Source organism: Gorilla gorilla, chromosome 21 (genome assembly GCF_029281585.2).
Source record: "Gorilla gorilla gorilla isolate KB3781 chromosome 21, NHGRI_mGorGor1-v2.1_pri, whole genome shotgun sequence".
NCBI lineage: Eukaryota > Metazoa > Chordata > Mammalia > Primates > Hominidae > Gorilla > Gorilla gorilla.
The window spans coordinates 33,297,778-33,439,488 of record NC_073245.2 but is presented as its reverse complement, the minus strand read 5'-3'; the positions used below and the strand labels follow the sequence as shown (position 1 = coordinate 33,439,488).

The following is a 141,711-nucleotide window of genomic DNA, read 5'->3' as shown; positions in this document are numbered from 1 at the left end:
TATACACATAACACACTCACACTCATGCCCAACACACACTCACACACACATGCCCAACACATGCCAAAAACATGCACTCATGCCCAACATACACCAACAACATACACTCATGCCCAACACACTCACATACTCATGCCCTGACAGACACCAACACACTCACACTCATGCCTGACACAAACCAACACATTCATACTCATGCCTGACACACACCAACATACACTCATGCCCAACCCTCAACACACTCACACACTCATGCCCCAACACACTCACACTCATTCCTTGATACACACCAACAGCACACTCATGTTTTTACATATATCAATAACACACTCACATACTCATACTCCCATACACACCAAGAACACTCACATATGCCCTGCCCCTCCTTGCATTCTCCCCTTTTGGGCTGGCATGAAGCCCCCACCCCGGGCACTGTGGCTGGGCAGCAGCATAACCCCCCTGTGCCCAGGGATCCTGCAGCCTCCCAGGGTCCAGGGATGGGGATGCAACCCAAGGAAGGGGCAGATGGCCAAGGAAATGGGCAAAGATCAGGAAGGCTGTGTGCCCTCTGCAGGAGGAAGGGCCCTTGAGCCTGATCTTCAGAAATGTGGTGCAGACATGGGACCCCCTCCCACGTCACCCTCTGCTGCCATCACTCCGGGCTCTGAGCTATTCAGTCGGTGAAGAGAGTTCTGGGAGTGGACAAAATGACTGCCACTCACCTTCTGCTGGGCTCGCTGGACCTCCAGCAACCTGTGCGTGTACTCTTCCATATTGTCCTCATTGAACTGAGCCACAGCAAACTCCATTGATGCCAAAAAATACTGATGTCTACGAATTCTTTTTGAATGATCCAGATGCGGGTGCTCAGCACAATAAGTGTCATGAGCAGGGGCACCTTCCACCACATGGCTATCCTCAGCGTACACACTGGGGGCCAGGGACACTCAGGTGGAGGAGTGGTGGCAGCTGCTGCTGGTGACTCCCTTCTCAGCTCTGGGTCCCACACAGCCCTGTCCACCAGGGGCCCTGAGCTGTTGAGCACCTCCCTTTGAGCAGTGCCTTGTCCAGTGCCTCTCTCCACAACCCCGCAGAGTCCCTCCGTTATCTCCAAACAAGGCAGAGCAGGAGGTTACATAACTTTGGACCTGCAGGCATGCATGCAACATGCCTGCTGCCTACCTTTTCAGGGAAGCCTCCTCCAGCTGCAGCCCAGCCCTGAGAAGACCCGGTGGAGACCTTGAGCCCACCTGGCTTGCCCTCACGTAGTGCAGGTAAGACTCACCAGGGAAAAAGAAATCTCTGAGACCTCTGGTGAGCCAATTCCGGAAGAGCAGAAGCAGTTGCTAAGCCTGCCCATGACCGGGCTGGAGCCCACATCGCCAGCTGGGCCCAGGAGAGCACAAAGTGTGTGGCCAGTGGGGCTCTGAAGGGTGCAAGGGAGATGTCTATAAGAGTCCATTTTCCCTGCTGCCAGACCTTCCTCCACCAGAAGGTGCAACTGGCTTCATCCTCCCAGGCTGATTATTAGTTTTCCTTCATTTCAAAATCAGTTGTAATTTCCACTATGACATTTTTTTTTAATCTGTGGGCTATCATAGATGTATTGTGTAATTTCCAAATGTAGTTGATTTTCTAGTTATCTTTTCTCTCATCGACTTCTAACTCAAGTCAACTATAGTCAGTCAGAGAACACCATTTCATCATCTCCCTTCTTTGAAATTTTTGAGTTGTTATTTGTCTAGAATAACCAATATTCTATTAATATATGCAGTTGAAAAGAATACGTATTCTGCATTTTATAGATGTAGAGTTAGATATTTATATACATCAGTAAGTCCATTCTGTTGAAATTTTCTATATATTTACCCTTTTTTCTTTATTTCTTTCTTTTTTTTTTTTTTTTCTGAGGCAGAGTCTCACTCTGTCACCTAGGCTAGAGTACAGTAGCACGATCTCAGCTCACTGCAACCTCTGCCTCCTGGGTTTAAGCAATTCTCATGCCTCAGCCTCCCGAGCAGCTGGGATTACAGACATGTACCACCACGCTTTTGGATTTATAGTAGAGACAGGGTTTCACCATGTTGGCCAGGCTGGTCTCAAACTCCTGGCCTCAGGTAATCCGCCCGCCTCGGCCTCCCAAAGTGCTGGGATTACAGGCATAAGCCACTGTGCCTGGCCATATTTATTCTTTTTACTCTGTCTTGTTTTATTGAGTTTGGTTTGGTTTTGGTTTTGGTTTAGGTTTTGGTCGCCTTTTCTGCCAGTTACTGAGGGGTATGTTAAAATTTCTCATGATGATTATGATTGTGAATTTGTCTATTTCTTTCTGACAATTTTTGCTTGATTTATTTTCAGACTATGTCGTCCAGTGCTTATACAAGTAGAATTGTTACACTTTCTTGGTGGCTGACCATTTTATCATTATATAATGTACCAGTTTATGCTGAGTAATGCCTCTTGCTCTGAAGTCTGATGTCAGAGACACCAAAACATCTAGCATCGTTTTGATTCTTATTTACTTCAATATCTTTATTCATACTTTTATTCTAATATGGTGTCTTAATTAATATGTGCCTTTTTAACCACCAAATAGTTTTTTAAATCAGTCTAAGAGTCTTATTTGGAAAGTTGTTCCATTTACATTACTCATATTATTAGTTACTAATGACTAATATTACCATATGTTTGGTTTCAAATCTACCATATTGCTATTTGTTTTCTATTCATTTCATTTGTCCCTGTTTCTTGTTTTATTCAATTTCTTGTCCTCAGTGGCTTTTAGTTAACCTCCCCTTTTGTCTTTTCTTTTTTTTTGAGATGGAGTTTCACTCTGTCACCCAGGCTGGAGTGCAGTGGTGCAATCTCAGCTCACTGCAGCCTTCTGGGTTCAAGCGATTCTTGTGCCTCAGCCTCCCGAGCAGCTGGGACTACAGATGTGAGCCACTCTGTCCAGCTAATTTTGTATTTTTAGTAGCAATGGGGTTTCACTATGTAGATTAACCTGGTCTTGAACTCCTGGCCTCAAGTGATCCAGCTGCCTAGGCCACCCAAAATGCTGGGATTACAGGAGTGAGCCACTGCACCCAGCCAAGTTATCTCTTCTTTACCTCTTCTTTTAGTGATAACTATAGTGATTGTAATGAGTATCATTGACTTAACTGAGTTACCATAAATTAGTACCTTTACCACTCTCTGATTTGCAAATCGATAAAAGCAAAGGCAGCTTTGTCATGGTGAGCTGCTTCTCCCAGGAGTCAGGATCCACATCTGCAGACTATACAAAGACAAACAACACAGATTAAAAGCACAATCATCATTGAAATCACAGAGCTTCCAAGTGTTTTTATCCATTTTCAGCTCCTTTAAGCACTCCAGCTCCTGGCATTAAGGTCAGGTGTGCCTGGGATGCTTTAAATATTTGTTCTTTTAATTTTAAACCCTTATGTTAAGCTCCTAGAGTGGGCCATATCATTTGAGGTTGAGGTGCCACTATACTGCCATGGTTCCAGATAATAGGAACTCTTGCTGTACTTCTTATTATATCTACCATCTGACTGTTTTGTTCAGATCAGCTGAACATAGTGTGACCATGGCACACAGACTGAGAGGTGCAATTTAAGCTAAACATCGCCTTAGGGGACCAATTAATAATGATTCCATAGGAATCGTTGTTCAGTACCTCTGCCTGTTCTGCAATGCAATCTTCCTAAACGAGTACATTCATTTTTTCTAACTGGGTTCATTCTTGTTTACAAATAGGTTTTTGAGGGTGGTATGCCTCAATTATAGGAGCAGATTTATTATGGTAAATACTGAGATCAGAAAGCATGTGTAACTGTGTCATAAAGTGATTGCATCCAGGAATTATTGCCAGCCAAGATTGATAAATATACCCAATAAGTATAATTGTTCTCTGTGTCAGCCCTTACTGAAGGAATACTCATGGCAGTGGTGATAACCGCTATCATAGCTACCATAAAGTTACTCGTTGTGACTGGTTGTCCCGCTTTCCTCAGGTTTTCTTCCACCATCTGTGACAGCTTCTTGATCTGTCCCCAGATGGGTGGCTGTGTTCGACAGGTGTTGCTTGTGACAGTTGGAGTCCTCCTCAGAGTCAGTCTTGACATGGCTGCAACTGGGGGGTCCTCAGGATCCTCCCGGAGTCTCTTCCTCAGCATCTGGCTCATGATAAGGTTTCAGGTGTCTTGATAGTATCCAAATTGGCTGTTGATTTTGGCCTGGAGAAATACAAGCATAACCTCTACCCCAAGTTATTATTTTACCTATTTCCCAACTTTTTGTTATCGGATCTCTCCACCAAATCAGTTGTTCTATTTCTGTCTTTGCAGCTGGTTTCTGTAGATGCTGTTCAGCTGCTGATAACATCTGGCCTTTGGGCAGGCTCAAAAAATTTAAAGTCAATAATGCTAGATTCAGTTGTATCTGCAGTGTCCCATATTCTCTGTCTCTCCCTTTCTGCTTTTGCAGCTGCTGTTTTAAGGAGAGATTCATTTTTTCCACTATGGCTTGTCCTTGAGAATGGTATGGGATACCGGTAATGTGTTTAATATTCCACATAGAGAAAAATGTAGCTAGAGTTTGGCTAGTATAGCCTGGGGCATTATCTGTTTTAATAGAAGCTGGAATGCCCATCACCACAAAACACTGCAAAAGGTGATGTTTAACACAGGCAGAAGACTCTCCTGTTTGGCATGCAGCCCAGACAAAGTGAGAAAAGGTGTCCACACATACATGTACATAAGCTAGTCTCCCAAACGAGGGAACATGTGTGACATCCATTTGCCAAATAGTTAGGTTCCAGTCCTCGAGGATTAACTCCTCCTGTAAAAGATGAGGAAGGTACCATTTGGCAAGTTGGGCATCGCTGGATAATAGCTTTAGCTTCTTTCCAGGTAATGCTGTATCTGTGTTTGAGACCAGAGGCATTAACATGGGTTGAATCAAGAAAGTGTCTAGCATTAGATACTGCAGTAGCAACTAGGCGATCAGCCATTTGATTCCCTTCAGTCAATGGTCCTGGAAGAGGTGTATGAGTCCTGATGTGAGTGATGTAAAAAGGGTGCATTCTACTCCTAACTGCTGTTTGCAATTGGGTAAACAAAGTCATCAGTTGTTCATCTGTATGAAATCATAACTGAGCATTTTCAATTAACTGTGTGGAGTGAACCACATATGAAGAATCAGAAATCACATTAATAGGCATATCAAAAGCAGTCAATAACTCAATTATAGCTACAAGCTCCACTTTTTGAGCTTAAGTATAGGGCATCTGAAAAACTTTACTTTTTGAGCCAGAATAAGAAGCTTTACCATTACTAGACCCATCTGTAAAAACATTCTCAGCACCTTCAATTGGTTTAAATTTCATTATTTTAGGGAGAATCCAATTAGTTAATTTCAAAAACTGAAACAGCTTCGTTTTAGGAAAATGATTATTGAGAATACCCACAAAGTCAGCTAAATGGATTTGCCAGGTAAGACTATTTATAAAAGCTTACTGTATTTGTGCCTTTGTGAGAGGGACAATAATTTTTCCAGGATCATATCCATGTAATTTAACAATCTGAGTTCTCCCAATCCCTATCATAGTAGCAATTTGATCTAAATAAGGATTTAGAGTCCATGAATTAGTATGTGGAAGAAAAAGCCACTCTACTAAGTCCTGTTCTTGGACAATGACACCAGTAGGTGAATGCTGAGATGAAAAAAATTAGCAAATCTACAAAGTGAACACACCTGTGTAATCCACACCAAATCAAGAAAAAGAACAGTACCAGCACCCTAGAAGCTCCCTAGTGTGCCCATCCATGCTCCTTAACTACTTCATCTAATAGTTGCCACAATCCTCATTTCTCCCATCCAAATACTAACCAGGTCCGACGCTGCTTAGCTTCTGTGATCAGATGAGATCGGATGCGTTCAGGGTGGTATGGCCATAGACAGCACAATCCTCATTTCTAACAGCATCGATTGGTTTTGGCTGTTTTTGGACGTTGTGTGAATGGAATAAAATACCATGTACCCTTTAAAAAAATAAATAAATAAATAAAAATAAAATAGCATGGAGAAACTGAGAAACAGAATAAGGAGAGGGAAGAAGCTCAAAGCAACTGAACAGCCAAGAGACATTTGCAAGTATGGCCTGTGATGGCACCTCTGAGAGGCCCAATGAAGATCACCCTCTCTCCTTGCCTAAAGCGTGAAATAAGAAGAAATCACCAAAGAACTAAGAAAGACAAGGCTGTTGCTACTGATATGATAACCAGGTTGAGAGATGTGCCTTATTTTTGCAAGCAAGTGAACTTTCTAATTGCAAACTCCAGAATTAGACTTCTGCCCCGTTGCACGAGCAACACTGGACCAAACTAGGTCTGTCTATAAATAAATTCCTCTCCTAGAGGAGCAAAGGGACATATGTGCCCCCCGTGAAGGAGGCAGACCTGGTGACAATGCCCAGTTCATTCTTCCCAAACAGACCAGTCAGATTAATCCCAGCAGGAGAGGAAGTCCTGAGGACAGGGAGAAGCCAGGAGTCCTCTGTTCAAGGGGCTTTCTTTCCACAGAAGGCACAGCAGCCACGGGAGGAAGCATCCCCCAACTCCGCAGCCTGATTCAAGGTCTCAGATGATGTCACCGGGCTTACCCCACTCCACTTCCTCCTCCATGTGGTTGCAGGGAGGCTGCCAGCAGCTCAGTGGGTTAGGTGTGTCCTCCTTCACATCCAGTAAGAAAGGGAGGAAGATCTTGTTCCCAAGAGCTCAAGCAAAAGCCTTGGGTTTAATACAACAGGCGAGGTCTAGGGACACCATAGCAAACACACACACACACACACACACACACACACACACATACACACAGCATTACGGCATTCATTTCCCTGTGGGGAGAGGGAGTTGGGGTATTTATCCAACAGTTCAGTTCCCATCAGTATTGGCTCTTAGGGGGCATGAATTCCCTAGTACCTCTGGCCTGAGGCAGCTCCAGGGCAGAGTAAGCGGCAGAGACGGTGCACAGATAAAAGGGCACAGGGAAGTCAAGCTGGCATGCACAGAAAATGCGAGATTTGAGAGACTATAGGCAGAGCACCAACAGGAGAGCTCCTGCATATGTGAACTGTGAGCTGAGATGCACGTCAGCAACACCAGTTCTCACCAAGATGGGATTGGCTTTGAAAGAACAAATAATTTATTTTTGGCTTTTACTCTCCCTGTTGAAGTGCTGGAATGCCCAGAACCCTGTTTCAGTGGGGCCCAGGTGGGGTTTCCCTCCGCCAACTGCCTGGGATGATGCTAACCTGCAATGTCTTCATCTTTAACTGAGAATAACAGTACCTACTCCTTGAGGCAGTTGTAAAGATTGATGATGATAATGCATATAAATTGCTTAACACAGTGCCTAACACGAAGCAGGCATTCAAATAAATATTAACCATTAGGAAGAATGCTGGCAGTGGCAGTGGTAGTAATTTAATACCAGTCAACATTCAACACTTTTCTGACATTTTTTGCTATGGTGTCCCCAAGGCAGGCATTACTATTCTTGGGGAGATTAAAAAGAGAAGGTGGAACATTTATGCCCATTAACATTAATCTCTTGGATTTCTCAGCCAACGTTGTGGGGGCTTTCTTTGAAGTTTTTTAAAAAATTAGTATATATTTCCAGGAAGTTACAAAGGTAGTAGAGAGAAGTCCTCTGTGTCCTTCCTCTAGTTTCCCCTAATGGTTACATCTTATCATATCATAGAAAAATATCACAATTAGAAAGCCAACATTGGTACTGTGTGTGTGCCGTTTAGTCACACGTGTACATTCGTGTAACCAGCACCATGCTCAAGACACAGCACTGCTCCATCACCGGAGAGCTCTGCTGTGCTGACTCCCTGTACTCAGCCAGGGCCTGGGTGCCCACTCCTGTCTCAATGCTGGCTCAGGCCCACCATTCCTGTTTGCCAGTTATGAAAGCAAGGTGAGCGGGTGGGGTGGGAGAGTTCACTTTAAAAAATTCAAAGTAATGCCATAAAGTTTGGTAAAACGTTATAAAAAGAATAGAGTGTCAATATGAAATTGTGTTTAAAGAGATAGAAATACACATTGGGTAGAGTATGCACTGCTCAGGTAAGAGGTGTGCCAAAATCTCAGAAATCACCACAGAAGACGTTATCTATGTAACCAAACAGCACCCGTTCCCAAAAACCCATTGAAATAAAATAATAATAACAATAATAATAATAGATGACTCTAAAGTTGGAAAGCAAAAAAAAGATAGAAATAGTACAATTAGACCATATAAATAAAAGATGTTCAAAAAGTAAGAACTTAGAGGTTAAACAAGATTTAAATCGATAAGTAAGTAACATTAGAAAAACAAATTAGGTAAAAAACAAACAATCTTTAAAAGTCTTGAGCAAAAAATAGCTAAAGGCTAAACGTAAGCACATCCTATTACCGACTAACTCTTAGGCATATATCCAATAGAAACACATGTATGTGGCCAGGCACGGTGGCTCATGCCTGTAATCCCAGCACTTTGGGAGGCCGAGGCAGGTGGATCGCCTGAGGTCAGGTGTTTGAGACCAGCCTGGCCAACATGGTGAAACCCCATCTCTACTAAAAATACGAAAACATTTAGCTGGGCATGGTGGCAGGCACCTGTAATCCCAGCTACTTGGGAGGCTGAGGCAGGAGAATCACTTGAACCTGGGAGGCAGAGCCAAGATCGTGCCACTGCACTGCAGCCTGGGCAACAAGAGCAGAACTCTGTCTCACAAAAAAAAAAAAAAAAAAGAAAAGAAAAGAAGTACATGTAATGTGTCCAGCATTAGACAGGCACACTCTTGCTTGTTGATGGCTATTGTTCTTAGAAGCTGAAAACGACCCAAAAGTACATTATCAGTACAATAGATAAATTGTGGTATATTTACACAAAGCAATTTTATACAATAAAGAAAGTGAACTGTAACTACACATGACAACACAGATGTATTGAATTCAAGAAGCCAGAAACAAAAGAATATATATTGTATGACTCCATTTCTAAAAATGCAACCAACAAGCTGTGTTAAGTTAGGATGTTAGAATCTGGACAGAGGCTGCCTTCGGAGGCTCTTCATCTATAAAGTGGAGAAAAAGTTGCCATTTCGTAGGGTGGTCATGATGATCAAATGGGATAATGTGGGCAGCAGGCCAGTGCTGCTCACCCAGTCAGCCCTCAATTAGCTTAGATTTGCAGGACTGGGTGCTTTCTGGCCTTTTTGTTTTTGTGATGTTTGTGGGGAGGTTGTTTTTATGGGTTTTTTTGTGTGCAGGAATTCCACCTCCTTTAACTCTCTTCCTCCATCCTCTCTTCTCCCTCAGGCCTTGCTGTCAAGTTTGAGGTTCTTGCTCTGTGTTTATTCTTCCCCTTTAGCAATACTCCCTCAAGTTGCCATTATGACCAGCTGGTGGCACTGGTGCCTGGGAAGAGGCTGAATGGTCAAGTGGTACAATAGGCACACTGTCAGCCATTGTCTGTGGCTATTAGACCATTTCTGGTCTAACATGCACCTTCTCTAATCAACTGTCAGCCAGAGAAGAGGAGAAAACACAGGTCTTATTTTAGCAGCCATCAGAACATGGGAGGCTTAATGACTCAGTGTGCAGAAAAGAGTTCGCACGGCCCGCCTGAACTGCTGTCCTTAGAAAGGCTGCTTGCAGGCTGGGCACAGTGGCTCACGCTTGTCATCCCAGCACTTTGGGAGGCGGAGGTGGGTGGATCACCAGGTCAGGAGATCAAGACTATCCTGGCCAACATGGTGAAACCCTGTCTCTACTAAAAATACAAAAAAATTAGCTGGGCGTGGCAGTGCACGCCTGTAGTCCCAGCTACTAGCGAGGCTGAGGCAGAAGAATTGCTTGAACCTGGGAGGCGGAGACTGCAGTGAGCCAAGATCGTGCCATGGCACTCCAGCCTGGCGACAGAGCGAGACTTCGTCTCAAAAAAGAGAAAAAAAAGAAGAAAGAAAGGCTGCTTGCAAGGCTGGCCTTGGATGGAGTTTGAGAACTTGGAGGGTCAACAGTTCCCTACGCTGATAGAAAACTTTTCCTGCATGAGAAGAGGGCCTCAGTGTGTCTACATTCTCTGTACAGCAGTGAGGTTGACATTGAACCCCTGCTATCCTCTGGGAGCCTGGAATTTCGGCACGTGCCAGGCAGAGACTACCTTCATGACCAGTCCCCGGTAAAAACCCTGGCTGCTGGGTCTTAAAGAGCTTCCTTGTGACACATACTGCCACAGCTCACTTCGGGGTAATTGAGTGTGCTCTGTGTGACGGCACCGAGAGAGAACTCTGGAAGCTCCTGGCTGGTTTTCTCCTGACCTAGCGCCATGCACCTTTTGCCTTTGCTGGTTTCGCTCTGTGTCCCACTGCTGTCATATCACAGCCATGAGAATGACTCTAGGCTAAGTCCTGTGAGTCCTCTAGTGAGCCACTCAATGTGAATTTGGTATTGGGAATCTCAGACACACTCACAAAAATGTGTGTGAGTCACAGTGTTGTGTGTGTGCTGGGAAGAAATAGGGCTCCCCACACTAGGGTCAGCTCAGGGACATGCTAAATTCAGAAAAGCCATAGAGAGGTGGGGTGGTGTAGAAAGAATGATGAGGTTTCCCCAATGATTATGGACATTCTGTTCTAATTGCATCAGCTGGGTGGGTGCGGTAGCTCACGCCTATAATCCCAAAACTTTGGGAGACTGAGGCAGGAGGATTACTTGAGCCCAGGAGTCCATGACCAGCTTAGGCAACAAAGGGAGATATTGTCTCCACAAAAAAAAGTGTTTTAAAAAATTAGCTGGACAAAGCGGTGTGCACCTGTAATCTCAGCTACTTGGGAGGCTAAGGTGAAAGAATCACTTGAGCCCGGGGAAGTCAAGGCTTCAGTGAGCTCCACTTCAGCGGAGGCTTCAGTGATTGCGCCACTTCTCTCCAGCCTGGGCAACAGAGCAAGACTGTGTCTCAAAAAAAAAAAAAAAAAAAAAAATAGACAGAAAGAAAGGAAAAGAAAGAAAAGATTGCACCAACCCCTGAAGAGCACTGAATGTGTGTGCGAGTGAGTGTGCATGTGCTTGACATGTAGGAGTGAGTGGGTGGGCGGGTGGATGAGTGTGTGAGGCTGTTAAAGTGAGTGTGCATGTATGTGAGTGGTGAGAGTGTGAGGGTGTCGTGAGTGTGAGCATTGTGTGTGTGGGTTGTGAAGGTAAGTATGTGCACGTGTGTGTACGTGTACACTCGTGTGTGTGTGCATGTGTGTGTGCGCATGTGTAATAAGACCCCAATGAGGGAGACAGGATCCTTTACAGTTTAATAACAGCCAGTGCACAACTCAATCGTCTGAGCCCTCATCCAAGGTTTCTGCCCACATGCTCGGCGTCCAGACAGGAATTGTTCCAGAGCTGGAAATAGTTTATCCAGGGCACGGTGTATATCAAAGACTCACAAATTAAACTCTGTGGAAGAAGAAAGAAAACAGACTTTGGGGGAAGTATTTTTCAAAGGCAAGCAACAGGCGCCTGTTCCCCAGGTCTGTCCCTGTGGCTGCTCATGAACCCCATGGGCAGAGAGGGGAGCTGCCCACAGTCAAGGGTAGAAACAGAAAGGAGGGCCAGTCTGGAACAGGAATGTCACCCTGTCTTCCCCCTACCCAGCCACTTGGGACCCACAGCAGGTGAACCTGGAGCCTACAGCCTGGCAGGACCCTGTCATGTGGGCCAGGCAGGCCAGCAAGGAGCAATAGTATCGTTACCTCCTCCTGCACCTCCCCAGGCATGGGGGAGCCCCTTGTATCTGCCAGCTTTCAAGGGGTGCCACCCACGGACCAGGAAAAATAGAAGAGAGCAAGGAGGAAATTGGACAACCTTAGAGACCTGGAGAGGGAGAAAGAAGACAGAAGAAGGACCCCAAGGAGAGGGAACCACTGCTTTCACGCAGAGGGTCTGGGGAGCAGGCCAGGTTGGAGAAGGGTCCAGGCGACCAGAGGCCTGGGTGCAGGGCTGTACCAGCCCAAATATAAAGCCTCCCTCCTTCACCCAGTTGCCTCAGGAGGTGCCAGACAGCCCCAGGACTGGGCCCCAGCTGGCCCCAATCCACACAAGTGGCAAAACTGCCAACTTCTTGCTGTTGCTTTTTAAAATGTTCACTTCACAAGTCCCTTTGGGATGACTTCCACTACACACCTTTCTCAGCTTCTTGCTTTGCAGGGGGCAGGAAGAATTGCTCATGTCATTCCTCTTGCATTTGGTCCAGCCAATCTTCACAGTGACTATATACTCCACTCCCGTCGTCAGCTGCCGAGAATCAGTTGTGCTGTTAGTGTGGACTCCAAGCATCCAGTGGCTGCCCCTCTCCTGGAGAAGCTAGGACTGAGAGTAAAGCTCCCAGAGCCACAGTTCTTGTTCGCGGAGCTTACCCACCAAAAGCATGGCTCCCTTCTCCCTACTTCTGGCTGGAGGGAGGGCAATGGCAGCCAAAGCCCCTGGTCATAGGTTGGTTTTGCTGCAGCCGCCACAGAAAGCTTCTCACCTGCCTCCCTTCCATCCTCAGGACAGAAGAGGCAACATCAAGCTGGGTTGCCTGGCCACCACAGGCCACTCCCAGGCTGGCAGATGTGGCCTTCAAAATGCAACAGAGCCAGCATCTTGTCCCCCTCCCCCACCCCAGTCCCTTCTGCCATTTCCTCTGTCTCTACTATCCTTCCTGACCAACCTAGTGGAAGGCAGCTTAGCAATACAGTTAAAAACAGTTTGGGAATCGAATTGATTTGGGGCATGCATTTTCCATTTAGTGACTGTGACCTTGAGCAAGTTACTTAGCATCCTCAGCTTTTTCACTTACAAACTACAAACCACAAACCACAATTGTGCCTGCTCGTGGAGTTGTTATGTGGGCTAAATGGAAGCTTGCATTTCCCTTAATGCATAAAATAAATTTTAAATATTTTCATAATTATAAGTTATTACATCTTTTAGCAAAGTGTCTGCAGCGTTACTTTGAAGCAGATTCAGTGTTAGGAGAGTGACAGAACACAAAATCTGGCTTTACCCCCTGCAGACTCTGTAAATTTTACTGAATCTCAGTTTCCTCATCTAGGAAACGAGGAGAATAATGTCAGTTTCCTCCTAGCGTGTACAGAAATGAAGGAAGGAGGCATGGTGGATACACGAGCCATGGAGAACGCACGCCGGGGATTTCCCCATGGCTCTTTCACTTATGATCAAGTGTGAGGCCATGAAGCCTGCAGGGGTTGGAGCCTGGAAAAGCCCTTGTGGGCAGGGAGGTCCTACGCCCAGAAGGGAGACTCTAACAGAGAGCTTGGAGGTTACGGTTCCCTGTCGGGTTCTGAGCTGGACTCCTGAGTAGATATGTGGATTAGTGGATCTTCACCGGTGCAGGAGAAGCTCTGGGAGGCTCCCTGTTGCCTTGCCCTGTCACTGGTCAAGCGCAGTGAGAGGGCTTGGTCATGTCTAGGGTGGTGACTGAGGCAGAGAGTGCCCACACTGCTCCTGGGAGGAAGACACCCTTAGCAAACACTGGGACAGGGCAGCAGGGAGCCTAGGCCTGAGGGCAGTACCAGCCTCCCCGCACCCAAGCATGTGGGGGCCATCCATGCATGGGCATTTGCAGGGCTGCCCCAGGCCTGCTCACACTGACCTTCAGCACGCTCAGAATGTAAGAAAAAACTAAACCACCCGTCATCACTGTAACTGACATTCCAGTGTGCAAAGTGTTATTCGTTATTAGACTTATTTGTTCGATAATGACAGGAGTAGTCATAATAACAGCAAAGATTTTTTACAGGTGCTACCAGATGTTGGCACTGTGCTAAGTACTTCCCTCCTATTCTGAGCCACTTTGCAGGTGAAGAAACTGAGGTCTGGAGAGTCTGGATGTCACTTGACCAAGAGCCTCAGTTGGGAGGATCTGGGCGTGAAGCCCCAGAGGCACCTGGCAGCCCTCCACGCCTGCTCTTGTCCCCTCTGTGAGGTGTAAGGACAGACACAACGGTCATATGGGTGTGGGGGTGCCCAGAGGCCCATGCCAAGATCACCCAGCTACCAGGAGGCACACCTGCTCTGTCTGCTTATCAATGTGAATGACATCAAATGCTCATCATTATTCTTTAACAGCTAACTTAATGGTGATGGATTGATTTCACAAGGCAAGCCTCCTTGGGGTCTTAACCAATTGTGGAAGAACCAAGAACCAAATGGGCAACATCGCCATCTTGTGGTAGAAGTGCCTCACTGAGCCAGCCTGCGGGCCAGTCTGCATTGGGATGAGGATTTGACCTATGCTGACTGGTCCTCCCCACCCTACCCTCCCGCCTTGCCGGTTCTCTCTGTTCCAGCTGCCTTACTCTCTGGCGAGAGAGCTTTCCCATAGCCAGTTGTGTTTTCCCAAATCTATCTAATTGAACTAGGACGTAGCATTGTTGCTGCCCCAACTTCTACAGTCAGCCCTCTGTACTTATGAGCTCCATATCTGTGGATGCAAACAACCGTGCATCAAAATATTCAGGAAAAAAAAAGTATGGTTGCCTGTATACTGAACATTTTTTCTTGTAATTATTCCCTAAACAGTACAGTATAATAATTATCTACATAGCATTTACACTATACCAGTTATTATAATTAATCTAGAAATGATTTACCATATGTGGGAAGATGTGCATAGGTTATGTGGAAACACTATTCCATTTTAAATAAAAGACTTGAGAATCCATGGATGTGGGCATCTTGAGGGGTCCTGGAAGCACTTCCTCATGGACACCAAGGGGACTGTATAGTTTATTATTTGACCTTGAGGAAATGTTGTACCAATAAAAGGGGTTCCCTAACAACTTTTCTTTCTTCTATTATCCTTCAATTGATATATTTCAGAGAAATTTTATATGTAAAACAGAAGGTGAGGTGATCTGGCTGAACCCTATCTCTCACATCCCCTCCACTTCCAGAATAAACCCTCTGTGTAATTTGAAGGTTGTATAACACAGAACACCCAGTTTTGAATTTTACAACCCTACACGTTGAAAAAATATTGGGGGCTACAGGCCTACAGAGAATATTTGTATTTTGCCAAATGAGAACTTTAAGGGGAGCAAAATTATCCTTGCTGTCACTCCGGCAGGGTCAAATATCAGAATGAAAGGCATTTCTTCCCAAGGAAAAAGAGTTGGCCGGGCGTGGTGGCTCATGCCTGTAACTCCGGCACTTTGGGAGGCCGAGGTGGGCAGATCACCTGAGGTCAGGAGTTCGAGACCAGCTTGGCTAACATGGTGAAAACCGGTTTCTACTAAAAATACAAAAAATTTAGCCAGGTGTGGTGGTACACACCTGTAATCTCAGCTACTTGGGGGGCTGAGGCAGGAGAATCGCTTGAACCTGGGAGGAGGAGGTTGCAGTAAGCCAAGATCACGCCATTGCACTCCAGCATGGGCAACAAGAGTGAAACTCCATCTCAAAAAAAAAAAAAAAAAGAGTTTAATCCTCAGTGAACACTTTTGCCTCTAAGTGTATTGGAGTTAGAGTTCATGCCAGTCCTTAGGAAAGCATTTTGGAAGCATGGCTAAGGACATTCTGGGATCTGAACAACTCTACAATGTACCTGCTACAAGTGAAGATGCTTCCCCCTTGGGACCTCACGGAGGACCACCGCTTGGTTCTCTTGGGAGCCACCCCAGAATCCTCACATGTCTGAACTGGCAAGAACAGGGCCTGCTGATGTCTGGGGAGAGCAAGGTACAAACCTGCATCTGACTTCGAATTAGCTTCTGGACTCGATATAAGTAGGTGTCGTTGCTGGCATTGTTGTAGGATTGAATGAAGTTGAGTGTTGAATTCATGTTCTTCTTGCTCATGGGCTTCTGCTGGAAGCCCTCCCACCTTTGGAAGTGACCCAGCTTGGCTGACAGGACCAGGGCAATCAGCAGCAGCAAGGGGTTTCTCCAGCATCCGATCCCCATGTCTACAGCCTCAGAAACCTTCTTCCCAACTGCACCTTCCAGGGTGTGATGGTGCCAGGCTGTAGTTCACTCATTCTCCCACCATCACCCTCACCAACATAGGCTTTCCTGGGGGATGGCCTGCCTGCATTTAAACAGAGATTCAGACCTGAACCTTGTCACTCACTTTCCAGCCAGTTCATTTTCTATCCATTTACACCATCCATTCAGTTCTTTGGTGATCCAGGCAAGCAAAATTTTTAAACACCTGTCAAGGCGTGCAAGCCCCTCTCCCTGCCTTCACATGTCTCAGGGAAGAAAGGCCCCAGAACAGCCCCTACAGTGCTCTGCAATAAGAGCTGGGGTTGTAGATAGAGAAGCATCACTTACAGGAAGGGAGGCGGCCTTACAGAGAAGGTAATATCTGAACTGAGATATAAGGAAGCAGTCATATGGAGCAAGGAGTGGTACATTATTCTTACCTTCCTTGGGTTCCAACTGTCTTACAAAGCCACCACCTGTTCCCTGTGCTTCCTTTAGAGACACGTTCTCCTTGCTCACCTGCCGCCCGCCCACCACAGATTTCTGCCTGCAGGATCCCCCTATACCTGCAGGCCCTGCACTGGCTTTTGCTATCTTGTTGTGACCCTAGTGGAGCTTTGTGAGGTAATTGCAGCCTCCCTATGAGGGAGGAATAAGCTATGAGCCCCATTTAGAAATTATCCACAGACCCCTGAAGATTAGGTGTCACTTACCCCCAAAAGCCCATGAATGCCCTATTTTAAAAACATTTGCTGGCTGGGCGCAGTGGCTCACGCCTGTAATCCCAGCACTTTGGGAGGCTGAGGTGGGTGAATCACCAGAGATCAGGAGTTCGAGACCAGCCTGGCCAACATGGTAAAACCCCATCTCTACTAAAAATACAAAATTAGCTGGGTGTGGTGGCGTGTACCTGTAGTCCCAGTTACTTGGGAGGCTGAGGCAGGAGAATCACTTGAACCCAGGAGGTGGAGGCTGAAGTGAACCGGGATGGTGCTGCTGCACTCCAGCCTGGGTGACAGAGCAAGACTGTGTCTCAGAAAAAAAAACAAAAACAAAAACAAAAAACAAAAAACAAAAAAAACACCCTAAATGGAATCCTACCAGAAGAAAACATTAGTGGAATAGTTGATGAAATGTGAATAAAATCTGCAGATTAGTTAGTAGTATTGTGTGAATGTTGATATTCTAGTTTTCACCATTGTACTGTGATTGTATAATATGTTAACATTTGGGGAAGTGGAATGAAGGGTATACGAGAATGCTTTATGCTATTTTTGCAGCCTTTGTGTAAGTCTGAAATTATTCCAAAATAAAGGTTAAAATGTCCAAAACTAAATAAAGCATTGTTCTGTGAGGAGTAGCGTGCTGAGGGAGGGGAAGCAGGAGCCTTAGGATCCAACTGTCCTGGCTCAAGCCCTTCGCTGGGGACTCTGGGAGAGTTACCTCATCTCCCTAAGCTGGGTTTCTTCACCTGTAATATGAGAATGGGGAGAAAGACTCCACTTGAATTGTGGTGGAGACTAACTGGATATAGGCAAAGAACCTGCTCCCAAGTCAGGTGTCAGGTGCATAAGAATGTCTTCTTCGTGATTCTTCTGTGACTCTGAACCCACACTTAACCCATGGCCTGTCAGGTCCCTCCTGTCCTGGAAGCCAGGCCACCTTCCATCATGACAATGTTGCTAGCACCTGTCACAACATCCTCCCTTGGCCCCAGAGCCTGTCTTGAGAGGACTTGTCCAGCCGGTGGAGGTGATACGTTTGAAATTCCCTGAGCCTGAGCTGCCGAGGGCCACTTGCTGTAGAATAGATAATGAAGGATTCCGAGTAATCAGGGAAGCCACACAGACCTGGGCCATCTCAGCACGCCCCAGACACCTGGGATACCCCCATCAGGCTGAGGCCCATAGAGAGGAAAAATAACATTGGGTGGGCCATATTAGAAACCCCATGGATGTGGGGCTCAAAGCATAAACAATAAATCTGCTTAAGAAATATGGGAGTTGGTTGTGTCCATAAAGAGGAAAATGAGTCACTGGCAATTTTAATTGAAGAAAAGGAAAACATAGACCCTGACTATGCCATAGAAGGAGATGTGAGGGGCCTAACAGGTCACACTGGCGTTCCTTAGCTTGTGTCAGCAAAATGCTGATTTCTGACTCTGTGGACATGGAATCAGGAAAAAAAATACGATTCTGGTAAGGTACATGTATAAAGGGAGACAGGGAGCTTGGTTACAGCATGGAATAGGGGCAGAGCATAGTGGCTGACACCTGGGAGGCTGAGGCTAGGAGGATTGCTTCAGCCCAGGAGTTCCAGACCAGCCTGGGCAACATGGTGAAACCCCATTTCCACAGAAAATACAAAAATTAGCCAGACATGGTGGCCCACATCTGTAGTCCCAGCTACTCTGGAGGCTGAGGTGGGAGGATCACCTGAGCCCAAGAGAGGTCGAGGCTGCAGTGAGCTGAGATCACACCAAGCACTCCAGCCTGGGCGACAGAACAAAGGGAAATAGAGGGCTTAGTTGTTGTCTGGTTACTGCCATGAAACAATGGAAAAATAGGGGCCCGAGTATTTCTGTGGAACAAGAGTAAATTAGGAGTGCTGGCTATAACAAATAGGAGCCCTGTTCTTGCCAATAAAAGAAGGGAAAAATACAAGCTCAGGTTAGACCATGGAATAACAGGAAATATGAGGTCTGCTCATGTCTGTGGAATAAGGGGCATAGGAGAGAAGGATTGCAGAAGGGCATGAGAAAACTTCAGGTGATAGATATGTCTGTTGTATGAATTGTAGTGATAATTCCACAGGTGCATATGTATGACAAATTTCATCAAATTGTACACTTTAAATATGTGCAATTTGGCCAGGCGCCGTGGCTCACACCTGTAATCCCAACACTTTGGGGAGGCCAAGGTGGGCAGATCACATGAGGCCAGGAGTTCAAGACCTGCCTGGCCAACATGGTGAAACCCCATCTCTACTAAAAAACACAAAAATTAGCCGGGGAGCACATGCCTGTAGTCTCAGCAAATCTGGAGGCTGAGGTGAAAGGATTGCTTGAGCCCTGGAGGTCTAGAATGCAGTGAGCTGTGATTGTGCCACTGCACTCCAGCCTGCCCAGCAGAGTAAGACCCTGTCTGAAAAAAAAAAAAGAAAGAAAGAAAGAAAAAGTATGTTTCCCAGGAGTCCAGCAAACCGGGCCTCCTGTCTCATAAGCTGAACGTGGTAACAGGTCACTGCTGGACCAGGCATGATGGCAAGTGTGGGATTCCTGTTGGATCAACCCGTGGCTGGGTGCTGTGTGGGCGAGATGGTGTGTGTCCCACAGAGGCCCCCTATGAGCTGCACAACTTCCTGGTTCTGTCTGTTGACGACTAAGCTCAGGATTTCTTTATCAGTCCAGCTCCTAGGAGAAGCAGGAAATAAACAAGAACATGATGATGTGTTTTATCCCAGCAGGCTCTGCTTATGTGGGCTGAGGAACCTGCAGACAGGGAGCTTCCTGGCTGTAGTTCTTCATCACTCCTTCACCAGTAGATATGGCATTGGTGCTGGGAAACGGTCACATTGTGACACTCTCTTCATCAGCCGACATTTGCTATCTGAAATTTTCTGATCATTCTGGGGAAACAAACAATCCGCTGTAAACAACACGGCTGATCTCGGTTGGTTTCTTCTCTCCACTCTCTATTTTTTTTTTTTTTTTTTTTTTGCATGTAGCACTATTTGACAAGCTCTTCTTTGTCCCCTAAATAATCCTGTTCTAGGCTGGCTGCTGACCTGGAGATAACCCAGGCAGAAAGCAAATCTATTTGCGACCCACCTGCTGCTGGGCACCCTCCAAACATGGCCCAGGAAGGAATGGTCAGCAGTCTGTGCCTGCTTGAGGAATCTCCCAACCGTGGTTGCAGGGCAGGGGTAGGGGAGCAGAGTCCATGCTGCCAGCAGCAGCTCCCACTGCAGGCCTGAGCCCTCGCCCCCAGGGCAGCAGCAGAAGAACACGGCTTATCTTGGCTGGAAATGCCTTCTGATTCTGGGGAGCAGGCCAGCAGCAGGCGCACAGAAAGTCAGCAAACAAGGCGGTGCTACAGATGGCTCCAAACTGGCATCGCTCCAAAGGTCCCAGGGTACATTTTCTCTTTCCAGACACAGAAACATGAGAAATCACAAGGCTTAAAAAGTGAGAGTGTGTCACAAGAGGCCAAGGATGCCCAGAGTGGAGGGGCTTGTGGGGAGGTCATCATCCTCATCCAGCCTTTGGTCTCCTTTCTGCAGACGTTTTCCACAACACGATATCTGTTTACCAGCTGTTAAATAGTCATCAGGTTCCATTTTGAAAGCAAAGAAAAAGCAGGTGGATTCTGCAGGCTGCGACACTCCTGCTTCCGCCTTCTCCTGCGGTCTTTCTGGTTTTCTGTAAGCAGATGCTCTTCCCACTGAAGCAATGAGCAGCAAAAGCGGAAGAGGGCCAAGAGTCTGTTGAAATCTGTAATTAAGTCTTCAAATTCAAATCTTTTGCCCATTTTTCTGTTTGGTTGTCTTCAATTGATTTGTAGGATTTATTTATCCTTCTTGCAAGTGTCATCCTCTGGGTTGTGGTTGTCTTTTCATTTTATTTATGGCATGTTGATGAAAAAATATTCTTAATCTTAATGGAAAGAATGTATTGATTTTTCTCTCTTGTGGTTTGCATTTTTTATGTCTTATTTAGGAAATCAAGGTCATAAAGCTACTTTTAAGTATTTTTTCTGAAATTTTTAAAGTTTAGCATTTCCCATTTACGTCCATAATCCATCTAGATTTTTGTGCGTGGTATGTTTACTAATGTTTTCTTCAGAATTTTTGTATCTATCTTCATGAGTTAAACTGGCCTGTGATTGTTTTTTCTCATACTGTGCTTTCCTGGTTTGGGTTTCAAGGTTATACTGGCCTCATCCAACGGGTTGGGGAGCATGTCAGTCTGGGTCTCCACAGCCAGCACAGGCACACTTGCAACAGGAGAGTTCAGGGCAGTTTCTATGCGGGGCACTGTGCAATGGTGCAGGGACACAGAAACCCTGGAACACAGGGCAAGTGTCTGCAGCAGCCATGCCAGCTAGCCTAAGCCTGAAAGATGAGGCAAACAATCTAGAAAGAATTGGAGTGCCAGCTGGCCACTTTGTGGAGAGAGCAGGGGACAAACACCATGATGTCAATCTCCTCTGTCCTCTACCTCATTCCTAGGCATCTTGTTGTCAAATACAAGCAGAAGTTATAGGGCACAAGAGCCCCACGGATGGAGTCCATAGCAGCCTGTGTTGTGAAGCAGAGAGCAGCATGGAGAAAGTGCATTAGTCAGGGTTCTCCAGAGAAACACAGAGATATGAAGAGATTTATTATAAAGGATTGGCTTGTACAATTATGTACAATTATGGAGGCCTCGAAGTCCACCATCTGCTGTCTGAAAGCTGGAAACCAAGGAAAGCCAATGGTATAGTTGGAAGGCCTGAGAGCTGGAGAGCCACGGGTGTAGATTCCAACCCGAGTCTGAAGGCTTAATAACCAGGAGCGCTGAGGGCAGGAGAAGATTGATGTCATAGTCCAAACAGCCAGGCAGAGCTAATTCAACCATCTGCCACTCGGGCACTCAGTTGATTGGATTGGATGGTGTCACTCACATTAGAGGGGCCATTTGCTTTACTCAGTCCACTGATTCAAATGCTGACCTTTTGCAGAAACAACCTCACAGACCCATCCGGAAATAACATTTAATAGATAGTGGGCATTCCGTGGCCCAGTCAAGTTGACACACAAAATAAACCATAACAGAAGGTTAGCAAGTGGGGCTAGGGGGCAAACAGAAATTAGCCAGCACCAGACGATTTCCCTCTGTCTTAGTTCTCTTGAAGAGCTGCTAGTTTTTACCCTTTTGCCCATTTCTTTTAGGGATTGGGAAAGGGAAATTCTATGATCTGACTTCATTTCATTTCTTTATCCAGATACTCTCCCAATGTGCAGCTGATTTTCATCATTTGCAGAAGTTATCTTCTATAAAATCTCTGCAAACACGGAAGTAGTAAATGCTAAACCATTGTGCCCAGGAAAAATACAAGGTTTGGTTTCCTTGAGTCTCTGGTTACAACACTTTCTGTCAATTGATCAATATATAACCTCGTTTTATGTGTGTCTCTAGTTAGAGGTGTGTTTTAAAATATATATTGTTGACTCATCGTTATCAAGCTCACCACCAACAGCCCTGTAAATGCCTGAATGAAGCTTATTTAAGACACATTTTCTCCATAAGGCACCTTACAGCCTTCTTGTGCTTAGGAACTAGATAGCACTGCAGCACTATGCCTGAGGCCATTTTAAACAGCAAAATCACCAGCCAAAAAAGCACAAAACTCAAACCACATGTGGTAGCTCATACCTGTAATCCCAGCACTTTGGGAGGCCAAGGCTGAAGGCACTTGAGCTCAGGAGTTCCAGATCAGCCTGGGCAACACAGCAAGACCCCACCTCTAAAAAAAAACCAACACAAAATTGTGAAACGTGGCACTAAACAGGCTGTGAAGAAGGACACGTTAACAATATAAGAGCTGGAACAAGGCTGGGAGTGGTGGCTCAAGGCCAAGGCAGGTGGATTACCTGAGGTCAGGAGTTCGAGACCAGCCTGATCAACATGGGGAAACCCCATCTCTACTAAAAATACAAAACTTAGCTGGGTATGGTGGCACATGCCTGTAGTCTTAGCTACTTGGGAGGCTGAGGCAGGAGAATTGCTTGAACCCAGGAGATGTAGGTTGCAGTGAGCTGAGATCGAGCCACTGCACTCCAGCCTGGTAGACAGAGTGAGACACCATCTCAAAAACAAACAAACAAACAAAAACAACAACAGCTGGAACAAGAAGGCAGATTGCTGCTGTATTTGACCTCAGCTTGGAACATATGTGTCAGGCCACCCACATTTTTGCCCACTCTGAGCATCTGTGAATGATGGCAAAAGTGCCACAAGTGTTGATTTTAGGAATGCAACTTAATTTTAGCAAGTAGGTGAGTTTGCAAATATGAAATCCATGAATAATAAGGGTTGACTGTGTTTTTAAAGACAGTTACTACCATGTTAAGAGTAGATTTGCGAAGACCCAGTTCTTCCCACCTGATAATGAAGAAATGCTAGCACCGCACCCTAAATAAGCCTGGGACGGTGTAATCTAGTGATGGGGAAATTATTTCACTTTCCAAGACAGTCTTAGATGTTTCCGTAAGAGCCAAATGTGATGCAAACCAAATATGCCACCGTGGAAAAAGGTTTTGTGAAATCTGATTTATTCAACTATTGGCCATTAACAACCAATTACAAACACTTATAGCAACAGAGAAAATATATGTTTCATAAACAAACAAAAAATACAAACTACAAGCATACTCCTAATAATACTTACACATGTGTAAGTTTGATGGATAAAAATGAGATAGCACTATATATGTATAAAAAATTAAAAATGTTTCATTGAGTAGGTAGAATTATGAGCATCTTTTTTTCCCTAAAATTTCTCCTAATGTAATATTAAATAATCATGTGAAAGGAATTCAAAGAGTATGTGAGAAATAAACCATTTTTCCCTTTAAGCAGTTGTGTCTGTGGCTCACAACCATAACTTACATTAAGCATAGATAAGAAAGGTCCTAGAATATATAATATAAATAAAAATTGTCAAAATGATCTTATGCCCATTTGCCATAAATAAAGGCATCAAGTTAATTTCAAAACTTGTTTGTAGACTTTTACATCAACTAATAAAAAGAAGAATATTTGGTCGGGCACAGTGGCTCATGCCTGTAATCCCAGCACTTTGGGAGTCTGAGATGGAAAGACTGCTTGAGCTCAGGAGTTTGAGACCAGCCTGGGCAAGAGAGCAAGACCTCATCTCTACTAAAAATAAAAATTAAAAAAACAACTGGGTTTGGTGGTACATGCCTGTAGTCCCAGCTACTCAGGAGGCTGAGGTAGGAGGACCACTTACGCCTGGGAGATTTAGGCTGCAGTGAGCTTTGATTGTGCATTTTAGCCTGGGCAACAGAGCGACACCCTGTCTCAAAAAGAAAAAAAAAAAAAAAAAGAAGAAGAAGAAGAGCACTTACTAATGACAATAATATATATTTTCTCATAAGCATTTATTTTAACTTAATTTACCATTTTTTGTTTTCTGTAACAGATATTTGTGTATATTTAATTTTACCTTTTCTAACTTTTGGGTCTGAATTTTATAGAGCAATTTTTTAAGGAAAGGTTAAATAAGATTAATAAAGTTACATTTGGGGAAACTTGTAACACTTTTGACAGGGTGTGAAATGTCACCCCACACACATAACACACAAACACTTAAACTGATGTTGTTTCAAAAAGTTTTTTAGAGATTAACAAAAGCTGTTTAATTATTTCTCTGAAATGTGCCATTCAAATGTTCTTGGGTTTTGTTAGTCTATGAGAAAAATGAAAAGAATCACTGTAAATAGAACAATTAAATTCTGTCCTTAGAATTGCACAACCTCATCCACACAGATGGAAGATTTATTTTCATTAATGCATTCCTTTAACAATTTTGGGTGAAGAGCCTCCTGAAATGTACTTCTTCCTTCCCTGCCTTCTGAAGAAGAACACTCTGCTTTAGATGGTTTGACCTTGTCCGATGACTCTGAGCAACGCTTTAGCATTTCAGGCAGAACCAAGGCTGAGATGTCATCAGAGAAGGCCACTGCAGACCTGGGCAGGGACCGTTGGGCCATGCCATGCAGGGCCATGTGAGCTGAGGGCTGTCCCCCAACCCCAGCGTAGGGGCTCCAGTTTCCCAACTTTGTCAATGCAACCAGAGTGGACCAGGGTGAGCACGGACTCCCTCTAACCTAGCTGTCGTGGTGTGAAAACATCTGCAAATCCTCAGAGGCCCTCCCATCAGGAGATGTTGTCTCATTTCCCTCCCCTTTAATGTGGGTGAGCCTTCTTGCTTTGCTTCAGTGAAGCAGCAGTGATGTCCCATAATTTTCCATACTGGATCTTTGCCTGGTGCTTTCTCCCCTTCTGTGAACACACACAGATGGCTACACCCTTTCCCCATATCGATTCTGTCCTTTTCTGACTCTGGCTTTCTTAGTATTGGGGTTCTCAAGTAGCTTCAGCCCTGTCTTGATGGATCATCTTTTGGGGTATGTGCTGATTCAGTCTGAGCGTCCAGGTGTCCACCTCCATCTGCTCACAGGGAAAAGCCAGCAGTACTGTTGGCTCTGCCTTGTTCAGGCTACAGGCTCCTTTCCTGCTCTGCCTTCTCAGAAACTCCCTGAAGCCTTTTTCTTCTTTTCTTACAAGTGTCCAGAACTTCTGAAAAGCAAAGCACATAGAGGCTAGTGCCATCCACTAGGACTTGTGGAATGATAAAATTGTTCTCTGTCTGTGCAGTCCATATAGTAGTGTAGGGGGGCATCTCAGGCTCCTGGTGGAGTCTGAAAATTAAACATATAAGACAAGTTAATTGCAGGAAAGCACACAGGTGTATTTGATACAAGTTTTACATGGCATGGGAGGCCTCATAAGGAAATGAAAACCCAAAGAAGCAGTTAGAGTGTGTTACTTATTTACTGAATTGGACAAAGAATAGTAAACTGAAAATGTGATGAGGCAGAGGGGCTTGGGCTAGGGTAGTTAATTGGATAGAAAAGTGACTAAGAAGATAAGGGTTAGTTTAACAGGGTTTGTACAGAATTCTCTTAGCCTCAACTTCCTGTCTTTGATGATAAGAATGTTGCTTTAGTTCTAGTATAAGAGGGACATCTTTCATATGGGAATTTCATCTCTTGCCTTTAAATAAACAAGAGTTTGGGGCCAGGCGCGGTGGCTCACGCCTGTAATCCCAGCACTTTGGGAGGCCGAGGTGGGTGGATCACGAGGTCAGGACATCGAGACCATGCTGGCTAACACAGTGAAACCCCGTCTCTACTAAAAATACAAAAAATTAGCCGGGCGTGGTGGTGGGTGCCTGTAGTCCCAGCTACTTGGGAGGCTGAGGCAGGAGAATGGCGTGAACCTGGGAGGCGGAGCTTGCAGTGAGCCACTGCACTCTAGCCTGGGCAACAGAGTGAAACTCTGTCTCAAAAACAAAAAAAAAGAAAGAAACAAGAGGTCAAAGTGTCCAGTGTGTATTCTGTATGCAAAAAAGAAAAGAAAAAGTCAAAGTAATCTTCTTGCACCTGTCGTTTTTTGGGTGTCTAACTTTTTTTCTTTTTTTTTTTTGAGCAGAGTCTCACTCACTCTGTTGCCCAGGCTGGAGCGTAATGGCACGATCTCGGCTCACCGCAACCTCTGTTCCACCTCTCAGGTTCAAGTGATTCTCCTGCCTCAGCCTCCTGAGTAGCTGGGATTACAGGCATGGACCACGACACCTAACTAATTTTTGTATTTTTTGTAAATTTTGTATTTTTAGTAGAGATGGGGTTTTACTGTGTTGGCCAGTGGTCTTGAACTACTCACCTCAAGTGATCCGCTTGCCTTGGCCTCCCAAAGTGCTGGGATTACAGGCGTGAGCCACCGCCCTCAAGTACCCAACTTAGTCAATCCACTAGGTGTCTAACTTAGTCAATCCACCAGGATGCTATATTTATAACTCTTTCAGTAGCCACTGGCTATGTGTGGCTATCGAGCACTTGAAATGTGGCTAGTACAGCCAAGAAATGGAACTTTACATTTTATTTAATATTATTTAACTTGAATGTAAATGGCCACCAGTGGTGAGTGACTCCATCCTGGGGAGCGCAGGTGTGGGCAGTGGGTCCTTTGGCTCTTCTCCAAGATGACTTCTACTCTTCTCCTGATCCACACCAGGGGTGCTTCTCCTTTTCTTTTCCTTCTTGTTTCAAGGATTCCTCAGCCGTCTCTCTAGTCAGGCCTTATTCTGTGAGGTTCATCTCTCTGCCCTGCCTCCTTTCTTCCCCCAGCCTCTGGGAGAATAAAACACTAGCTCTACCCAGTAATTAAGGTTTGAAGGTTTTCTCCCACTTTGGTGTGGACTGGCAGAACGGTGGGAGTGACCACAAATTTCCTGTGACAAAGAAGAGAATGAAGGAAATTACCAGAAACCACCAAAAATGTCTCTCTTAATTGCAAGTACTAGCTTCGAGGAGGCAGTCTGTTCCAGCTCCTTTTCAACTGACTACAGATATGAGAATCTAGAACTGTGTGCTTTAGAATAGGGATGGAGAGTTCTTTTCAAAATGTGCATTTTCTAGACCCCAGCTGCAAGAGACCTTGATACCAAAACCCAGTGGCCTAGGAATCAGTATTTCTTAAATATCCATTAGAGCTTCTGCATCGAACCATGTTAGGGAACTGATTTAATCAACACACTGATTTACTTAGGAGCTTTTGATTTAGCCTCACTCCATTAAGCCCCCATAGACTGCTCTGCTTTCCAAATGCTTATGTTCACTTTTTACAGTTTTTCTCTGGTCTCCCCTGCATTTACAGTCACCTCCAATTTCCTGCCTCCTTCTCTCTCCAAAAACACACAGATCGCTTTTCAAATTTAGAATAATGCATGTAGTAATCGTAAATAAACTGCATGAAGAGCTGAGATTTCTTTCTATCTCTACAGAGTCCTGAAATGTATGAACTCTGTGACATGTGCTTTAGTCAACTTTCTTTCTAGGAGTTTGGCCCCTCTTGCCTTGCCCTCTACAGACAGTCTTCATTTTCTAAAATTTTGCATGCCAGTGCCCAGAAAGTATTTATTAACAGTTTGAAACTGTCATAAATCTCACTTGGCAGTGATTTTCTTATTAGTTTCAGCATCTCTGCCTTAGCACTGCCAAGCTTGAATGGTCTAGACATTGTCTTCAAAAATAACTCCCTCTGGGACAGGCCTGAAAGTCTCTGGCACAGGATCCCATCTATCTATGGATACTTCTCCTAGGAGATTAGAAGTCTTCCTGGCAGGCAAACATTTTGTCCCTGGAGATCCATCCACTATGGCCAGTATTATGTAAAGGATAAGAGTTCAATGGCTCACATCCATTGAATATAATTCAGTCAACAAAAGAGTGGATTATGCATATATTGCATATATGCAACTCATTTATAACCAAGGAAGAGAGGACCAACAGAAAGTTACAGTTTGGGGAGATTTAAAAATAACTGAACTTATATTGGGGACGTCTTGCTCTTGGAGATAAAAATGGCTCTTATTGCCAGCTGTTGCTCGTTTTTTGGTGGGCGGTATCAAGCATGTGATGCTTTGGTGGCTACACCAGATTCTCTTTTGCAGAACTTGCATGAAGGGTGTGGGTTCCATCCAATCTGTTATCCCCTGTTCCTTCATCCATCCCATTGCCATGCGAGTCTTACTGAGGAGGTGATCTTTACTAGAGGCCACGGATCATTTTTCCATTTCTGCATACATACAAAATTAAAGTTCACCTTGGCCCAGGACCCCTTTGGGGGGGGGGGTCACGCCCCCTGCGCCGATGTCCTGGGAGCTAGCGGTGCGCAAGCTCGGCTCACACACACCCCGCCCCGGGGCCTCCTGGGAACTGTAGTAGGCAGCTCGCGAATCCCCGCCGCCATGACAGGACCCGGACTACAACTCCCGAAAGGCCTCGCGCGTCGCGCCTGCGCCTGCGCCCCTGCGGCCGCCAGAGGGAGGGTTAAGGCGCCTGGGCGCACAGCGAGCCGGCTGAGGGGGCTCTGGCGGCGGCGGCGGGCGACATGGACAACGCGGGGAAGGAGCGTGAGGCAGTACAGCTGATGGCGGAGGCCGAGAAGCGAGTCAAGGCCTCCCATTCCTTCCTCCGAGGGCTGTTTGGGTGAGCGCCAGACCGTGCGTGTCCTGGGGGGGGGTCTCCGTACTTGGCCCCCTTCCTTTCAGGCTGACCCCCCGAGTCCCCCACGCAACCTCTGGGGCCCTCAGACCACGTCTAGGGGCCCTCAGCCTGCAGGCGCCCTCCAGAAATCCTGTAGGGTCCCCCAGCGCCCCCTGGAGCCCCCAGGACGCCCAGGGACCCTCAGTCCGCACGCGCCCTCCAGAGACCCCACAGGGCCCCCCAGGGTCCCTGGAAACCCCGCATCCTCCCAGGGGCTCTCAGCCCCCACGCGCACTTTAGAGACCCCCTAGGGCCGGCAGAACTCCCCAGGGTTCCTCAGCCCCCACACGCTCTCCGGATCCCCTAACACGCCCCCTTAGAATCCCCAGAGTCTCACAGGGACCCTCAGCCCCCACGCGCCTTTCAGAGAACCCCTAGGACCCCCAGAGCTCCCCAAGCGCCCCACGAAGCCCCTAGAACACTCGGGGGGGCTGTCAGCCTCACGCGCCCTCTGGAGACGCCAGATCGCCCCCCTCGCCTTGACCCGGGTTGGTGCGGGGGTCCCACGACCTTGGTCAGCGGCTCCCTGAGGCCCGCGGGCGCGGTAGCTCGGGGCGCGCGTGGGGCCCCCTTCTCAGTGCGTAGCGAGTCGTATTGGTGCATTTCGCCACGCTGAAGCCCGTATCGCTCCGGAGACCGGTCCGGGTGAGGCGCGCCGGGGTGGAGCCGGAGGGGTCGGTGCGGGGGCCGCCCCCGGCGCCTGGAACGCGCACCTGGGGGCGTCCCGCCTGCAGGTGGGCCCCGCGGGGGAGGGGGCGGTCCGGCGCGGGATCCAGAGCTGGTGTGCTTGTTGGCCTCTCTCCAGGGGCCTTGCGCCGAGTACACCTTTAGTAAATACTTGAATAATGAACGAATATATTTTCTCAGCATAGTATTTTTCCTTCTCCAGAGATTGATTGATAGCCAGGGCCTCCTGTTTGATTAACGGTAACGCTGCTCCTGTTTAAGTCAGCTCCCTTTGGGAATCCCTTTAATTTCCTGTAATTCTTCCGTGCTCTCCTAAGGAGGATTTTAAATTCCAACCTCTCAAAAAGCAGAGCCCGCACTGACAGCCCGGAAGAATTCTGGGCGGTTGAATATGTGAATGATTCAGCTGTTTAGGATGAGAAAGGCAGAAATTTTGTGTGTGCCTGTTTCGTTGTTTTCTTTTGAAAGTGAAAGATCCTTTGCTGTTACCAAGAGCAGATACTTAACCCATTGCATGACTAGACAAGATTTTATTTCTGTACACATTCAGTTCAGACTCTATTTCAGAAGACAGACATGATGGGCTCTTAGCTTGTTTTGCCAACTTCATTCTTTTGGCTATAAATTATAATACTTTACCGCTATTGATACGTCTTTAGGAAATGCTTAAGGAGAAGTTGCATGCAGTACGCATAACTGCAGAAATGCATAAAGGGCTGCAAAAATGCAAGAAGATAAGGGTCCCTGTCCTCAGGAACCTCTCAGAGGACGTTTATCACAGCTGGTTTCTAAATTTCTCATGTGATGCGTAGGAGATATAGCTATGAATTATGTTTCGTTTTGCATTTAAAAGTTATGACAGTACCATCAAGTACTAGCGCCACACTAACTCCTTTTAAATGTTTTGATTCACAAAACATTTAAAATTCACTCTGATAAAATTTAATGTCATAGTACCTCATGCCAGGAGGTTATTTTAATGTTACAACATTATTTCAAGTCAGGAAGTGCTTCCCTGTGGGAGAGTCTGTAACTGGCAAAGGAAAAAGCATGACAGCACTTGGTGCTTGTCTCAGGAGAACACTCCTTTTGGGAAAGAGGTTTTCGATGTTTTTAGGAAACTAGGCCAAATCTTGAGCTTATAATCCTTAAAGGATTTTGAAAAGCCTTTGTTTTTAAAGAAACATCTCCCTTTTAAATGTTGCTACCTATGTTATTGACAGGACATATAAGAAGACGAATCTTCACCATTCACACTCAGTTTACACAAAAGTTAATGCATCTTAGTTCTTACCTGGGTACAACAGGTTGGTTTATTATCTAGCTTTGGGACCTAGGGCAAGTTACTTAGCCTCTCTGTGCTTCAGTTTCCAGTGTATAAAATGGAGACAATAATAGTATATCTCAAAATTTATGGGAGTTCAGTGAGGTTATGTTTATAAAACATTTGGAACCATGGATGTTGGAGACAGTGACCATGAGATATTAATAAGCATATTCATCAAAATTATCAGCTCCAGTTATTTATCAAAGAAGCAGTAGGCCAAACAGATAACTTTTCCAGAATTTCAGAGCCATAGACTGCATCATAGATTTTTTTTTTTTTGAGACGGAGTCTCACACTGTCGCCCGGGCTGGAGTGCAGTGGCGCGATGTCAACTAACTGCAACCTCCGCCTCCCAGGTTCAAGCGATTCTCCTGCCTCAGTCTCCGGAGTAGCTGGGATTACAGCCACCCGCCACCACGCCCGGCTAATTTTTTTTTTTTTTTTTTTTGTATTTTTAGTAGAGACGGGGTTTCACTATGTTGGCAGGCTGGTCTCGAACGCCTGACCTCGTGATCCACCTGCCTTGGCCTCCCAAAGTGCTGGGATTACAGGCGTGAGCCACCACGCCCAGCCTCATTGATCTTTTAATGAAATAAAATATCTGAAAGAGCTTTAACCATTAATGTACCATGCAAGTGTGATTTATACTTTGAAGACTGTTATTTCCAGTAATACTTGCTCCAGGAAAGCTTGCAGGAAGAAGAGTACTTAGAGTTTTAGGAGTTTAGTAATATTGTGTAATTACTGAAGCCAGAAAACAGACGTAGTGTTCCTGTGTCAGTAGGACAATTAAGATTCTGTATCAATTTTAGATGTTTAGAATCCTACCTTATAGATGGCATGTATCATCACCTTTCTAGACTGGAATACATGTTATTCCACCCTGCCCCTGCCTTCTTAGCTATAGAATGTCACCATTTTCATTCCTAAAGGTCTGCATGTAATCCTTTATTTAAAACGCAGAGTAATCCATCTCTATGTCAGACTCCAGAATTAATGTAATACAAAATTAATAAAACACACATACTGACTTGAATATCATCAGAGCTCATATATTTAAGAGCTGACTAGCTGGTGCTTTAAAGAGGATAAGCCATCTGTTTTCAGGTTGTGGCAGTCATTAAAAAGTGCTTGGCATATTGCAGATATTTCACATCACAGACATTCTGAATGCTCTATCTGCAGATTAAAGCCTGTCATGAGTTCTCTAGTGTTTACCACTCACAGTGGTTTTGTAGCAATACTGTATTCTTAGTAGTATTCTATAGCTTTTGTTTGTTGCTTTCAGTAAAATTAGATGAAAATATGCATATGTATTTATGAGAACGTGTCAGTCAAATATTACTTCTCTGTGTAAGGCACAAATCCTCTGCCTTATCTGCTTGATAGGTAAGGTATCAATATTCCTTTCCCATCCCCACCTTCCTCCCCAGGAAAAGAGCTGACAAGGGATGCAAACATTGCAGGAAACCACTGTTGTGGTGGTTTGTGTTTCTGCTTAATTGCCCGTTAACCAGTGATGTGCTTTTGTAGTTGTGGAATTAAAACTTTTTCTCAAGTTTGTAGTATAGTACGTTTAGTAAAACTACTTCCAAAGGAGTTGTCTTTTCCTTTAGTTTGTTGCCAGGGATGAGCTATGGAATTTTGTAGTTAATTTCAAATTCCAGTTTATAATGTTAATGAACTACTGGTATGATTTTAAATCGGCCTGAGTCTGACATTAAGATAGTTTTGAATTGGAAAAGCCTCTTATAATACTATCCCCTCCATCTTGTTGCTATGAGACCCGGTTGGGAATAACCTGCACAATGCACATAGAAAAAAGTGCTTAAGACTGACAGTGGAGGCCAGGTGCAGTGGCTCACGCCTGTAATCCCAGCACTCTGGGAGGCCGAGGCGGGTGGATCACTTGAGGTCAGGAGTTTGAGACCAGCCTAGCCAACATGATGAAACCCTGTCTCTACTAAAAATACAAAAATTAGCCTGGCGTGGTGGCAGGCGCCTGTAATACCAGCTACTTGGTAGGCTGAGGCAGGAGAATCACTTGAACCTTGGAGGTGGAGGTTGTAGTGAGCTGAGATTGTGCCACTGCACTCCAGCCTGGGCCCCCGAGCGAGACTCCGTCTCAAAAAAAAAAAAAAAAAAAAAAGAATGCCAGTGGAAAGATGTTCTTTATGGTTAATGCTGTCTTCCTTTGCCTTTCAGTGTTTAGTCTGAGTTTACACAAGAGCTATAAATTTGGCAATGTCAATGTAAATTTAATGAAAGGCCCCATTGGGTTATCTTGAAATAATTATGAATCTATAATTTATTGGTTGTTTGTGAAAATTGTGAATATTTCTTAAGCATTGTAGACTGTAAATTATCAGTATTCTTCACTTGTGTTTATTTCAACAAAGATTGCTTTTAAGTTTGGCCAAAATATGGTGGGGCCATGTGATAACATAGGTGAAGCATTTAGGTTTTCCTCAGTTACAATTCTTGTTCAAATGCAGATTGAACTTTTAAAAAAATTATTAGGCTCAGGTTTACTTACAGAGACAGGTGATACAGTATAAGAAATATATACGTATATTTGTGTATCTTTCTCAAAAGAAATCGATTATAAATTGAACAATTATTTTTATAAATTATATAATATACGTAAGAAATATAATTATATTATTATTCATGGGGAGACCAGGTAGAGGCTCAAGTTCTCTCATTTACTATTTTGGTGACCATAGTCAAGTAAATCATACTCAGAACTTGTTTTTTTTTTAGTTTTCAGATGGGCAGAGAGACAGAATCTGTTTTTCACGATTGTTAAGGATTGAATGAGGTCAGAATGCTTATTCAGTTGCACAGAGCTATATAACTTTATTATAATTGTTTGGTTTTCTGATTTTAGGTTGTTACAGCTTGGTATCAAATGATAAACTGTTACCAGACTGGCCTTTTTCTTGTTGAATTTTTGCAGTTTTCTCCACATATTCTTTCATTCTTGTGAGCTCTGTGAGGTGCAGTTACTCTGGAGAGAGGGAGGGCCAGTAATCATATGTGGCTCCTTGGAAGTCTGCCTGTTTTGTTGCTGTGGCTAACACCTCACCCAGCCTGAGGCATGCGTTAGGCACGTGGTAAATATTGGTGGAGAGAATGAATGTATTAATGCTAATACAAATGCTGATGTTTTTTCTTTTATTCTTACCTAGTTTTCAAGAACAAAGCTATACCAAGTAAAGGAGAGTTTAAGTCGCTTTCTCCCGTTTTATTTATGTATTTATTTTTTTGAGACGAGCTCTCACTCTGTTGCCTAGGCTGGAAGGCAGTGGCGAGATATCTGCTCACTTCAACCTTGACCTCCTGAGCTCAAGAGATCCTCCCACCTCAGCCTCCCAAGTAGCTAGGACTACAGTCATGCACTACCATGCCTGACTAATTTTGTATTTTTTGTAGAGACAGGGTCTTGCTATGTTGCCCAGGCTCGTCTCCAACTCCGGGACTCAAGCGATCTGCTCTGCTGACCTCAGCCTCCCAAAGTGTTGCGATTACAGGTGTTAGCCACTGTACCAGGCATTTTATTTAAATATTTGCTTATTATAAACATTGTAGCTGTACACGGTAGAAAAGTACAAGGAGTACAGAGAGTTTTCTTCTTTTTTTTTGAAATGGAGTCTTGCTCTGTTGCCCAGGCTGGAGTGCAGTGGCGTGATCTTGGCTCACTGCAACCTCTGCCTCCTGGGTTCAAGTGATTCTGCTGCCTCAGTCTCCTGAGTAGCTTGGATTACAGATGGGTGCCACCACACCCAGCTAATTTTTGTATTTTTAGTAGAGACGGGGTTTCACCATGTTGGCCAGGCTGGTCTTGAACTTCTGACCTCATGATCCGCCCACCTTGGCCTCCCAAAGTGCTGGAATTACAGGCATGAGCCACCGTGCCCAACGCAGAGAGTTTTCAGTTGAAAAGTAAAGTTCTCTGAGTCTTCTTTTTACGTAATCTTACTCCCAAGAAGCAACCATTTTTAACTTTCTCATTAGTTTTTCTGATGGTTACCACCATATTTCTAAATAATTTTAGAGCACTTCTACTTCCTGATATCTTGATTTTCAGACAGTATCTGTTGATTTTGCTAAAAATGATGAAAAATTTATTATAACTTACATGGTCTTACATTTTCCCCTTTACCTCCTCATTTTACTTAGTTATGTCTCCATCTCTATTACCTTTTATATATAAACAGCATATTTAAATCTTAATTCATCTATGAATTAATGCTGAATAATTAAGCTAATCAAAATATTATACTTAAAATTTTTTTAATATATTTTTCTATTTTTGTGAGTTATGGAGTCAAAGAGAATATATTGTCCAAATTGTGATATTTTTGAGATACTAAGAAAATGGGTACAAGTCAAGCATATCTATGCAATGAGGACACAGAATCACCCTAGTTACAGACTTCATATACTCTTCTTAGATTTTCACATTGTGTTTATCTGATTGGATGATAAAATCAGTAAAGCTTTTGTACCTTCAAAGAATTTTCAGTGACTAATAAAGTTCACAGTAAGGAAACTTGGAAGTAGAGTTTCAGAATGTTAACTATTTCTGTATTTAAGTGGAACTTATAAGTAATAACAAAATCTAATAAGTCAATACTTCCTTGAATTAAGGTATATTTTTTCATGGTGAGGACTTGTCTGTCAATTCCAGTTTTAGTCCGTGTATTCATTAGGGATTAGTGTTGTATTTTGAAGGCCTTTTTGAATATCTGCGGAGATAAACATTTTTCTCCTTAGAGTTATTATATGTTAATTAGTAAATATGAGGCCTCGTATTGTACTGTCCTCGCACTCCTGGAGTAAACCTCTCAGGATTATAATATATTTTTAAATGTAGATTCCATTTTTATTTTTATTTATTTGTTTATTTTTTTGCGACAGGGTCTCACTTTGTTGCCCAGGCTGGAGTGCAGTGATGTGCTCATTACTTACTGCAACCTCCGCCTCCCAGGCTTAAGTGATCCTCCCACCTCAGCCTCCTCAGCAGCTGGGATTACAGGCACAGGCCACCATGCCCAGCTAATTTTTGTATTTTTATTAGATATGGGGTTTCACCATATTGGCTAGGCTGGTTTCAAACTCCTGGGCTCAAATGATCTGCCTGGTTGATCTCTCACAGGGCTGGGATTACAGGCATGAGCCACTGTGCCTGGCCTAGATTCTATTTTTACATACATGATTTAGGATTGTTTTATCTACAATTCATTTGTATATAGCTTTACTTTATCAGCTTGAAGTATTGCTGTTACAGGTGCCTCCTAAAAATAATTTGGATGTTGTTCTTTTTTTTTTTTTGGACTCTGGTCTTTGAAGGTTTAAGAATATACCACAGTGAAACCATTGGGGCTTTTGATGGGTATTTCTTTGATAACTTTCTTGTTTTTGTCTCTGGAGTTAGTAGTGTTTAAATTTTCTATTTCTACTGAGGTCAATTTTGGTAAATTGTGTTTTCCTAGGAAATAATTCATTTTATCTAAGTTTTAAAAAATGTATTTGCATTGTGCATAGTAGTCTTTTCTGACTTTTAAAAATGTTCTGTTTTAGTAATTTTCTTCTGTCACTTTATTTTTGTGTTTGTGTTTTCCCCCTTTTTTCCTTGATTCTTTTTCTCTAAACAACCAATATTTTGATTGATTTGTTCTACTGGTTTTGTGTTTTCTGTCTTACTGACTTATACTTTTATCTTTATTGCTTTCTTTGGCTTCTTTTGTTTTTCCCTCTGGTTCATTTTTCTAGGGAGGTGTTTATTCACTGTTTTCATTACTTTATTTGTATGGATTAAAATATTCATGGCTATACATTTTTTTCTTAAAACTGCTTCAGTTGTATTTTATAGATCCTGTTACATAATGTTTTTATCTTAGTTTGTTTCCCCTTTGTTGCAAGAGGCTTTTATTGTAAGGGTTTTATTCCATGTAGAAAGAATGGCCTTTCTTTGTATATTATTACTTAAACTTTTTTTTTTCATTATGATCAGAGAACTTACTGAGATTTTCGTTGCCACTTAATATATTGTTGGTGTTCATGAATGGTCCAGGTACACTTTACTTAAAATTTTTTTTTTCGACACGGAATCTTGCTGTGTTTCCCAGGATGGTCTCGAACTCCTGGCCTAAGCAATCCTCCTGCTTTGGCCTCCCAAAGAGTGCTGGGATCATAGGCATGAGCCACCTGCACCCAGCACCCATGTACACTTTATTTTTTTGGAGACAGAGTCTCACGCTATTGCCCAGGCTGGAGTACAGTGGTGCGGCTCACTGCAAACTCCGCCTCCCAGATTCAAGCGATTCTCCTGCCTCAGCCTCCCCAGTAGCTAGGAATACAGGCACACGCCACTACACCTGTCTAATTTTTGTATATTTAGTAGAGACACGGTTTCACCGTGTTGGCCAGGCTGGTCTCAAACTCCTGACCTCGAACGATCCAATTGCCTTGGCCTCCCAAAGTGCTGGGATTGTAATCTCCCATGTATACTTTAGAAGGTGGATATTTTCTTATCAAATTTTGATAGCGATCCCTCTTGTCTAGTTATTGATTATATTGTCTCTGTCTTTCATGTCTGTATTTTCTGTTCACTTGATCTGTTTTGGGGGGCATATTAATATCTGCTTTCTTATAAGTGTATTTCTATCTTTTTTAACGTTTGCAATTTCTGCTTTATAAAGGGGGCTACTGTGTTTTTGGTACATAGATTTTCACAACTAATATTATTATGAATTATATTTTTAGCATTATGAAGTGAACTTCTTTATTTCATTTAAGGCCTTTGAGCCCAAATTCTACTTTGTTTCATTGCAGGGTAGCAATCTTTGTTTTCTTACTGCTTGTGTTTGCATTCCTTAGGACTGTATTATGTAAGAGGATCATACATGCTGTCTGTTACCTTGTGCCCTCTGCTGCCAGTTGTGGCCATGTGACTGACTTTGACTGATGAAGTGTGAGCGGAAGGCACTTCTGCCATGGCTTTTACCCTTCTGTAAGAAATTAAGAAGAGTATATATACCGGATAAGGGCTACATTCCAGAGTAGAGAATGATGACACTTGGAGAAAGAGCCAGTAGTCACAGCCAGTCTGCAGTAAACAAGTCAAGTGACTGAGAGAAGCCTTTGGGAGACGTCAGGGTTATTTGCTGTTATGACAGCTCTAATGAGAGCTGCTTGATTTGTTTGGTATACTTTTGACCATCTCTTTATTTTAAGCCTTTTGGAATAGGTATTTTAGTTGTGTTTCTTGCATTGAGCACAAAGTTGGGTTTTGTTTTTTGAGCAGATCTGAAAATGACGAGTATATGATTGGTTCTTAACTGTCATACTACTATATTTACTGTATATTATATTTTCATTGCTATTTGTCTTCATGTCTCTTTTTTTATTTAGGAAGGTTTGTAGTTTTGTTCTACTGGTTACCTTTATGCTATAAATGTTTTTAAATATCCTTAGCTCCTTTTCCTTACTTAGGCGCCTATTATTTTGTTCACTCCAGAAAACTCCTGTTACCTATGTGCTTCTCAGTGAGCACGTTCTACATCTCTTGTTCTCTAATATGCCTGTTTTTTTTTTTAAAGCTGTTTGTACTTTGTCAGACATAGAAGTGTTTCCCTATTATTTTTCTACCCTTGTCCTTACATTTTGTCTTAGATCTACAATACAACATATGCAGTGACACCACCAGTCATTTCAGCTATGTTTCCTAGTCATCTCTTAGTTATCCCTTGGGTCCTGGCTTACACTGGGGGTTGCATGCTGGATGGCCTGGTTGTATAATCCTTGGCTCACACTTTTTTCCCCCTTGAGTTTCTGGTAAAGCATTGTTCCACTGTTGTTTTGCTCCGTATATTGCTGTTGAAGTCTTAGCCTGATTTTCTTAGTTTTATAAGTAACTTTGAGTTTTTATGTGGAAGCCCAGAAATGTTCTTCATTTATAAAATCTAGTCATCTTACTAGGATATGTTTCACAGTAGACTATTCTGGGTCAGTTTTCCAAGTACATGTAGGCCTGTTCAGTATTTCGATTAATGCCTTTTGTTTCCAGAAAATTTTCTCAGATTGTGAAAATGGGTTTTTTCTTCCCCTCTTTAGGGACTCTAATTACATGGATATTGGCTCTTTGCCCATCCTGTATTACTTTTACTTAGATCCTTTTCTCTTCATTTTTGTTCTCTTGGCTGTTTTCATAGTTTTCCTTATTGTCAGTAGAATCTGCTTTCCCCTTAGGTATGCTATAACAGAGATTTTATTTCTGAGATCATTTTGTCTTTTTATTTCTATCCTTCTAGAATTTGAAACAAGAGTTCATCATCTTATTTTTTTGTGTATTTCCATGATGAGTTTTTAAATTTCTAGCTTATGATGTACTTTCATATCTGTTTAATGATATTTCAGTCATATGGAATTGTTTTCCTGTGCCTTGTGATTGTTTTAGGGAACGTATTTTAATTCTTGTTTCTTTTTTGTTTTGGGGCTTTTTTGGTATGGCTCATTTTAGAGTCGGGGGTACATATACAGGTTTGTTAACTGGGTATATTGTGTGATACTGAGGTTTAGGGTACAAATGATCCTGTCACCCAGATACTGAGCATAGTACCCAATAGTTTTTCAACTGTTTCTCTCCCCATACCCCTCTAGTGTCCCCAGTGTCTGCGGTTGCCATTTTTATGCCCATGGGTATCCAGTGTTTAGCTACCACTTATAAGTGAAAACATGCGGTATTTGGTTTTCTATTCCTGCATTAATTCACTTAGGATCTTCTTTCTTATGTAGTAGCTTCATATGGATGCTGTTTCTCCTTTCTGTTTAGTGTAGAGAGTCACAGAGTTTCTTGGACACACAATAGCATGTGTTTCTGTGATAGGAGATGAGCGGTTTGTGTGACTTCATGGGTTTCTTAGTTTAAATGCTGCCTTGTGTAGGTACAGTTAAGTGTGGTTTCTTTAATGAATGGTGCTGTGGAGGGGTAGGTTTGTGTGACTTCTAATTCTGTGATATTCTTTTGTTTCAAGAATGTATTTCCATCACTTGCCTTCTTTCCTTTCACTGCCAAACCTCCATAGAGCTGCCCCCACCTTCTAAGTTGCCTTCTCCCAGAAGCAGTGTCTTCTGGAAACTGCAGCCTGTGGCAAAGCCCTTCTATTCAGTTCCCAACTGCAGTGCTCTAACCTGCCAGGTCTTCCACCTGGTCTGGGGTGTTTGCCCACCCTGGTAGGGCACTTCCTTGCTGAGAGTTCTTCCCTGGACAATGATTGCCAGGTTAAACTCCCCTCTCCTGTCCACAGACGCCCCTCTGACTGGCAGCAGAGGCAGTGTTGCTAGCTCTGGTAGTTTTGGATTTTTTATTTCCTCAATTATATTTAATGGAGGCTTGCTGAATACTGCCTCCTTTTGCTGTAGGCACGGATTATGGGTGGTTGTGTATGCTTTTTGTTGATCTGTAAGGTTTTTGGAGGATGTGTGGATATATTTATCTAAGCAGCCACCATGATTTTTTGGGAATCACATGTCTCATCAGTATTTTCTGAAGACTGAAATTCAGCTTAAATTTTTATAACGACTGAAATTCAATTTAAAAACTGCTCTTGGTAAATCAGGTTGTATGTAACAGTCATTTCTGAATTAATCTAGCAGTTACCATTATCTTTCTTAAGTATTTAAATATGTTTGTTTTGTTTTATAAATAGGTCCAGTCTATACCTATTTCTTCTCTATAAAGATGACTACTCCCCATATAAAGTTGAGGCATTAGAAAACTATTGTCAAAATAAAGTCTAACTAGTTTTCTTTGTTATACTTGTTCTCATAAGCTTTATTTCAGGAAATTGTGCTTAAACACAAATACTTTGGTCACAGTCCTTAAATGTCTCTGATTATTTTCTCTGTTTGAGAATCTATGATTTTTGTCCTTAATTAAGCAGAAGTAAAGTGAAAAGTTCTTAGAAAATTGATTCCAAAAGCTCAAGGCCACTAAGACAGCGCTCCCCTTACTGGTACAGTGCTAGCTGGCTTGGTGGAATTTTTCTTTCTCTCCAAGGCCAAGACAGGCCTGGCTGCTCCAGGGAACTGGAGGCTGGTAAATAAATGATACTGTTCATTTGTAGGTGGTCTGACTCAAGCCCATGCCCTGGGCCTTTCCACCATACCTTGGGCTTCTGCATTACCGATTTATAAAAGAACAGTGAAACATTTAAATGCTGCCTTTTGCTGTAAGAATTCAAATTAGCATTCTGGAGAGTATCTCCCTCCTACCTTTTTAAAAAAATAGTTTTTAATTGACACATTGTATTGCATATATTGATGGGGTACAGTTTGATTTTTTGATATACGTCTGTGTTGTATAATGATCAAATCAGGATAGTTAGCATACTCATCACCTCATACATTTATCATTTCTTTGTGTTGAGAACATGTAAAAATATCTCTTCCAGTTGTTTTGTGTCCTCCTGGGGCCTCTGCATCTCCTCCACTGAAGAAATCTCTACTTTTGCATCACATAAAAGATTTGTACTGTTTTAAAATATATTAAGCGCTGAAATAAAGTAATCTTGGAAGGGTTAAGTTTACCTAGGAAAGCCCCAAGTTTTTAGAATCTGTGGAGATTCCGGAAGTGAAGCATCAGGTGGAAATAAATTGTTTATAGAGCCTATAATATCACAGAGTAGTTGTGTATGGCAGAGGCACTTTCAGACAGATTTTGAATTTTCCTCTCTTCTGGATTCTTTCTACATTTGCTTATTGTTTTGAGGCATACATGGGAAACCTTAAAAAATGAATGTGGACAGTTTGTTCCATCCAGACACTAAGCAGTCAGCCTTGTTATTGTGGCCTGTGTGCCAGGCCCTGTGCTGCTTCCTCTTCCCCAGAGCATCAGTCTAGTGGCTAAGGAGATACTGCTGGTAAATAATGAGAAGAAGGAGGTACCATGCTTTGTGGGGATCCCCCCAGGCTCCCCACACTGGGCAAGTCCCTTTTCAGTCTTTTGGGGTGGCTTGACACACCCCTTCATGGCATCTTGATGTTAGAGCTGAATTTTGCCTCTGGTTCTACATGCTTATCTTCATAGTACTGTCACTGTCACTTTTTGTGGTATTTCTACTCTAATATCTTGTGATTTTAGAGGCAACTTTATTTCTATCTCAGGAGTTGTCAGCCTTTTTCTTTGAGGTACATCTCATGATGTGTGTGTCATTAGTTCTCACAATTCTACGATGTCTCCTTCCTCCCACCCACAGTTTTAAAATAGTACGGACTATAGTTGTCATAGTTTTACAATGCTCTGCAATAGTTATTATTCAGGATGGGGGAAATCAAGATTTTAGATTATTTGAAGATGAATTGGTTTTCACAGCTCTGCTGTTCACTGGCTCCTGGTGGGACATTTGTGGCTTTGACAATGTTTCCTCAGGGGAACATGGGGAATTGATAGGCTTTTTCTCAGACCCTTCTGGCCATGAAGCTTGATATTCTTTCCTCAGTGTCGTGACCTCCTTGTGGGCAAGAAGTTTATTTCCTTAGTGTTTTCTGGCACATATGGATCTCAGTAAATATTTCCTGAATAAGTACGGTCAAGAAGAAGAGAGTCTGCCTTGCCTCTGGAATGCAAGGGTGGTTCACCTGGGCCAGCCAGGTGGCAGTGGTTTTTGTGCTAGCTGGGCAGTGTTTTCTTTCACGGTGGGGAAAATGTTTTCTTCTTCCAAGTCAGATTCCTGTAATACAAAAAAATAGTTAATTTAGCTCAGTTTAGCTTCTTAATGTCAATTGAGTGCTAAGTGTTTAACTTATGTCGCTGCGTAATATGGATTCCCCACAGAATATTTTTTCCAAGGATCTTCTGCTTCACTGTGAGACCTCTGGATAACAGTTGTTACTCTGAATGCAAATTCTGAATACTTGTCCATAAAATTTACAAAAAATTAACTTTCACATAAAACAAAATAAGCATCCAGTGTAATTTCAAAAGTACCTTTTTTCAGGAAGTTTTAAAGTTATGGTCGGTTTATGACAAATGGGTTTTTAAAGTGAGGCTACCTCTGGCAATTCTGTTTCAGGAGACATGAGGATCTCATGGTTTAGCAAAGTTCAAAGGTCACTGAACTTGAAGTCAAGTGTCAGGTACACTACTGACCTTGGCTGGGTAGCCTTGGATAAGCCATTGTCCTCTAGATGCCATTTTCTCTTCGGTAAAATAGAGATAGTGTCTTTCATGGTTGTAATAATGAAAATGACATAACATATATGGAAATATCTAGCATAAAACCTAGAATAATGTAGGAACTCTGTTAATTCTAACTGTATCCTGTCTCTGAAAATAAGTGGATAAAGTACATTTTAATTAAGCTAGTTTTATTTAGAAACCTTTAATAAGAATGATTGAACTATAATTACATTTCAAGATTCCCAGTACTCTTTAGAAAAACAAGACCCAAGAAAGTAGCAAGACTTTACGCCAGGGGAGGTATGGCTAAGGTTGAGAACGTTTTCATGTCAGGAATTTTCCATTTAGGAAACTTATTAGCTGTTTTTCTTTTTTTTTAATGTGTAGATTTGAGGTGGAGGGAAAGGGACATGAAGGTGTGAGAGAAAGCTGTAGCTTATTCTGACACTTCATTTTTGGTATGGCTTGTTGCCATTCTATCTTTCACTGTGTAACATAGTCCCCAAAGGTTTTTGTTTGTTTTTTGATTTTTTTTGTGTGTGTTGGGGAGGAGGTTTTATTGAGATTTAATACACATACCATACAATTCACTGATTTAAAATGTACAATTCAGAGGTTTTTAGCCTATTCACAGGGCTATGCAACCACAGCAGTTTTAGAACATCTTCATCACCCCAGAAAGAAACCCTGTACCATTTAGCTGTCATTTTCCCTCACCTCCCTGCTTTTCCCCAACACTCCCACCTCTAGATGTCTTTGCCTGCTTTGCGCTGCTGTAACACAATAACCTTAGCCTGGGTAATTTATAAGAACAGAAATGTATTTCTCACAGTTTTGGGGGCTGGAAAGTCTAAGATCAAGGCACCAGCGTCTGGTATCTGGTGAGGGCCTTCTTGCTTTGTCTTCACATGGTAGAAGAGAACCAGAGAAAATGGAACCTCCCTTTCACAAGCTCTTTTATTAGTGGCCTTAATAAATTCATGAGAGCAGAGGGCTCATGACCTAAACACCTCCCAGTAGGCCCTACCTCCCAACACTGTTGCATTGGGGATTAAATTTTAATTTAGTTTTGGAGGGGACAAAAACATTCAAACCATAGCACTACCAACCACTAACCTGTTTTCTGTCTCTAAAAATTTGCCTAGTGTAGACCTGTCACATAAATGGAATCTCATTGTGACTGCTCATATTGTGCATTAATATTCCATTGTATGTGTATACCACATATTATTTATCTGTTAATCGGTTGATGGACTTTTGGGTTGTTTCCACTCCTTAGCTTTTTTTTGTTTTGAGACGGAGTCTCTGTGTCGCCCAGGCTGAAGTGCAGTGACACTGTCTCGGCTCAGTGCATCCTCCGCCTCCCAGGTTCAAGTGATTCTCCTGCCTCAGCCTCCCGTGTAGCTGGGACTGCAGGCACCCACCACCATGCCCAGCTAATTTTTGTATTTTTACTAGAGATGGAGGTTTCACCAAGTTGGCCAGGCTGGTTTCAAACTCCTGGTCCTGAAGTGATCCACCCACCTCAGCCTCCCAAAGCGCTGGGATTACAGGCGTGAGCCACTGTGCCTGGCCACTTTTTAGCTATTATGATTAATGCTGCTGTGAACAGTTGCATACAAGTTTTTGTGTGGATATGCGTTTTCTCTCTTTATCTCTCTCTTTCATTCTCTTTCTTTCTTTCTTTCTTTCTCTCTCTCTCTTTCTCTGTCTCTCTCTCTTTCTTTCTTTTCTTCTTGACAAAGTCTCGCTCTGTCACCTAGACTGGTGGGCTGGAGTGCAGTGGTGTGATCTCGGATTACTGTAACCTCAGTCCCTCAAGTAGCTGGGACTACAGGCATGTGCCACCACACTGGCTAATTGTTTTTGTATTTTTAGTGGAGATGGGGTTTCGCCATGTTGTCCAGGCTGGTCTTGAACTCCTGACCTCAGGTGATCCTCCAGCCTCGGCCTCCCAAAGTGCTGGGATTACAGGCGTGAGCCTCCTCGCCCTGCCGGGATGTGTTTTAATTTCTCTTGGGTGTGTACCTGGGAATAGAATTGCTGGGTTATATGGTAACATTTTCCAAAGTGGCTGCACCCTTTTATATTCCTCCCAGTCGTATATAAGGTTTCTCCACATATATAAGGTTTCTCCACGTCTTCCCTGACTCTTGTTATTTTTTGTCTTTTGACAGACAGTAGCCCATCCTAGCCATCCTAGCAGGAGCCATGTGGTATCACATGTGTGGTTTCGATTTGCATTTATTCTAGATACATGTTCCTTATGAGACATACAATGTAATATTCCCAAAGGTTTTTATGCTTTCCATACATGGATCTAGATATGATAACCATTCTGATTGAGTACCTGCTCTGGGTGAAGCTCTGCAGTGACAGCTGTATGTGGATTATTTCTTTTGATCCTCATAATAACTCCTAGGTATACATTATCTTCAGTTTACGCATGCCAAAACTGAGGTGTGAAGGAGTTAAAGAACTGGTCCAGGGCCATACTGTTAGTAGTTATTGCCTAAGGTCTGAGTCACACCTGAGCCTTGCTGTATGCCCAGCCTCTGCTCTGCACTAGGACTTGTGTTGACAGGGAGCTGCAAGCTCCTCTGCTGGAGCTTGGAGTTTAATGGAGTTCCTAACACGTGTGTGCACTCTTTCATGTACATGTGTTCATACCAGGCCCAGCATCCAGTGTCAGCCTTGACCTGTCCTGTCTCTGAGTCCTTATATCCATACCCCACTGAGTTCCTTATTATGTGTACTGTACAGAGTCTGCTGCATCTCAGTTTTCCACTGTTTATTTTATGATTATAAATAGACAAGATAGATAAACGTCTTTCATGGAGGGGCCTTAGCATAGTAAAAGCAAAGTTAACTCTGGGAGGATTACGGAGGATAATTTTGGCTTTTATGTGAGAAGAAATTTCCAAGTAGCTTAAAGCTGTCCCTCAGTGGAATCAGCTGCTTGGTAAAGAACTTTGCAGAACTGTATATGTCCAAGCAACAGTGGAGGTACCCTTCTCTCAGGGTGTTGTAAAATGCATTTCTCAGGGTGTTGCAAAATGCATTTTTAAACTGGGCCGGACCCTGAGGCTTCCTCCAGGTTGGAGAAGGACTTGCCCTTACCAGAGTTGACATCATACAGCTGTAGAATGTCGTGCCACTTTCTCATAAGACGTGGCTTCTGAATAAACATAGTGCTGAACTCTTGGAAGATAACAGGGTAAAGATGTCTTTATCCTTCAAAATTTAATCTCCTTTGAAAAATGTACTTTTAACTACTCAGACTGATATAAAACTTCCAGCTTTTATAGATGGGAAGGACTCTGATTAAAGATGTAATCAGAATAACGTCTTCAGTTTGTAACACCTCTGGTTCTGGGGTCAGCCAGATCTGTGTTTGAGTCTTTTTTTTTTTTTTTTTTTTTTTTTTTTTTTTTTTTTTAAGACATAGTTTTGCTCTTGTTGCCCAGGCTGGAGTGCAATGGCACGATCTCAGCTCACTACAACCTCTGCCTCCCAGGTTCAAGCAATTCTCCTATCTCAGCCTCCTGAGTAGCTGGGACTACAGGCACATGCCACCATGCCCAGCTAATTTTTGTATTTTCAGTAGGGATGGGGTTTCACCATGTTGGCCAGGCTGGTCTCGAACACCTGACCTCAGGTGATCCGCCCACCTTGGCCTCCCAAAGTTCTGGGATTACAGGCATGAGCCATCATGCCCTGCCCTGTGTTTGAGTCTTAATTCTGAGCTATCCTTTCTGTGTCACCTCGGGCTAGTTACTTTACCACTTAACACCCCAGTTTCCTCATCTGGAAAACAGGGATAGTAAGAGTATCTCCTTTAAATAGAGGTTAAGATTCTGTAATGCTTGTCTGGCACATAGCAAGTATATACTAAATGTTTATCATTTGAGGGAGGGAGAATTAGAGATGTGGATGGTTGTTAAAATGTAATCTAATTTTTAACTTTTTCTCAGAGGAAACACAAGAATAGAAGAGGCTTGTGAAATGTATACCAGAGCTGCAAATATGTTCAAGATGGCTAAAAATTGGAGTGGTATGTACAAAGTTTTTGTTTGCTTTTTAGGCAAATGGTTTAAAATCACTTTGAAGGGAGAAATGACTGTTTTCCCCTTGAAGAGCAAGACTATTGGCCCCAGAGACAGGTGTCGGTGCTGAATAACTGGTGTGGCTGCTACTGACATATGGAGACTAAAGGGGTGTGCTCTAAGTGAATGAAGCTGGAAAGCCTGACTTAAGTTTAAGCACAGGGACAGTGTCTGTCTTAGTTTCTATAAACTTCTTAATACAGTAGGCATGTGGTAACTAAAAATAGTTAAAATTACTTGGAATTAGAGTAATTTTTGCTTCTTACTAATATGTTCAAATAAACACAGTGCCATAAGGAATGAAAGTTGGAATAAAAGTCATTAAAACTAGTGGGATAAAGAGAATTTTCTTTACCTGAACATTGGTTGAGAATGACCATTCCCTGCTATGCAATAACTGATTGTGATTCCACTGAGAACTGACAGTGGGGTTTGGGGGGAGGGGGATGGATTTACATTAACTTCAGTAGACTCATGGTTATTTTTTAAAGTAATGCTTTCTACCCAGTGAGACCGGGCATAACAAAATTCACAGGATTATTATTTTCATTGGTCTGAGATGGGATGGCTCTTTGAGAGAAATTCATCCCTCTCCCTTCAGCGAAAGAGATCTTTCATGCCTTAGTGATGGGATATTTCTGCAGTGAAAATGGAGACCACCGTTGACCAGAGCAGGGGACGTGGGTGTTGTGCTCTGGCTCACAGCTGCTGTGGGATTGGAAGTGGGACTCGCCCTCTACAAGCTGTTTCAAGGCAGACAGTTTAAAATCATTTCAAAGGAGAAAATGCTTTTGAGCTAGATGATTCTAAAAGGTCTCTTCTGGCTTTAAAGATCTTTGTAAGAAGTTTAGTTTTAGCTAAGGCTTTAGATATGCTATTTTTCAAAACACACCTACGCCTGAATTATATTGTATTTTTAAAATGGAGGAGAAAACAGTTTGTTTCACATTCCCTCTTTTATTTTGTTCAGGTCTTATAAGTAAAAAGTGATCTTACCTGAAGAGATCACTTACTTCCTTACTTATTTATTTACTTACTTAATTTGTTTATTTATTTATTTATTCGAGACAGAGTCTCACTCTGCAGCCCAAGCTAGAGTGCAGTGGTACAATCTTGACTCACTGCAATCTCTGCCTCTGGGGCTCAAGCGATTCTTGTGCCTCAGCCTCCCTCGTAGCTGGGACTACAGGCACAAGCCACCACACCCAGCTAATTGTTTGTATTTTAGTAGAGACGGGGTTTCACCATGTTGCCCAGGGTGGTCTGGAACTCCTGAGCTCAGGCGATCCACCCACCTCGGCCTCCCAAAGTGCTGGGATTATAGGCATGAACCACTGTGCCCGGCTGAGACCACTTATTACTTATTGTATCTGGTGATGAGGTATTCTAACCTTTGGAAATTCCATTTCAGAGAGGCCACTGATCGTGTGTGTAACTAAGGAGGCTTTGTATGTGCACCCCGCATCATCTGTTGCCTGGGGTGATGCTCTAGCCTCCTGACATTGCCATACTGCTGCACTTTTCCAGTCTGTTTCCATTTATGTCTGAGGTTGCAATTTTTTGAATTTTGGAAATCAGACCTTGGTGATGACCTTGAGCAGTAGGATAGGATATAAATAACTCCCACGTGCTTAGCGTTCCAGTGAAGGAACACTAGGCATAAATGTGTTAATGAAGTAACATAACCCAAGTTAAGTAAGGTCATATCATTCCAAATAACAGCTGATGTCTCTGTAGTGGCCCTCAAAGACTATCCCCTTCCTTGTGCACCCAGCTCCCACTTCAGAGCCTTTGCATGTACTGTTCCGTCTGTCTCCCTACTCTTTCCCCAAACAGAATGTTGCTGGGTCCCTGCTTCCTTCAGCTCCCTCTTCACATGTCAACTTCTTGGTGAGGTCTTCTCTGGCCACCCCTTTTAAAAATAACAATCTTGTCCTTCCTGGAAACTTTTTTTTTTTCTTTCTCCAACACTGTTATCACCATCTAGCAAAAATAAATTACATAATGTTTTATTCATTTATATTTATATGTTTTTATTATATGGTGATTCTCATTAGAAAGTAAACCTTGGAAGGCCATGTTTGTGTGTTTTTATCTCTGCTGTATCTCCAGGCCCTGGATTATTACCTGCAAAGTCGTAGGTGCTCAGTATATTTGTTGAGTGGATGAATATTAGACTCCTTGAAGTTCTATCCATGTTGCATTGGTGATGATCATAACAGCATTGCATCTCTTTATAGTTTTAAAAGTTCTTTCATAATGACTAAGCTAATTTGTTTGATACTCAGCTTTTGAGAGATCATCCTCACAGGTATTATACCAGTTTTGCGGGTGAGGAAATTTAGCCTAAGTTGTGTGGCTTCCCAGAGACCATTTAATTTAATATATGATCCTTTAAAGACAGTTCCAAGTTCCCCCTCCACCTCCGAGAATGGAGTCTTGCTCTGTTGTCCAGGCTAGAATGCAGTGGTGCGATCTCAGCTCACTGCAACCTCCGCCTCCCGAGTTTAAGCGATTCTCCTGCCTCAGCCTCCGGAGTAGCTGGGATTACAGGAATGTGCCACCATGCCCAGCTAATTTTGTATTTTTAGTAGAGATGGGGTTTCTCCATGTTGGCCAGGCTGGTCTTGAACTCCTGACCTCGTGGTCCACCCTAAGTGCTGGGATTACAGGCATGAGCCACTGTGCCCGGCCCGACACTTCCAAGTTTAGATAGACCGAGCTAGCATTTGCTGTCAGTAATTGGAATGAATAGTCAGAGTGAAAAAGTAAGCCAGCAACTCGTTTTGGAATGTGGGAATGAGAAAATGTAAAATTAAAGCACTTACTATTGTCTGGAGAAATGGAGGTAGCCCAGAAGAGCCTGCGTGTTGTGGTATTACTGAGCAAGAAAAGGATGGCCCATGACTGATTCTGAGACAGGAAACATAGATAAGTTATCAAAAATGAAATGCCAGCAGGAGAGCAAGGATGTAGGTTGTAAAAAAATGATGGCATTTCAATATGCCAAACCACAGATATGATCTAAGGCTAGATTTGCATGTAATAATGAAAGTGGCCACCGTGTGTAATGTGAGTCAGGCCCTTCTAAGCACTTTTACTTGCGAAGTCCAAGCTATTACTACATTCTTCTGAGGCAGAGCCCATTAAAGCTCCCACTTAGCCAGATATGTTCCTGAGTTGCCACTTCATGGTTAAGTGCTGCCCCAAGTACCCCAGGTGCCTGGCCACTGTCCTGGCAGTGGCCTTTGCCCCTTCTGGATACCCACCAGCCTCTCATGATTCACAAGGGGCCAGCAGGGCTTCTTCAGTTCCAGCTCTAGCCCTGAGGCTGGCATGTACTCTGATTGTTCAGTGCCTTGGTTTCTTCCTGCTGCTATAACAAAATACCTTAGTGTAATTTATAAAGAAAACGAACGTATTGTTCAGAGTTCTGGAGGCTGGGTAGTTTAAGATCAAGGTGCCAGCAGATCCCGTATTTGGTGAGGACTGTTCTCAGCTTCCACGATGGCGCCTTCTTGCTATGTCCTCATGTGGTGGAAGGAGCAAGGCAGCTCTCTTCAACCTCTTTTATAAGGGCACTCATCCCATTTATGAGGGTGGTGCTCTCATGACTTCATTACTCCCCCAAAGGCCCCACCTCTTAATACTGTCAAATTGGATATCAGGCTCCAGTAATACAAATTTTGGGGGGATACTACCATTCAGATCATAGCACTACCCATGTCATGCTGGTGCTTACATATTTTTCAAAGATGCCTGGGTACTCTTTTTAATTAGAAACTGTGGTACAGAGCAAGAATTGAACCTGGGCAGGTGGGCTCCAGAGTTTGTACTGTCCCTTTGCCCTCAGGTTCAGAAACCCACGTGAGAACTATGCATTTCCTCTGGGGAGAGGGAGTTGGAACAAGAGATGCAGCTGAAGCTTTAGCAGAATTGGATGTTTATGGCCAGGTATAATCATCTGTAATCCCAGCACTTTGGGAGGCCGAGGGTGGAGGATTGCTTGAGCCCAGAAGTTCAAAACCAGCCTGGGCAACATAGTGAGAACCTGTCTCTAAAAAAAAAAAAAAAAAAAAAAAAAATTTTTTTTGAGACAGAGTCTTGCTCTGTCACCCAGGCTGGAGTGCAGTGACACAATCTCGGCTCACTGCAACCTCCGCCTCCCGGATTCAAGCAATTGTCCTACTCAGCCTCCCAAGTAGCTGGGATTATAGGCACCTGCCACAATGCCCAGCTAATTTTTTGTATTTTTAGTAGAGACAGGGTTTCGCTATGTTGGCCAGGCTGGTCTCGAACTCCTGACCTCAGGTAATCCACCCGCCTTGGCCTCCCGAAGTGCTGGGATTATAGGCTTGAGCCACCAAACCCAGCCAAAAAAATTTTTTTAAGAATTAAAAATAAAAAATAGCCAGGTGTGGTGGCACATGCAGCTACTCAGGAGGCTGAGGCAGGAGGATCTCTTGATCCTGGGAGGTGGAGGTTGCAGTGAGCTGTGATCACGCCACTGCACTGCAGCCTGGGTGACTGATTGAGACCCTGTCTTGAAAAAAAGAAAAGAATTGGATTTTTTTTCCTCACAAAAAAAATTTATAGCAAATGTTTAATATCAGCAGTGAGTACTGCTTTATGATAATTTTTTTAGAAACCTAAAGGCTTTGTGATATTCTTAACCATGCTTTTCCTGGTAGATCAGATTCTTTCCTCTCCATTTCTGCTGTACTGGCTTCCCCAGTGTGACTCATTTTTCAGAGGCACTCTGCTGTGTTGCTTTCTCTGAACTCAGGAAGTTTCGCATGTTGATGTTTAAACCCTCTGGGAAGTGGCCTGATGCAGCCTCAGCCTTGATTTCCACTGGCCTCCTCCAGTCAGGGCAGGCTTGTCACTGGCCTCCACTTCCAGCCCTTTCTTACCTTCAAGCATTTCTTCTGTGTTCCTGTGACTCCTCTGCTAGTGATTCCTTCCCTCTTTCTTTTCCAGCACTCCAGAATCCATGGTCCCTGATCCAAAACCTTTTCTGAAAGAGATTAGTTCATGTACCTTATATGTTGTACTGTGTCCCAGTTGGAGACCTGGGCGGGACCCCACAACCAGATCCATCAGTGATTCTGCAGGGAAATTTGTAAATTCTCACACTAAATGGGGTAAAATAGATTAAACCTCATATAAATTTCAGTCAGATTTTGCTATAAAGAAAAAAATTTGGATTTTTAGACTTTTTTGGATTTCAAAATTGTGGGCCTGATTTTCACTTTTTAGGAAACTTACTTTATCCATGAAGCCTTCATTAGCAGTTTCTTCCACACCGACAGCTAAGTGTAGGAGACACTAAGATAGAAAAGTGAGCAAATATCTTTGCGCTCAGTGTTTTACCTTTCTTTAATCATTTGTGGCTTGAAGCCCTTAGCTGATGTTTATTATATGTTAGTGGAATTGAATTGAGTAGCCCAAGACTTGGTTACTGGTATTGAATGGCCAGATCAGGGAATAGTGGCTTAGTGCCCAGGGACACTTGGAAAGTCTGCTGGAGCTGAGGTGGAGAAGCTTTCATCGCTGTTTGACTTGATTCTGGTTATTTTTATATTTGCCCGAGGTGCACTGGACCACATGGATTTTTGCTTCTGACTAGAATGCTTCTTTTCAGTGGAATATAATTTTTCTAGGGAGGTCCAGTGCTTACAGCATGGGCTGCTCTGGGGGGGACTTGTTCCTCTGTGTTTAATTGTAGTGTCTTCTTCAGCTGCAGGAAACGCATTTTGTCAGGCAGCCAAGCTCCACATGCAGCTTCAGAGCAAACATGACTCCGCTACCAGCTTTGTGGATGCTGGAAATGCTTACAAAAAGGCAGATCCCCAAGGTAAGACAGCCAGGCATGTAGCATGCTATCTCTGTGTGTAACTAACCAGTCAGTACTTCCCTCAACGTTAAGGTCAGTGTTGGTGTGCTTTCAAGTCCTGGTAAAAAGGAATTTTTGTATTTTGGAATAATAGAGAATTTTGATAACCTTAGGGATTTTTCTTTCTTAATCATTTGGGGGCTTTTATGAGGAGAAATTATGTTAAATTTATACTGGCTGTTTACTTTATAGCATCATTTAATTAAACTCTTATTTATATTGCATTTTAGAGAATTTTTTGGAAATTACCTTTAATTTTATCTAAGACTTCTTATATCTTAATTTTGTGAAAATGTATATTGTTCATAAAAGGAAACTCTTATGTTCCCTTGCTCCTAAATACCTAAGGAGTTTTCAGATCCAGTTAATGGGAGATTGTAATATTCAATCATTAAAAAGTCTGATTCATACAGTATCCATTTGGTTTTTTAAAAAGTTTTTCACAGTATTTGTTTTGAGGAAAGAATGCAATTGGATATTTAATGTGGTAAAATTTTGCAAAGATTATTTCTTTTTAGTTAGAAGAGTGTAATTAAAAGTATTAATTTCTTACCTTCCACACGCGTGCACAGCGGAAATTTTGTGTTTTTCCTTTTTCTTTTAGCAGTCCATTTTGTTTAACACACAGATCCCAAATTTTGAGAATAAATATGTCATAAAGAAATAGGGTATCTTCAGTACCTTTGGTATAAGGGTTAATCACAGTTTATTTCCCAAAGTGACAAACTGGACACAGGTTAAATAAGCTGTTAGAGTGGTAACATTGTAATGCATCAGTACTTTAGAATATGGTGCAGGCATTAAAATCCCTGCTTTCAGAGAATCTTCAGTGACCTGGTAAATGTTTACATGTCAATTAAAGAAGCACATGAGACTGAATGTTGTATAATCTCATTTTCAGAAAAAAGTTTGTGCGTATAGAAATGTGTCTAATAAACACAAAAGAAAAGTACATCTGAGTACTAACAACGGATTTGAGCGGGATTATTGATAGATTATTTTTCTCTTTATATTCTGTATTTTAAAAGGTGTAACAGGGATCCACATTTTTTATGTAGTTTAGAGGGAAATTGTTTTAATTTTTGTTCATCTGCTTACCTTTCTAATTTTGTAGTCAGGCCTTTCTACTTTGCTGCCTCTTTAAACCAAACATAATAAACTTGGAGCTGTCGCTGTATGCCAGCATTATAAACACCATCATTTTATGATAGGGAAAATTTTTTGGCTCACTTGTTTAGAAAATTAGTAAAATTTATTAGCATTATTATTTATTAGATTTGTTTCTTCATTTTGTTAGTATGCTACAATTTAGCATCTTTGAACATTATACAGAATGTTGACTTTGCTTAAGGGTTGTTTGAATAGGCATTTCAAAGTGCTTTTGCTTTTGGCTGCATGGAGAGTAGAATCTATTGAGGTGATTGTTCTTGTGATGTGGTGCCATGTTCCAAAATTAATATATATGCGTGGTATTAATGAGGAATATGTTTGCATTCATATTTTAGCAGATACAATTTATCAGTGTTGGTGACAACCTCTATGGTTTTATTTTCTTTATAATACAGTCTTTTGCCTGGATGGAGTCCTCACTTTAAGGTTAAGAGTAACTAAGCCAATGTTACTCCAGCTACAGTTCCCTAAATTATACTATAGCTGCTGGGAACAAAGCCATGCTGATGAATCTGGACTTGTGCATGATTTTTGTTTGCTTCTCACTAACCTGTCCACCCTCCACTCCAAAATTATACCTCATTAACGTTCTAATAACAGCCAAGAAGACAGCCTCACCTGAACCCTCTTTGACTGAATGGATTTTTCATTGTTTTTCTTAAATGCCTACGCTTCAGAGGCTATCAACTGCTTAAATGCAGCCATCGACATTTACACAGACATGGTAAGACATTGCATTGCTTGAGTGGCTGTGGGGTGGAGTCTTGAGATGGCTTAGAGTTCTATCTTTCTTTCTTATGTTCCCAAACTGGCATTCAGATAGGTAAAATGGTTGTGTGACTGTTTCTTGTTTTTTCCCCTAGGGAAGGTTTACAATTGCAGCCAAGCACCACATTACTATTGCAGAGATCTATGAGACTGAACTTGTAGACATTGAGAAGGTAAGCAGTGGGCACACTTCCTCAGATGTGAAGCAGGCAGATAAGCTGACCCAAAGAACTCTCTTCTCCTCAGTTTGAGAGTGATCGTAGGTGTAGAGTGGTCATAGATGGCCTTGCCTGGAGACTTTCTGGCAAAGTCTACTAGCTGGCTAAGTAGATGGCCTGTTTTCCTGGAGTGGACATCTAAGACATGAGAGCTGGTTAAGATTTACAGAGATCACCTGTTGTTTCCACTGTCTCTGATTCGTGTCAGAACAGTAGCATTGCCAAAAGAACCTTCAGCTGTATTGCTTAGTACTCTAAGGCCCAGTGAAGAAAGTGTAAGAGGTCACCTCTGTACACTCAGTCAGCATCACAGCTTTAAGTATCTGTGTGCCAGTGACTCAGAAATCTGACTGCAGCCTAGACCTCTCTCCAAATGCTAGATTCCTGTATCCACCTGCCTGCTGACCTCTCCACTTTGTCCAGCAGTCATCTCTAACCCAACATGTCTGGGACTGGATTCTCAGATGCCCTGTCCCCAACCCAGTGTTCCCCCCTAAACTACAGGCTTCCTTGCCTTTTCTCTTTCTCTACAACCTGTGAGCAATTTTTGTGAGCGGTGTCCTTCCTGCTCCCAAGTCTTGGCACAACTCACTACCTTGTCTCCCAGCTCACACTTGATCGCTGCAGGATCCTTCAAACTGGTCTCCCTGCTTTTGCTCTCCCTACCTTGCCAACCCCACATCCCCATGCCACAGAGTAGCCAGAGTGAGCCTTCTAAGCATTGCATCATACTCTGTTTCTCTACTGCTGACAGTCATAGACCCCTTTCACTAAGAGGAACAGCTGGAGCTGTGCAGAGCCTTCATGGCTCCACTGAATTGCTTCCTCCCAGCCCCACACTCCCCATGCACCTGTGTGGCCTGGCCTCTCCTCTTTTCTGTTATTCTCCTCCTCTTGCATACCCTGCACAGCCATCCTGGCCTCCTTGCTGTTCCGCACACATGCCAGATGAGCGCTCCTGCCTCAGGACCTTTGTATCCACGATTTCCTCTGTCTGCAAAGCTCTTCCCCAGATGTCCACGTGGCTGACTCCTCACATCTTTCAAATCCACATGGCTAACTTCCCCGTGCCCTTCCGTTTTTGCTCATTTATTACCTATTTCCATGATTAACTATTATGACCCCCTAGTTAATTTAGCCCCCCAGGAAGACATAGTAGATCCCCACACACCTCACTTAACTTCTTGTATTGCTGAGCAGATGTCTCCTTACAATATGCCCTCTCATATGCTTGCTTATCATTCTCATATTGGTTGTCTCTCTCCCTCCACCAGATTGGGCACACGTGTCAGCAGAGAGCTTTGTCTCTGCTTTGCTGATGTGTCCCAAGAGCCCAGAACTCTGGGACCTAGTGGGGTCTAAATATTTGCTAAATAAACAAATGCTACCCCTACCTCCACCATACCAAATGGAGTCTTCCTGGTCTGGGGAAGGATCTGCTAGGCGTTACTGAAATTGGACTGGCATTGTTAACGTTCACTCTTTTGACTGTGTGACCTCCACCTGTTGGTTATTCAGCACAAAATTTGCTCATATTTGTTACATAAAATTTATTATTTGACCTTTTTTTTTTATAATTGCCATACTTTTCTGAGGATACTCCCTGATCTTGATCAAGTCAGGGCCACCCTGTGCATTGACGTGTGTGTGAGCCTTCTCTTTGGAAGGTTATCTCTGGATCCTGGAGGCAGGTGATGGAGCTGGATCTGAACCTCCTTTGTTCCCTGGTGTGGAATTGATGATGGAACGGGAGGGAGATGGATCTGGTGTGGCTGGGGTATTTATTCGGTCAGGGTGTCTGGGATGGCCACAGTATCTTTATTTAGGTTTGAGTGAGTCTTGCGGGGATGAGCACTGTGCGCAGAGCATCTTTGCCAGCAGAGGCTCCTGTTCCAGCTTCCTCTTTCACAGTGGTCAGAAGGGCACTCTGGGGCAGGAGCCTGCAGTGCTGTGTCATTTCTGCTGCCCAGGCATGGTCTCCAACACATGGGTCTCCATAAACTTGAGAGCAGATAAAATGAAATGTGACATACTCTTTTTTTCTCTTGAAAAAAAAAAGGCCAGGTACAGTGGCTGATGCCTATAATCCTACCACTTTGGGAGGCCAAGGCAGGAGGATCACTTGAGCCCAGGAGTTCAAGACCAGCCTGGGCAACATGAGAAATCCCCATCTCTACTAAAAATATATAAAAAAAAAACTAGCCAGGAATGGTGGCATGTGCCTCATTCTGTTGCACAGGCTGGACAGGTTGGAGTGGCATGAACACAGCTCACTGTAGCCTCAGCCTCCTGGGCTCAAGCGATCCTCCCACCTCAGCCTTCCAAGTAGCTGAGACTACAGGCATGTGCCACCATGCCCGGCTAATTTTTTAATTTTTCATACAAATGAGGTCTTTTCATGTTGCCCAGGCTGGTCTCAAACTCCTGGACTCAAGCAGTCCTCCCATCTTGGCCTCCCAAATGCTGAGATTACAGGCATGGACCATCATGCCTGACCTTCACGGAATATTGAATTTTAAAATGCAGCTATAAAAGCACAGGTGTACTATGGTTCTCTTTTTGCAAATACTTAGTCACACACAGAAATAGTCTGGAAGAAAATATTTCTCTGGAAGAAAATATTTCTTTGGAACACCTGTCAGAGCTGTCATGTACACACATGTGAGATTACCTGATGAAGGTACATCTCCTCCCTCTAAAATGTGGGCTCTGTGAGGGCAGGGCCCATGACTGTTCCGCTCACCATCACAGCCCTGAGCCTAGCATGATGCCTATTTACAAAGTGGGTGCTCAGTAACAGATGCTAAGTGAATGAAGACAAAGTGCATCACAAATGAAAGCTGCCTATAGTTCCATGGCCTGTTTTGTTTTATTTGTTTTATTGTCCCTGCAAATCTCTTCTAACTCACTAGGAGCTGCCTTGAAGCCACTTAACTAATGGGCTTGGGCAGAAAGGCAGCACCTTTAATCTGATTTTCAGAGACTGCTAGCTCCCTCATTTGCATTTGCTGTGAAACCTTTGTCATTCAAGCATCCTGCAAACCCACCACCTGCTTCTGTATGTTTGCATGCTAAAAATGGTTTTTAAGGTTTTTAATCCTTGAGAGAAAAAAGCATTTTGCGACGTGTAAAAATTATATGAAATTAGAAATTTCATTGTTCATAAATATAGTTTTATTGGAACACAACCACACTTATTCATTTATATCTTGTGTATGGCTGCTTTTATGCTACCACAAGAGAGCTGAGTAGTTGCAACAAAGATGCACAAAACCTAAAATATTTCTTGTCTGACCTGTTAGAGAAAAACTTTGGCTAGAGCCCTGGTTTAAAGAGCTGCTCATACTTACCTCTTGTTATTTGGGGTGTAGAAGGTTTTTTCAATCTTACGAGAGCTTTATTTCTAAGGCTGTCTACCACCGTCTACAAACCAGCTGATTCTTTGCAGAGTTCAGCTCTTACAAAACTGTGCTAAAAACAGCAGCACACACTATCATCTGGCTCTTCTCAGCCATTTTGCTTAGTTTTGGACTCCGGTAGACACCTATTTTTTTGTTTGTTTGTTTGTTTGAGACAGAGTTTCACTCTTGTCACCCAGGCGGGAGTGCAATGGCACGATCTCAGCTCACTGCAACCTCTGCCTCCCCAGTTCAAGCAGTTCTCCTGTCTCAGCCTCCCAAGTAGCTGGGATTACGGGTGCCCACACCATGCCCGGCTAATTTTTGTATCTTTTTAGTAGAGACAGGGTTTCACCATGTTGGCCAGGCTGGTCCTGAGCTCCTCACCTCAGGTATTCCACCCTCCTCGGCCTCCAAAAGTGCTGGGATTACAGGCATGAGCCACCGCACCTGGCCGACACCAGTTCTTTTTTCTGAGTTGTCACGTGCTTGATTTCACTAACTTCTACCACAGCATGACAAGGACTTCTAGCTTTCTGGCCTGTGATCTCTGTTTCTTCTCCACTTGATGCCATATATTTTAGATTGACGGCAACACCGTTATTCTAGGTGACACTTAAGGTATTAGTGTGTGTAGTCTGTGCTGCAAGTCATAGGCGTAAGGTGTAATTAGGGCTTCATAGCTCTCTAACAATCCAGTGTGGCTGCTAAGGGTTTGACATCGGTAGAGACACTGGGGTTGGAGGTACCTTGTGTCCTTTGTAATTACTTAGGAACCTGCCTGACAGTTCTGCTATTTTGGTGTCTAGCTTACAGTGTCACTCTGGACTTGGTCATAGCCCTCCTAGCTCATGGGAGGTGGAAGGCCTGGAGGAGGATGCAAAGTGAGATATATGGCCCAAGCCTGGGAGTGGCCCCCAACATGTCTGTTTACATTCCACTGGAGAGAACTAGTCATAGACTGCCCCTCACTATAGAGGAAGCTGAGGAAGTGGTGTAGCTGGGCATATGCCATGTGGGGAGGGGGAAACAGATTTTGATGGTCAGCAAGCATTCTGCTTCCAGAGGTGCATGCTTTCTTGTATTTCCTAAAGAAAGTAGGCCGAGTTGTGAAAAGTTTGCTGGTAGAGTAGTTTATTTATGGAAAAATACCTATGCAAATGTAGTTTTAAAATGCAGCTCTCCAAATTGTGTGTGAATAAAATATGTATGTTTTCAGGCTATTGCACATTATGAACAATCTGCTGATTATTACAAAGGAGAAGAATCGAACAGGCAAGTATTACTTTTCTTAATATGATTTAATGGGTTTTATTATGTGTGATAAAAAAATACTTCTTTATACTTTGTGAGTGTATTTGACTATACCAAATGAAGATGTACTGAGGCCCAGTGCACATCTTTTATTTTTCCATTGGCTTGTTACTCACTCTGCTTTGGTTCTTGATTTCAGCTCAGCAAACAAGTGTCTGCTGAAGGTGGCAGCATATGCTGCCCAGCTTGAGCAGTACCAGAAAGCCATTGAGATCTATGAGCAGGTGAGGATACTGTTGTTTCCTTGCAGAGAAGTTGTCTGAATAATTTTTCAAAATTAAACTTTTTATTTTTCTGTTTATTGAGATATAATCCACACATCACGTAATGAGTACAGTTCAGCGGTTTTTAGTCTGTTCACAAAGTTGTATAACTATCGCCACTACTTAATTCCAGAACATTTTAATCATCCCCAAAAGAAGCCCAGCAGTCCATTCTTTCCTCCTAGTCCCTGGAGGACACAATCTACTCTCTGTCTATATGGATTTGTCTATTCTGAACCTTGAATATATATGAAATCACATACCATGTGGCCTTTTGTGACTGCCATCTTTCACTTAGTGTATTGTTTTCAGGGTTCATCCATGTCATAGCAAATGTCAGTATGTCATTGTTTTTCATAGCTAATACCTCATGGTTTATTTATCAATTTATGGATGTTTGGGGTTTTTCCACTTTGGGGCTATTATCAATAATGCTGCTGTGAACATTTGTGTTAAAGTTTTTGTGGCGGTGTTTTTAGTTCTCTTAGTTACATACCTGGGAATAGAATTGCAGTTGCTGGACCATGTGGTAAGTCCATGTTTAACTTTTTGAGGAACTGCCAGACATTTTCACAGTGGCTACACCATTATACCTTCCCACTAGCAATGCACAGTGTTCCAGTTTCTCCACATCCTCACCAATACTTGTTTTGGTTTGGTTTTTTTTGTTTGTTTGTTTGTTTTTTAAATAATAGTCACCCTAATGAGTGTGAAATGTTGTCTCATTCTGTTTTTGATTGTTATTTCCCTAATGACTAGTGATGTTGAGCATCTTTTTATTTGCTTATTGGCCATTTGTATATCTTTGGAGAAATGTCTATTCCAGTACTTTCTCCGGGTTTTAATTTGGTTGTTTGTTTTTTGGTGGTGAGTTTTAGCTGTTCTTTATATATTCTGGATATTAATCCCCTATTAGATATGTGATTTGCAAGTATTTACTCTCATTCTGTGGGTTGTCTCTGGACTCTGTTATTAATGTCCTTTGATTCACTGAAGTCTTTCATATTTTTGAAGTCCAGTTTGTCTATTTTTTCTTTGGCTTTTGTTGTTATATAGAAGAAATCATCGCTAAATCTGATATCATGAGGCTTTTCCTTTCTGTTTTATTATAGGAATTGTATAGCTTTGGCTGTTAGGTTTAGGTCTTTTATCCATTTTGAGTTAATTTTTGTATATAGTATGAGGTAAGGGTCCAACTTTATTCTTTTATATGTGGATATCCAGTTTTTCTAGCACCAATTGTTGAATAGAACTATATTTTAACTGTTGAATGGTATTAAAACCCTTATTGAAAATTATTTCACCATATGAAATATGAGGGCTTACTTCTGGGCTCTCTATTCCATTGATCTATTTATCCATCTTTGTGCCAGTATTACACTGTTTATATCTGTAACTTTGCAGTAAGTTTTGAAGTCAGTAAGTGTGAGTCCTCCAGCTTTTTGTTCTTTTTCAGAATTGTTTTGGCTATTCCAGATCCCTTGCATTTTCATCCAAATATTAGGATCAGCTTGTCAATCTCTGCAAAGTAGCCAGCTTGGATTTTGATAGGGATTGTATGGAATGTGCATACCAATTTGGAGTGGTTTTAGGGTTTTCTAGAGAAACAGAACCAATAAGAGGTGTAGGGGTGTATATGTATGTGTTTGTGTGTGTGTGAGTGTGTATGTGTGTTTAGAGAGAGAAATTACTGGAGGGAATTGATTCACTTGATTATATAGGCTGAGAAGGCCTAAGATCTGCAGTCTGAAGACCCAGGAGAGCCAATGGTATAGCTCCAGTCCAAATCCAAAAGCCTCAGAACCAGGAGAGTTGATGATGTAATTTCTAATCTGAGTCCAAGTCTGAATCAGGAGAATACCAGTGTCCTGGCTCTAAGACAGGCATTGAGAATGAATTCTTCCTTTTAACCTTTTATTTTATTCAGGTTTTCAGTAGATTGGATGAGGCCCACCCACATTGGGGAGGGCAATCTGCTTACTCATCCTACTGATGCAAATGTTAATCTCATTCAGAAACACCCCACAGACACACTCAGAATAACACCAAATATCTGGGCACCCTGTAGCCCATTCAAGTTGACACATAAAATCAGTCATCACAGAGAGTATTGCCATCTTAACAATACTAAGTCTGACAGTCTATGAATACAGAGTTCCTTTTATATTTATTTGGATCTTCTTTCATTTTGCTCAACAATGTTTTGTAGTTTTTGGTGTGTAAGTTTTGTATTTCTTGGGTGAAATATACTCCAAAGTATTTTATTTTTTTTTGATGCTACTACAAATTGAATTATTTTCTTAATTTCCTTTTAAGATTGTTAACTGCTAGCGTATAGAAATACAGTTGAATTTTGTATATCAATTTTTCGTCCTGCAACCATGCCAAACTTGTTTATTAGCTCTAATAGGTTTTTTTGTGTGGATTTCTTAGGTTTTCTATATCCAAAATCATGTTATCTGCAAATAACAATAGTTTTACTTCTTCCTCTGCAATATGAATGTGTTTTACTTCATTTTCTCGGTTGCCCTGGCTAGAATCTCCAGTGCAGTGTTGAATAGAAGTGACAAGAGCAGACATCCTTGTCTTGTTCCTGATCTTGTAAGGAAAACTTTCGGTCTTTCATATTAAGTGTGATATCGGTAGATATCAGTAGTGGGGTTTTGGTAAATGCTTTTATCAGTTTGAGGCAGTTCCCCTCTCTTCCTAGTTTGTTGAGTGTTTTTATCATCAAAGGGTATTGGATTTTGTCAGGCATTTTCCTGTGTCTATTGAGATAAACATATGATTTTTGTCCTTTATTTGTCAGACTTTTTTCTGCGTCTATTGAGATAAACATGGTTTTTGTCCTTTGTCAAACTTCTTTCTGCATCTATTGAGATTAGCATATGGTTTTTGTCCTAATCAGCTTAATATTGTAGATTACATTGATTGATTTTCATATGTTGAACCAACCTTACATTCCTGGAATAAATTCTACTTGGTCATTGCAAACTTTGAGGGGTTTCCCAAGAACACCCTCAAGTTTATTAATAATTTGTTAGACAAACTTACAGAACCCACTGAAAGCTGTTATACTCACAATTATGGTTTATTACAGCAAACGGGTACAGATTAAACTCAAAGGAGAGACTCATAGGTCAGGGTCTAGGAGACTTCCAGGAAGAGCTTTCAGTTGTCGGCTCTCAGTGGAGTTATGTAAACAGCACTTACTTCCCCCAACAGTAATAAGTGAAAATAAGCGTAGACTGCTGCCAACCAAGGAAGCTCCCCTGAACGTGGTGTTCTGAGTTTTTATTGGGGTCCAGTGACATAGATGTTGACCACCCTTGTGGCTGACTTTACTTTTTGTAAGTGCCGGAATTGGTTTGCTAACATTTTGTTGAGGATTTTATGTCTATGTTCATAAAGGATATTGATCGTTAGTTTTCTTGTGGTGTCTTTGTCTGGTTTTGGAATCAAGGTAATTCTGGTCTCAGAATGCATTAGGATGTCTTCTTCCTCTTCTGTGTTTTGGAAGAGTTTGTAAAGGATTGGTGTGAATTCCTCTTTAAATGTTTGGTAGAATTCAATTATTTCTCTTTTTTTGTTTTTATTTTCACTGATTTCTGTTTTTATTGTTATTTCCTCCATTTTGTTTTCTTTGGATTTGTTTTGCTCTTTTTCTGGGTACTTGACATGGAAGTTTAGCTTGCTGATTTTCATCTTTGTTGTGTATGCATTTTTAGTGTTATCAGTTACCCTTTCATACATTTGGCTACTTCCCAATTTTATTATATCATTATACTTTTATTTTTATTCAGTTAGCTGGATTTATTGATTTCCCTTGAGACTTCAGTGACCCATGGATTATTTAGTAGTGTTTTAATTTCCAAGTGTCTAGCAGAGATTTTTCTGTAATCTTTCTATTGTTGACTTATTTTTAATTCCTTTGTGGTTAGATAACATATTTTTGTGTGATTTTAATTCTTATAAATTTGTTTTGCTTTATGGCCTAGATATGGTCTATCTTGGCATATGTTTAATGATTATGCTGTTATTGGGTGATGTTTATAAATGTTGATTAGCTCCTGTTGGATGATGGCATTGTTGAGTTCTTTAATATACTTGCTGATCTATCTTTCTTTCTTTCTCTCTTTCTCTCTCTCTCTTTCTCTTCTTTCTCTTCTTTCAGACAGAGTCTTGCTCTGTCACCCAGGCTGGAGTGCAGTGACTTGATCTCAGCTCACTGCAACCCTCCACCTCCCAGGTTCAAACTATTTTCGTGCCTCAGCCTCCCGAGTAGCTGGGATTACAGGTGTGTGCCATGTTGGCTAGGCTGGTTTCGAATTCCTGGTCTCAAATGATCTGCCTGCCTTGTCCTCCCAAAGTGCCAGGATTACAGGTGTGAGCCACTGCGATTGGCCTTTGATTTTCTTTCTAATTCTATCCATTGTTGAGAGTTGGGTGTTAAAATCTCCAGCTGTAGTTGTGGATTTGTCTGACTCTTCTTTCATTGTGTCAGTCTTTGCTTCACATACTTTGCAGCTCTGGATTGCTATTCTTGCTGGAGAGACCCTTTTATCATTACATAATGTCCTTCTCTGTCTCTGGTAATTTTCTTGGCTCAAGTCTACTTTATCCACTTTATAGCCCTGCCTGGTTTCTTTTGATTAATGTTTATATGATATGTTTGTCCATTCTTTTTCTTTCAGCCTGTCTATATCATTATAACTGAAGTGAGTTTCTTGTAGTTGGATCTTGTTTTTTTTTGTTTGTTTTGAGACAGAGTCTTGCTCTGTCTCCTACACTGGAGTGTAGTGGAGCGCAGTGGAGTGATTTTGGCTCACTGCAACCTCCACCTCCTGGGTTCAAGTAATTCTCCTGCCTCAGCCTCCCGAGTAGCTGAGATTACAGGTGCGTGCCAGCATGCCTGGCTAATTTTTGTATTTTTAGTAGAGACAGGATTTCACCATGTTGGCCAGGCAGGTTTCATACTCCTGACCTCGGTGATACACCCGCCTTGGCCTCCCGAAGTGCTGGGATTGCAGGCATGATCCACCATAGCCAGCCTGGATCCTGTTTTTTAATCCACTGTGCCAATCTTTGTTTTTCAATTGGTGTATTTAGATCATTCACATTTAATGCAGTTATTTATATGTTAGGGCTTAATTCTGCTTCTGCCATTTTAGTTTTTGCTTTCTATTCTTTGCTTTTTGTTTCTCTGTTTTCTTTTTCCAACCTTTTTATGGGTTGCTTTTCTTTTTTTTCTTTTTTTTTTTTTTTTTTTTTTTTTTGAGACTGGGTCTCACTCTGTCACCCAGGCTGGAGGGAAATGGTGTGACCCTGGCTCACTGCAGCCTCCACCTCCCAACCTCAAGCAGTCCTCCCACCTCAGCCTTAGCCTCCAGAATAGCTGAGACTACAGACATGCACCACCACACCTGACTATTTTTTGTAGCGATGGGGTTTTGCCATGTTGTCCAGGCTGGTCTTGAACTCCTGAGCTCAAGTCTTTTTGTAGCGATGGGGTTTTGCCATGTTGCCCAGGCTGGTCTTGAGCTCCTGAGCTCAAGTCATCTGCCCACCTCGGTCCCCCAAAGTGCTAGGATTATAGGCGTGAGCCACCACGCCCAGCCTACTTGATTTTCTAGTGTTTCTAAGTACAGTTATTCCTCAGTGTCTACAGGAGATTAGTTCCAGGACCTCTCTCATATATCAAAATCTGTGCATAGTCAAGTCCCACAGTCGGCCCTGTGGAACTCACATATAAAAAAGTCTGCCTTCCATTTATATGGGTGTTGAATTCCTAAGAATACTGTATTTTCAATCCACATTTGGTTGAAAAAATCCGTATATAAGTGGATTCACACAGTTTAAACCAGTGTTGTTGGAGAATCAATGGTATATATCTTTGTGTAGCTTTTGTGGTTAAATGCTCTAGGTTGGTGTCATCATTTTATAAGTTCTGGTGAAATATAGAAATCTTACCTCCCTTTCTGTTCTTTTACTCCCCCTATTCAATATATAGTTGTCTTAGTGTTTCCTCTGCATACATTTAGAACCACATGAGTCAATGTTAGAATTTTTGTTTCAGCCATCAAACATAATTTAGAAAACTCAAGAAAGAAAGCCTGTTATATTTACCCATATTTTTGCTTACCATGTTCTTTCTTCTGGATGTTCCAAGATCATTGTTTCCTTTCTATTTAGAGAACCTCCTTTTGTCATTTTTTTAGGGTAGGTCTGCTGACAACAAATTTTCTTAGTTTTCCCCTATCTGGAAACGTTTTGATTTTGCCTTCATTTCTGAAACATAGTTTTCCTGGGAGTATAATTCTAAGTTGATTGTTCTTTTCCTTTAGTTTCAAAAATGTGCACTTTATGGCTTCCATGGTTTTACAAACTTCTGACATCAAGTGATCCACCCACCTCAGCCTCCCGAAGTGCTGGGATTACAGGCATGAGCCACAACGCCTAGTCGGCCTCCATTGTTTTTGATGAGAAGTCTGCTGTCATTCAACTTGTTTTCCCCTATAAAAAAGGTGTTATTCTCTAGACACTTTCATAATTTTTTTTCTTTTAGTTTCAGAAGTTTAATTATAATGTGGCTTGGATAGATATATTTGGTTTTAAGCTATTTGAGTTTCCCTAAACTTACAGAATCTGTAGGTTTATGTTTCTTGTCAAATTTGAGAATCATTTAGCAGTTATTTCTTCAAGTACTTTTTCAGCTTCCCTTTTTTTTTTTTTTTTTTTTTTTTTGAGACCGAGTCTTGCTCTGTCGCCCGGGCGTGCCAGTTTAATGGCGCGATCTTGGCTCACTGCAACCTTTGCCTCCCAGGTTCAAGCAATTCTCCTGTCTCAGCCTCCCAAGTAGCTGGGACTACAGGTGCTTGCCACCACACCTGGCTAATTTTTGTATTTTTAGTACAGACAAGGTTTCGCCATGTTGACCAGGCTGGTCTTGAACTCTTGGCCTCAAGTGGTTCGCCTGCCTTGGCCTCCCACAGTGCTGGGATTACAGGCGTGAGCCACCATGCCCAGCCAGCCCTTTTCTCTTTCTCCTCCCCTTCTAGAACACAGATGCCACAAAAGTGAGACTGTTTTATTATCCCATGGGTCCCTGATGCTCCGTTCCTTTTTGTCAGTTTGTCTTCTCTCTGTTGTTCCTGTTGTTGTCTTCCATTTAGTGCTTCTTTCCTCTGTCCCTTTCATCCTGCTGTTGAGCCCACCCACTTTTTATGTATGGTACTGTTTTTTTTTTTCAGTTCTGAAATTTTTATTTGTTTTTACTTTATATCTTTTTTCCTGTGGCTTCCTTTTTCTTTGTGGATGCTTTCCATTATTCCATTAGCTTCAGGTGTTATTGTACTTGCTTTTTGGAGGATTTTTATGAGGGCTTCTTTAAAATCTTCGTGGGATATTTTGGACATTTCCGTCATCTGGAACCATCATCTGTTAATGGTCTTTTTTCATTTAGCTTGAGATCTTCCTGTGTTTTTGGTATTACAAGTCATTTCTGATTGAAAACAGGGCATTTGCACATTAGGTTATGAGACTGGGTCTTGTTTAAACGTTCTTTTTCAGTTGGCCTTCTTTGACATTCCTCTGGCTGGGGAAGGTGGGGATGTTACCTCATTACTGCCAGGTGGAGGTAGAAGTGTCAGCTTTCCACCAGGTCTCTGTTGACACCTGAGGGGCCTAGTCAGCCCTGGGCAGAAGTGGCATCCCCTCTCCTTATCTGTTTCTGCCAGCACAGTGCTGGTTTGTTCTTGGTATGGTGAGAGTCTTCACCCTCCACTAGACCTCTTCTGACAGCACACCAGCTGGAGAAAGAAGGGGAACCTCTTTCCTGCTGGACAGAGACAGGATGCAGGCTCCCAGTGTGGTCTGCACTGCCTTAGTGTCAGGGGGTTGGGTGGGGATCAAGCCTTAGCTCCCTATTTGGCCTTCTCTGAAGCTCCTAAGCAGAGGTATTGGGGTGCTTCTTACAGTCTTTCAAGAATGGACTTTAGGACTCCTTCTTCAGCCTTTGATGATGTAAATGGGGTTAGGGCCTCAGTTTTTCTGTGATATTTGGCTGGAGTAGAGCAGTTATTGTCTAAGTGTTTTCTCTCTTGCTGAGCTGCCCCTTTTCTAGTCCTTTGGCCAGAGAGAGCAGGCTTTTGTCTCTTCTCTTTTGATCTGTGCATACTGGCATTTCTGGGTTGCTGGTTCTTCAGTTTCATGCCATGGATATAGGAAGGGAAAAGAAAACCGAGGGAACCCACCACCACGTTTTCCCTTGGGAAACGTTTGTTTTTTAGAAAATGACCTGGGCTTTTAGTAGTGCTTAGTGGGAGGATTAGGGGAAAGGATGTTTACTCCATCTTATTGGAAGCAGAATTCTTCTGAGCTATTTTTAACTGGTTAAGACTTCATGTATTTAACGGTCTTGTCTAGTAAAATTTCTACTATATGGTATTCGGATAAAATAATATATTTCATAGCTAAACAAACATAAGATACATAATTATTTTCTAAAGGACAACAGATGAGAATGACTTTGCCTGATATAAGAGGGTAAATCTTTTAAATTTAACTCTGCGTTCTGTGCCTAGGTTGGGGCAAACACAATGGATAATCCTTTGTTGAAATACAGTGCAAAGGATTACTTCTTCAAAGCTGCCCTCTGCCACTTCATAGTAGACGAGTTGAATGCCAAGGTAAGGAGTCCTTCAGCATTGATTGACTGATTTCCTTGAGCACTGATTGACTGATTTCACCCATAAGAATACGTACACATTCTCTCTTGTTCTTGGTATCATTTCATTTTGATGTTAGTACCAAGAATAAACGGGTACATTAAAAATAAGTATTATTCTGTGGTATGTGTCCCAGTTGTAATCTTTTAATAGCTGTCAAAGCTGTTCTCAAAAGTTACCTGATAGTTTATAGCCATACCACCCTGAACACACCCAATCTCGTCTGATCTCAGAAGCTAAGCAGTGTAGAGCCTGGTACTTGAATGGGGGGCACTGCCTGGGAATATTTAGTGCTATAGGCTTAAATATATGTATATGTTCACTGGTACCCACCATTTTTTTTTCAGTAGTTTTGCTTTAAAGAAATTAAGGGGGCCAGGCATGGTGGCTCACATCTGTAAACCCAGCATTTTGGGAGGCCAAATGGGGTGGATCACCTGAGGTCAGGAGTTCGAGACCAGCCTTGTCAACATGGTGAAACCCCGTTTCTACTAAAAATACAAAAAAATTAGCTGGGTGTGGTGGTGGGTGCCTGTAAGTCCAGCTACTTGAGAGGCTGAGGCAGGAGAATCACTTGAACCTGTGAGGCAGAGGTTGCAGTGAGCTGAGATCGCACCACTGCACTCCAGCCTGGGTGACAGAGTAAGAGTCCGTCTCAAAAAAAAAAAAAAGAAAGAAATTAAGGAACTAAGGGAGGAGACAATAAGAGTAGGATAATATCCATTTAAAAAACAACCAAAACAACAGGCAAGCTCAGAAATGGTGTTGGAGTGAGGACTGGGAAGAAGTTGAAAAGCACAGTGAACACTGGGAGCCAAGAGGCAAAAAGACAGGCAGCCTTGGCATGGCCAGTGTCTGGAGCTGGAAGAGCAGAATTAAAGCCAGTAAGAGAAATTGTTCTTTCTGTCAGCTTCGAGCAGGAAGCTAAATGTAATTTATTTGGAATCTGGACTGTATTAAGAACATCTCCATTTAATGGATGGATACAGATACCTGGTCTGTGAGTGTTTAAGAATTCATTTTCATTTACAATGTCTTCTCGGCAGCAGCCTAACTCAGAAAAAAGTAGTTTAGAAATTATTCTTTATTGAAATGGAAAATTCAGAATAGACAGATTTTCTATGTTGATTCTGCTGTTGAGTTTAACTACATACTTTTTCAACACTTAATAGGATATAGGTAGATCTTATTTGAAGCTGATAGAATGTTGAAAGCTTTGTTTGTTTAGTAAGTCTGAAATTGATGAGTGGTTTTTCTCTCTCAGCTTGCTCTTGAGAAATATGAGGAAATGTTTCCAGCATTTACTGATTCAAGAGAATGTAAATTATTGAAAGTAAGTAATATTAGAACTTTGAAGAAAAATGCTTTTGTTCTGTTAGGTGACAACAACACCTAAGTGGGATTGGGTATGAAGTGAAGTTTTAATCTATAAAGTCTGCTAACTGAGGGGCCCTGGTACTTTCCTGCTTTCGTATTGTAGGTGTTCAAATGCAATTAAGGTCAGAAACATGTAGTTGTGTTCTGAAATAGGCACCTGAGAAATATTACTACAAAAGCTAGATCCCTAACTTGGCTCTTGACTTGTATATGAGTATTTCCTCAGTTTTGTGCAATATTTGGCAACATTGGTATTATACTTAAAGTATATATTTAGAAATGGGACTTCATCTTACAGAACTGTTTTTTAAAATATTTTTATGCTACCAGAAACTCCTAGAAGCTCATGAAGAACAGAACAGTGAAGCTTACACTGAAGCAGTAAGTTATGCTTTTGGGACATGGTACATTATTTGAAGATTTAAGTTAAAGAAACTTCTTTTCCTTTTCATTATGTGAATTCTAAACATTTATTTGAACATGACTCCAGCATACCTTAAGTTGTATTTTCCAAACGTCACCTTTTATATATCACACAAATTAAACAGTTCCATTAGCCATGCTGAGATTCGGCTTACACTCAAAACTAATTTAGCTGTGAGACTAGTTCAGGAGCAAATATTCCATTTATATTCTTATAATTTGCTGTTTTAATTTTTTCTTTTGAAATAATCTGACCCATAAATAAGTATAAAGTAAAATTAGTTAAGGCCAGGCACGGCGTCTCACACCTGTAATCCTGGCACTTTCGGAGGCCGAGGCAGGCAGATCATGAGTCAGGAAATCGAGACCATCCTGGCCAACATGGTGAAACCCCATCTCTACTAAAAATACAAAAATTAGCCAGGCATGCTGGCACACGCCTGTAGTCCCAGCTACTCGGGAGGCTGAGGCAGGAGAATCGCTTGAACCCGGGAGGCAGAGGTTGCAGTGAGCTGAGATTGCACCACTGCACTCCAGCCTGGTGACAGAGCGAGACTCTGTCTCAAAAAAAAAAGAAAAAAAAATTAAATATAATTTAAAATATAAAAACTAAGTAGTGAGAATTTGCTGTATTTGTGGCATGAAATAAATGGAAGGTGGCCAGGCACGGTGGCTCACACCTATAATCCTAGCACTTTGGGAGGCCAAGGCGGGTGGATCATCTGAGATCAGGAGTTTGAGACCAGCTTGGCCAACATGGCAAAACACCATCTCTACTAAAAATACAAAAATTAGCCAGGCATGGTGGAGTGTGCCTGTAATACCAGCTACTCGGGAGGCTGAGGCAGGAGAATCTCTTGAACCCAGGAGGTGGAGGTTGCAGTGAGCCAAGATCACGCCATTGCATTCCAGCCTGGGCAACAAGAGTGAAACTCCATCTCAAAAATAAATAAATAAATAAATAAATAATAAATATATATATATTAAAAATATGAGGGTTTTTTTCTTTATACTTTTTGTTTTTCCATCTTTTGCCATCTCATGTTTAGAATCAAGCAAAAAAAAATGTTTTTATATATTTTGAAACAGAGCCTCACTCTGTCACTCATGCTGGAGTGCTGTGGTGTGATCACGGCTCACTGCACCCTCAACCTCCTGGGTTCAGGTGATCCTCCCACCTGAGACTCCTAAGTACCTGGGACTACAGGTGCACACCACCACCCCCAGCTAATTTTTTTTTTTTTTTTTTTGCATTTTTTGTTGAGACAAGGTTTCACCATGTTGCCCAGGCTGGTCTCTTAACTCCTGGGCTTAAGCTATCCACCTGCCTTGGCCTCCCAAACTTCAAGGATTACAGGCATGAGCCACTACATCCAGCCTCAAGCAAATTTCTCAGTAGCCTCCTGTAACATGTTCATCACAGCTCAGGAGTGATAGAGGAAAGGAATGTTTTCCTGTCTAACTTTTGCCTACCACATCATTTTCATCCTATTGTAATTTTATTTCTGGGTAATGCATTGAAATGTGTTAATTCCGCTTCCATACATATTCTAACTCTGTAATTAATGTTTTCCCATGTTCAGTGAGTATTAATTTTCCATATTCCTTTCAAATTTTTATACAATATCCAGTTTCTTTTGCCACAATAATTATGACTGTTAATGAATTTTTTTCTTACACATGTTTGAAAACAGAGAAATGTCAAGCCCAGGAACTTGTCACTAGTATCAAAATAGTAACAGGATAATGAAAAAATAAACAATTTTTTAATGAAGAAAGTTATAAACTGGAATGATTAATTTCAAATGATGAAGAAAGTTAGTAGATTATGGCTGTAAAGGTATAAACAGCTTGGGGTACTATTATTTTATGTTTTTAATGTATTTACATGGGGTAATTCCTGTTCCTCTTTCCTTATACTAGGTGAAGGAATTTGACTCAATATCTCGCTTGGATCAGTGGCTGACCACCATGTTGCTTCGCATCAAAAAGTCCATCCAAGGGGATGGAGAAGGAGATGGAGACCTAAAATGAAATGTTTTTGTCTTTGTGGCATGCAGCTAACTCCTCTTTAGTTTTGTCTTAGGGTCAAGTGATCTTTATGGGATGCCTATTTAATGGCTTAATTTTGTTGCATATGAGCCAGACGGCCTGTGTATTGTTTAAGCTCGCCAAGTCTGTGTTGCTGTGAAATGAATGAAGGAGAGGCTCCTCATCTTGTGGTAATGATGGGTTGTTTCATGCTTATCAGAACCCCCAGCGTTTTCTGAGAAGTACTTCAGAATCTCATTCCTCGTATTTCATTGGTATTTGCGGAGCCTATGTTTAATGTTGCCACATGTTTTTATGTCCTTTTTGTTGGACTTGAGTACTCAGCCCAGTTGTTCTCATAGATGCTTTGCATTTTCTCTGTGCTTTGGCATCTGAATATGTTCTTTAAATGTGTGTTTAGTTTAGGACAGTTACTAGGAATGAGTTTATAACTTTATTAGAAATCATTTCTATTTTTGTTATCCTGTGATTATTTTGATGGTGCTAGTGACTAGTTTCTTTGCTTTTTGTGTTGTTCCGTATGCTAACATGTGCATGGCAAAAATTTAGAATAGCCAGGGTCTGTAGGCATCACACCGTGAGGAAAGGAGCTTTCTGGAAGTACTTGCTTCATGTATGGATGAATGTCAAAGTGAATTTGATTTGTACTTAGACACACGCGTGCACAAACACACACACACATATCACAAGATCTATTAGAAATGGAATTTTTCTCTTTTTCTGGAGATAGTTTTCACTTTTAGTTGGAGTGGAAATCCCTTTATATTTACATTAAAGTATTTTAATTGGCATAGCCTGCTCATTATTTTCATGTTTATACACTTTCCCACGTTGAGGTGGTGTGTTCTGTGCTGTGACTATAGAAATCTTGGTCAGGGCTGGATAGATCATCTAAGTCAAGCTTGAGAATGAATGTATGTAATTTTCCTGTTTATTGTACGTGATGGGTTAGGTGGGGTGAATGTGGTACAGGAATGTCCTGTATGCCCAAGTGGGCAAGAACCCCAACTTGTTTCTCAGGGGACTTGATTGTTCTCTTAGCTGGTGGAATATGTTGGCTTATGTGTTTGAACTCTGTCATGTTTAATTGGTTTATATAATATATGTATGCTATCTTGATTCATGAACTTGATTCTATTAATTTATATGCTGATATTGTACTTTAGACATACGCTTGTCTCCTGAATGTCCTCTGAATATTTTATAGTTAAATGATTTATATTTGAAATGTGTTGCCAGACTTAACCCAGCAGACACTCTGACATCACGGAGCTTCACTGATGACAGGTAACGAAACTTCCTATGTTACGTCAGGTAGTAGTAAGTAGTATTGGAATGATGTTTTCATTTTTGGTGGCTCTCAACTGGAATTGGTAGTGTTTCCAGGCCAAGGGTCGACTGCAGGTTGTTTGAGAAATGATGAGTAGGTCAGTCTGGGAAGAAAGAGAAAGTAGCAGGAAAGGAAGTGGGAAGGGCCAGCCGAGGACAGACTATAGAGGATCCACATCAGGTGGCCACGAGGACTTGCAGGCTATAGTTATGGTGGTGACATGCATGAGGTGGGCTGGTAGAGCAGGAAGCTCTGTGATGTCAGAGCATCTACTGGGACTACAGGTGCACTGTAGTCTCCACTACTGGGGGTGGCAATGAAGACACTCTGTCTGTTGGGCCCTAGAATTTAATGTGGATTTCCTCCTTCCTTCCAAGTTCTGAGATTCTTAAATGAGAGCTGGCTGTCTCTAGAGGTAAGACCTGGAATGGAGTCCAGTTGGTACTTTTTCACTCCCTCTTAGAATCTCTTATGAAAAAATGATCAGAGAGAAAAGTGGGGTTTTGTTTCCCGACCTAATAATATATCCTACAACCAGCCAAATGCACTTTTGTGAAAATGGGGTGTGAGGAGTGGTTCTGCAGCTTGAGTCCTCTGGTTTTAAGTAGTTTGTTTCTACTTGTTTAAAGAATCTTCTGGTCTGACCACTTAAAGTAAAAACCACATGATTTATTTTCGGGCAATTATGTTTAGCTTTCATCATTATACTCCAACAGACCCGTCTGAAGGGGTATTTTTTTTTAACAATAATGTTTGTAACATTTTATTGTGTCAATTAGAGGGTCACTTGTTTGTATTGCAGTAAACACTGGGACCAGTTCCGGGGTTAAGAATTAATTTTTGTTTTTAATATTTCACATGAAAAGAATCAAAGTAATTGTAATGGCTAGAAGAGACCTGCCAGAAGATTAAAAAAAAGAATGAGAGAAAAGCCCAGTCAGTGGTGTGCAAACTTACTTCCTTTAAATGTCCCATGGATGTAGGACAGTGCCATGTTTCAAGATGCCTGTGAGCTAGGTCTTCAAGATTTATAGAATGTTACTTATGAACAAAATATAATTATTTATGGTACAATTCTTGTACTTTAGCAAATCTGGAGTTAGTTCATAGTCAAAGTCAGTTATTATTTCTTAGAGGAAAGTTTTGCTTTTTGTGGCAACATTTTTATAGCTTGTGTGAGTTCCTTTTTTTATTTCATGATTTGAAAGCAGTATTTTTGCACAGTCGTGACCGTGTGTGGTGGCGTCACTGTAACCAAAGTATATGCACCAGCCCTTGTGCATTTATTGTTTCTCCTGATTTTGTGGATTTAAATGTCCAAATGCAAACCTTTGTGACTTCCTTTGGAGGACTTGGCAGCACAGCATGCCCCCGTGACCTGCCTGCTGTGGTATGAGCTATGACCAAGAGCAGGCTTCCTGCTCCATGGAGTCCTGAGTCGCTCTGGGGCAGGGGATTCCGTTATGAAAACTAACCATGTGTAACAATAAATCTACCTTAGCAGAAAAAGTATGTTTGTTTTATTTTAACCTGTAAAGTGGAAATTATCAGTAATATTTTGATGAGTCTTGTTGCTAAATTGGCATAGGTCAAAAGTAGCTTCCATTGTTTCAAGTTGTTCCCGTTAAGATTAAGGCAACAGACGTTAATACTCTCTAGGCTCCGGTCATTTGTTGGGAATTCCAGGGCACTGTAATGGTTTTGCAGACTGAGGGTTTAGAAGGAAACCCTGGTAACTTCTGTTGATGCAGTCCACTAAAGTACATGATAACCCTGCAGACCCCACATTCTCATCCCTTCCTTGAATCCTTTAGGGTCTACAGTTACTTGCAAAGTTGAGGAAGGCATGGTTGCTGGAAGACTGGTGGGGAGGTGAGGCACCCCTAAGCCTGACACTCTCCTACCCCAAGAAAGTACCACTCAACTATCTGGTCAGTGTGGGCATTTATCTTAATTTTGCAAAATATCTGCACAGGGAGAGGAGATGCCCCTGGGGAAGGGTCAGTCCCACTGACCACTGGGGCCTGAAGTTCTGATGAGGAAGAGGACCCATGGGGGGTAATGCAGACCGGCTCATCCTACCATCCTATCATAGAGCCTTGATTTCAGGTCCTAAAGTATATTCACAACACTTCAGGTAAGTCAAAGCAAAATGTTTTAAATGGTAGAACAAGCTGTCCTCATCTAGGCATTCTGAGTTGTTGATCATTCAAAGCCTAAATCAAGTGGCTCTTCTCAGAATCAATTTCCTAATGAAGATGCCACCATGGTAGTTTAAAAGCTTAGTTTTGTCAGCCTTAGTTAAGAGTCCACGTACGGATTGCCAAAGGTATGCAGATGATTTTCTGAGTCTCATTTAGGATGATGTGATAGATCAGGGGTCCCCAACCCGTTAGAAACTGGGCCTTACGGCAGGAGGTGAGCTGCAGGCAGTGAAGCTTCATCTGTATTTGCAGTCACTCCCCGTGGCTCACATTACCACCTGAGCTGTGCACCCTGTCAGATCAGCAGTATTAGAGCCTCATAGGAGTGCAAACCCTATTGAACTGCGCGTGCACGGGATCTAGGTTGTATGCTTTTTATGAGAATCTAATGCCTAATGATCTGTTGCTGTCTCCCGTCATCCCCAGATGGGACTGTCAAGTTGCAGGAAAACAAGCTCAGGGCTCCCACTATACATTATGGTGCATTGTATAATTACTTCATTGTATATTACAATGCAATAATAATAGAAAGTGCACAATAAATGTAATGCGCTTGAATCATCCTGAAACCATTCTGTCCCCCCACCTGTGGAAAAATTGTCTTCCACAAAAGTGGTCCCTGGTGCCAAAAAGGTTGGGGACTGCTGTGCTAGATAATCCTCTGACCTGTGTGCCTTTCTCAGTCACATCAAATGAAATATTGTTACTCCTGAGTACATGAATATCATGACATTTGGTTAAATTGACAAGTACCCATCTTGTTTCCCAAAAATGAACTCCTTGGAGGGACAAGGTTTATTTAACAGGTTAAAAATTAAATTATACACTCAAATTTACTTGTTTGGATAATCACCTACAGCAAAATCACATTTCTGTAAAAATCACCTTAAATAAAGGTCTCCACCACATGGCCCATTTTTTCCAAACGACAGCAAAGAATTTGGTAAAACGAAAAGCTGCACATCCCTTTGGAGTTTGGGCTGACAGTATTTCACAGAAAATGGTTGGAAAATGGTTGAAGCAAGCTCCTAAATGGCCCTTCTTGAGGCTCTGGGAGAGGCACTGTGCCGGCACCTGGCCACTTTCCTCATTACACACTTGGGACCAATCCACTCAGAGGGTGGCCTCGCTTCCACTCAGCATGGGTGTGCTTGGACTTCGAGGAATGGGGCAGATGCTCCAGGAGGTCCTCTGTAACCAGTCCCCTACAGGGTTAGGTTTCTCTGTTCTCAGGGACAGAGAAATGTATATAGTAGAAGTCGTATCTTTGATGCCTACTTTTTACATTGAAGAAAGTGGCAGAGAGCTCAACCGCACTTCCAGCCCGGTTGTGGCCTGCGCATGAGCAGAGGCCAGGATTTCTCCTCTCCAGGATCCCACTGCCAGAGACCAACTGGGATCCAAGCAGTTAAACAGCTTAATCCTAGGACTGTATGAAATAAAGGCTTATGGACCTGGATTTTACATTTCATTATTCACGTAATTAAGCAAATTATATGTTTCAATTAAGAATCATATTTCTGCAGAACCTAAATTATAACAGAAATAGATCTTTAAAAAATTGCAAAACTGCTTTTACAAAGCAGACATTTATTAACAACATTTTTTTGTAGAATTTCTAAGGAAACAAATTCAAGACAAAAATCCCTCCAGTAGGTAACAAAATGATCTATTGTTTCAATTCCTTCTGATCAAGTGACTGTATTCCATAAAACAGTACATCAGCTGGGCAGGTTCGGTCTCCTCTGGATGTGTGACCGTCATTATTTATTTGTTCTGTAAACATAACTAGGATACAGTGACACTGTCATAACTAAATTTGAAGTAAATTAGTACTGTGACCTCCAAGGGCAGGTGTGAAGCATGTTATCAGCGCCTGAAACACCTTGTAGTGGTTTCACTAACATAAGTTAAAACATAAGCACTTAGGAAGAAAGTCTTCCCTCGTTAATTTCTGGCATAGTGCAGCTACATCTTCATCCTGGAACTTAAGGATAAAGTACCTTCCTCTTAGAAAATCAAAGTGTTTTCACAGCAAGTTTAATAAATTAAAAATGTCGAGAAAAAAGGAACTAGTGAACAAAAGAATTCTCCAAGGTTCCCTTTTTAAATTAATGTTTAAATGTTACATGTGAATCATAGCATTTCACAAGCACGTGGCACATACTCAAGGCCCTAGAACCAAATGTCAACGTTTAACAAATACAGCAGAATCGTCTTTTCATTGTGAATTTTTTAAAGCAATAATTAAGTCCTGCATGAAACAGCCAAAGAAGCATTTGAGACAAAGTTACTGGTTCTTCACAATCAACTCTTTAAGGCATAATCGGAGGTAAGTGTGCTGAGACTTTTGGTCCCTACTGCTATGTTCTCACATGCTCCCAAGGAAATAGACATGTCAGTTACTTGCCTGTTTCCATCTCTAGGTGTGGAAACGAGAAGTCTGGGTTTCTGGAAATTACAGAAATCAAGTCAGAAAAACCTGGCAAAAATAATAATACTCTGTGTTCTATAATTTGCCACAGTCACCTCATTTTGCAAATAAAATGACTACACAACTTTCAAGTACTCTAAAGCGTCTTAATTTTTCATGCCTCTGCAAAAAAATACTATATTGTTTTGCTAGACTCTTTGGTAGGACAGCTTTTACCTAATCTGATTTTTTTAAGACTGAAACTGAACAGCCTCATCTCATTTCTAAGTTGATTTTATGACAAACTTCCTAGCTGCGTATGTGCTGAGATTACGCTAGCAGTTTTGCAGGTGTTCAATCTGTCATACTTTGTTTACTGCCTACAAATGCGGGGTGGGGAGGAATGAATGCAACAATCTATTTCTTCAGTTGCATTTGAGGGTCTCCACAGAAAATCTGATTTGCTTCAATTCAACAGGGAAGAAATGACTGAAAATATGTGGCCCCAGTTTTATTTCAGCTTGGAAGAAAAATACCTTGAAAGTAGTTATGAGAGAAGTAAACCCACATGGAAATATAAGGCAGAGTGAGAAGCCAGGAAGACTGCTAACTACAATATCAGGAGCTGGTTCAGTTCTCTGTACTCTGCAATTAAGACCAGCAGTTATCTATAAACTAGATAATCAAGAATTAGAACGATTAACACATACACCCTACACCAGAATTAAGTGAGGTTATGTTCACTGCCTTTTTGTCAATAAAGTAGCTGAGATCATGCAGATCAGGATTTTTGAGGGAAAGCTTTAAAAATGCTGTGATAAAGCCGTGCAAGTTAGCAGAAGTTCAGGAAAATCTGCAGAGGCCATTCTTGCCCACATCTTTGCACATGGACAATTATTTTTCTTAGCCCCACATCATCTTGAGTTCAGCTACCACACACGCAGACTTAACAGGATGGGAACTGCTTGAAGCTCTTATTCCATGTTGCTCAAAGAGTGAAGCTGTGTGGGCATCGAGTCTGTCTGTGGGGTCAGCTCGCTAAGCTCGCTGATGGTGGTGGCCAGGAGGGTGTCCTGGGACACCATGGAGTCATCTGCCTTGCAGGCTGTGTCAGCAGAACTGTTCTCCTGCATGGTAGGTACAGTGTCTTGGACTGCAGCCAGGTTGTGGAAATGGCCATTTTCTGCAAAAGACAGCAATTTATCCGAAAGCTTGGACGACACATACTCTTCGTCAGGCTGTTCAGTCTTGTGTCCGTCATCGTTCTTGGGCGAGCCATCTACAATGACAAGGAAAGACTTCCATGGAGTATTCTTATCGTGTATCTATAAGTTAAACACAAAACAAAGGTCACTGAATGTGTCTCTGGACAAGTGCATCTTTTAAAACAATAGTCCCTCTACAACTTCAATTTTCAACTTTCACTAATAAGTACCCGCCTGCCACCACCCTCACTGTTAAAGAGTAGTCATCGTGGATGGTGCTTTCCCTGGGCCTTGGGGCTTGGTGTTCCACTTCATTCACTCCGTGAGCGTTCCACTGCAGAGACAACCCAAGGAGAAAGCACCTGTTGTCTCGACCTCTAACCACCTTGGAGAATGGTGGTAGGTATTTCTCTTTCCGTGTATCTAAGGGCAGCAGCTTGTTTCTCAAATAAGCCAACCCACTGCTTACTGAGGTGTGCCGCCGAAGAGTGGACTTGTCGGTGAATGTCCGTCCGCACGCATTGCACATGAATGGCCTCTCCCCTGTGTGGATGCGGCGGTGGCGCTGGAGGGCGTTGAGCTGGGTGAACTGCTTGCCGCACTGGTCACAGCAGTAGGGGCGCTCCCCTGAGGCAGGGAGAGAGGAGACTGCTGGTGGGTCCCTTTGGCCTACTGTGCTTAATTCTGAATACACACTTGAGTGAATGATGCTGTTGCAAACCACTGGGAAGCCTCAGCATCCAACATAAGGAAGGTTATGTTGGGAACAACTTAAGGGCTACAAATCTACTATTTCTATAATACCAAGAATTTATGGCCTACACCAAAAAGGGGCCAGGACATGTGCCTGCAGCAGGTATTATAACTATAGGAATGACACCTGTTTTCCATGGTAATGGAGTATAAAATTACAAGACCCCTAACCACTGAATATGCATGTGTGCATGTGCATTTACTAACATGTACAGATCATTATCCCTATGTCCACACATCCACATCCACTTCCTACATTCACACCATGACTAAGCTGTCTGTCCTTTTCAGTAAAAACTCCATGTAGCAAAGGGACTTAGTCTTCTCCCATTTACACACATAAGTGCTCCCACTTTTCAGTTTCCCAGAGTTAGAAACAATCTCTAAAGAAATGCTATTATGACATACAAAGTTTGGCCAGTTTTCTTCAAAAGCTTAGTTCCAAGTAATTTACTGGTAAATCTACAAGCTTTGGAATTTTTTGTTGGCCAAACTAAACTCCCTTCCCTGGGACATTCCAACCATACCTGTGTGGACTTTAATATGCTGGTAGAGCGAATTCCGCTGGGCAAAAGTCCTGAAACATACTTCACATTTAAAGGGTTTGGATCCAGTATGGATTCTATTGTGGTGTTTTAAGTACTCCTTAGAAGCAAAACTCTTGCCACATGTTTCACACATAAAAGGTCTTTCACCTACATGAGAAAATGAAATAAAGTCATAAACAATACAGGCATTAAAAACACATGGAACAGTAGGTCTCCACTGTTAAAACCCACGTGAACTCCTCAAAAGTGCCTTGGTAGGCAGCATGTTACATTTTCTAGTAAAAACTATCATAAAATATATATTCATGTAAGATGCTTGCTACTTACTGAAAGTTGGTGTAAAATATCCTTGGAAATTGCAAGAAAAATTCCATTTGACTAGAATCAAAGAGGTATTGTTTGTTCAGCTGGCTCACATTTTAGAAATTTACTCATTCCAAACAAGAAAATAATTTCACAACTTCTGTTTGGAGGAACTGCTGGATTATTTTCAAAGGAACACTTCTATGGATCTTTATCAGAATAAAGGTGAAGTTGACAATGGATATATATCACTATTCTAGAGTAGCAACTCCAATCAACTTGATTGAATTGTAGGACAAAAGTTTTAAATATCATCTCACTTTTTGTAGTTTAATCCCACAAATCAGACTTACCAAATTATTAGCTGTGCCCGATTTCACAGACATCAAAATAAAAATAGTGACTTTAATAAAATCTTACCATGTTAATATTATCAAAGGACCAATTCTAACTTAATCCTTCATTATAACCTGACCTTGTCCCCAATCCCAAGCTTTCTTTAAACAACAATTCTACTCATTCTGTAGTCATAATGCATGTCATTAAATGCTAATTTCATGACATTAAATGAGATTTTCATTCAATGACACAAATTATGACTTCAGAATGAGCAGAACTGGTGTCTAATCACACAGATGTGGTGTCTAATGAGTCAGAGACATGTCATCTCTGTCTCACATGCATTTGAACTTGAGGCTTGTAAGCCAGTGTTTACAAGTAAGAATAAAAAATGCAAGCAAAGAAGAAACAGAAGAATTGGAACACTTCAGTGCTGTATGCTTCTGTATCTTCCACAAGATTCTAAACCTCAGGGTTACTGTGCTGAAGCAGAATAAAGCCAACTTAAGTTTTATCTGTCACATAATAAATCATAAAGACTTTGGAAAACAGAAATGAGATAATCCTACTACCTTAATGTATCATATAACAACTTATTTTCTTCTGGTCTTTTATGTGCAGGTTTTCAATACAATTGAGGTTAACTGTATGCTTAATTGTGCATTTTAAAGTTGAACATCCAAGCACAGACTTTTTCATGTCATTCAGAGCCCTTACTCTGAATAGCCGGGTCATAAGCCAGGGTATAGATTTACCAGAGTTGACTAGAGCACTTCCTTGTGGTTGGACAATCAGGCTGTTTCCCATTCTTAGTTAATAAAAATAGTAAGAAGGGGGATAATAACATACAGCTCTTCCCATATGTTGGACAATTTCTTTAGGACAGAGTCTTAGAAAAAAATTTTCGGTTACAAAAGAACTATTTTGTATCTCTTGATACCTAAGACCTGCATGCCAGATCCTATGGCCTGGTGGTATAAAAGCCACGGCCATGTGCACACTAGCAACAAGGCAATGGGTATATGTTTATTCATTTTGCTCACTTACTAGATGGAAAAGCTATATCATGGCTTTAACCTGCACCACCTTGGTAGATGCCAACTTCAAAATTAATCAATTGCATTTCCTTCTAGATCTAGGAAAGACATTCAATCACAACAGCATGGGTATTTACCTGTGTGACACCTTTTATGATAAATCAGCATGTGGTTCTGAGTGAATCTTGCACCACATTCATCACAGACAAAAGGTTTTTCCCCTGTATGAATTCTGAAAGTACAACATTCAGATGATAACTTAGGATGTATTTCAAAGCTCACTTTGCAATACAATTTCCACTCTATCCTGCAAAAATCATTTACTCCAAGAGACCTAATGAAAATTGACTGTAGTGACAGGTCAAGAGCCCATAATCTCCATCCCAAAATAAACTGAGTTTCTGCACAAGGTCAATGGATCCACACATTTTCCATAAATCACTGACTGGAATGTTCATCTACACCTGATCACAAGCCCTACTGCTGATGCTATAAGGCATGTGCAGGTAGAGACCAGGCCTTTGCAGATTTTTTTAAACACTAAAGACCACAATCTGATATTTGTAAAGCTGTCTCATACAGAATAATCAGCCACAAACACCTTAGGAACTACTGCTGATTAAGTGTCACATGATCAAAAATGTTACTCTCATTTCCTAATATGACATCACCAGTAGAGAAAGGAGAACTGTTCTCAAATTGCTGAAGGTGGCATTTTTAAAATGCATAAGCATTTTAATGTCACAACTAGTATGAAGTAGCAATCAAACATAATTTACTGAGCACTTCCTAAACCAAGTATTTTTAACTTATTATATAGAGTAAAAAATGAACACCATGCTGCTAACCCAAGACTGACCTAGGTTTGAGGGCAGATCTAGAAGAGAAGAGAAAACAACTGCTTGTTGGGATTTCAAGAATAAATATACTAAGAACTATAAGAAAACTTATTTAAAAACATCACCACACACCTGCAGCTCAGAAACATATTAAGAAACAGAAAGCATTGTCTGTCCTGATTCTGGAGTGCAGACTGCCCAGATGGCACTCCTTCCAAGCCTGAGAACCAAAAGACCAGAGACGAGTCCTAAAGCCTGAAATGGCATCTCACTGAGGTCTCCACTGAGACTGTGGGACCCGGAGGGTCACAGAACCCCAAGATCTAAACGAAGAGTCAGGAAAGGAGAAATAAAGGTAACGAGGCCCAACTCTTCCTCCAGCACGGTGGGGCGAGCCCGCGGCCGCTGTCGCGGTCCCACCAGGGGGACGTCCCGGCCAGCAGGGGCGCCCCAGGGGTCTCAGAACAAGGGAGCAGAGCCATCACTCGCAGCCCCTGTACCTTGACAGAGAACTAAACGCTGTCTCGAAATAAGCCCCCAGGTTTGGAGCGGAGAAATTAAGCAGTGAGACATCAAATCCCAGGACGACCTCAGTGTTTGACACACCCTTCCAGTGCGCAGGGACCCCTCTGGACGGCTCCCCGCGTACCTCATGTGCGTCTTGAGCGCGGACGGCTGCGAGAACCTGGCGCCGCACTCGGTGCAGCCGTAGGGCCGGTCTCCCGTGTGTGTGCGCTCGTGCAGCCGCAGCGCTGTCTTGGAACTCAGGCCCTTGCCGCACTGGCCGCAGCGGTGCCGCTCGCCGCCGCCCTCATGCACCTGCAGCACGTGCCGCTTCACGTCCTTCTTGCGCTTGAACTTCTTCCCGCACAGCTCGCATGGGAAATGGCGCTCGCTGCTGTGCACGTGGCGCTGGTGGCTCTTCAGGTTGCAGCGGTTGGCGAAGGTCTGGCCGCAGGTGTCGCAGCGGTACACCACCTCGGTGGCCACGCCGTGGCGGTGCTTGCTGTGCTTCAGGAAGCTCTTCTCATACAGAAACGCCTTCTCGCAAATGCTGCACTTAAAGTTGCTCTTCTTCTTCTCCCCTTCTTCGTCCTCCTCCTCCTCCTCCTCCTCTTCCTCCTCCGGCCCTGCTTTCTTTGACAATTCCTCCAACTCAGCACCTGCCTGGCAACCCTCATTTTTGGAAACCGGCTCCATCTCCGTGCCCACCCTGTCCGGGCTTTGGTCCTGGGGACACCTGTAGTCCCCCACATCACCCTCAGCAGTTTTCTGCTGCTCTCGGAGTCTTCTCGTATATTTCTTTTTAGGGATCTCCACAAAGACCTTCCTCCCAGCCAGCCTTCCACTAGCTCTCCTGATTTTAGGGTAGGGAGGTTTAACTACCTCTTTCTTCTTGTCTAGTTTGTCCTTGGACTTCTTCGGTGGCAAATCTGAAGACATGCCATTGCTGGCTCTCTCTCCTGGGTAGCCCAAGGAATCCGTGAGACCATTGGGGTGAGGGCCATCGGTGGCCACACTTGCCCTGGGGGCAGGAGCAGCACTAACTTGGGAGCCACTGCTCACCTCCACCTCCTGAGACTCTGAGAAATTTTGCAACTCCAAAAGTACCGACTCTAACATCTGTTTCTTTAATTGAAAACAAGTTTCTGATAAATCCAAACATTTCAGCTTTTCAGCCACTTCCAGCATTCGCTGCACCCGATCTTCTTCCACCTGTACCTTTGCAGTGTAGACAAACTCAAGAAATGAAGCAAAGTCAGCAACCTGCACTTCATTTAAGTAGACATTAGTCCTAGTACCATCCACACTCTTCTCATTAAGGAACACTTCCTTAAAAAACTTGCTGGTGGCAGCCAGCACTGCCTTGTGGGCCATGAAGTCTTTGCGGACACCCTGATACTCCACGCTGACTGTCACGTCACACAGGTGACCCAGGAGGCGAAGCTCATGCATCTCATGCAGTAGGTTAAATGGGGAGGATTTGGATTCCAGCAGAACTGCACCGCTTTCCATCTTTCTTCCTTCCAAAAATAGCTTTGAAAAAGAAACAAGAATTATGCATGAGCAACCACTGATGCAAAAGGACTAAAATTTATGAGGATTCCTTCAGTACTTGAGAGGATATAGACTCATTAACAACCTAGCTTTACTCAGGTAAAGATTCGAATGACATTTTATTTCTTAGCAGTTTTCTAAAGTGAGGTTCCTCATGCATTTTCCTAAGGTAATAAATTGGCATGAAAAATAGTGTATTCTACGGTTTCCTCCAGTGATAAACAAATGATGGAAGTTGTGATTAGTGAAATACATTAACACAGTAATTTGCTCACCAAGGTCACTGTCTAATTTGCTTACATAGTCCCCAAAACTGTAAAAGAATTCATGGCAACAATAATGTCTAGTTCTCTGATCAGGAAACCAGATAATTAAAACACATAGCCACCACCATCTGGGAGCAAATCCAAAACCTCAGGGAATCATTTCTGCCTTTGAAAAGAACCAACTAAATAACTACTTTCCATGAGGAAAACTTCTTGGAAAAGTAGTTCACAATTCATCGCCCATTCGCAACATCCTAAACTCCTCAGAATTTGAATTATTGTTACTCTACTGAAATAATGTAAGTTCCACAGCTTTTACAAGCTGTGCTACTTTGAGCAAGCAACTTCTCTGAACCCATTTCCTCCTCTGAAGAAGGCTGACCGGCTGTTACCAGGGTTCCATGAGCCTGAAACTTGTTGGCTAGTTTATTGGTTTCCCACACATAGGCCAAGGTGCTACAGTGATCCCCATTTCATAGATGAGGACCTATCAAGGTAACAGTCAATGGCTGGTTGGGACATGAGCCAGGGCCTGGTGCCCGGATTCAACTCAGACTACTCAACACACTCTTCCCCTCAGCCTTGCCAAAGGCAAAGGGCTATCTTTAGCCCCTAAATCTTTCCACCGCAGCGGGCATGCAAATTTCACCAACCCCACCTAAGGCCTCCAGATACCGTCACCCCATCGTCATTTCTGCTGCTTTGCCACAAACTCCCTGAATGTGTTTTCTCCCTGCCCTTCAGCTCCTGAATCTACCTTCCTCTTTGATTCCTGTTTCCATCCATCCAAAGCACATGCCTTCCTTCTAGCCTCCTTCGGCCAGACCACAGATGTCACCTTGGATTCAACATGTCTAGAAAAAAAGTTGTCATCATCTTCCCTGATAAACTAGTCCCACCCCTCTCCCCTTCTCCAGTCTCATCAATGAGACCGCTCCCCACAACCAGCAGTCCCCCAAACATGGAAAAGACTGCCCTCTGGGAGTTCCGCTGTAAACAGGTACCTATGAGGCTTGATCAATGTCGCCTGAAGGAGACGCCCCAGTAAAACTGTGAGAACACTGACAAAGCCTAAGGAAGGGATCTATAAGAGTGGGGCGGGGTTTCAGTGGTCCCAGCCCCAGCCTGGGGAAACAAGACTGCAGAGGGCTCTCTCAGCCTGATGCCCATACGCACGGCAAGCCCTGACTTCCCCAGACCTCTGCCAACAGGGCCCTCGAGGGGACCTGATTTCTCAATCAACAAAGTGGGTTCTGAGCGCGATTTCCTATGTTGCTTGGCTACTGGAGTGCAGGCACTGGAGGTGGCGACAGGGCCGTCTGCGGCCGGTGACAGCTGCGTATCCGCCGAATCTCATTGGCATTCCGGCCGCCTCCCAGTGCGCCCGGCATCTGCACCAACGTCGGCGGCCCCTGAATCCCCGAGGCTCACGGGGCCAGAGCCCTTCCAGGAGACGCTGCTACCCGCAGCCCAGTCCACGGCCACAAGGGCCGGGGTTTCCAGTGGGGCTTAAACCCACCGCTGTCCTCGCCGCCCTCACGGCACCTCCCACCCTTCCCGCGCCACTTGGCCGCCCCAGCGCCCGGACGCCGCTCGGCCACTCCAAAGACGACCCAGAGAACAAACTACTGCAGCCACAGAGAAGCCCCTCCTCGGCCCGACGCGCCACCTCCCGACGCGGGCATCCGGGGCCGCGTGGATCAGGCCCTCGGGCCGCCCCCTGCCCCCGCTCCCGCATCCCCGAGACGCGCAGCTCCACAGAGCAGCCGGGGCGCGCGGACAAAGAGGCGGCGGCGGGCAGTGAGGGGCCGGAGCCAGGCCTACGGGACGCGCACTCACCTCCCAGCCGGCGCCCCCGCTGCCGCCGCTGTCCGCTGGACCAGGCCGGTAGGAACGGCCGGCCCGGCTGGGCGTGGCGTAGCACCCTGCGCGGGCACCACCGATTGGTCGCTGCAGGCCCCTCTCCTCCCGCGGCCGGCCCCGCCCCTGGCGGGGCTGAGGAAGGGGCTGAGCCACACGTCGGGTGGCGGAGCGGTTCCGGGAGTTACCTGATCTGGCCGCGCGACTGACTGGCGACGCCGGATTGCGTCACCCGCCGCATTGCGTCACCCGCCGCGAGCCAAGGCCTGCGCCTGCGCAGGAGACAGCGACGTCTGCGCTGCGGCACGCCACAGGGGGGCGGGGCCAGTCGCGAAAAGTCACGTGAGCGAGCGTCAGATTCGCGTGGTCACTTTCGCGTCCATTCCGGGCTTCTGGCCGCAAGGCGCCAGCGCTTCCGGGCCCCAGCAGCCTGCGGTCAGGGCGTGGCCTGCAGCTGGATTCCCGCTAAGAGCTGCTCACGTCCCCGAGGCCGAGCGCACCCTTAGGGCACGGTGGCCACGCGAGGGACCTCGCGGAAAGCCGGGCTTGGAGCTGGTACTCACCTTGGCTACTAGGGGCGCAGATGCCTCCACGGGCGCTGGAGAACTGGCGCCAGGCGGGGCGCGGCGCGGCGCTCTCCTCTGGGGCGCTTCTTCCGCGGTGCCCCCGCCCTGCTGGGGGGCTCGGCGCGCCGGGAGCCGGGACTGCACCCTGCCGTCTTTACTGCAGGGCTTTATTTCCAGGAGTTCCCATTCGGGCGAAGGCTTTGTTCACTACAGAACTTCCCCAGAGACCCATCCACTCTTCGGGGAAAGCACAATTGATTCCCTAAGATTCGCTGACTCCTCGAAATCTTGCTGTTTCCACCAATTCTTGCTCAATACTAACTAAAGCCCGCTTTGAAACACCTTCCTTGAGTCAGACTTCCAGTTCTCAATAAACTGACCTTGCCTTTTGCTCCCAGCCATTGGTAAAGCTTTGCCAGGTCATGCTGTCTCTTACTGTGGCCAGCAGTTAACTCAGCCTTGTCTTACCGACAGGTTGAGTTTGTAATGTTTGGGGACTGTCAGGACAAATACAAATTTAAAGTAAGAGGTTTACTACTTCCTGTTGAAAATATGAGATTTCCCTCCCTTTTTCTTTGAACATTTACTTTTAGAAAATTGGTAATTAGTGTAAGTACTTTTTCCTCTCTTTGAAATATATAAATCCTTTTGAAGACTAGTTAGGCCTTTTTGTGCGCTTTATAACCTAGATATGTCTTTTTCTAGGACCTAGGAGCCATCTCTTTAAGTATCAAGGGAGTTAATGCCCCTGTCTCCCAGTTTTAATGGGAGAGTAGGAGCCTAACTTCAGTGGGCCCTTTGCTCCAACTTAGAAAATTATCTCATATCATAAAGATACAAGTTTCTTTTTCCTCTAGATAAAGCCAATTGGCTAACACAGAGGATCACCCCAAATATCAGGTTAGATGAACTGTGTGTGATGAAAAATGCTGCCAAGTTCCCTTGAGAGCTAGTTATTGTTTATCTTGAAAATGTGTGTAATAGATTGCTTGGCTGCACAAAAGAGTGAGATTTCGTTCTGTCTTTGCAGTCTCTTAGTGGATTGCCTGTGTTGGGTATCACATTCTAGTTTAATGCTTATTCAATTACAAAGTGTTTCTTTCTCCACTACCTTTCTGAAGAGGGTTGGGAGATTGTACTTTTAATTATATTTCCTGAACAGGAGCCAGCTTCCCACACATAGTAGGTGCTCAATAAATATTTGAAGAATGAATGAATGACAGAAATCTTTCTTAGGCCGACTCTCTTTATATTTGCATTCCATAATTTGAAGAAATTGGAATGAACGCAGTTTTCACCCATGGCTCCAGCAGGCCCAGAATCGTGTTTTATGATTTTGTTTTGCATTACAAAAAGGTGGTCAGGCACGGTGGCTCACGCCTGTAATCCCAGCACTTTGGGAGGCCGAGGCGGGCCGATCACTGGAGGTCAGGAGTTCAAGACCAGCCTGGCCAACATGGTGAAACCCTGTCTCTGCTAAAATACAAAAATTAGGCCAGGTGCAGTGGCTCACACCTGTAATTCTAGCACTTTGGGAGGCCGAAGTGGGCGGATCACCTGAGGTCAGGAGTTCAAGACCAGCCTGGACAACATGGTGAAACCCTTTCCCTACTAATAATACAAAAATTAGCCGGGTGAGGTGGTACATGCCTTTAATCCCAGCTATTCAGGAGACTGAGGCAGGAGAATCGCTTGAACATGGGAGGCAGAGGTTGCAGTGAGTGGAGATTGCACCACTGCATTCCAGCCTGGGCAACAGAGGAAAACTCTGTCTCAAAAAAACAAAACCAGATTAGCTGGGAGTGGTGACAGGCACTTGTAATCCCAGATGCTCAGGAGGCTGAGGCAGGAGAATCACTTGAACGCAGGAGATGGAGGTTGCAGTGAGCTTGGATCATGCCATTGCACTCCAGCCTGGGCAATAGAATGAGACTCCGTCTCGGATTATGTTAGTTAGCATAACATAATGCTAGCTAATCCATTCAATACTGAAAGGATTGCTTTAGTTGAGTGTCTTAATAGCTTTAAAAATAGAGGTCATAAGACTCACAGACTCTTTGTGGCAATACTAAATGATAAAGAATGAAGGGCCATGCCTGGCAAGGGTTGTCATGCACCTGTACACTTCAAGAAGAAACTATGCCTTAACTGCCACAAGGTTTTTATTCTCTAGCAGCCAAACAAGCACTGGCCTCTAGATAAGCAATATTCAAACAATGTGCTTTTCATCCACCTCCACATGCTGACTGACACGCCCCCCGCCCCAGCCCCACCACTTCCACAAATAATTACTGCTTTGATTGGACCAGAGACTGACTGCAGTAACTTTTTCCTGATGGGAAACAACCGAACAGGGGCTGATTCTGGCGGTTTACAGAGGCTGCACACAAGTGCATCGGTGTCCTGAAAAGATCTTTCAACTTATAGGGTCTAAATGTAATACATGAATACCTGTAAATGCTAAGAGTCCACCCCAAAGTAAACATAGGTCACCTGTAACATGCACGTTTGTCCAGTAAGCATGGGTCAGGACCCGTTTCATGAATATTCATAGCTCTTCCTGTGGCCTGTTCATATGTGTACTTGGCTAAGTCCTTCAGCTTAAATTCCTGTCTTAGGCCCCCTTCCCTCCAGCTGCCTGCCTTTTGAGCTTCTGCCAGAAGCTATGCTTCCCAGCCTGTCAGAAGGGCCACCTTGCAGGTTATCACCGTTTAAAGAAATAAAGCTCTCCTTTCTAAGTTTATGTTTGTGATTTTTTTTTAAATAATACAAATAGACAATTCACTTGACAGTGTGAATGGCATACTTCACTGACAATGGAATACTATAAAAACAATAATAAACCACTGATAAACATCAACCTGACAAAGTTAAATATAGTGTTTCATGCTGTAGAACTCTGCACGAGAAAAGTACACGGGAGTGAACAATTGTTATGTAAGGGCGTTCACTGCAGTGCACTTACATTAGTGAAACTTTGGAAACAATCTCACCTATAAGGAGATGGCCGAAGAATTTGATATATCCAAGCACTGGATTATTATGCCGGTCATTAAAACAATGTTTAAAAATATGTGTAATAGCTTGGGGAAATGCTCACCATGTTATAATGAGTAAAGACGGTACACTATTTTACACAGGGTCTGATGTGATTTGAAAACAAATCTATAGAAATAGACTGGAAAGAAATGTATCAAATTCTAAACTGCACTAGGAAGAACACTGACGCACGCGCAACGCCGGCGCCCTGCCCACTAGGCGCCCTCGCTGCCCCTCACCTGCACAGCCGGCGCACGCCCACAGGCTCGTGAGGGAGCGGCCGGTGGGTCAGGCTGGGCGGCCCTCCCCGCCCATTGGCTGTCCCGGAGTCCGGCCCCGCCTCTCCCCGCCTTCTGGAGCCGCTGGTATAGCTCTTTCCAGGGCTCCTTGGAGACGGAGGGCGGGGCTAGGGCGCCGGAGTCACGTGGTCGCGCCACCGCGCGATTACTAGCTGTCAAAAGAGTCCTCAGAAGTGTCCTGAGCGGTCGCAGGGTAATGACGTCGGCCGTATCGGGGATGCTGGAACCTGCGGTTGAGTGAGAAACCGGCGCCACCGCCTGCGTCTTGGTCTCGGGCTGGTGGCCAGCGGGGTCTGGGCTGTGGTTTTACCCAGCTCCTTTGCGAAGCTGCTGTCCTTTCCTCAACGTTACCACCCGGCTGGGCAGCCTACCCTCGGTCAGTACGTCCTGGCAAGAGCGCTTCGGGCGTGGCGTTCGTGTCGCGGGGGCCTCGGCTCAGAAGCGAGGGAAGAGCAGCCCTCAGAGGAGCGGCGACCGCGCTCACCGGGAGCCCGGGTTGGGAGAGGGCTCCCCAGGAGGGGTGTGAGCTCCGAACGAGAAAGAACGCCACCGCCTCGTGGGGTCTCTTCCTAATGTGCAGATTCCAAATCTCTACAGTGCTGCAAAAGAGGTTACAGTCCACATCAAATTAAGCATGCCCTAAAGGGCAGCTGGGGTTCAGTTCAAGAGTTGAGTTTTAACACACGCCTTTACCTGCCTTAAAATTGGGCAAGGTATCACAACGTTAAACCATTTCTCACAAGGCTCGTTGATGTTTAAGATTTTTTGTTTGTTTGTTTGTTTTTTGTTACGGAGTCTCGCTCTGTCGCCCAGACTGGAATGCAGTGGCGCGATCTTGGCTGTCTACAACCTCCGCCTCCTGGGTTCAAGCGATTCTCCTGCCTCAGCTTCCTGAGTAGCTGGGATTACAGGCGCCTGCCACCACGCCCAGCTAATTTTTCTATTTTTAGTAGAAACGGGGTTTCGCCTTGTTGGCCAGGCTGGTCTTAAGTTTTGCATCCTGGCTCCCTCCTCTTACCTAGTCCCAGCCTTTTGTCTACAGGACAAAGCAACTTTCTGCAGTTTTCTGTTTGCTTTTAGAGAGACGGGGCCCTAATTTGGCAAAGTGGTAGGGGAGACAGACAGGGCTGGTGTTTAAGGTCGACCAAAGCAACATCTAAATCTCTGCTCTTCCCCCAAATTGTCCAAATTAGCAGCAACAGGTGTGCACCTTCCAAGCTTGCAACAGACCACATTCAGAAGCTTGATTTCCTGGTGTTCTGGGAATATCTGGATCAGAGGTAACATGGTTCACTAGGACTCCTCAGCTTCACCCAGTGTCCATTTCACCTCCCCCGGCCTTCCAATGTCTCTTCTTGCAGATTTCTCCAAGCCACTCTCCCCTTCATCTCCTCCACCCCCAGGACCCAACTCCTGCCCCTCCCACCCTAGCCCCTGTTCTCCCTGCCCACCTCCTACCCCACTGGAGTGGCCTTTCATCAAACCTAAACCAAAGAAACCAACAGACCTTTCTGTCACCACTACTCCGGGACCTGGAAGTTGAAGCGAGGGAGAGACGGTGAAACACAGAAAGCAGAACGCCTTCTGTTCTTCCACAACACAGTGTTTGTGGACGTGGCCACTATAAGAACTGGCACTGCGTGCTGATTATACTCCTCAGCACAATTAATTTCTTAAACTTTTTAGAATAATTTAAAATTTACAAAAAGTTGCAAAAATAAAAACCAGTAAACTTTTCACCTTCATCTGCCTTATAATTAAGGCAGCGGGCAGCGCGCTGGACAGAACGGGAGGGGCTTGCGCTTTCCGCCGGTGGGAAACCCCACCCGCAGGGACGAGCCGGGACCATCTGGCCCTACCTGCCGAACGGCCGCTTGGTGGAGATGTGTCCCAGAACCGAAGGAGGAGGGTGCCACGCACATTTGTCTTGCCTTCCCCGGTGGTGGGGGCATGGCAAGGGCGGAGCTTCCCGCTGTGCCCTTGGAGGCCGCCTGCAACCAGGCTAGTGTAGGTGGGGACGCACGCCCTGTACCCTACCCATCCTGCCCATTGCGGGTCTGGCCCAGACCTGAGGGGCAGTAGTTGGGGCCGTCCCCGCGTCTTCTGGGCCCTGTAGTGAACACAGTCTGCCCCATTCAAATCCTTTTCCTCACTTAGGATTACTGCTGTGTGTCAGTGTCACACACCCCAAATTGATAATGGCTTAAGATGGGATTTCTCATTTAAAAAGAAGTCTTTGGTTGAGTGAGCTGGGGCTATTTTGGTGTTTCCACATGGGACCTAGGCTCCTTTTAGCTCAGCACTATCCTACTTCTAGGGTATGGCTGAGCTGTTCTCTTGGCCAAGACTGAGCCAGAGCCTGTGGTCACGCCAGCATAACCTTTCCAGGCAGCAGGATAGAGTGGGAAAGAAAGAAGGGTCTGTTGAAGGAAAATTCCCCCAAGTTCAGTCCTACTTCATTGGCCAGAACTTAATCACATGTCAGACCTAGCTACAAATTGAATGAGAAAGTCAAGTATTTAAGGTGGGTCCCTTGTCTCTCAAAACACTGGGCTTCAGATAATAGAGAAGGGAAGGGGTGTCAAGAGGAAACGGCTACCTGTGTCACTGTGCTTATCAGGATTCTTACCCTTCTCAAAATTTCCCATTGCAGTATCTTGACTACCCTATCCCAAACCTAGCACACTCTTACCAAAGACAACTTAACTGGGGAAGCTGCAGCATGGCAGGCACATCATCTATTGGTCCAACTTCTATAGGGTTTTCTATTCTTTACATTGAAGAAATGCAATTGGGTTTGGCCTTTAGGATCAGTAACAGCAGCTTCTGGTTCTGATGTCCTCCATCCCAGTTTCAGTGCTTCTTCCTCTCAGAATCAGTGCTGATTCACTTTCTCTTTATGAATGAGTTTAATATAGTGGCTTCATTTATAAGCAATTAGCTAACTCTAGTATTTCATCTGTTCTCATCATTTAATTCTCAGCTAAGGTGCTGTTAGGTGATTCTGCTATATCCTAAGGTGATGTATCCTAAAAGACACCTAGGGTGCTTTTAGAAACTGCCCATGCCCAGCCATATCCTCAAAGATTCAGGCAAACAATTAGCCGGGTGTGGTGGCATGTGCCTGCAATCCCAGCTACTCAGGAGGCTTAGGCACAAGAATTGTTAGAACCCGGGAGATGGAGGTTGCAGTGAGCCGAGATTATGCCACTGCACTCTAGCCTGGAACAAAACCAACCCCCCTACCCACCATCACACACACACACACACACACACACTCAAGCATGGTTGGGTCTGGAGTATGGACTTGGCATAGGTAATTTTCAGTGTCCCAAGGGATTCTAGTGTGCATGGGGCTGTGAATCACAGCTCCAGGTGGGCCAACTATGTGCACACTGGTGCCTGGGGTAGGTACTAAGCCCTGATCCTCACCCCTGTGCGGGTGCTTCCTATTATGCTTTCTGCCTTTAGCCCTCCTCCTCCCTCACAACCTGGTCAAACACATCAGACAGGGAAAGAAGCAACATGTGTATTATTAAATTATTTGTCAGAATTTCCAGAATCAGAGTCTCTACTGGGCAAGTAGAAAAATAGAAAAGTTTACTACTTTGAAAAGGAAACTATGACAAACAAGTATATATTCAGGAAAGGGACTCCTAGAACTTGAGCAACAAAAAAGAGTTCAGCCTCAGCACTGTGGAGTCTGCAGTGTCTCCGCAACAACAGAAATGAACTTGTGTTCCTCACATCCTTGAGAGTCGAGGTTTGCATTTCTCTACAGAGCTAGGCTGAATGAAGCAAAGAGACCTCTGCCACCCCCACTAGCTGGCCCAGTCCTGGAAGCGGAAGCAGTCACTTGCGATCTTCCACACTGTGTTGCTGGGTGAGGCCTGGGCGGTCAGGATGAAGTTCTGGTTGAAGTCCCGTTGTTTGTTCCCCTCAAACTTCACTGATCCACAGATCACAACAAGGACTGTGGTCTGGCTCGGTGTGGCTTCATCATGAACAGGCTGGCAGTCTACCACGCTGATTTGGAACTCGCTGGAAGGCAACATTTCAAAAAATTCACTCAAGGATTCTTGTCCTGAAACAGCATTGCCATTCCAGACCAGGGTGGCTGTGCCCATGTACAGGCGGGACAGCAAACGCCGCCGCTTATCCATGGTGGTGTAGTAGACATTGACAAACTCCTCAGCAGCTCTGCAGGCCTGATCCACATAGGTCTTGAAATCCACAGATGCCATCTCTGGTTCTATGGAAGGAGGGCTCCACCAGGGTATTTCCTCTGCCTTGGGGAACCAGGGGCTGCAGGGAAGTAAGGTTAAAGAGAAGCCATGTGAATGCCAAAGTTCATTCTGCCCTGACAATGGAACATTCCTCCTTTTCTACTACTGGCAGAATAGTTACAGACTGCAGAACAATAACTGTAGGCTCAAATAGTACCCAATGCCTAAATGCCTAATTTTACTAAGACTCAGTTTGCTCACTGTTAAGATGGGATTACCACTGTGGCAAACTGAGATAGTATACCTTAAGTGTTTAGTTTAAAAACATTTAGTTATAGTCAGCACTCCATATCTGAGGGTTTTGCATCCACAGATTCAGCCAACCTCAGGACGAAACCTGCAAATACGTTGGGCTGACTGTGCTATGCCATTTTGTTTTTGTGACAGTCTCACTCTATCACCCAGGCTGGAGTGCAGTGGCGTGATCTCGGCTCACTGCAACCCCTGCCTCCCAGCTTCAAGCGATTTTCTTGCCTCAGCCTCCCAAGTAGCTGGGACTACAGATGCCCGCCACCACGCCTGGCTAATTTTTGTATTTTTAATAGAGACAGGGTTTCGCCATGTTGGCCAGTCTGGTCTCAAACTCCTGACCTCAGGTCATCTGCCTGCCTCGGCCCCCCGAAGTGCTGGGATTACAGGCATGAGCCACCATGCCCGGCCTTAACGCCATTTTATATCAAGGACTTGGAGCATCAGCAGATTTGGTCTGTTGTGGGGGTAGGGGGGCTGCTGGAATCAATTCCCAGAGGATAAGGAGGCCTGATTGGACCACGAATTTTTAAAATCACATTTTATAAAATAGAGTACATTTGAGTATGGAAGGCCACTCTTTCCTGAATGCTTGCAACAGACATGACAGCCCCTTGGTAAAGACAGTGGACCATGTTGAAGGGAAGAGTGGTCACTGACCCAATAAAGGCCAACCAAACCAATGAAATGCTCGTCAGCTGCTGAGTCTAGGAAAGTCTATCATGAGCTCACTCAGGAGGAACTGGGAAGGCAGAGAAGGCAGGTTTCTTAAGAGGGTAGAAACACAAATGACATGAGGACAGAACCAAAATGGCAGCCATAATCCCCATGATAAGCTGGAAGCAGCAAACCTCTTGGGTGAGTGGGGATTAGAAGGGAGGACACCCAGCTTACACAGGTACTAACATCCACCAGATAAGTCCTGTGGAGCCACAGTGCCTCCACAGAAAGGCATGTTAGATTTCAAAGCTCTTGGGTGTGTGGGCACAGAATATGAACTATAGCTGAAATGTCACATTTTCCCCCTAATAAAAAAGTCCAAAAGCATTTAAAAAATTGACATTTACTTTTTTCAGGGTACAGGTACAACTGTTACGTTCTTTTCTCCATAATTAAAATATTTCACTTAAAAAAAAGAGGACATTACTAAAATAGAGGACATTACTAAAATAGTTTATACTTACAAACTTAGTGAACATTTATTTTTCATTTCAAAAAAAAGACTTTTTTTTTATAATGATTAGCTTATGAAATAAATAAAACATTCCACATAGGGTTGGAAAGAGCCAGGTACTTATAACGGCTGCAAAGGTGGTGCATTGCCTCTGGTAAAGGGCTGGCTGGGAGGGAAGCTGTCCTAAAAATGAGCAGTTAAGAGCCAATTTCAGACGTGGGTCTTTCCACGCCCTCCACAGACCTCATAGTTAAGCCTCAACTGTACTCTGGACTGAGTACAGTGGTCCCTCGGTATCTGTGAGGAACTGGATTCAGGACCCCCGAGGATACCAACACCTGCAGATGCTCAAGTCCCTGATAAAATGGTGTACTGTTTGATATAACCTATGCGCAGCATCCTCCTATATACCTTCATCATCTGTAGGTAACTTATAATACCTAATACAATGTAGATGGGATGTAAATAGTTGTTATACTGTATAGTTTAGGAAATAATGACAAGAAAAAAAAAGCCTCTACATGTTCAGTACAAACGCATTTTTCTTTTTCTGAAGAATATTTTTGATTTGAGGTTGGCTGAATCCACCCCACGCGGAACCCACGAATAAGAAGCGCTGTGTTTGCTAAGGGCTTCACACAAATTACCTCATTTAAATGTTACCACAAATGGATGAAAAAGGTATTACTGTAACAATTTTACAAATGAGAAAAGGGAAACCTAGGGCTGGATCAAGGTAACGACGGTTAAGTACACTCCTGATCTATCGTTTACAAGACTAGACTGAGGGCTGAAATTCTGTCAATACAACGCTGTCCTTGTACTCGCGTAAGCAAGTCTCCATGAGCACAACTCCAGGACTGCTAGAGTGGGAATTTTCTCCCAGGGACCCCATTTCTCTTTGGCTGGAATTCCCGATCTCCACCTCACTCCTCCTCCCTCCATGGCACCAGTCCCCCCATCATCTCAGAAATGCCCCTCTTCTCCGCCCCTGGCTGTCTTTCCAAACACAATCTAACAACTGGCCACGCCCCCACACCCCATAGAAGGACCATCTCCACTTACGGTTTTCAGCTACCTATGAGGTCGTCAGTCCCGCTGTCTGTGTCAAATCAGAAAAAGAACCTGACCGCGAGGACTAGAGTAAGAGGCTGTGAAGACTGCCGCCGCCTCGCACGACCCACACCGTCGAGTGTCCGGAGATGGACGGGAAAAGCTACCACAGTGGCATGGCCTTATTTCCTGTGAGTCGCCTTTAATTCAAACCTAGACAGACGCACGCCCTGCCCGGCCCTCCTCAGACCCGAGAGCTGCGCTGTGAGGGGACGCGCCTCCCCTCGTTGATGAGAATTCGCTGCCACGCTTTTTGCACAGGCGAGAGCCTCACCGCGGCGGCAACTCTACCACGTGGACAAAGGCACAGCCGTGTCTCATTCTCGACAATGGAGGAGGGCGTGGGGTATGCACTAGGGGCTGTCTCGGGGGTCAGACCGCCGGGGGACGGCAACGTACCTGCGCGGCGACGTCCAGGGTCAGCGCGGGCCGCGGCCCCCACGGTCGGGACGCCCCCCGCGTGGGCCGCAGTTCCACTGAGGGGCCGGCCGCGGAGGTCACAAGGTGGGCCCACCGAAGCCTCTGGTAGGGGCACGGGAAGAGCCGCCTTTCTCCCCTCCTCCTCCTTCTTGGAGGCTTACTCTGGGTCACCGGGGCCCCAGAGCCGGGGGACTTTCCGGCGCAGTTCCGCGGCTTCCCGCGCGCGGCCAGCCGGTCTCCGCGCAGACGCGAGCGCCCCGGCGCCGCCCTCTCCCGCATTCCCGTGACGGGCAGAGAAGTCAGCCAGTGGGACTGCGGGCCGGAAGGCTAACTCCGCCCATGTGTGGCTTATAAGAGGCGGTAGCTTCCGGGAGTGTCACTTTCCCAGAAATCCCGGCAAATCCGCCCTAGAGTTTTCGTTGGTCCAACCGGGCCACAGACTCCGGCCCGTCTGGTTAGGTGGGATGCCTGATTGGGCCAAACCTCTTAGGTCCCGCACCTAGAGCGGGGAGTAGCGTCTGCTTTTTTTTCCGCTGCGCGGAGGCCGCTAGGCTGGAGAGGGAGGGGAAGGTGTGTGGGGTCGGGTGAGATGCTTTCCCCTCGTCCCGCATGCGCCTGTATTGGAGTGATTTCAGTTAAAAGTCTCGTGAAACGTCACCAGTGATGTAGTCACGGCCAGCAGCAGCTGCCTGACCCCGCCGAGGCCTTCCGTCTGGCAACATGTGGGGCGCCGCAATGCTTCAGGCCACGGCGAGGGCAACGCCGGCCGCGCCCCGTGGAAACCGCGTGGCGGAGTGCTTGAGCCGATCGCGCTCCTTAGGAGTTAGGCCATTTAGAGGCGACATCTTGGTGGACACGCAGGAAGCCAGTTTTAGTCAGATGGGAAAAGTAGCTAAAAGTGGGAGGAGACTGGGGCGAGGGTGGGACGTGGGGGAGGCGGAGGCGTGACGGCGGCTCCCCACTGCCCTGAGGCTTGAGGGGCCCCGGGAAACCCGGGCCCGGCTGGGGTTGGGACTCTGTTCTTCCGCGTCCCTAGCTACGATTCAGCTGTTCTGGAATGAGAACTGGATTTTTACTGAACTTTACGAACAGGCTCAACAGGATGTAACCATTCAGTGTGGAGGCATGAGAAACTATAGCTTGTAAATTAAAAGAAAAACCTCATTTCTTTAGACAACATTTTCAGCTCCATCTGCTGGTCCGAGGCTGAATAATTAATTGCAAAGCCAGGAAAGAAATGGGGCTAGATGAAGTGAGGTAGTTTAACCTGTGCTTTCTTGGCGTCCCGTCGGCTCCCTTTGCTTGCATTCCTAAGAGAATCTTGGGCTCAGATTTCAGGACAGGTGGAAAACAGTTGGGCTATTTAGTATAGGCCACCCCTTCCCCCCCGCACCCTCTCCCCCGACACACTTCAGTTAAGTAGGTGGAAAGTTTGGATTATTAAAAAGAGACGTTGGAGGCTGAGCAGAGAGTGTGAAAGAGCATTTTCGGGGCTTTATGAACTAACATGGCTTTTTGAACCCCAAGGCAGTGATACTTGGATTGATCTAAATCAGCGTGGATGGAATGGAAGTGGGAATGCGTTGATTTACTGCACGCTCAGTAGTTTGGATGTTGTGCTGCTTTTGTTTCCTGTATAATAAGCCACTTTCATTTGTTTCACATAACTTATTGGGGGAGGTACCATTATTTCTGATTTTATAGACAAGGAGGCTGACAAAGAACCATCCTGGTGTCACAGGGTCGATTCATACCTAGAAAAGCTGGTTAGAAGAACATTAATGCAGCTCCAAGGCCTTTTAAAAATGCGAGACTTTAGCTTTGAAAGGCAGCTGTTCTGCCTTTTAGGTTTGTGGGGTCTGCCTTTTAGGTTAGGGTCCTTTTAGGTTTGTGTCTCCAGCATATAAAATTATGCCTGACCCAAAGCAAGGGCTCAATAAATACTGTTTGAATGAACAGACAAGCCTGGGTTCAAATCATGCTCCTCAACTGTACAGTTGTGATGATCTGTCCTCAACACTCACTCCCTGCTCTCTTTGGAAGCAACCCTGGCTTTTATTCCCCCTATTTGTAGCAGGACAAGCCGCAGACAAAACCCCTCAGAAACCAAGTTAAAGAAGGAAGGGCTTTATTCGGCCAGGGAGCTTCAGCAAGACTCACGTCTCCAACAACTGAACTCCCCAAGTGAGCAATTCCTGTCCCTTTTAAGGGCTCACAACTCTAAGGGGGTCCACGTGAGAGGGTCATGATCAATTGAGCAAGCAGTGGGTACGTGACTGGGGCTGCATGCACAGGTAATTAGAACGGAACAGGACAGGACAGGGATCTTCACAGTGCCTTTTTTATGCAAACAACCAATTAGGTCAGGAGTCAATCTTTACCAGGCCCAGGGTGTGGCGCTGGGCTGTCTGCTTGTGGATTTCATTTCTGCCTTTTAGTTTTTAGTACTTTTTTCTTTGGAGGCAGAAATTGGGCATAAGACAATATGAGGGGTGGTCTCCTCCCTTACTATGATCCTGGAGTTTGGGGAAGTCAGAGACATCCCTGGTTCCAAAGGACACACGACTGGCACTGCATGCGTTGAGCACAGCTGAGGGTGGTCGGAGGCCGAACTAGGGCCACTGAGCCTGGAGGTGTTTGCTGAAGGATTCTGGGGAAGGAGATTTTTCTCCCTTCCCTTCTGGACTCACAGTGTGTGGATAGCACTGTTGCAGCCATCTTGCTGCCCTGAGTGGTAGACCCTTGATGAGGCAGACAGGAAAGCTGGGAAGAAATCAGGCTCTTGATGACTATGTTGGGAGTCAAATCATCCCTCAAGTTTGGACTTTTCAGTTTCAAGAGCCAGGAAATCCTTTTATCTTTTGTACTATTTAAAATTGGGCATAAGCATAAAGTTATTTGCAACCTGACTAGTGTGGCTTAAGCATTAGCAGGGTGGCTGTGGCAAGTGAGTTAGCCTCTTTGAGGCTCAGCTGCCTCCTCTGTAGAATAGAGGCAATGGTCATATCCATCTCCTCGGGCTGATGTGAAGAGCGAACGAAACAATGCATGCTAAGTGCTTCATATGGGGCCGAGCATAAAGTAGCATCCAGAAAGCGTTGGGAAAGCAGAATCATGCTTTGACATTTTGCATCTACAACAACTTCCTTATTTGCCAAAAATCCCTCCAATGACTGGCTTTTAAACTTGGAAGAAGTGTATTGACAAATTGGTGGGATTTGTCACCAAATTGCATGGGCCCGTCTGAAGATGAGCCCAGTGGTCCCATGTGCAGCGTGGAGTCCGTCCAGGGAGGAAGGGCACATCTGGTCACACAGGCAGAGTCCTTGGCAGCTCTGATGACAGGCTTGACTTAAGGATCTTTAAGTCTGTAAATAGAGGATTGATCTTTTCCCTCATTGTCAATGTTGTTCTCTGGCGCAGGATCTTAACAGCATTTGTTTGCCATGAGAGGCTGCATGACTTGGAGCCAGTCAGTCTACGGTGACAGCAAAGCAGTTGTGACTCTAGTGTACTGCCACCAAAAACACTTTCTTTTCCGTCTCTCAGCCTTAGCAGGATCATCTGAGCCACTGCCAGTTCAGAGTGAGCTGGGGCTGCTTTTCCAGGAGGGCAGTTGGGGACCTGACTTTTGAGGAGATTCTGAGGTTTACCGAAGGAGCAAACCCTATGGGGTTAGACAGAGTTTTGTGAAATCTGAGCTCTGCCTTCTCTGTACTTCAGTTACTGCCTCTGTAAAATGGGGGTGTGGACACTGTAGACATTAAATGGCAGTGTATAAAGGAGGCACCATCTGGAGCATTTGTCCAGCCTGCAATGATGCCGTTTGTCTGAGAAGGTTGTAGGGATCGTTTCTGGTTTGAATCTCAGCCCTCTTCCCAGCTCAGCCACCAGCCATCTGGAATTGTGGGAGAGGTCAGACGGCTGCAAAGCCTCTATGTGGAATTGGAACTAAATACACATATTTATCAGTATTTAATGGAAGACTGCAGGATGCTTGCAGAGTCTACAGAAGGCACTGGCAAGGTGGCTCTTTTAGTCTGGGAACAAGAACTGGGCAATGGATGCCTCAGGGGCTGAGTTGGACTGACAGAGCTGTGACCAGTGTCTAGAACCTGGGATTCTCCACTAAAGTCAGATTCTCAGGAGAGAGTTGGATTGGCCCAACTTCAGTCATGTGCCACCCCTCTGCTGCCCAGGAGGGATGGGTGGCCTGAGGGACAGTCCTGCCAAAAACACCTGGGGAGGAAGTTTCTCAAAAGAAGTAATGTGGAGGAGCTGTTCCCAAAGGAAGGAGGGGGGGATTCTGAGAAGGCAGGAATAACTGAGGCCATGAGCACAGACAGAGGATGAAGCAGAGGTCAAGGTCATGTGACCAGAGGAGAGAACTGGAGCAAGACATGTATGCACACACACATGCACACATGGACACTCACATATGCACACTTACATGTACACATGCACACTTACATGTACACATGCGTACACACGCGCTATGGAGAATGGTTGCCTTGATTCCTTACTATGATGGATTACATTTTCTGAAAATGGACACAAAATAAATTTCTGGTCCCATGTCCTCATCTGGAACCTTACCTTGCCACCCCCCGTCAGGAGATGGTGTTGAGTCCTTCCCTTGATCAGGCAGGCCTTTGTGACTGTGTGAACTCAGGCTAAATGGTGTTACATGTCTGCCAAGGTTGGCCTGTAAAAGGAGATACAGCCGGTGCTGCTCTCTAGCTATACATGTGCCTGGAGCCCAGTGCTGTGCTGCAAGCAAAGCCCAACTCCAGCTGAGCCACCCCACAGCAACGCGTGCCCAGTAGCCAGTTGTGTGGCTTGTGTGAACCACCGTGGTCCTAGGTTGGCAAGGCTTGAAGAGAAATGAGCCTACCCTGCCTTGCCCCACCCAAACTGCAGATTTGTGGGCAAAATAAATGATTGTTGTCATGCTAACCCACTAAGTTTTGTAGTGGTCTGCTATGCAGCAAGACAGAGTTCTTACTCATTACTTTCCTTCTCCAAGTCCTTGCTGTGGTCCTGCCCCAAGGCTCCAGGGAATAGCCTAGTGCTGGCAATAACTCCTTTTTAATTTATGTCTGACCTGGGTTTGCCACTTGCTGCTAATGGAACCTTGAAAATAGGGCCCTTTGGCTGGGTGCGATGGCTCATACCTGTAATCCCAGCACTTTAGGAGGCCGAGGTGGGCACATCGTGAGGTCAGGAGTTTGAGACCAGCCTGGCCAACATGGTGAAACCTCGTCTCTACTAAACATACAAAAATTAGCCGTGAGTGGTGGCAGGTACCTGTAATCCCAGCTGCTCAGGAGGCTGAGGCAGGAGAATTGCTTGAACCCGGGAGGCGGAGGTTGCAGTGAGCTGAGACCATGCCATTGCACTCCAGCCTGGGTGATGAGACTCCATCTCAAAAAAAAAAAAAAGAAAAGAAGGCCCCTCAAGGCCTTACGTAGTGACGCCACCTCAACGAACTCACCACAGTCCTGAGGCTGGCTTTGTCCTGATTTCTGAAAATGGGTCCATTGGCTAGGACCAGTCACAGGAAGAAGCTCACAAGGCTGCACTCCAGAGCAGGTGTTGGTTGGTTCATCTACAGCCAGAACCAACTTCCCAGGGACTAAGCAGCATGTGTTCATGTGCTCTCTATGTGAGCAGGTGCAGGTGGCTATAAGAGCATGGGTCAGAACAAGGAAACACAGTAGATGGCATGATCCCAGTGGCCAAGGGCACAAGTTGACAGGGCCTGAAGGATCTATGTTCTCAGGAAGGAACATGGTCACCAGGGAGACCAGATACCCCACAGTGAGTCTGGTGACCACATTCCCTTCTCACCAGCCCTGCCCACATTTGCCCCTGTGAATTACCCTACCCCTTTTTTTGGGCATTTCCACATTCTGGTGGTGGATATTTTAATTTGTTCACCTCATGGGCTGGGAATCTCTTTTCTCTTAAAGGTGACATTGCATAGGTATGTTCCAAGTCTTATTGACTTTTAACTCTCAGGGACACTTATTTCTCTGCTTCTAAGCCAGTTTTATAAATTACTGTGTAGGAAGTGCCTAGCACATGGTACGTGTCTTAGTTTGGATTCCCCAAGAAGCTGATCCGAAGCAAGTATTTTGGTGCAAGTCATTGGTTTGCTAGGCAAAGGGGTGTAGGGAATTGGGATGGGTGAGGAGTAGATTACCCAGGCTGCTACCACTGTGGGTGACTGGATCCTCATCACGCTGTGCAGCTCCTCATAGAACAGCATAGAACACATGCTTCAGAATTATTCCCCCTGGAGGGCCAGGAGGGTGTGGGAACTGTGGAATTTACACACAACTCCTGAGAGTTGAGGGCTGCTGGGGAGGTGTCGTTTTCTTGTCTGGCAAGAGGGACAGAGAAGCTTTTCTTCCACTGGCCTGGAAAAAAAGCCCTTAGGCATTTGGAAATCAGCTAGAGCCCCCTGAAAAGGGAAGTACCAGGCCTCAGACAGGCACTGAAGGTGTCAATCATAGCAGGCGTTTTAAGTGGCTCCACAAGCAGCTTCTGGAGGACCCGGCACATTCAGTGTACTTCACAAGCAACCCCGTGGTGACCTTGGGCATAGCCTTGGAGGTGGCTATTCCTATTGACCCAACCATGTAGGCCAACTGTAGATCTGAGTGGAAAGGGGCTGTGAACCTCATTAAGCCATGGGTGCTCAGAGCTGATGACACAAAGGAAAGGTAAGATGTATGATCCCTGCTCTCGAGCTGAGCTTCGAGCTGAGGGCATGACACTTATAAACACTAGGCTCTTAGGGAATGATGGCCTTGTAAAATGGCCTGTGCTGCTTTGTTTACCAGGAATGCCCTTCTCTGGACATGCAAATCAAAACCCCAATGAGGTGCCATTCTGCAATCTTAGGATGCCTAGAATCAAAAAATAGAAAATAACAAATGTTGGTGAGAATGTGGGGAAATTGGAACCCTTGTGCATCGCTGGTGGGAATGGAAAATGGTTCAGTCACTGTAAAAAACTGTACGATGAGTCCAAAAAAAAATTCAGCATAGAACTGCCATATGACCTAGCAATTCTACTTCTAGGTAAATACCCAAAAGAATTGAAAATAGGTACTCAAGTGAGTATTTGTTCATGATTGTTCATAATAGCCAAAAATTAAAAACAATCCAAATGTCCAATGGATGAATGAATAAACGAAATGTGGTATACCCATACAATGGAATATTATTCAGCCATGAAAAATAAAGTACTGGCCAGGTGTGGTGGCTCATGCCTGTAGTCCCAGTGCTTTGAGAGGCTGAGGCAGGAGGATTGCTTGGGGCCAGGAGTTCCACACCAGCCTGGGCAACATCATGAGACCTAGCCTCTACAAAAAATAAAAAAAAAAAAACTTGCCAGCTGTGGTGGGTCACACCTGTAGTACTAGCTATTTGGGAAGATAGTGTAGGAGGATCTCTAGAGCTCAGGAGTTCAAGGCTGCAGTGAGCGATGATTATGCCACTGCACTGCAGCCTGGACAACAGAAACCCCATTTCTAAAATAAATAAAAATAAATGAAGTACTGATACATGCTGCAATGTAGATGAACCTTGAAAACATGGTGAAAGAAGCCATACACAGAAGTCACCTGTTGTAGGATTCCATTTCTGTGGAATATCCAGAATAGGTGAATCTGCAGAGAGAATGCCGAATGATGTTTGCCAGGGGCTGTGGGCAGGGAGGAATGGGGAGAAGCAGCTTCATGGGTACCAGGCTTTTGAGTCATGAAAATGTTCTGGAACTGATAGAGGTTGGACGATATTGTGAAACTGCTAAAAGCCGTTCAATTGTTTGCATTAAAATAGCCCATTTTATATAAACTTCACCTCAAGAAATTATTAAACAGAAAAAAAAAATTCTCTTTCCTCGAGGCTCAGTTGACATGCCAGCTGCCCAAAGGCATGTCTTCTGGTCCAAGTGACTGGAGGTGACTTTCGTGACCTCATGGCCACTGGGTTCCTCTGCTTCTAGATGCTTTGTCTCCTAGCTGCCATATGTCCCTTCCTCCTGACTCTGAGAGCTGAGGGCTGGGGCCAGTGTCTGTGTCCCTTCCTCCTGATTCAGGACTGGGGGCTGGGGCCAGCCATTCCTCTCATGCTCTGAGGCTCACACTTACTTTAGCCTTGCTGAGTCGCTTATGCCCCTGCAGCTCCTACTGTGGGTCTGGAGTTTGGGCTCAGCTGTCTTTCTCTGGGGCCATTTGAACAATCCTGGTGGATAGAGCAGAAAGAGCATGCGAACTTGGAGTCAGATAGACCTGCGTGACCTCCTGTGAATGATCTAACCCTCTGAGCCTGTAAAATCAGGGTACCTGCTCCCTAATGTTGGCATGTGGATACCTGAAGAATGCCTGAGTAGTGGGTGCAGCTCTTGTGGCACAATTACCCCAACTCCACTCCCATCTTCTCTTCCTCTCTTAACGGGTCACTGACTTTTCTGGTCCTGAAACACACATGCTCCTCAAAGGGACTTGCGTGGGGAACAACTGTCACTCTGCAGTATCCCTACTTGTGAGCTCCCCATATCCTAGACTAGGGTCCCAGACCCGAGGCCCTCCATAATAAGACATGAGCTGGGTTCCCACCATTCTCCCCCGTCCCATGTTTCGGCCACGCGGAATCCATGCTGCTTGCCCCAGTCCTTAGGCTGCCCTCTCTGCCTTGCGTACCTTGCCCCCATTTCTGCACACATTTCCGCTGTCCTTCAGGGACTGGCTCAGATGCCACCTTCTCTTTACAGCCATCCCACTTTGTGGAAAGGTCTGTGGTGTTCCCCCCTCTGAACATTCCTGTGCCCCTTTTGTGGCATTCATTTCTCACTCTCTCCCCAGTGTTCGGCCAGGCCGTGTGGGCCCAGGGCGAGGCCCTGGTTTGCCCAGCATCAGCAGAGACGTTTTAGTGATGCATGGATCTGAGGGCTGGTCTGTGTGTGGAGAGAGGCTGCTCCCAAGTGGGAGACGCTGAGGTGCTTGGCAAAGATGGGACTTGAGAGAGGCCTTGATTGATGAGTGGGCTTTGAATAAGGAATCAAAGAGTCTTGAGAGCTCAGAAGTGAGCGGCAAGCACTTTTTGTCTCCCCCTGCAGCGTGGGAAAGCTGAGTGGAGCAGACAGTGAGATACCCTCTTCACTCCTTTCCAGACCAGGGTTTTCCGGCCACAGTCTTGGACCTTACTCATGGCAGGGCAGGAATGCCCAGAGTTAACACCCAAGAGCATCCTTCAATAAGGACAGATGGGAATTGGAGGGTTCCAACCCTTCCAACCCCTCAGGCAGGACATCTCTGAGGCACATCCCGCATCATCCCGGAGCTCCCCAGGGACTGAGCCAGGCACCTGCAGTGCTGCCCCTGTACTGGCTTCCCCCTGCCCTGCCTCACATCCCCATACCCCAACAGGTGCCCCTGGGATCACCTCTCAAATAAGTGGCTTGCAGTGCAATTGTTGTCTCAGGGGCTGCTGCTGGGGGCTCTGTCTAAGCTAGGGAGCAAAGAAAGGACTTTCTCTCACTCTTGAAACACCTGAAAAATGTCTAGATGGGTTTTCCTGGTCCCTTGAAGGGTCAATGCCTTGGCTAACAGCTCTCTTTTGGTGCCAGACAGTAACAAATCTAATGCAAACTACAGTTCTCAAAGTGAGGGAGCGTCAGAATCCTTGCTAACACTAGGGTGCCAGAGCCTTAGCTTCAAAGTTTCAGACATAGCAGGGCCCAGGGAGGCCAGAATTTGCATTTCTAACCAATTTCTAGACATACTGGAAAGCCGGGACCACACTTTGAAAACAACTGCTCTTGACTAGAGAATAAAAGTAGCCTGGGTTGAAAAGTGCTCTGCAGCTTTTTTAATGAAGTAAATCATTATTTTACACTCTTCTGCAATTAGTTCAGCCTTGACTGTTGAGCTTAGTTTTCCTTTTCTTTTTTTTGAGATGGAGTCTCGCTCTGTTGCCAGGTTGCAGTGCAGTGGCGCGATCTCGGCTCACTGCAACCTCCACCTCCTGGGTTCAAGCAATTCTTGTGCCTGAGCCTCCCGAGTAGCTGAGACTACAGGCATGTGCCACCTTGCCCAGCTAATTTTTCTGTTTTTAGTGGAGATGGGGTTTCGCCGTGTTGGCCAGGCTGATCTCAAACTCCTGACCTCAGGTGATCTGCCTGCTTCGGCCTCCCAAAATGTTGGGATTACAGGCATGAGCCACTGCGCCCAGCCAGTTTTCCCGCTTTTGAAGCTGTCTGATCTGTCTTGCTCTTCAAATCTGAATTGCCATTCACAGAAGCAGCCACACGAGGGTGGTCTAGCCTTTGACAAGAGCCGCTCTGCTTGCGTTGTAGACAGGATCTGAGTGACATCTTTTCTGATCAAGAAACTAAAGTGTTCCTTCCCTATATCAAACATAGGGCATTTAAAAAGTCCAAGATAATCTCCTTTGTCTTGACAGGTGGCTGCTCAGAGACGCTTTTTTGTTTTTCTCTAGGAGATTTTAGAAACGGTTTGGGAAAGCAGATGTCTCTGCCTCTCCAAAGCAGCACAGCTTTTAGTGTGGTGCTATTTCAAATTCTGAGGTACTGTCTCGAAAATGCTTCCTGGTGAGCATTTTGGTCTAATGGCTGACTTTGGCACTTTGTCCCGGGATGGTTCCGAGGCGATGAATGCACAGTGTACAATGGGATGAGCGCCATGGCATGTGGGGGATCAGCACAGGGTGCCGGCGCAGGGCCCCAGGCAGCCCGTTCTTGCCAGCCAGTGCCTATGACCAGCGAGGGGTGGGGGCATCGAGAAGATCCTGCCCCTCCCCACGACCCTACCCCTTCTCCCGTGACATCAGAGGGTCATCCCAGGTGGAATATTCCCAGTATCCCTTCCTGCTCCCAGCTGTGGGCCCCTGGAGGGCACTCCGGGTGATGAGGATTCTCATCCCTGCTGAGTTGGAACAGGGCACCCTGACAGGAGAGCCGGCCATGCCCCAAGCCTCCCCAGCCTTGCCCTCTGCATTCCTTGGGGGCCCTGTCTTCATGGGGATGGGGGATGGCAGCTTTCAGCAACAGGCCAAGTGGTTCTCTCTTCTTTCTGGCAACTCTTCTGTCCCCAGCCTCGAGTGGAAGCAGAGGCTGCATTAATTTAATTTAAAAATTTAAGCCAAAGTTCCAACTCGTGGTACAGAGATCCAAGAGCACAGAAGGTTTGTTAGGAGAGCAGGTACCTCTTGTCCTGCCCCTTGCTTTCCCTCGCATTCAGGCTCGTGGGGTTAAACACTTGCAACTGTTCCTATGTTTTTGTTCTTTTGGCAGTTACCTCTGTAATTCTAAATAATGAGCTTGTAATTCAATTGCTTGACTTATCAATTTTGGACAACCTTCAATGACTATTACAATGGAATCTTACAAAATAGTCTCTTAGCTAATTTCATTAGATTTAGTTCTAGTGATGACCTTTATAGCTTTAAATATGTAATTCCTCTCTGCTTCTTATTCCATCAATGATAGAGACTGTTGTCTAACTCTCTGCCCTCTCGGACGGGGATAACAGTTCTCTCAACCATCTCTTCCTAAGTCCCATCTCTGTGACTAACCCTTGAGCTGCTGTCACCTCCATGCTCTCCTCCACCTGTGGAAATAGAACCCTGACTTGCGTGTGGCCACTCAGCCTGAAGACCATGCTTCCTAGTTTCTCTCCCACTAGCTGTGGCATATACCTCATCTGGTTGATGAGATGTAGTTTGAAGTGTTGTGTGGGACTTCCTAAAACTAGGGAGGCTAGGCCATCTCCCATGTCTTCATTCAACTGCTTGAAATGCAGATGTGATGGCTGGCACTTTGGCTGCTATTTTGGACCATGCAGATGTGGGCCAGATCCTAGGGATGGTAGAGAGGAGGGTGGAAGGACTTGGCTCCCTTTATTTCATAGAGCTATGATAAGTTCTCTTTTAGGCAAGTGAGAACTACAAGTCTATTTTGTTTACATCATTTTGAGCTCATCAGTTAGATGCCATCAAAACTAATTCTAGATAATATGGTAAGAACTGTCTTCACATTTACAGCATCAAGGATGACTACATTTACCTTCTGTTCTACAGCGATGATTAGGTTTATTCTTTGTCTAGATTGAGTCTAAGCATTGAAAAGAAATAAGCAGCATTTTCACTATTAGGCCTAACTGTTGATTACTGTAGAACCACACACATGTAGGACTTGCTCTGTTCTCTCCCACGATGTCTGTACCCCCTAAAGGGTGACTTTCCCAGATTCAAAGTCCAGTGTACAGCCTTCTCTTTTCCAACCCTCCTTACACCATGCTTATTTTAGTTTACTTTCTATTCGGCTATATCTTTATGGAACAGGATCTTGTTTTTCTTGGAATTCCTAATTGTTTTCGTCTTTGTTGCTTTTGCTGTTGACAAAATAATGTGCCTTAATCCCTTCATCTCATGGGCCAGCCTTTCCAGAGCACCCCTCATTGTTTGAAAAGCCCTTTACCCCTGGAGTCACTCCCTAATGATCCTTGGACCTTTCCAGTCTGTATGGGTTTCCTTCATCCTCTGGAAAAGTTATTCTATTTTTTTTTATGGCTTTCCCCCATTTACTTTCTCTCCTCTTTCTCTTGTTTTTGCAATTTTGGCCTCTCTCTTGCTTTCTTGCTTTCTTTTTTTTTTTGCCTGTGCCCTGGGAATTAAAAACAAACAAACAACTTTATTGTGTATCCTTTCTATTGACTTATTATTTGCCTTATCTGGCCAATTATATCTTTATTTTCTAAGCTTACTTTCATGATCTCATGTTCCTGACTGGTCCTTTTTTCTAGTATTCTGTTCTTCTATTGTACTTTTTGCCTTGTTCCTTTTTATATATAAGGAATGCAATTACCTCTCAAAATTTATGAGAACAGACTCAAGTCCATAGAAACCTCTGGAGCTGAGCATCCTCAGTTCAAATGCTGGCTCTGCTACTTACCAGCTGCATGATCTTGGGCAAGTTAATCTGCCTCAAGGCTTTGGCAAGATCAAAGGGTTGCTATGACCTGATGCACACGTGGTACCTGACTTCAGGTAGGTACTGAGTGCATGTCACTGGTGGCAGATTGCATTGCCCAAAGGCGTCTGCACAATTAAAGATGTCCCAGACCTCCTGCTCTAACAACATGACTGACATGGCTCTCACTGAGAGATGGAGTCTATGTTCCTCCCGTTTAATCTGGGAAGAGAGGAGTTCCCAGGCTAGGTCATAGAAGGTGATGCAGGTTCCACTCAGCTCACCTGTGCTCACTCTCTCTTCTTTTTTTTCCTCTCTCTCTCTCTCTCCCTCCAACTCCCCATACCTCTGTCTCTCTCTGCTCACCCTTGAATGCAGCTACCATGCTGTGAGGAAACCTGGACTAGGCCAGCTGGAAAGAGGACATGGACAGGCCTATTTGGGGAGGAGCTGAGTGAGGCCCCAGTGACAGCAAACATCAGTTGTCAGATGTGCAATGGATGAGCCTTCAGCAGGCTCTGCTGTGCCCTTTTCAAATGCATATTTATTATGCAGCCAGAGTTGGCAGCAAGCACTAAGCTCTGACAGTGCATGAAGTAATTTAATTGGTGAGGCCCATTCTTGCAACCACCTCTGTGACTAGTGGAGTCAACTCAGATAAAGGATGGGGTGCTGGGTCAGCATGCCAAACCTAAGCTACCCCAGGGGGCTCAGAGGAAGAATAATGTGCTGGAAAGTGCTCTGTGGCGTGTAAAAATGGGTGTCTTCTCAGGATCTAGCAGTGGGACTAGATTTGGGTAGAAGTGCCAAATGAGAGAAAGCAAAGACCCTAAGGATGAGATTTAATGAGGTTGCTGCCCTGTGTCTGGCCTGTCCCCCGCTGGTGCTCCTCTTCCAAGGGCATTCCTGCCCATGGGGAACAGAGGCTTTGGGTAAGGAACACAGCCATCATATTGTATGAGCAGCCACACAGGGAGGCTGGCATGAAGCTAATACAGGCTAAAAGTCTCTCCTGGGAGGAGGCTGCCACGTGGGGGTCACAGAGTGCTGAGGGCCACTTGGAAAGTTGTGGATCCAACAAGGATCCTGGGCCCTGGAAGCTCCACAGCATCCCTCAGTAGCAGGCTGTGAAGTATCTGACCTGTGTTATCAGTAGACGGTCTTGGTCTTGACTGCAAGTTGTCCAGGTTCTTGGTGTTTTGAACAAAGAATTAGATAAAACGCACAGCAAAGCAAGGAAAGAATGAAACAATGAAAGAGCAAAAACAGATATTTATTGAAAATGAAAGTACACTCCACAGTGTGGGAATGGGTGGAGCAGCAGCTCAAGGTCCAGGATATAGAATCTACAGAGTCCAAATGCCCCTTAGAGGTTTCCCATTGGCCACTTGGTGTTCACCCAGTGTAAATGAAGTGGCGGCCTGCTTTCTGCAACCAATCAGAGGCTGAAGTGAAGTTACAAAGTTACACTCCTATGCAACATCTGATTGGTTGCAAAAAGCAACCAATCAGAGGTATTTTCAGTTTCGCATCTGCTGCACAGAAAAGGTGAGGGTTTGCAAAGGGAGTGATTTCTGATCTTTTTGTTACTAAGGTGTGGAAAGTTAGGGCTTTACTTTGAATTTAGTTCTAGGAAGTCAGCTTGAAATGGCCTTAGGTTCCCTGCCTCCAGACCCTATTCTTCTGCCTCATCTGGACCACCCATGTGAGGGCCGCTCTTCGGAAGATTTATCCTTAGAGAACAAATGGCTCAGAGAAATACTGCCTCAAGCTGCACATTGGCCCAACTCAGTTTTATTTTATTTTATTTTATTAATTTATTTATATATTTGTTTATTTATGACAGAGTCTTTTTCTTGTCGCCCAGGCTGGAGTGCAGTGGCATGATCTCGGCTCACTGCAACCTCCACCTCCCGGGTTCAAGTGATTCTCCTGCCTCAGCCTCCTGAGTAGCTGGGAGTACAGGCGCCTGCCACCATGCCCAGCTAATTTTTGTATTTTTAGTAGAGACGGGGTTTCACCATGTTGGCCAGGCTGGTCTCGAACTCGTGACCTCAAGTGATCCGCCCGCCTCAGCCTCCCAAAGTGCTGGGATTACAGGCGTGAGCCACTGCGCCTGGTCAGTTTTTTTTTTTTTTTTTTTTTTTTTAAGTTTCTTCTTGGCATCATCAGTTAAAAGAGATTGAGAACAAGAACATTCTTTCAGCATGCCCACACCCCTGCCTGGCTTAACGGGTCTGAAATGTGAGGGGAAGCCAAGTAGCCAGCTCGCCTCTGTTACTCATGGCCCAGTGGGTCGGCTTATGACCCTCAGGCCAGCCTGTGCCACTTTGGTGACTGGTGGCTACTTTGTGGTCAACTCCTGAAGCATCAGCACAGCATGAACAAACCAAAAGTGAAATTCAGAAATGGCTGCAGAAGCCAAACTGTTACCCAGCCCCTCTGAAATCCCCCAAGCACTGGGGGAGCCACAACCGGTTTGGGGGCCATTAGGAACATTTTAATCTATAAGGCTATGTGCTATAGAGGGGTAGGGGAGAGATGGTTGCAGGAGGCCGTGGGAGGGTTGAGACCCACAGGCCAGAGTCCAGGCCATAAGACCCTCATGATGAGAATGTTGACAATAACAAAATACTACTACTACTGCTGCTACTACTACTACTACTGCTGCTACTACTACTACTACTGCTGCTGCTACTACTACTACTACTGCTGCTGCTGCTACTACGGCTACTACTTACGTTTTAACATTTTTCAGAGCTTTGCTATTTATGATTATTCTGTCCTAGATGATTGCAGCAACATTATGAAGTACGTCTCAGGTTGAGTCCCCTAGAAACAGACCCTGAGATGGAGATTTGCATGTAGGGGTTCGTTGGGGAGGGGATCTTGGGAGTCCCACCTGGGAAGGGTAAGAGAGCAGTGGGGCTTTGATGCTGCTGCAACAGAGGCCTCCACTGGCCCCTGGGGAGCTTGGAGCTTTGGAAACCTGCAGAGTTGAGGCAAGGGTTCCCCGTGTCCCTTCCATAGGCTGCTCATTAGACCAGCGGGGGGTTTGGTGAGGATGCAGAAGGGGCTCAGCCACCAGTGTGGAAGGGGTACCCTGGCCTTGGAGCAGAATCTGAAGAGGACACTGAGCACCCACCACACGTGGGCACTCTCAGGATCTCTGCTACAGAGCAGGTGCTGAGTAGTGAGATTTGCCCAGGGAATGAGCCTACCTGGTGGGATCATCATGTGGACCTGGAGGTCCTGACTTACTCAAGACCACTCAGCTACTAAGTGGCCACACTGGGATTCCAGCTAAAGACTGTTTTAGGTTAGAGCTTCCTGATCTCAGAATGGACCCCCTGACCTAAGAATAGGACCCCCCCCCCCACCTCAGGATGGACTCCCCAACCTTAGAATAAACTCTCTGACCTCAGAATGAATTCCTGGGCCTAAGAATGAACTTTCTGACCTCAGAATGGATTCCCTGACCTCAGAATAGACTCTCTGACCTCAGAATGGACCCCCTGACCTAAGAATAAATCCCCCACCTAAGAATGAACCTCCAACCTGAGAATGAACTCCCGAAGCAATAATGGATTCCCTAACCTAAGAATACACTCTTCAACCTAAGAATAAACTTCCTGACCCAAGCATGAATCCCCTGACCTAATAATAGACTCCCCAACCTAAACAGAACTTCCTGACCTAGGAATGAACTGCCTGACCTCAGAATGAACTTCTTTACTGAAGAATGAACTTTCTGCCATCAGAATGGACCCTTGACCTCAGAATGAACTCCCCGACCTCAGAATGAACTCCCCGACCTCAGAATGAACTCCCTGACTTCAGAATGGACTCCCTGACCTCAGAATGAACTCTCTGACCTCAGAATGAACTCTTTGAACTCAGAATGAACTCTTTGAACTCAGAATGAACTCTCTCAACTCAGAATGAACTCTCTGACCTCAGAATGAACTCTTTGAACTCAGAATGAACTCTCTGAACTCAGAATGAACTCCCTGACCTCAGAATGAACTCCCTGACTTCAGAATGGACTCCCTGACCTCAGAATGAACTCTCTGACCTCAGAATGAACTCATTGAACTCAGAATGAACTCTTTGAACTCAGAATGAACTCTCTCAACTCAGAATGAACTCTCTGACCTCAGAATGAACTCTTTGAACTCAGAATGAACTCTCTGAACTCAGAATGAACTCCCTGACCTCAGAATGAACTCCCTGACTTCAGAATGGACTCCCTGACCTCAGAATGAACTCTCTGACCTCAGAATGAACTCATTGAACTCAGAATGAACTCTTTGAACTCAGAATGAACTCTCTCAACTCAGAATGAACTCTCTGACCTCAGAATGAACTCTTTGAACTCAGAATGAACTCTCTGAACTCAGAATGAACTCCCTGACCTCAGAATGGATTCCCCAACCTAAGAATGGACTCCCTGACCTAGGAATGAACTCTCTGACCTCAGAATGAACTTTCTGAACTCAGAATGGACTTCCTGACCTCAGAATGGATTCCCTGACCTAAGAATGAACTCCTTGATCATTTTGCAGGTGGTGCTCGGGAGCGCCAGTAGGGAGTGGGAAAGCAGACAGGGAAGGGAAAGAAGGCCAGCCAGGCACAGTGGCTCATGCCCATAATTCCAGCACTTTGGGAGGCCAAGGTGGGTGGATCACCTGAGGTCAGGAGTTTGAGAGCAGCTTGGCCAACGTGGTGAAACCCCATCTCTACTAAAAATACAAAAATTAGCCAGACGTGGTGGTGCACACCTGTAATTCCATCTACTTGGGAGGCTGAGGCAGGAAAATTGCTGGAATCTGGGAGGTGGAGGTTGCAGTGAACCACGATCACGCCACTGCACTCCAGCCTGGGCGACAGTGACACTCCATCTCAAAAAAAAAAAAAAAAAGAAAGAAAGGAGGCACTGGGAATGCTGAGGGGCTCTGGCAAAGGGTGATTATCTATCCAGAGCCCTTTCTGAAGCATTGTTCTGCAGACCCGCCAGCCAGGGTTTTCATTAAGTAGCATTAAGTCATAACCTTAAGTAATAAAGCAAGCGTGCATAGAAGGGCAAAGCCAGTCACTTCTCAGACCCCGAGCCCCTCAGTGAAGGTTGGTGCATGCAACGGGCTGGCCCTTTGGTGGAGACTGAAGAAAGAGTATATTGCAGGTGGGAATATTATTTAAACAGGGATTGATGGAGGACAAAAGGGGTTTCTGGTTCCATGAGGCAGGAGATAAATGAGATGGGAATCCTGAGTCATGCATTTTATTCACTTCTCTGGAACGAGTTTTGGGGGCTCTTTTAGCAGAGAAAATAGGACAAGAAAAATGGACTCAGCTGGCATTGGACAGAGTCAAAGCCAAATGACTTCTGGGTTCTAAATTTTTTTGTTTTGTCTTTATTCATACGTGTTGGTTGTTTGGATTGTTTTTCATTGACCATTGTAAGCTAAATCCATATCAGGAGGATCTGAAAAGCTCATAATAAAAATATAAAGTAGAGACCAAGGGTTGTAAAAGTGGCATTTTACTCAAGATATAGTAAGGCTGTTTTACAATAGTGGGTAGTAATCAATAATTTAAATGAAAACCCTCAAGGGTTAGATGATGATAGAGCTGATGCTCTTCTTATTGACCAAGATGCACCAACCAGTCTTGAAGAGGATCTCGTTTTGTAAAGGAGCCATGCAGAAGAAGAATTCCCAGAGGGAGCCTAATGTCTGTGAAATGTCATATATTGCTTACACAGAAACCAGTTACTCAAAGAGCTATGCTGTTCTTATGCCCTGTGATGGATCTACTGGGGATAAAGATAAGAGCCTGTCTGCCTACCTCAGCCTGTGCACCTGATCATCCTTTTCCTGAAGCAACTTGTCATGCCTTCACAGTGCACACCTAACCAGTTCCAAACCAAAAAGGGATGTGCCTGGACGTGTGTGGATAGATGGCTGAGGGAGACATTATTGTTGTTGGTGAGTGAAATGGTTCTTTCTTCCTGGGTCTGGCATTTTATTTGAATGATTCCTTAGAAATTATTTAAAAATTTTCTGCCAGGCAAAAATTTGTGCAAATGTCAACAAATAGCTTACCATTACCCAAAAAAGGTGAGATTTGAGGTCTGGAAGTTTATGTAGTAAGGAAGATGCTAATTCTTATGGTTTTAAGATTTATAATGAGAAGTAATGGGGATTTGTCAGCATTGAATTGTGGGGTTTTTAATGAAGCTATTGTGAGAGAAAGATGAATTGACGATCTCAGGATTGAGTCCCTCCTGAAGGACCTTGGTTGGTCAGATATGGCTCTAGTGAACATCTGAGAAACAGAAAAGAAGACTTGAATGTGGTCCTTTCTGTTCTGATACTGTTACCGTCCCAGTCAGTCATGCGTAAAACATCAGCTTAGTCACTTCTTCCTCTTCCCTTTCCAGTCCCTGCCATGGGTCTCTTTTAGTATTTTCCAGTAAACTTTGCTTAGAAAAAACACCAATAAAAATCCTTGCAAATGAAATCATCAGACCCTGAAGAAGTAGCATCTTCTCTAGGGACTGATTCCTTTTCTCCTTCTAACACCACTAATACCTCCCTTGGCCAGCCACTGACACCGTTTTGGGGACTGTATTTTTGGCTTGAAAATTGGCCTGTCAGTAAATTCGAAGGGGTGTGTATTGTTCCAGGGTTGATGTACTATAACTCTGCAGGTGCCCTGCCCAATTCATTTTACTGAGTGGTCACACCCCCAGCTGTTGTGTGTGCTGGCTGGAAATAGCCACATTACCAACATTGTGCCTGTGAGTCAAGGTGGATCAATGCCACAGTGCAGCCCCTGCTCCAGAGCCCCCAGTGGGGCCAGGCTGAGGTGTGACTGCAGCGGATATGAGGCCATCTCACTCCTTCCCTGACTTGTTCTGCTTCCCTCCGTCTCTTCCTCCTGAGTCCTCCCTCCAGTCATGGGCACCCACACCCCTATCTCTGGCTCTGCTTCTACAAGACCTGACTCGAGGCTCTGCCTTCACACTTGGATTACTGCAAGTGCCTCCATCCTTCTTTGATCTTCTCCAGGTGTCCAGCACCCCCTCCCCTTAGTGCATATTACGTAAACTGCTGGACTTAGCTTCCTAAAATGCAGCTCCTGCATATGTCCTTGTTCCTGAATATCTATGGCATTGGTTCTCAAACTTGTGTGCAACCACAAGCAAACAAATAATGCAAGTTTGCTCAAAATGTTGAACTCAAGACCCATCTCTAGTGTTTTGATTCAGTCCATCTGGGCAGGACCTGGGAATGTGAACTTCCACAAGCCCCCACTCCCACCCTAGGTGATTTGTATTTTGAGAAATATACTTTAACACTGATTCTTTCCTGATTCCTATTCAAGTTCTGAAACTGTTTTGATTTCCTTTCTGGAGCATCTTTGAGGTGAGTTTATACAACTCTTTCATCTTTGTGGGAGACAAGCTTGGCCCTATCTCTGAGTATAAGTAATCCTATGTCATAAATATTCAATAAGGAAGAAAGGAAGAAAAGAGAGAAAAAAATAAGGCCAGGAAAGGGGCAGTTGTAGCATGTATGTGGGTGATCATCCTGGGATATGGTGGGTTACCCAGAATGCTACTACACTTGGTACAGTAGTCAGGGTTCTCCAGGGAAACAGAATCAATAGGATAGTGGAGATATAAATCTATATATCTTCAATGTGTGCTGTTATATATAATATATAATAATATGACAAATTATATGAATATAAATTATAAATGTAAGAATTATATGAATAAATATATTTCCAGATATATATCTAGAAAAAGGAGATTTATTATAAGCCATTGGCTCACATGATTATGGGGTCAAGAAGTCCTACAATTTGCCATCTGCAAGCTGGGGATTCAGGAAGGCTAGTGCTGTAGTTCAAAGGCCCAAGAACTGGAGAGCCAATGGTGTGGATTCCAGTCCAGTCTGAAAGCCTGAGGACTAGAAGCACAGAGGGCAGAAGATCCATGTCCCAACTCAAGCAGTCAGGCAGTTCTTCAACCCAAGAACTCAGAAGCCAATGTGCTAAGACCTGGCTGAGCCTGGAGACCCAAGAACCAAGAGCTTCAATGTCTGAGGATGGGAGAAGATGGATGGCCCAGTTTCAGAAGAGAAAGCGTTTGCCTTTCCTCTGCCTTTTTGTTTTATTCTGGCTCTCAACAGATTGAATGATGCCCATCCACACGGGGGAGAGCCATCGGCTTTACTCAGTCCACCAATTCAAATGCTGGTCTCTTCTGGAAACAGCTTCACAGATACACAAGAAACCACGTTTAACCAGCTATCTGGGCACCCTGTGACCCAGTCAAGTTGACACACAAAACAACCATCACACTTGGTGAAGTTTTATTATATCCTTGACTTGTGTGTGCTGGACTGTTGAGAATAGGGTGCAGCCATGCAAAAGCAGACTGAGTTCCACAAATTGCTTTTGATGGAGAAATTCTCCCAATCTTAATCATTGGGTGGTGGCAACAAGGAATGACTCCAATAGGCACTATGGAGCAAAGAACAGCATCTCACTTCATCAGATACAATTCTTCAGCTAGGGTAGTCGTTTCAGCTCTCAAGGACCTAATCTTTTTAGCAGATGGCAAATAAAGGCATTTGTTTAGGTAGCAGCTCAGCAAAAGAGATGGTATCCATCCAAACCAGGGAACTGGGCCTTCCTCATTTTATCTAATTTTTAAAAACTGATAGAGCCCACTGTTAACCATAAAAACAGCAAGCCCCAGTGGGGTCTGGTTGGCCCCATGTCTTATGGGCTCCACCATGAAGGAAAAAGACTGAAGAGATGGGTCTGGGCCCACCAAGAAGGGTGGACAAGGACTGAATGAGAGCCTGCTGGGCAACTACAGGCATGAGGAAGAGATGGGGTTCTAAAGGCTTGGGCTGAGAAGGGGAAATGCCTTGGTGGTACCATGGTCCATGAAAACCAAGAGGTCTCAGGAGGGCAGTTCCACCCACATGTGTATGTGCAGAGCAGGGGCCCCAACAAGCCAGAAGTTGGCCACCTGCACTTTGTAGGTGCAAGGGCCTGCAGAGATGCACTCCCAGCCCTGAATAAGAATGTGGTACATGAACCTTGGGGGTTTCGTGAAGGACCAATGGCTGGGAGCAGCAGGGAAGCCAGGGTAGAAGCCAATGGCCCACCAGGCCAATGTGTCAGGAGTCAACTACCTCCCCAAAGAAGAAGAGAAGGTCACTTTCTTCTTGAGATCCCTAAGGCAGAGGGCAATGGTGACGGAAAGGCAGACATCCTTGGCCAAGGCTTACCCTCACCCAGCACAGCTGCTGCTAAAACACAGCCCTGGATTCTCTCTGTTCTTGTGCGTATTTCTTAAAGCCTGTGCTGTTGCTTAGGAACAAGCCCTGTAATTTGGAAATCACATCAGATATTTTATTTTAAATAACTTGTGTAAAACAATTGCAAAATTATCATTATTCACTGTCAGGATTCATGATTGGCAGCAGCTCCTAAATTGTGGAGTTTTTTTAGGGGGAGGGAAAAGCAAACTGATCCTCCAAACTGAACATTGTTCTTCAAGATTCTGCTTTTCTCATCTTAAATGGTGATGACTGCTTTCATCTTGGTATGGCTTTGTAGTTTTTGAAGATCTTTGCAATGGTCCTGTCAGATGGGTTTTATGACTGTCTCCATTGTACAGATGAGGAAACCGAGGCTGAGAGGCGAGGTTGGACCACTGTGAGGAGCAGCGTCATGCTCTTTGTTGGGGCAGGACTCCAGGGAGGGGCTGCACACGCCTGAAGAACCAGCCAGCAACACCTCAGGGCTCTGGCTGGATGGTGCCTTTTGACCTGGCCAAGCTCTGTGACCTGAACCCCTTCCCTGCGCAGCTCCAGGTTACAGCTGGCCAAAGAAAAACTTGCCTGAGATCCAGGAGGCTGCAGTGAAGTGGCAGTTGTCACTCTCAAGCATGGTTGAGGTCGGATATGGCGATGGACAGACGCAGAGATGTCCAACAGGTCCCAGCGTGACATGGCCCTCCTTTGCTCAGGTCCAGCCTGTCCTCTTGACCACCAACCCTGATGACCAGCAGTGGCTCAGCCTTGGGAACTGTGAACATCAAGCAGCGTGAGGTCTGACTGCCAGTTAGAGCAGAATTTGTTTTTACCTTGAGTTCTTACATATAAGAAGTGGACAATTACATAGGAGAACTTTTTGACCTGCAGCTTGAGATGGCCACTTTGCTCTTTTGCCAGAAGGGAGAAATCTAATCTCTAGGGGCCCACTGAGGTCCAGTGGCTGGTGCCAGTGTGGTGTCCCTCTGCTCCTGCCGCAGTCTGTGTTGTGCAGACACTGAGCCTCCTGTGAACCCTGTGCAGGGTGCTGGCTGCTGGGGAGACCTTCGGATGGTGGCCAGCGGCCAGAGCGGTATAGAGCTTTCAGGTCCTTGCCCTTCCAGATGCAGGTGATGCTGAAATCCCCAGGCTTCCGCTGGGATCCTGTGGCCTCCTGTGGTTCCCTCTTCCCTTGCGTTGCACTGCTTAATTCCCAGAAAAAAATCCCTTGCTATGGCACTGTCGAGAAATGATATCTTCTTGAGGCCGTCTGGGGAGACAAGGGTGTTTCTGTCATTCAGCAGGCTTTAGCCGTCTAAGCCATCCCCACTTTCCTGCCCCGTGGCCCTGGTTGAGGGTCTCCCCTCAAGCCTTCCCAGCCTGCAGCCTCTCTGCGTGTCTGGGGCTCTCCCGGCTCTCTTTACAGCCCTCCTGTGACTTAGGCAAAGATTGTGGGTAAGTTCGTGATGTGCCCCCCAGATGATGTGCCTCATCTGGGATATGGGTGACATCCAGCCCAGGACACTGGCTCTTCCTCATTTCACCTAATTTTTATTTATTATTTATTATTTATTTATTTATTTATTTATTTTTTTGATACAGAGTCTTGTTCTGTCACCCAGGCTGGAGTGCAGTGGCATGATCTCGGCTCACTGCAACTTCCACCTCCTAGGTTCAAGTGATTCTCCTCCCTGTACCTCCCAAGTAGCTGGGATTACAGGCACCCACCACCATGCCCAATTAATTGTTGTATTTTTAGTAGAGACAAGGTTTCACCATGTTGGCCAGGCTGGTCTCAAACTCCGGACTTCAGGCAATCTGCCCACCCTGGCCTCCCAAAGTGCTGGGATTACAGGCGTGAGCCACCATGCCCGGACTCATCTAATTTTTAAAAAACTGGTAGAACCCACTGTTGACCTCAGTAGTAGTGGCCTATGGGGTCTTGTGGGCATGTGTGGAGAGAATGTTTGCAAGTGCTTCTTGTGTTCCACACATAGCTGTCTGCCTGTCACTGGCTGGTTCCAGAGGGGGAGCAGCTCTGCGTTGAGACTGGAGAGCAGGAGGTTCACTGGGGAAAAACAAGGCTGCAGGTGTCTCCACAGAGGCCTCAGCCACCCCCTGGGGACCTGTCAGGCTATAATGGCTCTTCAGAGGTGGTCAGCTCAGGGGAGGGCCTCCACACTCCAGGTGGATCAGTATTGGGTGCAGCTGCTCCCAGGAGAGACAAGACTTCATGTGGACTCGGCTGGGCTGAGGTGGCTCCTGGAGAGAGCTGACAGCTGAAGGTATCGGCCAACACACCTCCCAGCGGCTGTGGGACAGATTCCTTGGTCCTGAGAGCAGCATGGCTACTGCCATCATCAGCGCGCGCGAGAGGCCTGGCTCGGGAGGGAGGACACCGTGTGTTTCTCTTACTTGTGGGATATGCCAAGCCCTGGGTTTCCAGTGGCTGCCCTGGTGGACAGGGAGGTTGAAGAGCCTCCGTAGGCTCCGTAGGCTCCATTCCTTCCCCACAGCTTGTCTGCTAATTCCTCATGTCCTCTGAATGAGGAATTGCATTGTGATAACCTCCTGAGAATCTGTGATTTCAGCCCCCTTCATCCCCTGAACCTGAATTGGTTAGGACCTAGATTTGTCTGCTCTGATAGCCACCCCAAATAAGAGAGGTTCCACAAAGAAATAACTTGCATAACTTGCATTCTTTCCACATAATAGTGCAGGTGTAGGAAGTCCAGGCAAATGTGATGGTCCACGGTGTCTGGTACTTTTTTGTCCCATTCCTTATCTTCTTGACCCACGCAAGATGGTATATTTTGACCAAGGTGGGAAGGAAAGGGGAGACAACTCTTCTTTTTCGGCATCAGCAATCTTGGTGGCTGGAAATGTCCTCATCATCACTCAGATGGCAAAATCGTTAACTCTTCTTTTTAAAGAAGTTGTACACTTCTTCCTGCTTACTTCCTGCTGGCTGGAAATTAGGCACATGGCTATGCACAGCTGCAAAGGACATTGAGGAATGTGGCTTTTATGCTGAGTGGCCATGTGCTCAGAGGAATATTGGGGATGGAGAAAATGGATATTGAGGGACTATTTTCTTCCTTGATAGACAGCCTTCATTTGTCACTGTGGATTGGGTGTGCCTCTTCTAGAGCTTCCCATGGGGAATTGCACTTATATGTGGTCCTTTGCACTTGGGTTCTTTTGTTCAGCATAATTTCTTCAAGACTCATCCATGTTCAGTGCATTGATGGTCTGTCTCTTTTCATCACCGAGTAGCGTTCCATATATGGCTATTCCACAATCTCTTTATTTACCTGTGGGCTGTTTCCAGTTTTGGACAAATAGAGCTTCTAGGGGATATTGTCTAGAAGCCTTTTTGTGGTGTTATCTTTTTATTTCCCCTGCCCCCCACACCCCCCCTTTTTCTGAGACAGAGTCTTGCTCTATGCCCATGTGCCCAGGCTGGAATGCTGTGACACGTTCTCGGCTAACTGCAACCTCCGCCTCCCAGGGTCAAGCAATTCTCCTGTCCTCAGCCTCCCCAGTAGCTCGGACTACAGGCGCCCACCATCATGCCCAGCTAATTTTTTATTTTTAGTAGAGACGGGGTTTCACCATATTGGTCAAGCTGGTCTCTAACTCCTGACCTCAAATGATCCACTTGCCTCGGCCTTCCAAAGTGTTAGGTTTACAGGCATGAGCCACCGTGCCTAGCCTTTATTTCCCTCGAGTAAATATCTAGAGGTAAAATTGTGACCTTGTGGTTAAGTGAACACTTCACTCCTTAAGGAACAGCCAGTTTTCCAAAGCACTTGCACCATCTTACATCCCACCAGCACAGCATGAGAGCTCTTGTTCTTCCACGTCCTCACCAGGACTTCATAGGAACAGTTAAAACACAAAGGACTTTATCTAAGGTATAAGCTAGCAAAACAGCCTCCTGCAGGGATTGCAGTGGATGGAGGGTTTGCTGTAGCTGGAGAGCAGGCTGCATGCTGGAATCAGCAGGAGAGCCATTTAAGCTTGCCCTATCTGGGCCTCATCCTAGATCAATTAAATCCAAAATTCTGGGGTGGTTCCCAAGCATAAGCATTTTTCAAAGCTGCATAGCTGAGGCTGAGGTCCACTGTTGCAGGAAAGGTAACATCCTACAGAAAGAGCTATTTTGCAGAGAAGGATGGGACCTGGTGCCAGGGAAGGTGCTGCTGCCACCCAAAAGTTAGGAGCTGTCAGTCCCAAAGGACCTTGTTACCCCTTCTCACTCCTAAGGTGGATTCAACCTCCCAGCTGCCCTCTGTCCTGTTTCTGCTGCCTCAACCGATTGCATTTCTTCCTGAGCAGGGGGTGCAGTGGCAGGGTATTGGGCAAAAGCCAGAGAGGGAGCCCTTTTTCTTACTGTTGCCAATGAAACTCATAAAAGAAACAAGAAACACTCTCTGGGTCTCCCTCTCCCCACCAGAAGCCCCTTCTGAGTCTCCTGTGCTGGTTTTTCCTCATAGCCCAGTCTTCTAAGCACTGGCATTCAGAGTTCAGTTCCCACACCACTTTCTTTACATTCCCAATATAAACAGAGCCCGTCCTGGGGTCGCACATCCTATCCAATTGTTGCTGACCCCACAACTTACATTTCCTGCTCAGATCCCTGAATTTCATATTCAACCTCCCACCAGCCAGCTCCACTTCTCTTCATTGGGTGCCTAGTAGGATGTCCCAAATCAACACCGCCAAAACCAGGGCTTGACTCTTGCCCTTCCCCACAAACCTTCTTCTCCATCTCACTAAATGACAAGTCCAGTCTCCTGGTTATTCAGCTAAAACTTCTGCGGAGGCAGAATAATGCCCCCTAATGATGACCATGTCCTAATCCAAGGGACCTGTGACTACGTGACTTTACATGGCAAACGAGACCTCTCATGTGTGGTTCAGTTGAGGATCTTGTGATGGGGCAATGATCCTGGCTTCCCCGTCTGGGTGGGCCTGATGTTCTGATAGGAGGGAGGCAGGAGGATCAGAGTCAGAGAAGCGGAGGTGACTACAGAAGGAGAGGCTGGAGTTAGGTGGCCGTGAGCCAAGGAATGCAACCAGCCTCTAGAACTGGAAGAGGCAAGGCAAGGATTCTCCCCTAGAGCCCAAAGAAGAAGCCCAGCCCCATGCACACTTTGAGTTCAGCCCAGTGAGACCTGCACCCAGGTTTCTAGAGGGCTGTTTGCTTTATCTGTGTTGTTTCAACAGACTGGTTTCTGGTAATTTGTTGTGCAGCCATGGAAACTGAAAACAATTTTGATTCCTGGCTCCCCTCTGTCACTCACATCCACACCTAAGTCATCAGCAAAACAGGTCAGCTCTGCCTCCAGAATATTTCCAGAATTTCACCACTTCTAAATATCCACTGTCAATCTAAAAAGAAGAAGCTGGGGCACAATTTATATAAGTAGAGTTGATCCGGGCCAACCTTGAGGATTGCAACCTGGGAGCATTGATTCAAGTTGCCTGAATACATATACCCCCTCAGCAGCACTCACAAGGGGATTTTCAAAGGCAGAAAAGGGGGACAGGGAGTGGGCCAGTACGAAGTTTTTTGTTAGGAATTCTCATTAGTTTAACTGCAATAATATTGGTTAGTGATTGATTGGCTACACATTGTTAAGCTATAGAGTGTGGGTTATAGTGTCTGCTGAAGCATTATTATGTTAATTAGCTACATAAGACATTATAGCTACTTGTGGCAATAGCAAGCAGTTTCAGGAGATAAATTCATAGCTCAAGGCAGAAGTAGCATGTAATTGCTGTCTCATTTTAATATCTCTCTGGCCTGATGTTTATTTATTTCTATTTTTTATTATTTTTATTTTAATTTTTAAAATTCTTTTATATAGATTTTATTCTTTTACGTAGAGCAGTTTTAGGTTCACAACAAAACTGAGCAGAAAGTACAGTGAGATCCATGTACTCCCTTACCCTCAACTTATCATTATTTTTAAAAATTATTTTTTAAATTTCAATAGCTTTTAGGTACAGGTGATTTTTGGTTACGTGTATGAATTGTATAGTGGTGAAGTCAGAGATTTCAGTGCACCTGTCACCTGAGTAGTGTAGTGTACATTGTGCCCAATATGTAGTTTTTCATCCCTCATACCCCTCCCACCCTACCCCTTCTGAGTCTCCAGTGTTCATTACGCCACTCTGTGTGCCTCCACGCATCCACAACTTAGCTCCCACTTATAAGTGAGAACATGCGGTATTTGGTTTTCCATTCCTGAGTTACTTTACTTAGAATTATGGCCTCCAGCTCCATCCAAGTTGCTGGAAAAGACACATTATTTTGTTGGTTTTAATGCCTGAGTAGTATATTCCATGGCACATACATCCCACATTTTCTTTATCCACCCGTTGGTCAATGGACACTTAGGTTGGTTCCATATCTTTGTGATTGTGAATTGTGCTGCAATAAACATACATGTGCTGGTGTCTTTTTGATGTAATAATTTATTTTGCTTTGTTTAGATAACCCAGGAGTGAGATTGCTGGATCGAATGGTAGATCTACTTTTAGTTCTTTAAGAAATCTCCATACTGTTTTCCACAGAGGTCGTACCAATTTACATCCCACCAGCAGTGTATAAGCATTCCCTTTTCACCCACACCCACACAAACATCTATCGTTTTTTGACTTTTTAATGTTATTCTTGCAGAGTAAGGTGATACCTTATTGCAGTTTTAATTTGAATTTCCCTGATGATTAGTGATGTTAACCATTTTTTTAACATGCTTGTTGTGAGTTTGACATTTAAAAAGACTCATATTCCTCAGATAAGTTTTTTTCTTTTTTCATCCCCACCCCCACTCTCCCCGTCCCAGTTGAGCCTCCATCATCTCTCACCTGGACTGGTGCAGTCTTCTCCAAGGTAAAGATGGCTAATGGTCTCCCCAGCATTCATCCCCCTTTTTCCTTAGGAACAGAACTCCTGATTATTTTGAAGTGGGAGGGCACATGGTAGCTCAGAATACAGACCTGCATTTGCCAGCCTCCCCTGGAGCTCTGGCCAATAGGAAATAAACAGAAGTGTCCTATACAACTTCTAGGAAATACACTTAAAAGGACAGAATGGGTTCTTCTTTGACCTTTCTTTACAGCAGCTTGCTGGAATGCAGGCGTGCTGGCTGGGACTGAACCACCCTCTGGGACTGTGAGGCAGCAATGTTGGATGGCGGGGAAGCAGGCTGGAAGAAAATTTAAGGTCTCCATTACCAGCCTCAATCGGCCTATCTCTATACTTGGTTTACATTAGAGAGAGAAGCATCTGTGTTACTGAAGTCATTGTTATTTGGGAATTTTGGCCCCATGCAGCTGATCCTAATTAGCCACATCTCTGATATAGTTTCCTGCCCCTGCCCTTACCTAACCCCCTCATTGTTTATTTCCAACATAGCAACCACAGTGGTTCTTTAGAAACTTGTCAGTACCCCCTGCTCAAACCCTCCTTTGGCTTCCCACTCACTCTGACTATAAGCCAAAATCGAATCAAAGCCAAGTCCCTGCATGGCATGCACCCTCCATCTCCCCACCTCATCTTCTCCCCCTTGTACCCTTGTTCACACCAATTCAGCTCCAGTGCCCTGTTTGCTGTTCTCAGAGAAAGCTGTGTTTGCGCCTTTCCCAGGGCTGAGGGTTAGGGGTTAGCTGTTCTTGCAGTGGACACTGACAGGGCTGGCTTTCTCTTTTCATCCTAGTTTCTGCTCAAATGTCACCTCATCTGAGAGACCTTCCCTGACCCTCCTACCTAAAACAGCTCACACCTTCCCCATCCCTCTCTAGCTGAGTGCCTTTTTTCTCTACATGTGGTAAGGACAGGAGACAGGGAAATACTGAGTAGAAGTGGGCGGTTCCCCAGCAAAGATCCCACCCTCAAGCCTGGAAACCCGTGGCCCTAAATGGGAACAGCCATTCCTGTTTTCAAGCCCAAAAGTTGCCTTTTGGCCTGCCGTGCCCCTCTATGCTGTACTTGTACAAACCCCAGACCCTAGGCTTCAGAAGCAGACGAGGGAACGAGCAGAAGAACAGAAGAACAGCAGAATGGCATGGCAGAGAGAAGAAAGGGACCATCTGAACGCCAAGAGAAATTCAGCTGGGGGAGGTCAGAGAGGAGATAGACCGCAGGACAGCCAAGCTCCAGGGGAAGATCATCTTCCCACTCCATCCCCTTTCCAGCTCCCCATCCATCCCGCTGAGAGCCACCTCCACCACTCAATAAAACCCTGCATTCACCATCCTCAAGTCTGTGTGTGACCTGATTCTTCCTGGATGCCGGACAAGGACCTAGGTACCAAGAGGGCACTGAGCTGGTTAACACTTAAGCTATCTGCAGGCAGCACAGCTAAAAGAATGCACGGTAACACATGCCTACTTGGGCTTTGGGAGTTGCAGGCACCCACCCCTAGAAGCTACCATGGGGCTGGAGCCCCAAGGTGCTTGCCCTGGCTCCTGCACCTGCTTGTCTGCATGCTCCCCTTCCTGTAAGGGGTTTGCACAGGTGAGGTGGCCAAACAGATGAGCCACACTCCTATTGCGTGTCATGCGAGGAGGGTCAGGGAACTCTTCCATTTCACGTGGACTTCCCACTGAAGCTGTATATTCATTTCCTAGTGTGCTGTCCCCTTCCTCTCCACTAGAGGGAAAGTTCTTTGAGGCTGGGCTAGCCTCCGTCTTGTGTGCAGCTTTATCCACATTACTCAGAGCAATGCCTGATGTGCAACAGGTGCTCAGCTAGATGAATTCCGGAACAAATAAGCAGCGTGAGAGGGGCTCCTGGCTTTTCTGGGGAGGAGGACACAACAACCGTGGAGAACCAGGATGCTTGGAACAGATCACTGTGGAGTCTGGGATCTTGTTTCCAGCTGGCCAATTTTTATTGAAAAAGGGTCTTGCAGGCCAGGCATGGTGGCTCAGGCCTGTAATCCCAGCACTTTGGGAGGCTGAGGCGGGTGGATTATTTGAGGTCAGGAGTTCAAGACCAGCCTGGCCAACATGGTGAAACTCGTTCTACTAAAAATACAAAAATTAGCCGAATGGTAGTGGCATGCAACTCTAATCCCAGCTACTCAGGAGGCTTAGGCAGGAGAATTGCTTCAGCCTGGGAGGGGGGAGGTAGTGGTGAGCAGAGATCATGCCACTGCACTCCAGTCTGGGTGACAGAGTGAGACCCTGTTTCAAAAAAAAAAAAAAATAGATAAAAAGGTTCTTGCAGATCTGAGTCAAAATAATTCAGAGTTCTTTTCTTGAATAAATATTTAGTTCTTCTGGGTCATTGCTCTAAATCAGTGGTTCTCAAGGCAGGACATTTTGCTCCCAGAGGACATTTGACAGTGTCTGGAGACAGCTGGTCACACTGGGACTGGGGGTGCTGCTGGCATTGAGTGAGTAGATGTCAGGGGCATTACTTAGAAAATACTTCAATGCACAGGACAATACCACACAATAAAGAATTACCCAGCCCCGAATGTCAATCATGCCGAGATTGAGAAAGTCTGGTTTAAACATCTCATGAAATAACAGGATTCAAATCATATTGTATGATGCTGGTATAAATACAGAATTCTGTGAGATTCTTCAAGTTCAGAAGTGGGAGGAAGACTATATTTTGCTTTCAGGATCATCAGTCCTTAGTTATTTACAAGTGTTTCCATAAATAGATCAATAACCCAACAAACATTTACTGAGTATCCCAAGTGTGTGGCGTACTGGTTTATTGCATTATTATTTCTTTCTCTCTCCACCTCTGCTCCCCTCCACACCCCACCTCTGGGCCTTGTCACTGGACTTTTGCAATCTTACTGTACCATGGAACCTCTTCTAAGAATGAATAAAGGAAATTCACATCAGAAGGTAGACAACATGGAACTCAGGTGGAGGGGTGGGTGTTGGGCCACGTGGCTGTCTTTAGGCCAAGGAAATTTCCCAGACGGGCTTAGCAGGGAGCCTTTCGCAGCCACCATCGTGGTCTGTTAGGGGATGAGGGGTGTCTGGGAAATCACAACACAGCATTCACCATGGCCTTTCCCATTCCATGATGCCTTATTTAACTGAAGCTCTATTCTTCCATTTTATAGGGAAAACCCAAACATGAATTGTTCCCAGTTATTCCCAGATATCAACTTCTCTTCTTTCTGATAGATGAATAACCAAAAGACATATTGTTTGAAAATTGTTGCTGTTTCCATTCTAATTAACAAGATCTTACTTCACAAGAAAATCAAGATTTACAAAAACACACCTGGCAGGGCTGGGGCAGGGAAAGAAGGCAGGTGAGGATTGACATTGGCACAGCAAGATTCATGGGACTGCTTTAAAGAGCTCCATCCTCCAGCAGCCATGCTTTGCCGTAATTGCATTGCCATGTGCCCTTTGAGGAAGTCCACTACTGGATTTCCACAACAGACTATATCATCCCTTCTGCCTTCTTCCAGTATCTTCTAGATATGTAATGCATTTAGTTTGCACTTTAAAACTCAGAATGTCTGAAATTAGCAGAAAAGAATACATCCATGTGGTTAACTTTGCCTAAACTTAATGAAAACCAGAATTCTTCCAGCACTGGCCCCCACCCTCCACACAGCTCCCTGTGTGGGCTTCTCCTGCAGAGCTCAGCCGCTCGTCACTCTAGGACCCATTTACAACATTGCATCTCACCTTGGGGAATAATGTGTCAGTTGGTAAGGGTGAGGGGTGGATGAAGAAGCATAATTCAGGGTGCACGATGCCTGCAAGGTCTGGATGCAACAAGAACACAGAAAAGATTATGTTGGTTTTATCCTCTCGCTGCTGTTAGCTTAATTATTGTTTATTTAGAGGAATAGGGCAGACAAAAAAAAAAAAAAAAAAAGGACTGAGCACAGTGGCTCATGCCTATAATTCCAGCACTTTGGGAGGCTGAGGCAGGAGAATCACCTGAGGTCAAGAGTTTGAGACCAGCCTGGCCAACATGGTGAAACCCCATCTCTACTAAAAATACAAAAATTAGCCGGGTATGGTGGAGGATGCCTGTAATCCCAGCTATTTGGGAGGCTGAGGCTGGAGAATTGCTTGAACCCAGGAGGCTGAGGCTGCATTGACCAGAGATTGCGCCATTGCACTCCAGCCTAGATGACAAGAGCAAAACTCCGTAGCGAAAAAAATAAATAAAAAATAAGACAAATACAAGTAGTTTACAAGCCTGTCTGCAAGTGGTTGCCTCTATACCATATAGTTTTGCTCTTGCAGCTTCTCACAGGGGCTTCTGCTTGGGCTTAGGACAGAGTCCTGTAGTGACACAGGCAAAAATATTATAGGGAAATCATCGAAGCCCTTCCAAAAATATCTTCCCCCATGGAGATGGAAGGACAGCCGGGCGATTTTGCTTTATGATGCTTTTGAAGGTGCTTGAGTTCTCACTTTCAAGCAGGGATCTCAATTCTGAGCGTCTGAGTTCAGGTCCTATACTTTCTGGTTAATTTACCAATCTTGTGTTGACGCAGGCAAATGTGGAAACTGGAGAGGACATTTGCAAAATATTTTGAGAAGGTCACTCAAGAGGGTGGGGCACGAGCTCCCTAGCAAGGATAGAAAAAGTTTCTGGGCTACTCTGACCTAGTTATAAATTTAAAATTATACCTTTCCCTTAAGGCAAACAACTCCTACAGCACAGGGTTGGCAGTTGGGAAGAGTGGAAACAATGAAGAAGGAGCCAGAAAACCCAAGCACCAGTCTTGCTTCCTGCCAACTCATAGGTTTGTTCCTCCCTGCTTTCATTCAGTTGTTAAATTCATTTGCTGAGCACTTTGGAGGGGTGGAGTGGAAGAAAGCCATGGGAAAGTTGCACAAACATAGAGCATCTTGGTTTTCCCACATGGGATTTTTGGCCTTTGACATGCACATTAGATCCTCCTCACCACCCGTGCATGGCCACCCAGGTGCCTGGCGCCAGGGCTGACTTCCCAGCACATGGTATGTGCAGTCGCACAGGGCTCAGAAGGGCCCCATGCTAGGTTAATGCTTTGTGGTCATCGTCTTGAGATTCTTAGTCAGTTTTGAACAAGGGAACCTGCATTTTCATTTTGCACTGGGCCCTGCAGATTATGTGACTTGTTCTGTCTGGAACTTTGGTTTTTTACTCAAAGGAGGAAAGAACAATGTGACTGTGCATGGTGGCCCTTAGAGAAGATCGCAGGACATTTGAACGCAGTGCTGTGGACAGGGTCTGGGCAAGGCAGAGTTGGAAGAATGGGCCTTAAGAAAAGAACCCCACGAGGCATCTGGATGAAGGCCAAGTTGCCTTGGGCCCAAGGGACCACATACATGATAGAAGAACCCCTCACCCTGCACAGAGCCCAGCCCTGCCTCAACATCCAAATAGCTGGGAGAGCTCAGAATGTGGAGCGTGGTGTGCCTGTGACAGGCACAAGCGGCAGGTGGTTTGTGGACAGCAGAAGTTAACAAGGAACAGCCACTGAGGGGACAGGGAGCATGGTGGACACTCTGTGCTGGCTGCTGAATAGCCTGTGGACTCAGGTATGGTTGCCATCTGGGAGCGGAGTGGGGATTGGAACCATTTTATTTGCGCATTGGGATAATTTGTACTGTGAGAGTCTAGCAGCCCAGAGACATTTGGGGGACAGGTAAACAGGAGTCCGGGGTCCTCTGGCTCAGGGTTGCTGTGAAGCTTAGGAACCTCAGTGTTACCTTCATTAGGGCACAGCCTGTGGTTGACTAGGTGCTCAGTAAGCAGTAGTAGTCACAGTGACTACTCTGCAAAACATGCCATGATTCTATAAAGCTGGAGGTAGAACACAGAGAAGCTGGGATTCTCTGCTGCTAAATAGAACATAAGACTGGGTGGGCCTTCAAAGTCACGAAGTCCACATGCTTCCATATCTGGAAGGAACTAAGCCCATAGCTGAGTAGTGTCATTCCCTGGATCCTGGGACTCCCAAAGGAGCGCTACTTCCCCAAGACCAGACTAGGACATCCCTAGGTGGTGTAAGGTCTGGAAGCCCAGTGATGTCTGGTGCAAGACAGCTGATGGAAACTAAGGGAGGCTGGCAGGGAGTGGCTCTGCTGGGTCCTCCTGATACCTTGCACTGGTGAGTCTTGTACATCTCTCAGGTCTCAGTGTAGATGTTATTAAACAGCAGAGGCTTCTTGGAACCTCTCAGCCACATTAGGGGTGCATGATATACCCAGAGGAACATGTAAGACTGGTTGCCAAACTGTGCATTGATTCTGTGAGCTCTTAGACAGCTTTCTATTGAAATTTCCCTTTTGGCCTGCCTTAGCCAGCTTCAGACTCTGTTGCTTGCAAACAAGGTCCCTGACTATTCCAGGTACCCTGGATTGGTCTGTGAGGACAGGGGAAATGAATGAGGGTGGATGTGTCGGGGATACACAGGAATGATCTCAGCAGGAGGAGCCTGCAGCCAGAGTGCATTGAAATCTTGCCAGGTGATGGTGGGACCAAAATGAATGAGACAATGGCTCTTCATGACTTGCCAGAATATTGTTGAATTCAGTGTGCTTGTTTAGAAAGTGGGGCGAATGTCCCTGCTTGGGCAGGACTGGCTGATGGGAAAGGGCACGGAGATGGGACTGAAGCTGGTTCTCACCTGGTGTACATGGCTCTCCATGTGTGCTCATGTTCTCAGGAGGGGTATATTTTGTGCTGATCAAAACTCTGTGTCTTGAGCAATTTCCCTCGTGGCCCCATTTTGGAGATGGAGCATGAAAACGCTGGACTCCAGAGAGCAATCCTGCAGAGACAGGAGTTTTGGTCTGCCAAGAACAGCATGTTTGTTTGGATCAGCCAGGGTGTGGAGGAGCCTTGGGTGACCCAACACTCTCTTTGAATGGGAATGAAACTGACCTTCAGCCCAAAGTGAGACCAGAAAAACACGTTTTCTCATAGTTCTATTCACTGAACCGGCGGCTGATGCATTGACACATGCCGGTTGGGGTTGTACTCCCTGGATGCCTGCTTGTTTGTAATTGTATTTCTGAGTGAAAAAGCATTTCTAGTGAAGGCCATAGGGAGACAGGCCAATGGTCATTTCCCCAGGAATTTGAAGGAAACACCTTAATGAGACATAGCAAATGTGCAGCTTTGACACGGGAGCCAGGCATCCCTCCCATGTGTAGCAGCCTGTCCCCTTGATCATCAGAGGATCCCTTGGGGAATATCTCCCTTCCTTTCAATCTTTAGCAGAGGCCTAAATGTTGCACATCCTGAGGTTCCTTTGTGCTTTTCCTGGCACTGTGACACATGCTTATAGTGAAATGGTTCCCAGCGAAGCCTCTTAGGGCTACACCCCTCTGCGACGTGAAGTTGCTGTTCTTCCCAGCAAGAAGTGAAGCCTCTAATTTGGATTAACCCTGGGAATTGCTTTGACCAGCAGACTGGGGGAATGACATTCTAGTTCTGGTCTCGAGAACTCCCATTCTCACTCTCTTGGAGCCTGAGACCTCCATGATAGGTGGAAGTATGGTGCAGCCTGTGGGAAGAAGACTGAGACATTCCAGCCACCAGCCACCACCAGTGCCAACCAGACGTGGGAGCAAGGTCATCCTGGGCTGTCCAGCCCAGCCCAGCCCAGCCATCAGCTGAAGATAGCCACAGCAGCAAGCCCTGACTAGTACAGGAGAATTGCCTAGGCAACCCACAGAACTGTGATATATATAGTACATTGTTATTTTAAGCCACAAGCATTCGGTTGGTTTGTTACACAGCAATAGATAACTGAAACAGACAGACACTAGACCAACTTATTGAGAGGGGCTGAAAGGTTCTCTGGGGCTATTTCTTCTACTTTGACAGCAGCATCAACTACTCTGTATTGAGAGTAAGTAAATAAATGACAATCTAAGTTTAACTGCTGTTGCCTGGACACAGTGGCTCACATCTGTAATTCCAGCACTTTGGGAGGCTGAGGCAGGAGGATCTCTTGAGGTCTCATACCAGCTTGGACAACATAACAAGGCCGTGTCTCTAAAAACAATTAGCTGGGAGCAATGGCGTGTACCTATAGTTCTAGCTACTTGGGAGGCTGAGGCAGGAGAGTCAGTTGAGCCCAGGAGTTCGAGGCCACAATGAGTTATGATCACACCACTGTACTCCAGCCTGGGTGACAAAATGAGAGCTTGTCTCAGAAAGTAAAATAAATAAATAAATAAAGCTTCAATTAGTCACTCCATGAAATTCACTCTCTATATAAAAACTTGAAGGATATATATATAGATAGATAGATATCAAATATATTTATATATATTTATGTATCAAATATATAGATATCAAATATATTTATATATATATTTGAACTCAGCTCTACACCAAAAATCTAATTCCTTCTACATGTTATTTCAGTGTCAAAGATTATTATTGTTATTATTTGTTCTGAAGATATGGCCCTGAATCTACCAGAGTCAGTTTTTAAAATGTCCTCAGACCAAGTATTTAGGGGTGACATATCATGATGTCTGGGGTATGCTTCACATATTTAACAATTATAAAAATTCTTTATTCCATATTCCAACGTCGTCACAGTCAGCATAATCATTTTTTAAGTGTTTATGACATCTGACAAACATGGTGAAAGTTTCAGCATTGCTATTTTTCGTCCACTCCCTTGCTCTGTGCTCTCTGCTTTCTGGAAGTGTGTTCCCTGTGAATCTGCCATTGGCTGGAATTCAGGAGGAATGAAGGGAAAGACAGAGTTGGGGAAGGAACTCAGCCAACAATGATTTGTAAGGTTCCCATTTTATTTTATGCATGGAGTGGGGGTTTAAGGAGATAAAGGAAGTCCTGGCCTTCAAGGTCTGCTTGATTGTTGTACTTGAGGGGTGATGATGGCATCTTCCTCATCTTTGTGTCCTCAATACCTGGCCCTGGGCCTGGGCTAGGATTGTCTCCAAAAGATGTTTGGTGGTGGGGGTTAGCGGTGAAGGAAAGAGCTTTCCAGGTCTTTGGGAAGATGGGGCATAACCAAATAAAAGCATGTCTTCATTGAGTGCTCTACAAAGAGAAGGTGCCATACACTATGGCCACCGAGTTCCTATAAAAGGTATGTTTCCAGCACTGACCATTCCCTTGCCTGGCCTCCTGTGGGCAGAGCTCTGCATTTAAACATGTTAGATGCCAAGACTTGGACAAAGAGCATAGGCCAGTCTACTGAATCCCATCACCCTCCAGCACTGACATTCTTGGCCTTTGCCCAGAATGAAGCTCCTCCAAGTCATCCATCCCCCCCAAGAGCTCTCTCTGCCTCTTCTGCTGCTGCCTTCACTCACTCCTCCACTTACCCATCTGGTGAAGCCCTGGGAACACCTCCATCACAGTCCTATCCTGCCATTTTGGGATCTTTTGCTTATTTTTCTGCCTTCTTCACTTACCAGCAATCCTGATCATGGAGATCAGGATTGTGTCTTGGTCATTTCTATTTCTTGGGATCCGGTTTAGTGTTTAGCTGAAGATGAGTGCTCAAGATGTTTTTAAAGTAAATGAACAGGGCAATCTTTGAAAGAACAATCTGATTCCCTGTCTTTGATAGACACGATGTGGGGACACTAAAATAGTCTGTGTCTGTCATTAGTTGTATTTCTAAAAAGTAAAGACAGATAAGCCTATATCCTTTTTTCCAAGGATCATTTTGGGAACTTGACAATATTTTACAAAGAACTTTCTGATTTATCTTTCTCTGCTTGCCTCATCGTCCAGGACAAACACAAAGAAAATCACTTAGGTTTCCAGAGCTTCATCAGTCAAAGCAATGAACCAAGATGTTGTTAGCTGAGAACCCTGGTGACAAAGGTTACCAGGTTGCTGTTAGTGCAGTAACATCTATGGCTGTCCTTACACCAGGAATGCTTTTATTTGAGGCAGCCTCCAGTGTGGGAAATACTGACAGCTCCTTCTTGCCTTACCACTCCTAGGAATAAAGACAGCTGTCACCTCAAACACCTCCTAACGCACAAAATGACAGCCGTCTGAGTTGACTTGATTTGTCAGCTCTTTATCAGAAGGTCTCAGACAGAGTGCACAAGTCAGAGTGACGCCTCCTCCCCTGAGTCCCTGGAGAAAGCGCAGCTCTTTTCCTGTGATTAACAAGTCTCTACATTTTTGTCCTGTTTATCAATGTCCCTGAGAGGTCGCACACAATAGAAAACATTGATGACAACGTTTTTCATCCTTTTTCATCTTCTGGGGTTCAGGATTACAAACGAAAACTCTGCACTGTCCTTGGTGTCGCTCATGACATACACATATTCACTCTTTCACTCGCTTGTTCAACAGATAGTAACTGGGCATCGACTTACTGCCAGGTGTGTACTTTTGAATGTGAAATACAGCAATAAACAAGAGTCGTGGCCCTGCCCTTGGGTGGCAAAACAGATAACACACACGCGCACACACATACACACAAACACAGAAGGTGATAAAGAAATTTGGGGCACATTGTATGTTATGAAGGGAACAGAACCTAGAACCCTGCATGACCTATTTATAAATAAAGGAATTGCAAAGAAGGAGTGACTAGCAAGTAAGAAAGGGAAGACTGGGTGTAGACAGGATTGTCAAGAGAAGGCCTCTAAGAGTAGGCTTTTAGCCAAGTCCGTGAAGATTGGGGGGAAAGATCATTGTAGGCAAAGAGAATAGCTAATGCAAAGGCCCTGTGGTAGACTAGGTTTGGGAGTGTTCAAGGAGCAGAAGGAGGACCCCATGGCTGGTGCACAAGGTTGGTGGGAAGGCATTCCTGCCACAGAGTGGCATAGGATGAGGCTGGAGGAGCCTCTGGAGACAGGTCACGCCTGGCCTGGTGTGGCAAGGAACAGGGAGGAATGCTGTTCATACATAATGGGAGCCGTCAAAATAGTTGCAGGTGCAGCAGTGATGTAATGCATGCACATTAAAGGGCACCCCCCTCCCCGGCTCTGTGGGAAATGGGTTGGAGATCTGGAGTGGGAGGGGAGGGGGACAGGGCGGGTGGTGGTGGGTAGGAATGGATGGGCGCAATCTGAAGCACTTGAAGAGAGGTCGTGGTGGTCAGGGAAGGTGACAGGAGTGAAAAACAGAGCAAAGGGGCCATGGGTGAGATGCATTTTGGGGATTGCATAATCTGGCATTGCTGTTGGGGTGAGGAAAGGGAGGAACCGCCTTTCCTGCCTTGACCTACCGTGTGTGGAGGAAACTAGAGCACATGTGAGCCCTTCTGTGTATAAAGTTCATGAGGCATCCACATGGGGTAACCCCTGGAAAATCAAAACTGGAGCTGAGGGGAGAAATGGGTCTGGATTTATAACAGGGAGTCATTAGGCTTATAGGGTTATTTGAGTTTATGGGAATGGGGGAACGTGTCTATAGTGAGAACTTCCACGGGTAAGAAAAGAGCATTTAGGGCGAGAGAGAAGTGGAGAGCAGGCCAGGCTCTGATGGGATAGCCAGGGCCAGGGAAGGGGCACAGCCCCAGAGAAGCTGTGGGTGGGTGTGAGTCCCCGAGGCCAGTGGAACCCTCAGCTCACCAGCAACTGGAGGCAGCAGAGGCAGCCAGGCCTAAGGGTAGAGCCGGCCCCTGTTTCTACTTTTTTGGGGTGAAATAGGAGCAAAGGTCGTGAGCAGGGGTAGGACCAAGTATGGGGGGAAGATGAGGAATGCACAGTCCTAGGCCTGGAGGGAGAGTCCGGCCCAGGGCAGGTGGGATGCACCCATGTCGTGGGGGCTGGTGGGCTCCCTGCAGGGTCTTGCAACCCAGGCTGGTGCAGGAGGGACTGTTGCAGGGTGAGGAAGCAGGGGTGGGGTGGGATGGTGTCTGGGTGAAGCTCTGGATGGATAGCAGGAGGTGTCAGAGTGGATGAGCTGAAGGAGAAAGGAGGTAGTGGCTGCAGACAGGTGTGAAATTAGACTTTAGATGCTGTCAAATGTCATGTTCACATGTATTTCTGGGGTGAAGATGATCCCAATTAATGAATTCTTTCTAGCAGTCACTTTGTTATCTCTGTGATTATTCACAGTGCGTCTTTGTGCGGAGGCTGCGGCTCCTGGGTTGACTCGTCTGAAATGTCACCTCTAATTGGGAAGCCACATCTCTCACAGATGGCCAGGCTGTACGCAACTCTTGGCTGCTGGATCTGTGGCCTTGCAGAGACGGCTGAAGCAGGAACACCTGGCGGCGATGACTGCAGATGGGTCCACAGGAACTGGTAGCAGAAACAAGAGAGCAGCCTTACCAGGCATGAGAAGTGGGGCCTTCCGTGAGAGAGTGAGCAGGAGAGACAGGCAGAGCATGAGAAGCTGGCGGGTGGCCTGGGCAGAGGTGAGGGGGCAGGAGAAGGAGGGTGTGGAGCTTTGACCCACTGGCATATCATCTCCATCTCCACTTGGATTGGTTGTCCTTTACTGCATAACATATGTCCTCTAAACATGGGGGCTTCCAACTACAGTGATCATTTTACTATCTCCCACAGTTTCTCTGGGTCAGAAGTTCAGACATGGCACAGTGGGATGGCTTGCTTTTGCTCCATCATGGGCCTCAGCTGGAAGATGTGAAGGTCATAGACTGGAATCTCTGAAGACTCATCTAGCCACAAGCCTACAGGGTGCTGGCTCCCGCTGGGACACAACATGAGCCTCTCCGTGTGGACTGGGCTTCCTTATAACATGGTGGCCGGTTCCATGGGCAAGCATGGAGGAGCCGGAGAGAGAGATAGAAAGGGAGATGGAGGAGCAGGAAGAGGGAGACAGGGGGAGAGAGGGAGAGATGAAGAGAGAGAGGAAGGCAGGGGAGGAGGAGGGCGAGAGGGAGGGAGACAGAGAGGAGAGAGACAGAGAGGAGGGAGTGGGGGAAGGGGAGGAGGAGGGCGAGAGGGAGGGAGACAGAGAGGAGGGAGTGGGGGAAGGGGAGGAGGAGGGAGACAGGAGGGAGTGGGGGAAGGGGAGGAGGAGGGAGACAGAGAGGAGGGAGTGGGGGAAGGGGAGGAGGAGGGAGACACAGAAGAGGGAATGGGGGAAGGGGAGAAGGAGGGAGACACAGAGGAGGGAATGGGGGAAGGGGAGGAGGAGGGCGAGAGGGAGGGAGACACTGGTGGCCTCTGACCCCTTTTGTTGTCTTGCTCAGTTGAGAAGTCACACAGCATTGTGTCCATCCTGGGGGCATCAAGAGCCCACATTTTCAGGGGCGGGGGTGTAGACCAACCCTGGGTGGGAGGAA

The 141,711-nt window shown here is 44.8% G+C and overlaps 5 protein-coding genes and 2 long non-coding RNA genes across 15 annotated transcripts; 3 read left to right on the top strand and 4 right to left on the bottom strand.

Moving 5' to 3' along the window:
- Positions 1 to 3,183: 3,183 nt before the first annotated feature.
- On the bottom strand, positions 3,184 to 6,045 carry LOC129529108 (uncharacterized). The gene is made up of 3 exons (XR_008674515.1): positions 5,896 to 6,045; positions 3,978 to 4,241; positions 3,184 to 3,277 (listed from the first exon to the last, which is right to left on the bottom strand). It is a non-coding gene; the product is annotated as an uncharacterized lncRNA (long non-coding RNA).
- Positions 6,046 to 11,343: 5,298 nt separating this feature from the next.
- Positions 11,344 to 16,616, bottom strand: CSTL1 (cystatin like 1). Its single transcript, XM_004061900.4, has 4 exons — positions 16,480 to 16,616; positions 15,803 to 16,142; positions 12,234 to 12,344; positions 11,344 to 11,507 (listed from the first exon to the last, which is right to left on the bottom strand). Exons 2-4 carry the CDS (start codon positions 16,016 to 16,018, stop codon positions 11,400 to 11,402), a joined length of 435 nt encoding a protein of 144 aa, XP_004061948.1. The 5' UTR covers positions 16,019 to 16,142; positions 16,480 to 16,616; the 3' UTR covers positions 11,344 to 11,399.
- Positions 16,617 to 28,673: 12,057 nt separating this feature from the next.
- On the top strand, positions 28,674 to 75,684 carry NAPB (NSF attachment protein beta). 2 transcript variants are annotated; one of them, XM_004061897.5, is made up of 11 exons: positions 28,674 to 28,876; positions 47,109 to 47,188; positions 52,981 to 53,097; positions 54,984 to 55,030; positions 55,170 to 55,247; positions 59,910 to 59,965; positions 60,144 to 60,228; positions 68,850 to 68,954; positions 70,258 to 70,326; positions 70,701 to 70,751; positions 72,717 to 75,684. In XM_004061897.5, exons 1-11 carry the CDS (start codon positions 28,779 to 28,781, stop codon positions 72,825 to 72,827), a joined length of 897 nt encoding a protein of 298 aa, XP_004061945.1. In that variant the 5' UTR covers positions 28,674 to 28,778; the 3' UTR covers positions 72,828 to 75,684. The 2 variants fall into 2 exon arrangements, with proteins under 2 accessions (XP_004061945.1, XP_055228931.1); XM_055372956.2 differs by lacking the exons at positions 28,674 to 28,876; positions 54,984 to 55,030.
- Positions 75,685 to 77,159: 1,475 nt separating this feature from the next.
- Positions 77,160 to 88,885, bottom strand: GZF1 (GDNF inducible zinc finger protein 1). Of its 7 annotated transcripts, none has more exons than XM_063702249.1 (6): positions 88,564 to 88,885; positions 84,466 to 85,853; positions 83,115 to 83,209; positions 81,278 to 81,445; positions 80,467 to 80,624; positions 77,160 to 80,117 (listed from the first exon to the last, which is right to left on the bottom strand). In XM_063702249.1, the coding sequence occupies exons 2-6, from the start codon at positions 85,830 to 85,832 to the stop codon at positions 79,767 to 79,769; spliced, it is 2,139 nt and encodes a 712-aa protein (XP_063558319.1). In that variant the 5' UTR covers positions 85,833 to 85,853; positions 88,564 to 88,885; the 3' UTR covers positions 77,160 to 79,766. The 7 variants fall into 7 exon arrangements, with proteins under 7 accessions (XP_063558319.1, XP_063558320.1, XP_018872764.2 ...); XM_063702250.1 differs by having other exon boundaries at positions 77,160 to 80,071; positions 88,564 to 88,660; XM_019017219.4 differs by lacking the exon at positions 88,564 to 88,885 and adding an exon at positions 88,189 to 88,295.
- A 3,191-nt stretch (positions 88,886 to 92,076) lies between these two features.
- Positions 92,077 to 93,649, top strand: LOC129529121 (uncharacterized). The gene is made up of 3 exons (XR_008674536.2): positions 92,077 to 92,280; positions 93,098 to 93,184; positions 93,266 to 93,649. It is a non-coding gene; the product is annotated as an uncharacterized lncRNA (long non-coding RNA).
- A 1,770-nt stretch (positions 93,650 to 95,419) lies between these two features.
- Positions 95,420 to 99,262, bottom strand: NXT1 (nuclear transport factor 2 like export factor 1). Of its 2 annotated transcripts, none has more exons than XM_004061893.4 (2): positions 99,126 to 99,262; positions 95,420 to 96,209 (listed from the first exon to the last, which is right to left on the bottom strand). In XM_004061893.4, exon 2 carries the CDS (start codon positions 96,146 to 96,148, stop codon positions 95,726 to 95,728), a length of 423 nt encoding a protein of 140 aa, XP_004061941.1. In that variant the 5' UTR covers positions 96,149 to 96,209; positions 99,126 to 99,262; the 3' UTR covers positions 95,420 to 95,725. The 2 variants fall into 2 exon arrangements, with proteins under 2 accessions (XP_004061941.1, XP_055228924.1); XM_055372949.2 differs by lacking the exon at positions 99,126 to 99,262 and adding an exon at positions 98,679 to 98,786.
- On the top strand, positions 98,002 to 129,775 carry LOC129529030 (uncharacterized). The gene is made up of 3 exons (XM_055372581.1): positions 98,002 to 98,039; positions 98,884 to 99,230; positions 129,507 to 129,775. Exons 1-3 carry the CDS (start codon positions 98,002 to 98,004, stop codon positions 129,773 to 129,775), a joined length of 654 nt encoding a protein of 217 aa, XP_055228556.1.
- The last annotated feature ends 11,936 nt before the right edge of the window (positions 129,776 to 141,711 follow it).

Excerpts from the sequence above, each read along its gene's own strand:
- GZF1 (XM_063702249.1), bottom strand. The coding sequence starts at position 85,832 with ATGGAAAGCGGTGCAGTTCTGCTGGAATCCAAATCCTCCCCATTTAAC. Across the intron at positions 80,625-81,277 it reads GCATATTAAAGTCCACACAG|GGGAGCGCCCCTACTGCTGT; the intron begins GTATGGTTGGAA and ends TCCCTGCCTCAG. Across the intron at positions 80,118-80,466 it reads CTCTTCGGCGGCACACCTCA|ATACACGATAAGAATACTCC; the intron begins GTAAGCAGTGGG and ends TTTAACTTATAG.
- LOC129529030 (XM_055372581.1), top strand. The coding sequence starts at position 98,002 with ATGCGCAGCATCCTCCTATATACCTTCATCATCTGTAG. Across the intron at positions 98,040-98,883 it reads TATACCTTCATCATCTGTAG|ACAGACGCACGCCCTGCCCG; the intron begins GTAACTTATAAT and ends ATTCAAACCTAG. Across the intron at positions 99,231-129,506 it reads CCGGCCGCGGAGGTCACAAG|ACCCTAGGCTTCAGAAGCAG; the intron begins GTGGGCCCACCG and ends TACAAACCCCAG.
- NXT1 (XM_004061893.4), bottom strand. The coding sequence starts at position 96,148 with ATGGCATCTGTGGATTTCAAGACCTATGTGGATCAGGCCTGCAGAGCT.
- CSTL1 (XM_004061900.4), bottom strand. The coding sequence starts at position 16,018 with ATGGGGATCGGATGCTGGAGAAACCCCTTGCTGCTGCTGATTGCCCTG. Across the intron at positions 12,345-15,802 it reads TAATTCGAAGTCAGATGCAG|CTGACGACGGGAGTGGAGTA; the intron begins GTTTGTACCTTG and ends GATTCTCGGCAG. Across the intron at positions 11,508-12,233 it reads AAAGCAAGAAGCTGAGAAAG|AGTTTAATTTGTGAGTCTTT; the intron begins GTGTGTAGTGGA and ends CTTCTTCCACAG.
- NAPB (XM_004061897.5), top strand. The coding sequence starts at position 28,779 with ATGGACAACGCGGGGAAGGAGCGTGAGGCAGTACAGCTGATGGCGGAG. Across the intron at positions 47,189-52,980 it reads GATGGCTAAAAATTGGAGTG|CTGCAGGAAACGCATTTTGT; the intron begins GTATGTACAAAG and ends TGTCTTCTTCAG. Across the intron at positions 53,098-54,983 it reads CAAAAAGGCAGATCCCCAAG|AGGCTATCAACTGCTTAAAT; the intron begins GTAAGACAGCCA and ends CCTACGCTTCAG.